The 128,093-nt window shown below is 40.2% G+C and overlaps 1 protein-coding gene across 1 annotated transcript; it reads left to right on the top strand.

The window, feature by feature from the left end:
* The first annotated feature begins 41,237 nt into the window (after positions 1-41,237).
* On the top strand, positions 41,238-113,715 carry GADL1 (glutamate decarboxylase like 1). Its single transcript, XM_072851440.1, has 14 exons — positions 41,238-41,317; positions 42,122-42,248; positions 44,059-44,149; positions 44,846-44,952; positions 46,383-46,498; positions 52,295-52,374; positions 52,490-52,544; positions 55,990-56,106; positions 62,250-62,314; positions 62,578-62,659; positions 69,964-70,163; positions 74,539-74,590; positions 78,369-78,458; positions 113,542-113,715. The coding sequence occupies exons 1-14, from the start codon at positions 41,276-41,278 to the stop codon at positions 113,713-113,715; spliced, it is 1,398 nt and encodes a 465-aa protein (XP_072707541.1). The 5' UTR covers positions 41,238-41,275.
* Positions 113,716-128,093: the final 14,378 nt, after the last annotated feature.

Genomic DNA, 128,093 nt, shown 5'->3' on the forward strand with positions numbered 1-128,093 from the left:
CAGAATTTGTCTGAGGACTTCTGCTGCCACAGACACCCTCCTCCCCTTTCCAACAAACATCGTGTCTTAGAATTTATTCTGATGTTTTAATCTTTAAAGCAGGAAGTGGTGAGAGCAATAAAATTTAATCAACAGAATACTTGTTTTATCAAGCAAATAGATAATTGTGACATTTGACATGCTTATGAGACTATTTCTTGAACATTTGCTTAATTATCTCTCTCCTTTAAAAATTCTGTTCAGATTCTAGTTCGCAGTTCACCACATAATCAGATTCAGCTTTTCTGAAACATTTTGTTATTATTATTATTGTTGTTGTTATTGTTAGATAGTGCATTCTCCTGGAAATGTCAAGTGTGTTGTCAAATATTGTACTAATTTCAGTTTCCTTTGTCACAGCTCTGGACTTTATTAAGAAACTACATACTGTGAGTAGGTCATTCCAGTAACCAGCTCCATCCTAAAGGGCAATGGGATCACTTGGATCAGAGCCCAGAAAAATCTCAGTATAGTTAAAGGGACTCTCTTAAGGTCCTTTTTAACTCTATTTTCTGGGTTTCTTGGATCAGCCATTTATGGCAATGGTATCTTTGCATTCCAGAGGCATGCTTTTGGCAATGAATCTGTGTCACCTAAGTATAGTTGTCAGAAGCTAGACATTCATCGGGCTCCCTCCTAAGTTAATGGAGAAAGAAACAGCATCTCCAGGAGGCAACTTATCCCCCACATCCGTAATACTTAATCTTAGGATGAGTGGAATTTCCCTATGAAAAGCTTGCTTCTCCCAGCTGATAGAGGAAACACAGAAAAAATGGCTTAGACTAGACATCCAAGATCTAGACAGCAGAAGTTAGGTAAAATTAGGCCTGCCTGAGGGAAGTGTCATTCTGTACCTGACAAGTTTGTGCAGGTTCCAAAAGTGACAGGACAAATGCATGGACTAGGAAATAAAAATACATCATCAATGGTTCAGGAAGCTGTAAATTGCTGATGGCTGGCATGGTACTTTGGGACAGCATCGCTACATGTTAACTCTGTTCTTGTTCTCTTTCCTAAGCATCCCATTCCAGCCCCTCTCACAGAGAGGATTCTGGCAGGAGGGACCTCTGGTCACACCTGCTGTGACTGATACTACATTCCTGAACTCCACCTAAATCACATATTTCTTAGTATTCACTCGGGTGTAGTCACAAGGGATAGATTTTGTGTGTGTTTGGAGGATTAGTACAAGGACTGTGTATCATCTGAGTTTTCTTTCTGCTTCAAATAGTCCATAGACCATGTGCCAGCCCTCTGCATGAAGTTGGCATTGAGTCCACAGAGTGTGAGCTGGTTTTCTGAATGGATGAGAAGGCAGGTGGCAAGCCAAAAAAAAGCTAGTTTTCAAAGCTTGTGACTGGAGAATGAAAGACACAGATGTGTAAAGAAATATCCGTATTATAGATCTAGACAGACATTAATGAGTGTGTGTCCTAACTATCATACCAAGGTTACAAGACCCTGCTTACGCACAAGACAAATCTAGTTTGTCTAGCCCAAACACTGGCAGTTCAAACTCCCTCTTACTTACAAGATTTATGCCTTTGCCTTTATCCAAAGGGCTGATCTAAAGGAATGAAAGAGTAGTTCAGTCTCTTAAGTCCCCTTGCTTCTTGTTCTCATTATCATAAAGGTAAAGGTGCCAGTTAGAGTTGGTCAGACATTTTTATAATTAAAGCTTTAAAATTTAATAGTGAAGTGCATACCTTACACTTTGGCACCTTTGGTTGCTCCATCAGATATTGTTTGTGATCTTCATAATGAAATGAACATGGCGGGGTGCTGAAATACTTCACACAATTTGTCCTCGGGGTTTCTTCCTCTTGATCTCCATTTTTGTTTTAAAAAATTGCTTTCCCATGGTGCAATGGTTTGTGAAGTTCTGGCAGTGTCACCCAGTAGTTCAGAGATTAGTCCCAAGTCATCCACAGGATAAGAAGTCGCAGGCGTATGTTATGCGTGTCTGGAACTCCTGTGAATCTGCCAGCATCTCTGCCACTTGTCCCAGGGCCAGTGGAGAGTAAGGATGGCTCATTTAGCGTATTGATGCATGGTACCTGGAGCTTTTAATTCATGCAGAACCTGATTTTCCTCTTTTTAGAGTTTACTAGTCTATCAGAGTGATTTCATGTTGAGGCTTGTCTCACAGCTTCCAATTTATTCCAATTTATCTTTAAAAAGACCAGGAAACATTTTGGTCCCACTGAATTTGGTAGGAAGAACCTCAAAGGTGCTCCAAGTGGAGCTACAAATGTCTCTTCTCTTGCACCTCTGACCTCATAGATGATCTTGTCCTTTCCCCTCTTCCTCCTCCTGCCTCCTTTTCAAATACACTCACGTTTTCTTGCAGGCATTTTGTCCCCTCAGCAGTCCCACAAACGCTTTACGTGCTCTGCACGCTGCCGGTAAGTGCCCACTTGGTAGTGGTTTGTGCTGGAGTAGTTCGCTCGCTACCTGGTGTGTCCTGGCAGGTGAGGTGTCCTTCTTCAGAGAGAGGTGAAGAAGCACTGCTGTCCTTGCACACAGAGATCAGTAATTTCCTTACCAGTGGAGCAGTGGCTTTAGTGCTCCTTCATTGCCTGCCTACTGAGACTGACAGTTCAGATTATTGTGTACATTCAGAGAGATCTAGGAAGAATGTAACAAGCTCCTTGTGCCTCGGAAGTTACTCCTTTTACAACACTGCTTCTGCTAGATAGGCATATACTGTTTATATGAAGAAAATAAATCAGTATGTGTTTGTTTTGAGAATACAATGTCATAGAATAGATTTAATTTCATTGCACCATTATCAACATTGATAGCAAATATCTTTAAGGCAGAACAGAAGGGTAATGGATTTTTTTCTTTTTCTCTTATCGTCTTCATATTGTTTTCCCTTCTATTTGATCCTGCTGCTGTAGACTAAGAACCTTTGTGCAAAGCACAGAGACAACTTCAGCTCTCATCAGATTACTCAGTGCCTAGCAAAACTGGATTTTAATGGGCACTTGATGTCATGTTGGAAAAATATTCTTTTGTACTGCTCCATGGCAACATTATTTTCACATTCAAATCCTTGAAAAAAATGTTTTTGCATGCTGATTGGATCAAAAACTGGATCTGGTTTTTAGAAGACCTATGAATCTTTTAATAAGGCCCTATGGAAAGCATTGATTATGGTTATATGTCCAGCAAAGTTAGCATACTTTTTCGAATTAAAACAAATAATGAATCTCTCTCGAACCACATTTGTTTGAAGTAGCACAGGTAACCCTGTGCACATGATACTTTTTGGATAGTATGTTTCTGCTCTGTTCCACCTAAGCAGTAAAATGCAATCGAAAGGAAAATCCTCTGGAGTAAATACAAAAAAATCCACATAGCTTTTATGGCTGTGCCTACCAAGCAGTGAAGAGGCACAGCATGAATACACTTACCAGAAAGTATCCTGTACACTAAGGGCACTCTGCAAATGGGCAGGCTTCAGAGGAATTCACAACACCCCTCTGCTTCAAAGTCTTCATTAAAACAAATATTTTTCTGCTTACCTGTGGCATTTCCGCAGTTTTTCAGAAGACTATTCATATTTATCCTAACCTCTTGGGAGGAAATTCAGCCCCATTGAAGAGCCAGGAAAAGGTATAGACAACCATTTATGTCTCACTTAAAGCCTTGTTTTGAAGGTTTAAGTGCAATTTGCTACACGGAGATGAATTTCATTCTCCAGTAGTTCTAAGTATGCTGTTAAAATTGGCTATATGTCACACTGAAGGGACAGCTCATCTCATGGTCCCTGTGATATTCCTTAACGTTTTTTACACATACAGTGCCTATAAAATGCCTTTACCCAGAGCACAATTGCATCTTGCTTGCTTCCTTCCTTCTTTCAATAATAAATAGGCCATATTTGGTTGGTCAGAACAATTCTTGAATTTGAAATTAATTCAGTAAATTATGTTGGCTGGAACAAACAAACAAAAAAACTAAAAAGAAGAGATAGAAATGTTGACAAGAATAGTTCTGTTATTTTCCAAACATGAGTATTTCAGCATTAGAGTTTTGATTCAGAAAGGAACTTAGATACCACTTGCAACAATAAAGAACAGGGCGATGCCTTCCTTTTCTCCATTAATAGCCTGTATTCCAGAGGTTCTTGCTTGGGATTTTGATGAGGAAGGTTTAAATCCAAGCTGAACCTAAATCACAACAGTGGTTCTCACACCTTGGAACAGCCCTTGTTGCTCATCTCTAGGACGTTGTGTGCTGACTCCTCCTGATGTAACATTTTTACTGCACAGTAATACAGAAGCATTTATTGCAGCAGAGATGAGAGGCCAGATAGCTTCCTTTACAAGCAGGACTTGAAACCATCCAGAGCGATTCTCTTTGTCCCTCTCTTGTCAAACAAATATTTGAATATGCTCTGTACTAAAGATAATGTTCAAACTGAAAAAAAAGTTTAGTGTTGAGTCAAAATATTTTTTTCCACTTCTTGGTTTGGTGGCTGAACCACAAAAATTGGATATTTTTGCTTTTTATATATGACTAGGAAGAGCTTCAGAAGAATATGCTTTTAGTAATGTACATATTAAGTATAATGTGCATTATTAAGTGCTAGAGCAGGAAGCTTTAAGCAGGTTAAACATTAGTTTAAATAGAGTATATTATGCAGACATAGCTATTTCAGCTGCAAACTCCCACCAAAGGTAAAACTGATGTAGAATCTTACAGACTTTTAATTAACAAGATATAGCTGAATCACCTTAATGGATTGTGGGGGTGATAGATCTGGCCTGTAAAAATCTTTTGTGAATCATTTTCCAGTTTTCCAGGAACCTGGACGTAGTAAACAAACCAAGTGGGCCTGTTAAAATAATTAAGATAAACCAAGTACCGAAAGGCCCTCAGCTCCAGGTTCAGTGAAAATTCTGTCATTAAACAACAGGCTGGAGGGAGAACCATTAATATGTAAATGGCTGGTCATCCTCTGCTGCAGCTGTAGCCCCTTTTGTGGCTACGGCAAGAGTGAGGTAGAATTCAGTGCCTGAGAAAGGGATCTGGTGATAATAATTATTGAAAACCAGCTGTGCTATTTATTCCCTTTGTTGAAATCCTGCTACGTGGTAACTTTTTGCAGGTTCCCAAGAAGTATTCCTTTTCATACAGAACTTTATCTTTGGTGCAGAATCAATATGTTTCATATTGTGGCTATGGAAGTTTGCTGAAGTAGGAAAAATTGCATGGCTTTTGCATTGTTTTGTTGCTGGGATATGTATCCTGGAAGATCGCCAAAAGTATGTTCCCTAATATAGGCTAATTTTCCCCCTATCCAGCCTCTAGCCCCAGCATTTACAGCTCTCCTTTGTCCAGCAAGTCCATTACGTTTAAAATTAAACTTCTGCTAGCATTTTGGGTAGCATGTCCCAGTTGTCTTACAAGACTTCCCTACATATAAGGTATCCTCTTTTTAACAGTTGTATCAGCTATCTCAGATGAAGTTTACTATATACCAGCTTCTCCTTCCCTGCCTGTCACCCTCAGGAAACAACATTAAGGGCTTCTGCTTGAATTGTTACAATTTCCATTGGGTTGCTAAGCACATTTTAAATGTAGGCTGTCATTTCTTTCTTCACTTTCTTTCTCCCACCCCTCTTTTCCTCCCTTCGTCTCCAAGTCCATTTGTGATTGTGGAGTTGTTCTTTGGCTTCATTAGAGTATTGATTTTTTTTGGTTAATTTACCTAATTCCCAGTCAAATGAGGACATGGTACTTGTAAATAATTTAGTTTCTCATTAATCTCTTCCAGTGCTGGCTCCACTTTTCAGCTGTCTTCCTATTTACTATCTCTAGCAAAAAATACCCAGTGTTCCCATCACTTGTCACAAGTAATGTCACGGTTGCTGTGGATCCATTGGCCTGAATAATCAACATGATTTTTTTTATTAGAAATCAAAATATTTATCGCTGCTGTAGAAAGCCACATCTTAAATCCCATGCAAGGAAGTTCACTAAATGAAATGCAATAAACAGAAGATCTAAGGCCTGCCCTGTTACTTTGTGCCAAATCTTATTCATTAGTTTTTCTTTAACAATAGCTGTAGAATTTTAAGATGCTGTTTAAAAGAGCAGAAATCCTGAGAGCTGCATCCTTATGCCTTGATACCTCTCTGGCAAAGATCCCATTGAGATGAGAGGAATAAGGACTTCAGCATTCACTTGAGAGATGCAAGTCTCAGCTTAGTCAAACCCACAGATAAAGAATTCTCTGCTGCTATCCTCTGATATAAAACACTGGTATCATATCAGTCTTACAAGCTGCTTACAGGTAGATTGGCAAGCCAGGCAGGGTGCCTGCTCATATAGCAAATTAGCAAGAAAATAATTTTCTCCTGAAATTAAGAAATGCTTTTCAGGGCAATAGGTAGGTGGTACTCCCCCTTTTGGGTCAGCACCAAACAGTGCCCTAGCAGGGTAGGAAAGAGAATTAGGATAAATTCCCTGTTGAAGGGAAGGGTTTCATTGCCCGTAACCATTACATTAGTTTTATTGTTGAGGTAGAATGGGCCTCACCTTTAATAATCCCTGGCCAAATCTATCCTTCAGCTGCATGAGAAGAGTAGACTGTTGTGTCCCCTAACATTGCTCTGTACTATATGACAGCTTTTCAAAGTGGCTTTCATTGCATTTCAGAGATGTTTGCAGCTTATTTCTGTATAACTATATATATGCTCTGTGATCTTTAGATCATTAATCTCAGCCACTGTTATTATCTCATTTTGAAAAGAGACAGATTTTGCCAATAGACTCTTTCTTGGTGTCACTCATCCTGATTTTTTTTTCCATAGGCTTTGTGCGATAGTCACTGAAAACAACTTCAATGCCATGGTTATTTTAGTTGCCACTCAGTGACTCATCTTCCTCTGACTGTAATGGGATTAAAGGAGCATTTAATGTTCTCTGCCACATAAGGGGCAGTTACTTAGCCAATAGGATGATAAGCATCTTACACTTACTATAGATAGAGACATTAGGCTGATGGGAAGGATTAAAACATGTACACATTTTGTTTTTGAGACAGCAAATAATAAATACTGCCTCTTGAAGAACAGAAGTCCTATGTAGGGAAGATCAGGCCACAGTATTTCTTCATGTGGCAAAAGTATCAGAGGAGATGGAAGAAACTGATGAAGCTTTGCTTGTAAAGTATGCATTGGTTAAATTGCTGCCCCTTGCTGATCGGTCTAATCCTTTTAATGAAGCTAGGTAAGCAAAAAGAGGGCAGTAATGATGCTGATGACTCAGAGATTTCTCTCCGTGAAAGAAAACAAGCAGAAGATGGTTGTCTAAACAGTACAGTACAGTGACTCTCCAGGTGTCCTTTTCACCTGTAAAATGGTTGCTGGATAGCAAGCTAACCAAACTCAGAGGCTCCCAGTGTCCCTGGGTACAAGTGCTAGAATACAAATCAGTATATTGTAGGAGTGTGAGATTTGTTGTGTTTCAGCCACCCTTCAGCTTGCAGTATGCATTTTTCTTAAGCCTGGATTTGTGTCGGTCCTTTTCGTTTAAAGAATGAGGCAGCAGCACAACAGCTCAGAGGCTAGGACCAGCACACAGAGACACTGGTGCGCTTTGTTCTGATCTGACGGATGGGATTTAACCCATCTTTCTTGATGATACTGCCCTGATCTGAGGATAAGTGACAGTACTTCTTTTACACCCCCTCATTCTGATTTTTGTAAAATAATTAAAGATTTGCAGAGTATGCTTTGTAGTCAATGATTCCCCCATGGGAAGTCCTGAGACACCATCCCTTCACTGACGTTGATTTCACTGTTCATTGTAAGTTTTCATTGCACAATTTGTAGTCAATTCTATTGACCTGGGTCTGCAAACTCCCTGGGGAGAATCCTGACCACTAGGTGACAGAGTCATGTTACTTTCCTTCGCCCAATGAGCTTTTAATTTTTTAGGCAAAGTGAAGCAGACTCAGCCAGAGAGATGGTAAGGACTCCTGCCCCATAAAATAGCCAGACACTTGTGGTAAGAGCAGATTTTTAGAGAGGCCAGTTGAATCCCATCAGGCAGAAGATGGCTTTGAATGTGTGTTTTCTGCTGCTTAGTTTGCTAATTTTACCATTGGATTGTGGTACAAAATGGGGAGCAGTAGTTCATCTGTTAGCTGTGCTTCAAAAGGCAGGAGTAACTCTTTTCCTTTAGACATGCTGATAGACCACCACCTGGATCACCCGCCAGCTGGAACACCAACTGGTGGGACCCAGCAGGGCTTGGCACTCGTTTGCCAAGTGATGTTAAGTATCTGTGTGCATGGCCAGAAGTACTCTAGATACTTGGGGAACACTCACATTTACACTTGAGTCCCTTGAGGGACTTGAGGATTTACATGCCAACTGAGGAAGGAGGCAGCCAGCAGTTTTATGTATCTTCGCTTCAGGGTTGGGTGGTAAATACAGAGACAAGTGAAATGTTGATGCCCTAGCCTTTTTGTGCATCTGGTACTTAGTAGTTTTATCACTTGAACAACGTGGCCTTCTGCCATTGCCACCTCATGCCAAGAAAACCACAGTAATGTATGTTTGGTGCCAGTTGTACAAGTTACACAAAGAAAACTAGTTAGGGGAAAGTTTAGAAAATCTGAATGATTTCTGCAGGGGATATTTTTTTTCACCTGCAAGGCTTAATTAGTAGGACTCCAGATTGTAACAGTGCCGTGCTTGAAAGCATGTTGGATTGCATTGAGACATGTGCTTTTTATGGTCACATGCAAGTTTTGATGATATAGTGAAGTTGTTGAAAAATCCAGCAGCATTTCCTCTGACAGCTCCAGTCCATGCACACTGCTTTGGATACCAGAATCCATTTTGTTGCAGGCCAGAAAGTTTCACATTTGACTTCTTTTTCTTCATACAGTTCTTACAACTGTTTTATTTTTTGATTTGTCACTATAGAAATCTACATGACCTTTACTATAATCTTGGATAGTTGTAGCAGGCTTGTAAGGCTCAGTACAATGTATGTTCAAATGTACAAAGTAGGCAAGAATGCCACATGCAGTACAGAACATCTCTGTGGTTTGCCTGGGGAGCTGTTAGCCTACTATGCACAAGAAAGCAGAACAGAGCACAGTGCATTTCACAGTGCATAAGGCTAGCTGAGCACTTGGTAATATTTTTCACTTTCTATCAACACACTACAAAGTAAAAATGTTAGTATACATATTTCTAGGCAACAGTGCATTTTTGCACATTGGTAAACACCATAATTCTCTTCTGCTTGTCAAGATGTGCTACCTATGAGCATGGGGTTTCAAAGGAGGCCATTTAAAAACATAATTTTCCAATCTGCATCGGCACTTACATGCCCCACTAAAAGCGAGTCGTCGAGACTGCAATTTTGAAATCCTGCTAAAAAAGGCGGTATCTCTCTCCTGACGTGCCTGTGCACTTACTGCTGGAAACCAGTTAAACCAAGGGAATATTTATAGCACCAGTGAGAGAATAAAGTTGGTCCCTTAACTGTGACAGAGCCCATTTCAGTCCTGTCAGCTGTCTGCTTTCTTAGTTGAACATCGGGAAGCAAGTTCCATTCAATGGTGGCTTCATGCTGCTCTCTGCTGCTAGCTGAAACTTCAGTCAATGTCAGGGTGAGTCGGTTATTAGACCCTTCTGTCTGTACTGGCTGCAGCTCTTGCTCTTGATCCCTGATCTCTTGCATCTAACATCCACTTGCTCTCTTGATTGTGTAATGCTTCATGGAAGTTTTCTAGTCCATCTGTGTGAAGGAGATTTTAAGTATATGCTAATTTTATTGTAAATTATTGACAAGATGAATATGGAAAGGTCTGTTTGTATAATGCTTTTGATACTGGAGAAATCTGATCAGACATTTTCCATCAAGGAAGCCTCTTGTCCTGTTTTTCCCTCTTTGTATGCTTCATTGTGAGTGCCTCCTGCTTGGCAAGTGCTCTGAGAAACCAAGAACTAGCCCCCATAGTGTTTATAGCTGCAAATACATGAGGGGTATAATCAAGTTTAGGCAGCTCAGGCTGACTCATTATGTTGGTGTCTGCACGTTTGGCTCTACGGTGACTATTACCAATTCCTTCCCTGCAGGTTAGGGTGGGGAGGCCCAGTGAACGCCTTCTGAGACATGCTCAAGAGAGCCCTAAGAACAGTGTTTAAGGCGGTTGGATATCATTAATTAAAACCGTAAGTGAATTTCCTTAGCAAAATCTAGTAGCAATCTTTCTTTGACCTTCCAGTTATTGTGGGTTGTTATTAGGATTATTTTTAGGCTGTTACTGGGATGATTGTCATTAGGATTAAGGGCCCCAAGCTTTTTTCCTCCTAAAATGATAATGTGTTCTTTTTATTTTAGATTAAGGAAATCACAGGCCTGTCAAATCTCATGATTGTTCAAAGGCTCCTGCCATGGCATCACATCTCATTTGCCTCACCTGCCTGTCCTTTGTCTTATCCATCCACTCTATAACACCCTGCCCTTTTTTCAGCTTTGTGGAACCTGATGATGGAGGATGTGCATGACCAATGTGATCTGTAATTTGCCTGTAGTGGCACCTGCTGCATGGGTTCGTGGAGGGGCAAGGCCACGGTGCTACCATGAAGCACAGATATACCCTCTCATGAGATTCAGTATTTGAAAGAGACTTTCAGAACTTCTTCAGCAGGAGCCTTTTGCCAAGATCCCTCCCTGTCACAGGCTTACCAGATCCACTCCTCTATCACACAATGAAGGCACTGGGACTTGAATATCGGGAAGGAAGCCGCTTGCAAAAATTACAAAAAAACTAAACCAAAACAAACCAGTCTCCTTCAGTGAAGGCTGTGTGAATACCTTTCTTAAGAGCCAGAAGAGACTCTGATATAAAATGTTTGCTATGCTAGGAGTCTGAAGGCACAACACACAGAAAACAGGTAATTTGGTTGCATAAATCACAGAATTTGAGAATATTACCAGTGTCCCCTGTGCAGATCCCTGTTGATTATCTGTGTTGTAGAGAATATAGTTTTTATTTCCCTCCTGCAAATTGTTCTTGTACACACTTGTCTGACATACGAACTTTCAAAAAAAATTTTATTTATTTTTTTCAGGTCCAAAGGCTGTAGCGCTGAGACCCTGAGTTCCTCTAGTTAGCTGCCAGAAATTAAATCCAGGCTCTTTGATTCATGACCATGTGGCTTTCCCATTATGCCTGAGCACTGATACCCTAACCGCTGAATTCTGGGAATTTGATTCTGAACTTCACAGTCTTGGCCTCTCCATCTGTGTGCACATACCCAATGGGTACTATGTCCTTATATGCTCTGAACTGGTATCTCTGTTTAGGGATTCCTGTCTGATATTTCTGTGACTTGGAATTTGCTCTTTTGCATTCTCTTGGCAGAGACACCTGAACTTGGCCCTCTGCATGCTTCCTTTGGCCTTTAGCCTTTGCAGTGATATGTTCTTCTTTCCTGAGACCTGTCCTCATCTCAGCTGTCTGGCGGAACTCTGTGACTTTTCCCATCCTTTGCCCTCTGGTTTTGCAGGGAGTCTGACCTGATTGTGATCTGCACAGGTCACTGATATTGCAGGGAACGGGATTTCTGAGAAATCTTGCTCTTGATGTTCTTTTTTTTTTCCATTTCCTTTCCCAAGTACCCATCTTAGCACCTTCGCTTTTCACTTGGCCTCAATTTAATATCTCATGCAACTTCACACTTTGCCCACTTCACAGCATTTCATCTACTTGATGATGTTAAACCAATTCAAAATGTCTTGAAGATCCTTGATTCAGTTGTAACATTATGAAAATATCCATATGGAGAACATTTCCTGAAAAGGAATCAAAACAAAAGAGTTAGGTACTGTCTTATTATTTTTTTAAAAAACACTAAATTTTCACATCCATTGCACTTGGGCATAAATTGCTGGAGATGAAAATGTCTTTGTTAGATTAAACGTTGTGGGAAAAGTTCATATGAGATCATTAATGACTCCAAAATACAACAGTTAATTTTCATTTCCCTTCCTCTTGAAAAAAATGTAATTTGGTGATCTAAACTGTGATGATCTGAACTCTTTCAGTAAAGGTTTTACCGATTTCCTGAGCAGTGTCAAATTACTTTTGTTGTTGGAAAATATTATAGTTTTATCACACCTATATATATACCTATTCTCTTTCAGAGAACTTTTTAAAAAATAACTCCTCTTGACCACATGCCAGTTATTAAAATTTCTTCAGTCTCAGTGAGGAGACTTCACTGAGCTCCGAGTGACATCAGAGCCCTTCGCCTGGTAGATAAGTACACCTGTAAGTGTACTGTGAAGCCCAAGGTGCATCCAAGGTCGGCTTCCCTCTCTGACTGCCAATGGATTTGACACAAAGCCATCTAGAGGGCTTTCCAGGTGGCAATTTGGTCTTAAGATGGGCCTCTGCTGCACAGTACTGTAAAGGTTGTGTAGGGGCAGTGTCTCTAATGCTAGATAAAACAGGCCAGGGAGCATTCTCTGCCCTTAGGCCAGGCAGTGTAGCCTAGCTCATGTTCACATGGCTAAATTCTCTTTCCCTCTTCAAACATAATGACTGAGCCCAAATGGCTTAATAAGGACATGCCAATACTGTTCCACCTCAAAACTGAGCCCAGGTAGGATGTGGGAGAGTGGGAGTTAGCATGGGTGAGAACTGGGCTGGGAGCATGCTAACACCTAAATGGCATCGATGATCACGGTCCAGAACTCAGGGCAGTACCCAGCCCTGCTTAGTTTACAGTATATAGTTGTTAAGATTGAACTTCTTGGGTATTTTAAGTTCTATTGTAACACATTGTAATGATGATCACTGTGATGGCAGGGTCATAATGATGACAATTAGCAACAAGGCTGACCAGCAAGGAAGAAAACCTTTGCTATTAATGGCTAACAATTTCCAGCAATAGTAAAGAACCTTCATGAAGAAAAGGTATGAATGCTTACTCCACTTACTCCATTGGCTTTGAATTAGTTTCATATTCTGTGACTATGAATGTGTAAGTGGGGTAAGATTGGAAAACCTTTGCTTCCTTCAGGGAAAAAAAATGATGACCACATGGTGCCTTTTCCTTAGAAGTGTTGTCCCAGTTTGAATCCCAAGTAGCTTCTTTTTGGACCAAAATAGTTTATTCCCATGGAAACTCTGCATTTGCACATTGCTGCTCTGAGCCAAGTCCTTTCAGGCTTTTGCCTTGAGGTACTCTGTCTTGTACAATTCTGATCATGTAGCCATAATCCTGTGCTTCAGTACAAGCCTTCCTTTTCATTCCTAAAAATGCATGTTTTCCAGCTCAGTTATAAGATGATCCAACATAAGATCTCCTGTAACCTCATCTATTTGTTTAATGGTCAGTGCAGCCCAGCAACAAATGTCATAAATTTTACTCTTTCCCTTTCAGTTCCAGAGGAAAGAAGCAGAAGTTCAACATATGGCACGTCAGGAATGGACAGAGAAGCATAGGCCTAATTAGCATTCCCTAGGTGATTTTCATCCAGTTCATTTTTTTATATCTTGACAGGACAGTACTGTTTTCATAGGTCTCTGATCTGAAAGTCATAAGTGTCAAAATGGATCAGTGTTCTCTTCCTCTGTGTCGTGACTGTTATCTTAATTTATTTTTCTGCTTTTAGAAGAATAATGATCATCCACTCAGTTGGGTTAGAATATAAAGACATCTGGGAATTCCAGGTCATATTTTTTGCTGGAAAATTCCAGTTAAAATGTTTTCTGATAAGCAATGAAGTTGATAATATCTTTGAAATATGTGGGTTTTTTTTTAGTAATATTTGATCATTTGGAGGTAAGTTTTATTTATCCAGGAAAAGTTATGAGGAAAGAGCTTACTATGGTACACCTTTGTGTGTGATTGTCTTTGGCCCCAGTCCTGTGACTTGATCTTTGCAGAGGGACTTCTCTGAATGCTGTATAGAGGCACTTGAGGTCATGGAGGATGTTTCTGTATCATGTAATGAAACTCAACACATAGACTTCTGGGGTACTATTGGCCTGCACTCACACATGCAGGTGGTGCAGAGATGCTAGCCTCGATCAAGCAATACTGCCAAAGAGCCACTGGTTATGGTGGGCTGCAAAAGGGTTCACTGAAGTGAGGCCTAGACTAAAAAGGCTGAAGACTTTTGTAACACTTCCAATTCCCAGCTGAATTGTTCACAGGAATGGCCAAAGTGGTGTCAAATGCACGGGGATAGTCCCGCAAAGGGGTTTGGCTTTGGTAGACCTCCTCAGCCAGAAGACAAAGGTCTCTCCTCCACTCTCCATCCATACACAGAGCCTGTACAGTTTCGTAATAGGTAATAAATAGTAATAAGTAGTACGTAATAAGTAATAGCAAGTAATACGTAATAATTCCTTCTGACAAGGGGGAGGCTCCTGACAGGCTTGTTCAGAGACTGAAGAATCGGTCTATTCAGCCTGCCCCTGAAGAGAGAAGAGGACAGGAGGGTGCCCCACTGGGAAACTGCAGAGCACAGTCCTGGTGGTGAACCTGAGCTGGATGCAGCGAGCAGCGTAGCTGGAGGAGTAGAGAGAGGCAACCTTGCCCACAAGCCTTCTTCATCTGGAGCTAGACTGCTAATTTCCTTTCATCACAGGTAGCTCTACTCAGACTATGGCCAAGCAAGGGGCTGTGACAAGTGCTTACTTATCACCCATTTGGTGAAGCTGCTAGCACTGTGTGTTTGCAGTTAAGGCTATGTCAGTTGCTAAGAAAACAGCTGCACTGGTTTACGGTCTTATAGTCTCTTTGCTGTTTGCTATCCTCCCTCTGCCAGCAGTTACTATTCCTGTAGGAGACCTGGCAGAAAGAAATGTGTACCTGTGCCTCCGCCATTCCCATTCACAGTCTGCCACCTTAGTGGAAACCCATGTTCCTTGGTACTGCAAGCTATCAGGTGCATTGGGAGATAATGTGACTTTGTTTTAAACTTGGTGAGCAGCATTTAAACTAACATGCTTCATGTTCAAATTAACTTACATTTTAAATTAGTTTAAATTCATTGAAAATCATGCTTTTGGTTAAACTAATGTTACTTCATTGTGAAGTTAAATCCTTAGATTCATATCTGAATACTCAGAAATGTGAGCTGTTGTGGAGATTTTTTTTCTTTATCATGGAATTAAGAATTTGTTGCAGACAAAAGTAACAGGTTTTGGTACTGCGCCATCATAAATGTATGTTACTTGAATCTTTATTGCACCAGATCAAATGCTTCTATGCAAACCGCGAAAATGAAATCCAAGAAAATTGCCTTCATTAAGGTATAAATGAAACCATTTGCTGTACTTACAAAGACATTCCCAACCTGCTTTTGGCATAAAATGTGTCTTTTACAGCCTATCTTGGCACACACATCTCCTGCCTCCCAATTATGAATGCCTTGGGGTGACCAAGTAAGCAATAATTCCAGCTGCTCCTGACAGAAGAAGACACTGCTGCACTGCATTATTTTTCTGATGAATGTATCTTCCCAATGAGCTGAAACAGGCTTTGCATCAGCAACATCTGCAACAACAGGGATTTAGAAAGTGGGTCAGGTATATTGATGGATTGGAGAAGGAGAATGGATGAAGGAGGGTGTGTGTGAGCACGTGTATAAATGTGGATCTACTTTTGCCTTCATATTTTCCTCCGTATACCTAGCTAATTGATTCAGGTCCTCCGGCAGTAGTCACAGAAGGAGCTTTCAGTATAAAGTGCTTTCCTTGGAGCTTTAGTCACCACGGCTGAAAAACCTGACTCTGTTACAGTTAATAGTAATTCATTTTCTTGACTTGTATGGGGACACCATATCTCCTTGTAAATCCTAAACTAGTTCAGGGCAGGATCTAGGTAACACATTGATTATGCTATTTGTCCTCAGCCGTGCTCTTTACTATTGGCTCTGGAACTGTGTATGTGGCAATGACAGTAGGTTGCTTGAGGTTAAAAAATGTCTAAAATAAGATGACAAATTTCAGGATGAAAGGACTAAAATCTGCAGACCAAGGATTACAGTCAGCTAGAGAAAGAGATAGAGGGAAAACCTGTGTTGTTTTGAGTCTGGTGTTAATATATCAGGCAGCTGGGCAGGAGGATGTATTCTGAAAACATCTGCAGTGTGAACTTTGATTCCCTGGGGTGAGAAAGGAGATGGTGGAAGCAGCAGCAGCTGCAGTCAAACTGAGAAATCTCTGCTTTTGTTGTTTATTTTAACAGCAATATTGAGCTTATGTTGTGTTGATGGCTCTGGAGACTGTCTAGTTTTCTTCTCACCGGCCAGGCAGGGCAGATTTGAAGCATGCTTCCTGGGAGCTGCCCATTAAGTTGGCTAATGCATAAACTGGAAGGACCACCTAGAGGGAACAGGGATCTTGAAGGAAGCAGCTCAGCCATCAAATTCAGTCCTTTGCAGTAGCAGGCAGCCCTGTGATAAATGTTTAGTATAGATAAGTCAACAGAAATGCTACTCAGTGTATATCCCAGGAGCCACAGAACACTTCCCTCAAACTTGTAATAACAAAAAGTCCGTAATACAAAAGGCAGAACCACAAAAGCAGACCACACCACAGGAAAAGAACAGAAGAGACTGGGACATTACCAGTGTGTTCAGACTCTAAAGTACCAGGAGAATTTGCACCCTAAAGAAGTCTAGAAGATCCTACAAAGTAAACAATCCCTCACGCTATTGATAGAGACCAAAACCTTCCAAGCCTTCCCTTCCAATCTGCTTTGAAATAATTTTTGGCCTCAAACCTGGCAACAAGCTTAACCGTCAATGCCTGAGCAAGACGCATCATGATTTGGACAGCTGTTTATCCTCCATGTCCTTTCAGTTTTCTCAGTGGCCTCTGTTTTCTGAGACAGCTAACGAAGTTCTCTGTTAGTATCAGTTACAGATATAGTCACAGTAAGACACATTAGAAACCGACTGGATACAGACTTTCAGACCCATCTTATGTTGACCATTCACCCACCATTACAGAGGTCTTGTCAAATCTTGTAAAAAAAAAAATACTGAAAATAAGCTCACTTTATTTTTATGTTTGTTTGTTTTCATGTTGGACCTTGCTGCAGGGTGAAAGAGAAGGGGCTCATTAGAGACTAGCACAGGAGTCTTGTTAGTTTGCTTTCCTATGTTTCCACCATATGTGTCTATCATCTTCTTTTTCACTGTCGTTGTCTATAGTAGCAAGGATCAGATAGAAAATCTGGCCTTTCCTATGCATTTTTATAAATTAAACCCCTCCAGGTGGGACTGCTGTCAAATTAGGTTAACTTTTAGACTCTTTATCATAGACAATGTCTCTTAAAATCACCCTATGGGGTTTCAAGGCCACTAAGGGCCTTATGTTTCTAGCCTTTAAACAAAACAGAAGCAAGCAGATGTGTAGACATTTTAAATGAGAAACCAAGTGAAAGCTTTGGCCCATTCTTTACACCGAGAGATTGTACATAACATTCTGGAGCAGGGCACAGCAAAGAGGGGGCTGTGAAAGAGTCCATTAGTAGTTGTGTTGTCCTAGGGCAGAAACTGGCATTTCAGTGCACAAGTCACCAGGTACTTTCTGAACAGATGAACTGAACTCTGAGTTGCAAACCTTTGAAAGTCTCAAGCGTAGTTCCCAATAGGTAGGAAAGATTGGGTTTATAATGCCTTAATATACCAAAAGTTCCCTATTCTTTTTAGTGCTCAGTAGATTCTGGAAAACCCCTGAATGCAGTCCTGTTATTTACTATTTTGCTGTAACCTTTTTATTAAATTGGGGTTTTTTGGACTGGTAAGGGAGAAATACTAATTAGCTCTCTCCATTTTTGATAGCTTGCCTTATTGTAAAACTAATTAGTGTCTGACTTGTATTGTTGTGAGAATTAGAATACTGAAAAAAGCCTCAGAGTAACAAAATTAAAAATATGAGATTTTTCTAATGATTCTGTGCTGGGTCAGACACTTACGTATTTCTTCCAACAAACTTTCATTTTCTTTGGAAAGGAAAAAGAAAAGAGAGTACTCTTTGGGATACTTGAAGTTCTGTTACTGCACCAGTTCTTAAAACTGGCCTCTGAGAAAATGGGAGCAGTGAAATGTAAAAGATACTCAGGGCTAGAATTGGTAAGTAAAAAACCCCGTTTGCTATCAACAGAGGTTTCTGCTTGAAAACTAATGGTACGATTATTACCTTCATTCTAGTACTGAGAATATTTATGAATTTGTTTGACATCTGAAAAGAAATCAAAGCATCCAGAAAGGAACAAAGGCTCTTATTGCCACTCTGCCACTGCAAATAAACTGAGTAACAAGGGACTAGGATTAAAGAATATATTAATGTATTTACAGAGAATGGTCAAAAATAATAGCAGTGTTATCTTTTGATGGCCAAATACTGTAATAAAAAGCAAATGGCCTTAAAGGGTCATCTTGAAAAATTGGAAGTAATCTGAGATACCTAATTTTGTTACAGTGGGTCAATTTATTTTAGGGGACTATATTATTGAAATTTTATTGAAAAGTTCTAAACTGTAGGGATTGACCTTTGAAGAGGAATCAAATAGCTACATGATCAAGAAGAATTATCTATATCGATATAAGTAGCCCTATTTTAAAAGGCAATATGCTGATTTGAGCTACTGATTTAGCACTTCTAAATACCAGAGGTAAGAGAATTTGTTTCAGTGATTGTGTTAGTTTTTCTGTCTGAACCGCCACACTGACACTAAAAATGTGTCTAGACAAACCTTTGGAAGTGGGTTGCTTATGTGCAGAATGCAACACAGATGATGTAAAATTACATATTTTGGTTTTATGTTGCTGTTGACATTAAATGTTTGAAGATGGTTATGATTCAGGAGGGAATGTAACTGGTTTTAATGGACCACAGTTGGTTGTGAAGTATATAATTTAATGGCATCTTTATCCCTAAATGTGTTATATACCACTCTGTATTGCTTTACATAAGTAGGCACTAAAAGAATACATTAAAATGATGCATTTTCTCTTAGTTTAATTTTTAACAGTATGTATGTTTATACTTTTTAGGTTTATATACTTGTCAGATATTCCCTATAGTTCAGTTTATTTGTAAAATGGTACTGGCATCTTTTCTAAAACAAGGTGGAAGTTCATTTTGATTTCTTTCCATTGCACTGCTGGCTGGCCTTGTATTTTCTGACTCATCTGGCTCCATTCTTTCTGATATGCCTGTAGAGTAAGTCTTTGTATCTGTATTCTTCTGTGTTGTCAAGTACAGAAGACTATGCAGTCTTGTCGTCTCTACTATTTTGAATACAACTGATTGAGTGAGCAATCACAGTCTGTGTTTCTTTACCTGTTAAATCCAAAGAGACCCCAAGAGAAAAGATGTCTTGGCAAAGAATTCCTTGCAAGTTTGAATGGAGGGTGTCTCAGGAGAAAATCAGTTCTGAGTGATTAAATTTAAAAATATTCTTGGAAATAATGAATCCTTCTTCCTGCCTGGGCAGCCCAATACCAGCACATGTGGTGAAAGAGTCTACATAACTGAAAGATCCAGGACTTTGAACCATCTTCCACAAGTTGCAACTTTTGGTTTGCCACTGACTGAGTTTTTCCCTAATTTTCTTCCTAAAAAAATTCTCAAAAATACTGTGTGAATTGCTGTTTTCAAGAGACCAGTTCACATAATCCTAATATCTAATAGTGCTCCCAAAGTGTTTGATGGTGAAAGAAATAGCAGCACACAGGCTCCAGTTCAGCTATTCAGTTGTAAATGTCTTTGCCAAAGTGAAAATGTATCTGAAGATGGTCAAAAGGGCCTCTTGTTTAAAGTTCTCCTATTCTGTCATTGGTTTACACACTGCTATTCCTACACTGGAAACTCTAGTTTGGTTTTTTATTAATATACTGGTCGTATCGCAAAAGGTCTGTAGGTACCCATGTCAAAACTCTACTCCAGAATAATGGTTGTGCTATACTCATTAAGTACCACATCCTATGTTATCAGCGCCTTCCTCAGGTAGACCCATCCTAGCTTTGCCTCAGTTCTGTCAGCAGAAACAGCTGGTGCTTTTCATGGATGCCTTCTTTGGAAGAAGTGGTCTTTCTAGTCCTTAAGAAGCAGAAACAGGGGTTACAGTGTTTCAGCAACAAGGACAGGCTTTTCTCCTAGTTAGGGGCTGGGACTTCCATTTCTTCTTGCTGTGTAACAATTTAAAATCACTGGCTCTTTCTCAGTCTCAAAAGATGAAATGTACTCCATGTTCAGGGCACTACGCTGGATGCAGGAGACAGAAGTTCAGATCCTTGCTCTCTCAGGAGCATAGTAGGTAACTTTCAGCAAGACATTGGCATTGACTTGACCTTTCTGTACACTATATTGTCTGTATGCAAGCTGTTTTCTTTAATCTAACAATAGGGACTTTTGAAAAGTTATGTAAGAGCTGAAGATGCTAAGAGGAGTGAGCTGCTTAGCATAATTCTTGTCCTGAGAAGTGCTTATATTTCTTGTTTATCTCCTTTGATCTCAGAAAAGATGCTTTGTCACAAACTAACCTTTTTCCTCACTAGAAAATTGTTGCTGGAGAAATAACTGGAAAGAAAAAAAAGTTGCAGACATTACTGATATGTGCTGTACTGTGCCCAACTCCCAGTCATCTCTGCTTCTTGGTCTTAAGTTTGAATTTGCAAGGCCAGCTTGTTGCATACGTTGCCTGTTTGTAGCCAATGATGTAGTTCAGTGTTCTGAAAGCTACACGAAAACCAGATGAATCAGGACAGCCTTGAATTGCAATTGAATGTGTGTCCATTGGAAGTAACAGGTCGCTTTACTTTCTGCAGGGGGGGCTAAATATTAAAACCACTTCCAGGTATCACAATAACAACGTTTGGCATAGCTGTGCTTCTTAACCAACAGTGTACAGACAAAAGGGCCATTGAACTATTTAATTCCTGCCTCTGCTATCATGAGAGAGCTGATATAGGCCAGAAGTGCCTTCTGATTTCATATAGAATCATAGAATCATTAAGGTTGGAAAAGACCTCTAGGATCATCTAGTCATCATCATCAACCCAACACCTCCATGCCTACTAAACCATGTCCTGAAGTGCCACATCTACACGTTTTTTGAACTCCTCCAGGGACGGTGACTCCACCACCTCTCTGGGCAGCCTGTTCCAATGCTTGACCACCCTTTCAGTTAAGAAATTTTTCCTAATATCCAATCTAAACCTCTCCTGATGCAACTTGAGGCCATTTCCTCTCATCCTATAACTAGTTACTTGGGAGAAGAGACTGACCCCCACCTCACTACAACCTCCTTTCAGGTAGTTGTAGAGAGCAATAAGGTCTCCCCTGAGCCTCCTTTTCTCCAGGCTAAACAAACCCAGTTCCCTCAGCCGCTCCTCATAAGACTTGTGCTCCAGACCCTTCACCAGCTTCGTTGCCCTTAATATTGCTTAATATTGCCCTTAACATTGCTAATACTGTCCTGAAGAAGTTAGTCCTCTCCCTACTGCTGCTTCATTTCTTCTGAAAGACAGAGGAGTAGTAAGCCTCCTAACTGAAACTGGTTCTCTAATCTACATACAGTATTTACATTATTTAAAACATCTTACCATTAAAAAAATACTTTGTTCTGGGTGTGGGCTGGTGACATCTGTTTGCTTCTTGCCTGTGCCTAGTCTCTGTATCCCAGCCACGGCATCAACTATTACAGTCCCTGCGTACAGCAGATTTCATTTTACCTCAGACTTCTTTAGCCATAACAGGTCTTCACACAAATACAAGAAATAGTGCTCATTGCAGTGAAATTGTACAAGGTCACATCAGACATGAACATGGCTCAAAGAAGCTTTTTTTCTTCCTGAATGCAGTTTTGTGATGCTTCATGTACACTGTACACAGAATTCTACATTTGCCATCCAAGTGAGTGTTGGAGTAATTTCATTTGCAGAACCCACAGGCTCCTTTTTTGCTAAATAACATTGCTCAGTATGGTTCTGAAATTGCCTTCTGCTTTGCATCCTTCTGAATGTTATGTGGTCCATGACTCTTGTTTTGCAACAGGAAAGAATTCATATAAAATCTGTCTTGAATTGATATAAACTTAATTCTTTTCCTGAAGTTTACAGAGACAGGAAGCTCATGCATTAGCCCTCCTTACTTAATACAGTTACATGCTCTGGAAGACAATGTAGACGTGTTCCACTTACACTCTGCAGTATCTGTATCTGCCTCCAAATGGTACCACACAATGCCCTGCATTGGATGGAGTGTTAGACCTGTTCAAATGCATTTCTTGGGCTCATGTTACCTTCCGGTACCTTCTGCAAGTTGCAAAGAACAAAAATCCTCATTCTAGAAACAATATTCATGCCTTTTATTTTATGACTTGCTAATGTGACAGTTACAGCTTTTGCCACAAAGGTATTTCGGGATGGCATATACTTAACCTGCTCAAAATTTCCTAGTTTTTATTCTTTTGGAAAATCACAACAGACTTTTTTTTTTTTAGGTGGGGAACAAACATGCAAGTTACTTTATGTGGAAAACCAGGTATATAGGGTTTTCTTAAGATTCCTGACACTACAGATCATGAAAGTGGAGAGTTTGCTCCTTCTCTGCTTCATCACCTCTATTGTGATCTTTAGGGTTTATTGTCTCAAGAATATCCAGTGAAGCCTGATTCAAAAGTACCTATAAAAGATTTTGGAAAAGAGCCATTGTGGGATAGTCTGATTGATGCAGCTGACTGATGAGTGAAACCCTCCCTTTTTACTAATTGCATCTTCAACTTTTGCAATCTTCATGCATGGATTTTATCTCCTAACTTCCAAGCTAAACCAAGGACTGATCGTCGATCTGCTCTGCCAGCACAGATGACCATCTGCTACAGTTCTGTGCAGGATAGCACTGTGCAGGATAGGGCTGCAGCAGTTTGTAGCTCCGTGTGGGCCACATGCCAAATACCCAGCCTTGAGGAAGAGTCTGCAGCTTGCCTTGAGCATTGTGTTACTTTTGCTACTTCTTTAGCAATATCCAAGCTTGCTAGTTTAAAGATAGCTCATACATACCCACACTAGCTGCACTGACTGCAGTAGAGCAGTATCTGGTGTTTCTCTAATTTTTCTCTATCCCTCCTCTGTGATCCCCTTTCTCTTTGTATGCTTAAAATAGAATGTCAAGATTTTTGCATTAAAAAAAAAAAAAAGAAGAAAGAAAATAAAAAAGCTATTTCTAGTATCTTTTTGTTTATTAAAAACATCAAGGACAGACACATAATAAGGATGAAAACACCTTGTTTTTATTAGCCATTTTTCCCTAGGCTTCTCTGTCTAGAACACAATAAAACAGGCAAATGTGAATTATATGGCTATCAAAAGATTTTGGTAATGTTATAAACCATAAGAATGAAGCTTGTATAGTCTTTTTCTTTGTAATCAATGAGATCTTGAGATAAAATTAGAATCTGAGATTTGGAATATCCTCATTTGTTACAATTCTTGAACATGATTTCCTTATTGCTTCTGCTCCCTCTTTTGTGTGCCTGATTCAAACAGCAAATAGAAGCCCTGCTCTAATCAGTTGATCATCCCATTTTTAATTTGCAGGAGTGATTTAATCCCTCTGAATTACAGAAGGGGCAAGTGACTTCATAAACCTGAGTAATGAGATTTGTTAAGCATTATTTTATCATGAGGATCTTTCCTAGAGCACATATCTACCCCAGGAAAATATTTGATTAAAATGTAATGGGTGAAACAGTATGCTGATTCTCAAATCCTGCAAGGTTCCTCCTCCTATGAGGTTTTAAATTCTTTTGCCTCCCACCAAAATCAGCATTAGAGAAGGGATATGACATGACCTTGTTTGCCAACATTGGTTAAAGGAGAACGTACAAGATGTATCAGTTATTCAAAACGAGTATTACAATTTTGAGATCAGGCACCTCTGGTAGTCTAACCTTTAATAATGTATGTTGCAAGGCTTCTTTTATTAAACATGGGAATAATAACAGTCAGATCTGTAATTATCATTATTGACTTGAATCAACAAAAGTCAGTCTTGAAAGGTTGCATGTTCAAGGGTTATAAATAGCCCTATTTGGATTCCCCTACTTTTTTTTTCAAGAAAATATAAATGTGATTAATGCGATTTAATAGATTTAAATACACAACATGGCTATCTAAATGGGGTCTATGAAACCACGAAAGACTTGCCAGCAATTTGAGTGAGCTTCTGTTTGAGCAGCAAGTGGGGATAAAGCTAGCAACATGAGGTTGCCACAGGCCTGAGTGGGATGTCCAACCCAGGCCTGCAGTGGAGTGGTGGGACGTCTTTTCAGTGCCTCTGACTCTTTTAGGCTGCTGCTGTTGTCTCCTGAGCATCCTGCCCCTGGCACCACCAGCAGGCACAGCAGTGGGTCCTGGTATTTGACAGCTCCTTGCCCTGCCCCCTAAGGATGCAGAGGCTTTTGCTGCTTGTGAACTGCTCCCCATGCTTTCCTCCACCTAGACTCTTCATAGCATGTGTGACCTTTGGACATCTGAATGTATGATGTCCAAAAGAAGATATGGCCTATGTGTGTCTCAAGGGAATGACATTTGATCACCTCTGATATGCAGAATATAATCTCTGGGAAGTGTCCTGTAGCCATATTTTGCTGCTTAAATTCAGTATTCCTTCTGCTGGCTTTGTTGTCTGTGCTGATGCCTTTAGGGTCTGAGCCTCACCTACTGATGTTGTTTTGAGCCTTGATGTTCTGAACAATGTGTTTTGCCAGCCAGCTAATGTAATATTGTTCCTTTGAAGGCATCAGATGCTGCAACTTGAGAGCCTAACTACTTCTTCACTTTACTGTATAGAATGATCAGTCTTCACCTTTGGTTGGCCTCCAGTAGCACAGCAACACTATTCCTCTAGGCATCAAAAAGGTAATGAATGCCATTCAACCTCTTAATGCTTTTTCTTCCCTGTCTCAGTTACCTGCACCAGACTACTAATGTTTGAGTTCCATAGGTGATGTTGATACGAACAGAGGTAACCATGACACTTCAATTATTAATGCCCCAGGATCTGATTTTCACAAGTGCAGGGATCCTGCAGCTTTTGTTTACGCCATTTGGAGTTGGGAATTCTTTGTAATTCTAAAAATGGAGCCCATGGCTTCTCCTGGGGAAAAGACAAAGAAAGAGCTAAGACCCTACTTTATGCACCTTCCAGGTTAGATTTGAAAAAGTATCTGGTAATTTTGAAAGCTTCCATCTTTAAGACCACCTAAAGGGCCTGGCAATTTTCTAAATAATTTCTAGAAGTTAGAACGATTCACAGGGTGTTAAGGTTTGCACTCCAAAATTAGGCAGTTCAAAATCTTTGAGTCGCTTTTCAATAATTTTTTTTCTTATTTGGAAAGCACCCTTGTTTTGAATTTTGGGGTACCAGAACTGAAAGAAAGTTTACATGCTAACTCCAAAATGAACTCTCCCTCTCCCACTTTATTCTTTCTTCCTTCAATTAAGGAATGTATTATTATTCTACTGTTCTGTTTTAACTATTTGTTTATGGCCATTGGTTTTCTGCATAGTTTAGAGGAGGTTCCTTGCTTGATGAAAAGGTTGTGTCTTCATATAACAAACTTCAGGGAGGGAGACAGGTGATGAGAACAGAAAGGGCACTGAGGTGAACATTGCCATATCAACTTTGTGAGCAGAAGAGAGAAGATGCGGGTTCACATCCTGGCAAATACAACAATTTAAGAAGAATGTTAATTCATTAATGTTTAAATGTAGTTCTTAATAGTTTATGTGCAACACAATGCAGTTGTGTCATCCTGGCTGCTTTCAGAGAGGTAGGTATTACTTGTCTGTGTCAAACCTTTTAGTCTTCATTGCATACCACAGCTCATTATGGGGGATCATAACTTCAGGTGAGGTAACTTGACTCATTTATACACAAGCTGGGCAAGAAACCCATAAATATTTAAAACTGATGTATATTTACTAGTGTAATATTGTATATAGAATTAGTTGTCTGGTTTGTCTGCCAGCGGTTCAAAGTTTGCAGTTTAATTATCATGTTACCTGAGTGGGGTGGCCAGTGTTTTTAATCTATTCATGCTTCTGCCTTTTCCTTCAGCTTCTCCTTAAGCTCTTGTGAGCTCCTTTGTGACCCAGATGAATTGAAATCGTCAGCTTAGTGCACTGACAAATGAAAATAGGTGACTAATGTTGATTGTCTTTTGATATTTCATACTCTGCTTGCCAAGAATGTCTCGTGTACTGCGATCATTTAAAATCCTACACACTCAGGATAGTCATGTTTTTCATAGAGACTGATTGCAGTCAGTTGACAAAGAATATAATCTTGAGCAGATGCTCACCAGCACTCACTCCTTCTTCTATTTACTTAGCACAACAAGCAATAATGAAGTAAGACCACAAAGGACCATTTAGTCATATGATCTGATCTCCTCTGTATCCTATGTCATTAAATTTCATGCATGCACAAGCACTGAGGGCAGTAACCTGCATTTGGCTAAAATCTGTCTTCCAGAAAGATATCTTGTCCTGATTGGGGGACATAAAGCCATTAAGAATTTCTTGGTGCCCTTGTTAGCTTGTTCCAGTGATGTATTGTCACCTTAAGAAGAAAAATTGTGTGCTTCATTTGAATTTGTCTGACTTCAGTTTCTACCACAGCTTCTTGTTATGCCATTCTTCCCTAGGTTGAAGAGCCCTTCAGAATTCAGTACTTTTTTTCTCCATAGAGGTACTTATATGCTGTAATCAAGTCAATCTTTTTGATACGATAAACAGATTGAGCTCTTTAAGACTCACTTAGCAGCATTTTTCTTCAATTCTCAAATCACATTTTCAGCTCTTAATCTGCCCCCTCTCCAATTTTTCAATGTTTTTTTCAAAACATGGGCAGGAACACAGTATACAAGATTGGTCTCATCAGTGATATATCCAGAGATAAAACTACCTCCCCTACTTCCTACTCCCCTGATGCAGATTAACCCTTCCTGTTACCAGTGTCAAAGCGAGCATTTACGATGAGTTGGTGACCACAACCCCTAAATCTTTTTCAGCAAGTGCCGTCTCCCTCTCAGTACACAGCACCCACAATCCTTCATGCTTGTTACAGGGATTTAGTTCTAGTAAATGTATTCTGTTTGACAAGGCCCAGTTTGCCACTCAATTCAGACTGCTTCACGTGGTTGTTTGGTCCTTATTACCTTTACCATTTCTCTCCTCTTTGTGTCATTTTCAGATGTGACCCCCTTTTCACAGAAACATACCTGTTCAATGAAGGTTCCTTAATGTCAGTTACTTTTTGTCATCAGTCATTTAGGTAAGTCTTAGTCAATTTAGCATATACTTCAATGATATCATGGGGTACGACATTTTCTTTCAGACTGTCTTAAAGGCCTAAATCATCAATATGCACTTAACCAAATGAGCAATCTCATCAAAGAATGAATTTAGAGAAGTTGGATTAGACCTGGTCTTCATAAAAAAGACTGGAATTATTTCTATTCCTTTCTTTGAAATTTTTTTAACATTAAATCTGTTATTCCCATTATTATTTGGGGTTCTGATGTTGGCCTGTATTTTCCTGTCATTGCAATTGCCCGTTTTTGACTACTGGTATAACGTTAGCACCCCTTTGGAATATCACAAGTATTCTAAAGTTTAGTCTAAAACAGGTGAAAGAGCCCAAGTATCTGTTCTGGAATTGGGAGTAAAAGTTATCTAAGTTTGCTTATAGGAGAATGGCCATGATTCCTATCTTTCTTAATTACTAGCAGGCTGGAGCAATTCTCCATAGTCCCCTTGAGATCCATCTACTTGTTTCTTTTGTAGCCCAGAAGTACTTATTGAACATATTTACATTTTCCACATCAGCACAAACCCAATTATGAACTACATTTACTGATGGGCCAGAATCACCACTGGGTTTTCTTTTATTCCTAACACACTTAAAATGTCTCATTTGTCTAGCTCTTACAACCACAGTGTTTTTCCTGCCTATTAACTTCCCTTATCAATTTTTTATATTGTAACTTGTAATTTATATAAACTGTAATTTATATAATTTCTCTTCATTTTCCATTTTATTTCTAACTGCCACCTTTGAGCTCTTATTGGAAAGTTACTGCCTTCTGTGATGGCAAAATCATAGTGCTTTGGCCATTTAATAGAGTCTTTAAGGGAGCCCCTTTTTTTGGTGTTCTCACCTTTTTGCCTTGTCAGTTCCCCTTACTGTTTTTCTCAGTTTGTGGAAATTAGCTCTTTTGAAGCAGCAGAAATACATAGTTTTGATTGGGGCTGTCCTTCATTTACCCATGATGAATGCAATCAGGCCACGCTTGCTTGTTCCCAGGCACCTACGAACTTTTAATTTAGTGATATCTATCACAATGACGTTCAAACACTTATCTCTTGCTGTGTAGGATATCTGTTGGGCTACAAAATTACCTTCTGCAAGTTGTAGAAGTTATTAATGACTTAGGAGAGGCTGCAGTTGAAGCTAGAAAAGGGCTACATTTGTTTCCTCACAAACAATGAAAATTAGGATACTAAGTGTGAATAAATGTTTGATTCATGCCTGAATATTTCACCAGCTTCCAAAAATCTTTGCCAAACTTTAATCAGGTCTGAATTTTAATGGAAGACATGTGCTTTTGCGGGCTTTGGTAGTTAATTTTTGGACACTTTCAGACCTTCCTGTGACAACAGCAGTAATGCCTTTTGTCAGAAAGAAAGCTTGTTTTCTGTTTTTTTCTTAAAGGTAGCAATTACGAGGAAATAAGGGGGTGAGAATTATGAAGGCCTGCGCAGCGTTGAATGGGGCTGGTGTCCTGGAATAATCTGGAATAAGGAGGTCAGCCACAACTCACTCGAAGGCCTTAAAATAGCCCTGAAGGGCCGGCGGTGCCAGGCCGGGCTTTGATGAGCAGCAGCGCGCTGGCAGGGCTGCGCGGCTCGGCTCGGCTCGGCTCGGCTCGGCTCGGCTCGGCTCGGCTCGGCTCGGCTCGGCTCGGCTCGGGCAGCTGCCTGCAGGGACGGGCTGCCTGCGCCTTGCCGCCGCCGCTCACCCCCGGGAAGGGTTTTAAGGCACCGGGTCAGGCTTTTGAGGCACCGAAGCAAACCCTGTCACAAGCAGCGACAGCAACGAACCCCCGACTTCGGGAATAAGGGCAGCTCCCGGGTATTAAAAACTTCCTCCTTATTTATCGCAGCCTCCCCGCCGCCGGACCCCGCACACGGCGGGCAGCCGGGCAGGGAAACCCTGCGGGCGGCTCCCCGCTCCGGTGCCCTCGGCCGTGCCCCGTCACCCCCACCCCGCCGGAGGAGGCGGCTGGCGGCGGGCCAGCGGCGCCCAGGGTATTAATAGGCGGCCCGGAGGCAGCGACCAGGCGGCTGCCGGTGTGCGGGGCGAAGGCGGCAGGCTTGGCGCGGCACAGGACGGCTCGGCGCGGGAGCGGCCAGGGCCACGCCGGGAAGGTGCCTCCCCTCCCCTCCGGTCCGCACCCGGCTCCCACCGCGAAGGCGAGATGGAGGGTAAACGCTGCCGGGGCTAGAGCTGCCTCCTCCCTCCCCGCTTCAGCGGGGCTGCGGCCGGCGGGGCGGCGCGGTCCCGGCCGGGCGGAGAGGCTGGGGGGAGGCAGGGAGGAGGGAAGCCTCTCGCTCTCTGCCCCGCTCGGGGCTTTTAACCGCTTCCCCTGCCGGCCGCCGGCTTGCGGGGCTCCCGGGGCCTCCCCGCCACGGCTCCCACCGCGCCCGGGGAGGAGAGGGACCTCGGGGCTGAGGGGGGAGGCAGGGTCCGTTCGCAGCTCAGGTGCGGGAGGGGCAGGGCTGCCTTCGTGGAGGGCTCCCGCTGGTGCAGAAACTTCCCCGGTAATGCGTGGAGATGGGCAGACACGCTGCCCGCTGAGTATCTATCCATAACCTCCTTTTATTAAAGTGCAGCGGTAATGTAGCCAGAATGGTTTAATAAGGTATAGAGTTTGCAACAATTATTATAAAAGCATTGCAGAACAGTATTTTTGTTGAAATAAATGATCTTTAAAGAGTGGTGCCTTTTATTATTTTCCTTTTATTTTTTTAATTTTTTTTTCCCCAGACACCAGAATAAAACGGGCATGGCAATACAGTGATTTGCTTTGGAGCAAAAGGTCTCAGGAAGGGAGAAGCTAATCCTGTTTTATAAATGTATTATCAAGTTAACTTGCTTACCTGCATTAACAGACAGGCCTTGCATCATTATGTAATGAAAAATAAAAGTTGACCATATGTCTATGAAAGTTGGGAACATGGAAGACCTGTGGCTAATACAATAATGAGACGTCTGTAGAAGCTTGGAAAATGAGAAGAGACTAAATTGTGGTACGCTTAGGCTTTAGGTATGCCATTATTTGCAAGGTTAAGAAAGAGGAATTCCTTGATCTTGTGAGTGGAAACTGGTTGCGAAGTCAGAAAATAGTAAAAGTGTTTGCAGATGGCAGTCCCCCCTTCCACAAGATGAATATTCTTGATAAGAGTTTCTCCACTTATCCCAAATTGGGTATCTCTTATGAAAACAGTCAAAAAGCTTGGGATCTAGTAGGTTTCTTTTAGTTTTACCCTAAGCATGGATGACAAACTAAAAAAGTTTTTACTTAGAGGTTGAGAAAGTCTCCTAGCTTTTCTCCAAATGTTCAGTGTCTTGCATTCATGGGTGACCTAAGTCATTAGCACTCTGTTGGTGGAAAATCTCCAAACAAAAATAATATATTTGAAATTGAGAGAATATAAGAACTCCAGAAACTTAATATTTAAGGACAATGATTCCCTTTTTCTTAACTTGCTGTAAATTGAATGAGCTTTGTAAAGTTACATGACAACTCTAGTATGCAGTAGATATGTTCTAGAGTGCACAGTAGCCTAAGGCTGTACTGTATGAGTGGCAGCTGCTCCAAAAGTGATTCTGTTCAGATGCAGCTTATCTTAATATCCTCTGCCAAGACAACACCAAAGATAAGCTTCTAGAGGTCACTGAGACCCTGGTGTTCCCTTTAGCTGAGTAATAATGTTCTTGTTCAAATATTGCCCAAAGTATGCTACCAAAAGTCTAATTTCCTTCCAAAACCATTGGCTTGTGCTGGTAAGACAGAATGAGTCTAGTGATAATACGATCCCCATACTCATTGCTGCAGGTTTTTCAGTCCCTCTACCTTCCTTATGAGTAACATCTATAACTTTCGCCTATTTTCCTCTCATCAGAAATTCTTTAGTCTCCCTGTCCCCTCTTCTTCCCTTTACCTTTGTTGATTTGCTGTGTTTTCTGTCTGGTGAATGAACTTCGCATCAGTGGGGTGGTGAAGGAAGTTGGGCTGCGCTGTAGCCTTTGCTGGGAATGTTGATTGTAGCCTGATTATTTGTGGGGTTTAGGCAATTTGGGATCTGGGGAAAGATTTTGCTTGTTATTCAGAGCCATTGGAGAAATGAGTCTCACGTTCTTGAGGTGGTAAGGTCTTTGCTCCCTCCTGAAAGCTTTTTTTCCTAGCAAGTGTGCATCCACACTTAAAACCAGATCTTTCTGGGCTGGTATGTGCAGTCGTTCTCCTTTCGGTACTGATTTTATGTGCTCTAGCTGGATCTTGTTAAGGTTGTATGGGAAAACATCTGGGAGACAAAGACTGAAGGGCACTTGCTGTTCCAGCAGTTGCATCGTGTTTGCTTTGCACAACTGGAGCAGCTGGCAAAGTGGACACAGTTGCAGTGGAGACTTGGATGTGTTTCCCAGTCCATGGAGTTATCCTTGCAGTGGCTGCTGTGGCTGTCAATGCAGTGGAACCACTCTTGGGCGGTGACACTGATTTTTAACACCCGTAACGTATCTGAAAGTGAGCACTTGTGAGGTTCATCTTGCTTGTTGCTCATTGAGCCTAATTTCTCTCAGACGTTATCACCACTGTCCACAAGGGCAGACTTACTGACTGCAGGGATGGGTAAGAGGATTCTTTAGGCTATGCCTCCACCAACACAAAACATAGCAAAATCCTGTATATGAGTGGGGACCAAGTTGCAGATTCCTGCTCCTAGCTGCAGAAATGGGTCTTGACTGCATATATCCTTCAGTCATTTGGCATCAGGGTAGCTTTCCAAGGTTGTTTTGGCAGGGAGAAAGCCTGGAGAATTCTGTATTTGGAGAGAAAAAAATAGGTGAGATGTTCCCTTGTGGGGCATAAAGGCTGAGTCTAATAAGCAGAGTCTCAAGCAAGTTGTTACTAGCTCATCAAGTACAACAAATAGTCGGAGCTGGAAACCACAAGAGGAAGGGAGCAGCCAGCATTTATGCAATATGCTGCCTTTTAACTTCTGAATTGCTGGCTGCTCAGTGTGTATATGTTAAGTTTGGGGCATTATGTGGTTTGCATCTGCCAGCAAACTGGGGAGATGAGTCAGCAAACATTTATTTCATGTAAGATGTTGCTGTGTTGCCATCTCAAACAGGTGTAATGTGAAGCATAGTAAAACATACTGGAACTTAGGGTGACTTTAAGGCTCTGGTAATATGACACTCGGCTTAGTATTTTGGTCAGAGCAGAGGGACAGGATCTCTCCTGTGTCTTAAAATCTGATCTGATAAAAAAGATACTAGGATCTTTGCTAATATCACTTCATCAGGGGAAGGGAAACATAGGTTTGCAAGAAATGAAGTTTGCACCAAATAAAGCCATTCTGTGTGAGTGCATTCATTGTGCTTTAAAATTAATAAGAATTTTCTTGGCAGTTAATGAACATTTAGCGAAGAAGCTTAATTTGACATTTGAGAAGTTCAATAAATAATTTTTCTTTCTTGATTAAGACATCTTTTAAGCTGTCACTTATACAACCAAGAACTGTCACTTTTTTATGCATTGGGGGATCTTGTTGCATACTGATTTGGCTATTATTGCCTATTAAACAGTTTAGATTTCATGTGCCTTAATTTCCTTGCCCTTGATTATTTTAAGCAGCTTGCTTCTATAAAGACCATTTGTGTTTCCATAAGCATTTATTACATGTTCAAGACACAAAAAATGGACACATTGAAATACATGTCTTTGTATTTCTCTGACTTGCCCACCCTCCCCCGCCGCCACAGTCAGATTTGGGATAGTCAGTCCTAATGCTCATCCCAAATGCCTACAGAAACTACCTCTTCAGGCTTTGCAAAAATCAGAAGTTACATTTCTTATGGCCTTTTTTGCTTTGTCTCGTGTCACAAACGGTGGAGGTTGTTGGAGGCAGTTGTTTGTAAAGCATTGATAGCTGAAGGATACTCAGCAGTTCATGGCTAAATTTGGGCCACTTCCCCCCCTTTTTTTATTCTCCCATCTGTGCACACAAGTTATCTTATTTTAACATTAAAGGGGTTTATACATGTGTAATGAGGGAAGAATAAATTTAAAAGGCAAATGGTTGTTGTTTTGTGGTATGTCAGTGGAGGTTGTTTCTGTTGATGATTATTGTCAGGGCTAGTCTAAGGGTAATAAAAGGTGACTTTGACCTGGTTCATATGTATGTATGTCCCTCTCTATCACTGTTTCTAGAGTATATGTGATCTTGATATTTTTTTAATGAAAAACTTGTCAAGTGTCAGCAAATAGAGATGTCTTTAAAGGAAAAGTCACTGGACCAGAGGTTTTTCAGTGCCATAAATATGATGAGGAAAGTGGTTCTTAGTGACCAAGGTCTTTTGTCAGTGAAGTAGCAATAACTCTACAAAGTAGCTGGTTAAATCTAGATAATTTGGAAGAGCTTTTGGCTCTAAAGCATGGATGTCCCTGCCCTTTGTCACGTCTCACCTTATGTAAGCTGAAAAGCCTCATAAATATGATCTTATCCATTGGCAAATGTCAGGGTTTCAACAAGAAAGGTTGTCTCATAAGCAGCTTGGCGTCCCTCCGCTAGTTACGCTGCAAGACAGCTTGTGTCTCATTGAGCCTCTTAAACTCATTTTTCTCAAGCAGACCTACTCCATTGTTCAGGGATTATTGAGCCCCCTTTGGGGCCAATATAGCATGTTCAAAGGCTGTTACACCTGCCTGAAGGGGAAAAAGCAAGGAACAAATGCTGTATGTACCTGGTATTTGGTTGCAATGCTGATGCTGCTCTCAAATGGCTAATTAAAGTGTTGGCATGGTCAAAAAAAACCCCCAAATAAGTTATCCATCTTCTGCCTTCCTTAAAGGAAAAATGGAAGACTGGGATCATGGGTGAAGTCACACTGCAGTTTGTGTGAGGACTCTGTTTGGGCCTCTTTCAGCTGCCTTGCCAGGGCAGGGATCACACGGTCTCATTGGTGAGCCCTAGCATGCATAGCATGGTCAGATCTGTGCTTCTACCAGGCATCATCCAGGCTGTTGCCCTCAAAAAGGACTGCTAGTGTCTTCAGCTGGGACTTGCCATGGTGTATTGTCACCCAGCAGCTTGGCCTCTTGCAGCTCAGGAGTGGTTTCCCAAAGCCCCACGGGAAAATCAAGGCAGGCACGATCCGAAGTGATGGGTCCAGAGCCCTGCCAGGTCCCTCATCTGTGTAACTGGTCTCTGCTGATCTGACCAGCAATGTTATAACAGTCTGTGCAAGGCAGCTTGCTCCATTTTGAAAGTGGATTGAAGTACTTTGCTAAACATAATATGCTAATAAATTATGAATATCTACATAGAACTAGTTCAGAGGACCTAGTGGGCTGAAAAGTCACATCCAGATTTACTATGCACTAGCTTCCCTGTGTTAGTAATTAAGGGCATATCTCAGAGCAATGTTGTAGGCATGAATTAGTGAGCAGTAATTGGAAATCCTTTATAGGAAACAGAAAATACGGAAATGTTTATTATGTTAAGAAAAAGTGAGGGGAAAAAAGTTGTTTTGACTGTAACTTGGATGTAGAGGTAAAACTTCCTAAAATGAAATTTAGACTTTTCATCTATTTTTACATTTTAACTTGCATTGAATCCCAGAAAACTCAGTTTTAGCAAATTACTGCTTTCTTGGTTGATTTTTGAAAGACTGGATTTAAAAATTGTTTTTGTTATGACTAAAAATATAGTCCTTGCATGAAATTACAGGCTGTCGTGGACTCTTTTTAAATCAAGTTGCAGGACTTCCATTTGGAAAAAAAAAAACCAATTGCATTTTCACTTCAATTTTTTCAAGTGGGAAGCAGTGAAATCTCAGAGATTCTTTATATTCTATGTGGGTGACACATGTATTCGTCACTTCTGTCTGAACTCAGCCTCCTGAAGGTGTTAACTTTGCTATATCATGTACAGTGCCTGTGGTTGACTTGGATGTTGCAAATATATTCACTTTCCTCCAGAAAAAGGAATGTTCATTAAATGTTCATTATCAATGTGCAACTTCTAATTAAAATAAAAGCCATTTTGTTTCTCAGATGCTCCCTACACTCTTGGCAGATGTTAAAAATTAGAACATGTGAGCTGAGAGAATCTCATTGGGGTCAAGGAGCTGGGATTTCCATTTCATAGTTGGCGTCTGCCATTTCTCAGTTTCTCATCAAGGTGAATTCCAATTCTCCACAGCCTTTCTTCCTAATTGGAAAGGTTACAGCATGACTCATTCCTGCAGTTACTTGGTTAGGGCATTGAGAAGTCATTATTAAATATTAACATCAATTCCTGAGGTTTGGCTGCATAAAAATTCCTGATTCTTGTTTCTTAACTTTTGTTTGCTTCTTTTATTATTATTATTATTTTTGTTAGCATATCCTGCCTAGTACTGTTGTGTATAGCAAGCGCTTGGCACGCAGTGAATGGGCACGACATGTCATGAGCATTCAGCTAATAAGGGTGCCCCGTCTGGACTCTGGGAACACCTCTGAAAGCAGAACCTCTCTCCTAGCACAGAGATTCCCTTGCATTCCTTGTCAGATATTCGTCACTGGGTTCCTCTCCAGGTTTCTCTCTCTCCTCCCAACCTTTCCTTTCAGAATGGGAAATTCAGGTGTGGGACGGAGAATAGGACCCCTTTGTTGTAGTGTGGCTGTTCAGTGCTAGCAGTGTGCTCAAAGAGTCTGTTGAGGGGCCTTTGAGCCTGGACACAAGCACTTTTGTTTTCCTCGGGTCCTGCTCTATAAAGGTCACGTTTGCATTTTCACAGACAGAGGATTCCTGTGTGCGGGGGGGGGGGCTGTTGCAAACCTTCTGAAGGGAAGCACCCAACTTGTTGCCTGTCTACAGGCCTGGTCCATAAACTTGCAAAACAGGAACACGTAGTATAAGGGTAATTGCATGAGCCTTACCATACTTGTGCCTACTTTTTTTTCATATGGATGGCTTTGCTGGGACACCAAGTCAACTTATATACTGGATTCTAAGAAACCTGCATCTCCTTTACTTGGCAAGAAGCCTGGGAAATCAGTTTACTAAGAAACAATGTATTTCGCCTTAAAACTGGAGTGGCTTTACTTCAGTCATAGACATACAGAAAGCAGTGATTAAAGAAACAAAAGTGTCTTTAAAGATTATGTATGCCAAGGGACTTAAATAGCTGCACAGTACAGGACATGTTTGTGTTTTAATACTATGATACACGATATGGCACCACAGTAATCCATTAAACATGGTGGTGTGGAGTCTTGACACTGAAGTTCACTTGTTTTCTTTTGCTGGACACGCTGAAAGAAAATACTGAGGTCTTCTGAAATATGAACCATGACTAGATCATACAGAATGAGAAATTTAAAATTTGTTTCTGATTAATGCTGGCAATTATTATTGCATTTATTACAAAGCAGAAATCAGCCTTTGGTCAAAGCCAGCCTTTTGCATTCACTTGAATGGTCAGTGGTGCTAGCACAGTGTAAACTGAACAGGATTTGGCTCTGGCATTCAAGCACAAGCTACTTTTTCACAACCACCCCCTTCTGTTTCTGCCTCTTCCTTGTGAGCAGTAAATCTTTCTGGGCATTTTATTCTACTCTCCCAAATGTTATCAGAACATGCCAAGTACAAGACTCCAGCCTCTTTTTGTAGTGTAAGAATTTAGCAGTGAAAGTTTCTATGTGTTTATGGAAACACAAATGCAGCTTTTAAAATACTTGGTAGCTCTTACATAAAGATATAGAAACATCTGAAAAAATGTTTATTTTTCTGTACATTATTTCAGCTCCAATTTATGTTTTCTGCTGAGGAAATAATATTGATCATAAAAATGAAATGCTGGTTGGAAATCCTTAGGCTTCTGTAATAGAATATTTCATTCAGGATGAAATGTGAGAATTGCGGGCTTGATTCTGCTGCTGCTGAAGCCAGTGGCTAAATGCCCAATTGCCTTCAACCGGAGCAGGACTGAGTCTTCTCTTTTGCAGAAGGATATCTTGAACAGTCAATAATTCTTAATCTCTGATTTAAAGCACTTCCATTTGGTAAAGTTTTAGTTCTGTCTCAAGCCTGGAGCCATTTGGCTGAAATTGCATTTGATATACTTTCTGGAAGTGTGCTTTCTGAATCTGTTTAGGAGTCTGTTTCTGTATTCTTAAATAGAACAGAATATATTTATTGCAGCCACATCTCTAGATTGTTTGCCTATCATGTTTGAAAACAAAAAAGATGTATGTGACAAGATGCTGTTTCTACGAAGTGGTCTCCATGTGGAACACATTCTCTTAGTGCAGTCAGGTGTGTTTGAGACAGATACGTAAAAGGCCCAAAATTCTTGGAAAATAATGTTTTGAGCATTTCAGGTATGATCTTTTAATTTAATTTTTTTTAAGAGACAACATGAATGATCAGCTCATAAAGATAGTGTGTGTGTTTCTTAGCTTGGATGCTGAGCTTTGAGGTGTTAAAGGCATGCTATTTAACTTGAGTACTGTGATGTAAAAAGTGAACCTTGAATCTTTCTGGAGGTTCACCCATCTAAAACATAATAAATTGGTCATATGGTATTTTAAAAAATGTGATAAAAAGAAAAAAAGTTATGGAAATTCAGTCTTTTATCACCTACTTAGTTTTCTTCTTCAAGGTTTTTACTGCAACCAAGCGGAAACACGTTTATTTTTCAGTAAAGAAGAGTTTGGAATTCTTGTGAGAACTCCAGAAGTCAGACAGTTATAAGTAGAAGTATCACAGGATTTGCAGTAAAATCATGAGGGATGGGAATAGTGTATATATCCAACAGTAGTTTGCAAAACCTGAAGACCTTTACCTCAGAAAATGTGTATGTTTGGGGCTTGATTTAGCTGCTGATTGTGAAATAGTTGTTCCTATTAATTTCCAGTAATAGTCTTATGGTATGTTCCAGGGCAGAATTTAGCTCAGCAAGTTCAGATTGAAACGGTAAGTAAATTATTGAGAAAGTGGTAAAGAATTGCAAGGTGTATTATTTCATGAAATATAATGTGGGCTAAGTCCTGAACTCTTTGGTGGACCCTTACTTTTTCAACAGTAAATTGCTGTTGAAATAAAGGCTCTTTTCCTTCCCTTCCTTCTGACCCCTCTGCTTTGCCTTTCTCTTTCATGGACTCTGCCTGAGGCCCAACACAGATGTGTTGGGACTAGGGGTAGACTATCACCCATTTTCCAGAGGATGTCTTCTTCCTCAGGCTCCACAAAGTGTCCTATGGAGACTGTAAAACTGTGTATAGAGGTGAACAGACCTGCTTCAAATAGGGAACTGTTGTTAGACCTATCACCCAGCCCCCTAAAGACCTGGTAGAAAAAGTAATGTAAAGTTCTGGTTTTGCTTTTCACAGAATCCCTGGAAGAGATCATTGTAAAGTCATGGAAGTACTACTATCACATCTCTGTGCAAAAGTGTCAGAAATAGGGCTGATGGAGATACCAGCAGAAAGGTTTTGCACAGCTCTGCTTCTAGCAGAGACCTGAGAGGTGGAGCAGAGCAAAAAAAAAAAGGAGTTAGTGAGTTCTGTTGCTCCACCATATATTCTTCTTGTAACCAAAGGAAGTATCAATATCTGTGCTCTGCAATAGATACTAATCTCCCATATAGTTATTTTAGATCCTGTCCTCTTTTCCATAGAAACAAAACGCCTTTGACGTACATGGAGATGTATGACATACATGGAGATGATGGTAGCATCTCCATGTCGAGGCTGAAATTCTTTTTTGTGTTTATGTGAAACTCTGGTTAGTACTTAAAGCAGCTATTTATGCATCAAATAACTAACTCTCAATCCAAAAATAGTCCCTGTTCTGTCTGCCCAAAGACCTGATGCCTTCCAATTCCTTGTTAATACCTGGTGTTTTACGTCTTGTAAAGTTGACCTATTAGCTTGTGTTTTCAGAGAGAAACCTCTAAGACTTTTTCAAAGCTGCTGTTTCTGTACAGTGCCTCTGCTGTGGCGTGCTGGGAAGCATGATGAGAACTGACATTTTTGATGTCTGTGATTTTTCCTCTTTGCCTGTTCAAGATGTAATACTGTTTACCTGCTTGTTCTGTATCTGTCCCACAAGAACATGTATGCTTCTCCTCTAACAATGTGCCAAAGGCTACTCTGTTCAGCAAAATTTAGTATATTGCCCCTTTGGATTAAAAATAGAAGTAATTTCAGAAATGCAGAGGGTGGGGGTCTCATTTTTGTCATCAGCATTATGGGAAGCCTGAGGTTCCATCTCATGTTAGAATTTTAGCTTGTTTGTCATATCTCTCCTGATAAGTGAAAGTGAACTGAATAGCTTCTCTGAGTCATCAGTAAATAAAAACTCATGGGATTGACAGGGTTTCTTTCAATCAATGGACCTCGAAGTCATGCACCTTTCTAGGCAGTATTGTTGTTCTTCTATATCCTCCTGCGTATGAGGAACTGTAATTATGATAAGCATGATGAATGTGTCAGACTGCAGTGTCTGCCAGTCTTCTGAAAATTCAGTTGTTTGTTTAGACCTGTGAAAAAGCTACCTTTCTTCTGTACTTTGTAACTGGAGCAAAAAGTAAAGCAGAAGATAAAGTTGTTTTGGGCATAGAACTTTCTCCTTCATACATCTTTACCCTTCCACCATCCTCACTGTAGATGAACATGACCCTTCAAGGCAACGCTGCCTGGCTTCATAGGTCTTAGCTATTCTAAGGTGAGATCAGTGGACAGATGCTGTCTGTAACCCAGATAATTTGGATATGGTAGTTACCGCTTCTCCTTTCAGCGCTATACTGTTTCAAATGTCTGTTCCCTTGATATCTCCAAATGTCTCACTTTCGTCTTTATCCTCACATTGATTAAAACTGGAGTCCTGATCTTGCCGTATGAAATCAATACATGAAATAGATATGTGGTTGCCGCTATTGGCCAGTGCCTTATAAGCATCTTGGATGTGCTTTCAGAAGTAATGTAAAGGAGGAAGCAGCAATGTGTTTATGGAACACATCAGGAGAGTACGTCTCATGGATAAAGGTGAGGGAGAGGAAAGAGATCATCATTGGAGAAGTGAATAAACAAGATAATCTGCACAGCAAATTGCTGTAATTAGTGACTGAGGGCACTTAATAGGATAAGGGCAGAAAGGAGAGAAGTATAGGTATGTGATATTGACAGCAATCTCAAAAAGCTTTATCTTCATGGAGCGTGGGTCAGTGAAACACTTTGCAAAGGATGCAGAAGACTCAGAGCGGTAGGACTGGCTGGTGGGAAGGAGCAGCATAAAAATATGGGAAATTAAGTTGAAAATTATTTCATGAAAAAGGGGGAGCAGGAGGGATGACATGTGGAGGGAAACATTTTCAGCTAAAGAAAATGCCTATTATCTTGCACTTTATTTCTATTTATCCAGCTGTATCATGTTCTAGGCCAGAACTGTATTTTCTGCTGTGTTTGGAAGGTGCCTTGCATGCTTTTGTATGCTGCAGAAAGCAGTAGATACCATGCAGTAGGCTATTATTACCTACATAGTAGTAATCTAGGTTTGAAGTAACATGTTGGGGTTTTTTTGTCTGTAAAGATTCTTCCACCAAAATCTAGGATTTTTGTACATGTGAAAAGTCCATGTGAATTTTTTTCCTTAAGTTGACTAAATCTTCAGCAATGAAAGAATATTTTTTTAGTTTGATTTAGTTGTCCAGGCCTTGCTCTAATGGTCAGTTATTTATCTTACAGCTGGTATTTGCAAACAGGAGATGCTCCAGAAGAATAATGCTGTTTTGGTGGATGGGGTCATCCTAAATGGTCCAATAATGGACTCAAAAGCAGGAGAGAAGTTTGTGGAAGAGGCCTGTAAGATTATAATGGAAGAAGTCATCCAGAAAGCTGATGATGTAACAGAAAAGGTAAAGCCATAGAGAATGTTGAGAATTTGTAACAGAGATAATGAACAGTAAATCAATTTTTCGAAGCTATATTTTATTGCACTTTAAGTAGCCTCAAAATTGCTTCTAGTCTGTGCCTGGCTCTGAAATAAAAAGACAACCTTACAAATTAAGAAAGAACATATTATAAAACCTTTCAATAACATAGTTAGCATACATATTTGCCAGAAAATAATGAGTTTTTTCATCTCAGAGTACAATGGTCACTTTCTTTGAGATGACAAATGAGTGTAGTGTTTTTCTTGTTTGGGGTGGGGGGAGTTATTTGTTTGGTCCTCAGGGACACTGGTATTGGAGAAGGAGGAACAGTGGATGTGGTACCACTGTGAAAGGGCAACATTATGAGATTGCTATGGGTTTTGCAGAGCCTCTGCTTAAGAGGCTGTATGGGAAGAGGAGCTGCAAATGAATCATGCTTGCCTTTGGGCATGCACTGGTTGCTCCCACCCCTCGGCAGAAGAGCATCTGAAAATGCGGTGATTACAAATCCTTAGCTAAGGACAGAATTAGACCTGCAGGCCTCTTGCTTTTCTGCCTTCCAGTGTTCCCCACTCTAATTTTTATGGTCAAGCAATGCCTGAGACACAATAAACCCAATATCCCATGAGACCAGTTTACCAGAGAGATTTTCTGGTGGCATGCTGCCCTGCAATGGGCAGTTTTGTGAAACCAATGCTGAATGTGGTGCTTACCTTGTACCTTTATAGCCTCTTCCTCTTGGTTAACCTGTTCACTTGCTGGTGTCTCCCCGCTCCCCATCACTAGGTTTGTGAATGGCGAGCCCCTGAAACATTGAAGCAGATTCTTGACCTGGAAATGAGGGACACCGGAGAATCTCATCAGAAACTGTTGCAACTCTGCCGGGATGTTATACAATACAGCGTCAAAACCAGTAGGAATGTGATTTCTAGTGAAGTTATTTTGTATGCTAGCTTAGGAAGACAGGATAATGTTTACAAGGTTCTGTCACCTTTCAGGAAACCAGGGGTGTGCATGTTTGTTTTCTGCCTGCCTATACAAGTATGCAAACATTTGGCCATGTTTCCATTGTTTGACTGAATGCTGGTCACCATAGGTTTGACTAAATGTGTAATCATGGCAAACTAATCGAAAACTAATTCCTGTAATGCCATTGACATTAATGGTAGATTCTGTCATTTTAAAGTCTTGTGAAAGTCACCTAGACAGGTATAATATAACAGTCTAGAAAAACAGGCAGGAGAAGGACCTTTGTGTGTGATTTCCTGCTGTCTGAGTGGGGAGAAGTGGAGTTGCCATCATTGCCCTCATACATTCTTATTGATGATTACCCTACATTCACTATTGTTCTTTTTGAGCGATAGTCTTACAGGGTGTTAACTTGCTGATAGGCAATAATTTCAGTTCCAGACACTGTGAGAAGAGAGCCTGCAGTGTTTCAGAGACAGTATACCTCATCTCTGCAGGGTTAGCTCTCTACGGCTAACCTTTCTGCAGCATGTGTAGTATAATTCAATCTTAGCGAAAGGGATGAACAACATCTGTTCAGGAAATAGCGCTGTGGATCAGTAGCTCAGGATTTCAGATGTGGCATAGCTTCGGCTGTGTTTCGGAGAGCGAGAAGGACATTTGATATAGTTAGTTGTGCATTTCCAGGGCGTGTTCCCTGCTACAGCCACTGTTCCTACGAAGTAAAACTGTAAAATAATTTTGAGAGTGAACGCATGCCTTTGAAAACCATAGAAAAGTAGCAATACTGATCTACAGGGGGAGTGCACGAATAATATGCAGATATAATTACTGAGTTACTGGAAGGTGTTCTGTTTATCTTGCTTTTGCAAATTGCCTTTACATTTTCATTTGTTACACTGTCACCTTAGAAAGGATATTGTATATAAAAATATGCTGTGCAAACAGTCTTTAAGTATAAACGTTTATTGGAGCCCCAGATATAATATAAATGGAGCCGTACAGTTTACATGGTTTTGCATGTAAAAGTAGTATGCTGTGGATTAAAATTTAGGTGGTGATCCCACTGCTGAACTGACTTGTTTTTATAGTCAGCAATAGTACAGAATTTTCTCATAATTAGTTATATCTCAGTGTTTCAAGGCAGGTGAACAAATGCTCTGAATTTGTCATTTTAAGTCTGCAGCAGATTTTTCCAAGCTGTTACACTGCCTCTCTCTCTCAATGCCGAGGCTTTGTGGAGGGAAACATTTTCAGCTAAAGAAAATGCCTATTATCTTGCACTTTATTTCTATTTATCCAGCTGTATCATGTTCTCTCTCTCTCTCAATGCCGAGACTTTGGTGGGAGCACAGGCACAGCTGCCTGGGATCAGCAGGTTCCTCTGTTCTACTGCTTAGCAAAATTTAGCTGAGCATCCATCGTGGCCTCTCAAGACCACTGTTAAAAGCCACAGTGTATACTCAATTGTCAATCCCCTTTCTTTTTTTGATTTGTAAATCCTGTAAACAACCCACATTCATCCTATGCACTACTTACATTTCTCAAACCTTGTTTTGGGACCTGAAGGTGCTTATTAAATTTACTTTCAAAGGATTGTCTAACCTAAGAAAAGGACAGTAAATCCAGAAAATATGGAGAGAATGATGGAGTGAATTGTGGTTTGCAGTGATCAGTGTTCAACTGAGAGGGCTGTGATATATTCTCTTTTCACGTACATCCCGTCACTGCTTGCTTTTCATCTGTATTTTCAGGTCATCCAAGATTTTTCAATCAGCTGTATGCTGGAATAGATTATTACTCGTTAGTGGCTCGTTTCATTACAGAAGCACTGAACCCAAGTGTGTAAGTGTAGTTCTTTGTCCTCCTGATGATGAGTTAGCATGCTTTTTGGAATAACAGCATTTTTGCTCCCCCCTCCCCTTATGACTTCTGTTTCCAGTGTTACAGAGGAGGTAGGAATTGTGCAGGAATTTGGAGAGAAAACAGTCTGGATCGGCTGAATAGCTCACCAGAAGGTTGGCTAATCTGATGAGGCTTTTTTTCTAGTTTGTGAGGTGGGGCTTAAGAGGAGAGGTCTTTGTTTTTCAACACTTTTAAATGTAGACTTTAATCTTACTTAGTGCACAAAAATGAATTAATAAGACTTACTCAGTTGTTCATTTCCTTTGAAGCATTCTGCACAGAGTTGAATTCAAATGGTTACCTGTCTACTGTTTACTTGCAAATGTAAAGCCTAAACAAAAAGTAATTGTTGCCTGCAATAGATCACGATAGCTGAAATTTAAGCGTGTGACCTACATTAAAAGCAAACTCTGATGTATTACTTTGAGAGTGGAAGTGTCAATGTGATGCTGTCAGGAGCTAAGCAATTACTCTACTGGGTCGGATCCATAGTGTTTTTAGTTTAGAGTTCTACTGCTGGTTAGCTTCTGATAGATTAGAGAGAGGTGCAAGAAAACTTTATCTAGTTTCAGCAATATTCTGTGGCATGAGTTCTGTAGTCTTAATACCAATCATGATGCCTTTATTTTTGTTCAGATATACGTATGAAGTATCCCCTGTGTTTCTGCTGGTAGAAGAAGCAGTCATCAAGAAAATGATAGAGTTCGTAGGCTGGGAAGAAGGTGATGGTATATTTAATCCAGGTAGGAACGGTTCAGATTTCAAGCTGAGTCATTATAAACCAACTAATACCAGTAATTCCGTGAACATTGGAATAGTGTAGAATATTTGAAAATGCATGCAAAAATCCAGTGATGCACACACACAACTATTTAATCCAGGCTAATCTTATGTGTTTCTTGTAATAATTCTATGAATCTGATCAGAGAATGAATGAAAACAGTTCTACATTAAATATAATTATGTGGAAATGAATTGTTTGTAACTGATGCCCTTCTGACCTTATTAACAACAGTATCGACAGCCTCATTGGACTGAGTCAAATTAGTTGACAGACAGGGAGCTGATTTACATGCTGGACACCAACCGGTGGTTGATCCTGCCTAACAACTGTAGTAGCCAGAGTTTATCTTAGTGGGAGTGTCATGAGCTTAACTCCGTTGAGTTTTGATAGTTTTTTTAAAATGTTAAGATAAGGCCAGCGAAACAAATATTTCTTAAGCTTTTTGATAAACTGTGGTTTTCAAATGTTCTGTAAAGCAGCGTTCCAGCCTACTGTATTGAAATAATGAAGCATAATGATATTATTCCACAGATTATTTGGATAACAAATTACTAGGCGAGATGTGAAGCTTTTCTATTTAATTTGGGGGTGAGAAGAGAAATTAAATGAGTAAATGGATTTAAACCCCTGCTCCAAAACCAAAACAAAGTCAGTAATTCTAGCCTACATGTGAGTAGTAGAAAAATAAATAAACTAAAATCCCCTAAAATTTTTTTGGAAAAAACGTATTAATGGTGTGGATTTTTTTCATGTCAGATTTGATGTGTATTTTCCGTAGAATCTTGCTTTTATGGCAGAATTGCTTAATTAAAACTTACTGAGATACTGTCAAAAGATAAATGAGTTGTCCTTTTTTGTGCTAGTTTTATCTAAGGGTTTTTCTTATTATTTTGGTTTTCCTCTTTTAAGCGAGTAAAACCCGTCCAGATCTTACCTTGCAGATCTTCCACTTCCCACTCACTGTGGTTTTTTTCTAATGGCTTTTTTTCTCCCCATAATACTCTGAGGCCTGGTTGCCCAAGAGGTCTCCTAGGCTCTGTATGGTGCAGCCCCAGCTGAGCTCGGTGCGGGCAGCTGGGCTGGCGCTGCTGCAGTGTAAATGGGAAGGAGCTGTTGCAGGGTGGTCTTTGTCGGGGAGGACGGTTTGGGCACAGTTCTTTTTCAGGAAATATCCCCAAAGAGCACTCAAACATGCTCTGTTTCCACGCATGCTGCAGAGCCCAAAGGTCATTTTATGTCTGCAGGCTTTTGGGGAGGAAATAAGCTGTGATGGATGCATCTACAGGCTAACTGTATGGTTTATTTTCTTCCCTAATAGGTCAAGCACTCAGGTACAGGACAGGTGCTAGGACTGTGGCTAATATGATATTTGTATGTCTCTTTCTGCAGGTGGCTCTGTTTCTAATATGTATGCCATGAACTTAGCAAGATACAAATTTTGTCCTGAGATAAAGGAAAAAGGGCTTTCAGGTTTGCCAAGACTAGTCCTGTTCACTTCGGAAGAGGTAAAAACAAAACAAAAAAAGCTTTTTGAGCTTTATTTTTCGAAGGCTGCAAAATTATATCATTTGCATATCTGATGGGGCACTGGTACAATAAATTTGTCATCAGTGTATGATGTGGAATACTGGAGCTAAGTGGAGAAGGCTGATGGTAAATTTCCCTGCAGAAGCTTCCTTGCTTTCAGAAAACAAACACAGATGTTCCTGCTCTTGGAAACTGCTGATATAAGAATAGGTTGTACGTAGGGCAAACCTGAAGCCGAATGCATGTGGTGTGTTGTGGAGGTCTGCAGCATTTGATTTCCCACAGCATAAAGTCTATCAGGAACCATAGGTAGGTTTTGGATGTCAAAGTTTTTTTCTGCAGGTTTAATTTGAACTAAGCTGAGCACTTGCAGACCTGTGAGATGGCTCTCTGCAGCTCCCTCTCTGCCCTATGTCTGAATATAGATTGCTTGTGGTGCAGAACCAAACCCACCATAAAGCGTTTTGGAAAACACTGCTGGATCTTTAGACAGTTCTTTTTTTAAATAATTGAAAATATGTGGCTTGTTTTAAAGTTTTTGAATAATATCTGTCCAAACTTCCTGTGGGAAATTGAGTTATATTCATACATTTATGCTGAAGCTAATCTTTTGAGGCTTTTTTCTCTCACCTGGCCCTCCAATTTTAAGAGTTTATAATTTGATTAGTACAGAGTTGTTATTAATTCTGACTCCACTATATAAAGACCCCAGTGGAAGTGAGAACCTTGTTGTACTAGGAAGTATGTAGTTACTAGAATAATTTTAGCTCTTAAGTTTATGCTCCAAACAGTTTGCAGTGTAAATAGACAAGAGGCTTATTTTGAAGAGGCCTGAGGGATGAAGGCATTGCATAAGTTGTCCAAGACAGCACATATATTTTGGAACTGAATCCAAATGTCCTAAATAAAGGGATTTTTTTTTCCCAGGCAAAATATATTTTAGGGTTTTTTTCTTTCTGAAAAGTGCGTATATGAAATGACATGCCAGTTCATACTTAATCCATCACATTATGTCTTAAAAATAGCTAAGGGGGAAAAAATGAGGTTGAAACATGTTCCATTAATGTTTTTGAAGTGAAGCACGTAGCATTTTTATCATGAAGTAACATTTTATTTCATTGCAAGATTTAACTAAAACGTATAGTCTCGTACTCTAAAACAAAAAAGCATTTAATTTCATGACAAAAGAAATGTTATTTGACCCCCAGAGTGAATTTATTTTGATGTCTTTGCTTCACCAGAAAGACCAAAACCATAAAACAGAACTGACCAGGAAAAATAAATTGGTAAATTATTTGTAAGGCAATGCTCTTGATCTCTAATACTTTGCTTGATTCACAAAACCATGTTGTCTTTAGTACTCAATAATCACTTGCTGTAAAAATGCCACTTTTAGTAGTTAGATATTGTGGCTATTGTCTAAAATCTCTAGTGTTTATTCATGGTTATTAGCTAGGAGATGTGCGTATTCATACATACTTATTTTAGATCCACCTGTACTGAGTCCAAATTACATTACCTTTTGGAAGTTTGTTTAGTTCAGATATGTCATATTGAGAATATATGTAGTAAATGGCCCACACTGAATATAAGTACATAAGTGCTTGTGTCACACAATCTTAATTTTTTATTATTTGTTTGTATTTTGAGCCTTCTTTTATAGCATTTTGCCTTTTTTTTTTTTTTTTTAAACGGAAGAGGTACCTGGAGAAGCAGATGATTAAAAAAAATTATCCTGGAGAAATTAACAACCTGTGTTTCTTTGATGTGAATCAGGCAAACAGCATTGACATGGAGAAGCCATGAGGCTATAATGAACTGAGAGTATTGATAAGGAGTCAAAACACATGGCTGCTCAAGGCACTTGTGTCATTTTAGGGCTTGGCTTCGACACCGTGTTCAAATGAAATTATTTTTGCCTTGAGTTGCCAAGTCCCAAAGTTTCAGTCTGGCACTTGGCAGACTGAAAGAGTTGCCTTGCTGTAGAGCAGGGGAAAGCACGGACTTGTCAGTGACTTAATTCTATGTGATCTGGGGCTATGTATTTTTTGTTATGTTCTTGGATAACATGAAGGTGTATGTTTAGTGCATGACCCACCCAAGGTCCTCACATGCTCTGTTTGGCCTTCAGGAATAAAAAAGGCTTCTTGTTCCTGCAAGTAAAATGCTTAGCTAATTAAATTATGGTGATACACAATGAACACTGTTTATGCTACTACTCTGTAGTTCTCATGCTGGACTGTTACAGAGTGATTCCTCTTGAGACAGTAGCACTAGTAGAGAAATTGTTATATCCCACTTTCTTGAGGCCTTTATGGCTCTGTAGGAGCTGAATACAGTTGTAGTTATAGATGTCAGCCCACCTTTTAATCACTTTTTGCTATTTAAGTCCCATCTGAATTTTATTCTGACCCAAGAATGTATTGCATTGATCTGAAAGGTAGAAAACTGCTAAATTTGAGGTAACTGAGGGTAGAAGAGGATGTGTAAACAGTTGAAATGTGCATGCTGATATGAGCAGTTTTTTAGATGCAATGAAACTAAATTCCTCCCCAGTGCAACTTGATCATGAAAGTAATAAAATGAGAGAACACAACATTAACTCACCATGTCGTCCCCTGTTGAAATTACAACAGACAAAAATGAGTAATAAAACAATCTCATAATAATGTAATTGCTTTATGCAATCATGTTTCTAGGAAACTTTTCAAAATCAAGAAAATACAAATTTATCTTCTGTTTTAATGAGCACAGGGGGAAAATACCTTGTCTTTGCAAACGTTATTAGGAAACGAAAGCTATGTCTAGCTATAGGTAAAATAGTACAGCAGCATATCTTAAATGCACTATTCCAATTTGATCTCGTGCTCAAAGGCATTAATTTCTTACTACAAATGGCTACAGATTTAATAATGGGTCCAAAAAACAAAACTGCAAAAGACATGGCAAGAGTAATCTGAACTCACAGTATTTAAAATTATTATTTAAAATTACATATATAATCTAGATACAAATAATACCTTTTACCCAGCTATTTCTTTCTCTTTTTTGGAAAGGGAACATGAACAAGTGAATTAGTTGACTCTGTTGTGATTGGAGCTGCTAAATGTTCTCTGGTATATTTTTTCTTAAAACGATTTGGTGTAATTTAGCATAATGACTTCTAGTAATGATAGTGGGGAAAAAAAAGAAATTCTTGTACATTTTCAATCAATATAACTGAAAGACTACTTTTTTCATTAAAGAAAGAATATTCCAAGTCTATGTAGTAGTATAAGTCTTGACCCTTTCCTGTCCTACTGAAGACCTGACAAAATTTTCCAAGAGGCGCAGAAGTGCTTGTGAGGGCAAGAAATAATGTATCTTGCAGCCTGTTTTGTTTTGGGTATTTCCTTTGTTCTTCTCTTTCCCCCTGCTTTTTGGTATTCTCTCTTAGGTGTTTAAGTCTCTTTTGTCTTTCTCCCAGTCTCCCATCCCATTTTTTATAATAAAATACATGATTTAGTGATTGCCTGTTTACTAGTATACTGAATTTGCAGGTCTACTGCTTTCTCAGTTTGGAGCAATCTGATTATTCCTGGTGATTCATACCTTTCATTTGAACCTAACGGATAGAAATCAGTGATGGAGGCAACTTGTATGTTAAGTGATTCACTAATCAGTTGAAAACAACTCCAAACTTCTTCTACTGAACAACACATAGCCACTCTACAATCATTATTACCATTATTGATGTAATTTGATGTAATGTAAGACTAATTATCCACCTATATATCTTATTATTCTTGTAACAGTCTAAATGAATGAGCCCTAAAGGCTTTGTGGATGTGTCATGTTACAAAATTAAGCTTCTTAAAACTACCTGATAGTATCAGGTAGTGTCTTTGTATGCCTTTATTTAAAAAGCGGGTGATGGTGGGGGAAACCTTTCTGTCAAAAAGAAGAAGAGCCCTTTGAGATGATCCATCTCATCAAAATAAGCGTGACAGGCTTTAATGCCCTTAATATATTCATACCCACACATTAAAATGTTGTACATTTTTCATAATTATGTTCCGCAGTAACTGCATTTGTGTGAACTCTCTGGAAGAAAATGGAATTAATTAACCACCTGGCTTCACCTCCTGTATGGAAAGTAACAATTCTAGACATCTTCACGGTTGCTGGAGTATGCATTATTTTAACTCTTCAGTAATAATGTGAAAAAGAGCCAATTTTATTTTTTGAGAAGAGCAGTGATAATCCAAGGCTTGGATGATCTTGATTCTGAGAAGAACTGTGTAGTCCGATGAGGTGCTGCATACTCTCGAAACCGACTCCATTGCTATGAGTGGGTAGGCATTTGGCATGCTGCAGGTTGTTTGGAGTGGTTTTGACGTCTAAAAATATCTTCAGATTAAGAAGGTATTTTGAGTTCCCAGGCTAATGCTGAAGATGGATTAAGCCAAACTCAGCATACACTTATTCTGGAATAAGACAAAATGTTCTTATGCTGGAATAACAGTATCCACAGTAGAGCAGGCCCTTATACAGGTTAATGTTGGAAATACGGTAAGATATACCTTGAATATTTTTTTAACAGAAAAAAGCTTGTACAGAGTGGACTGTAGGCTTGAGTACCCTTCTCACCAGAGCCATTTTACCACATTGTGACTGAATAAACACCCATTTCTAACATCCTTTGAGCAGGTGAAGGCACCTCTTCTTTTACGCTCACTTCACAGGCTTCATACACTGATGCCCCGTATTCAGTGCAAAATGAGAAGTGGGCTGTGTGTATCTGTAATAATTCAAAGATGCCTCTGTGATGAGACCTAGCTACAATACTCTGCTGAAATAGTAACTTCATTTCCTGGAAAATGCAGACTGGTCCAGACTGGAACCTTTTGCAAAATCCATATTAACTTTTGAAGATGTGCTGAGTCCTGTCTGAAGTCTGCTTGCTTTTGTAATGGTTTCTGAGATTCACGTTCATGTGAACAACCTTCACAACATGAAGATTTTCAGATCCTTTTGTAGAGATAGGGCTTTGAAAGCCTTGAAAGTCCCAATTGTACTGCATCTAAAGGCTTTGGTAAGTCTTGGGACTTGAGCTCCTTGATCCTATGAGCAGAGTTGCTGGATCAGGCCAAGGGTCAGTTTGGCATAGTATCCTGTCTCTGGCAGCGGACAACAGATGATGTTTACAGAAAGCATATGGAAAAATTACAAGGAGAAAGTGGTAGAGGCTTTAGATATATCATAAGATACGTTCTACTTAAGGGTCCAGTTTCCAAGGAGTGGTGCTTTTGGACTTTCAGACTTACAGGTTGCTTCTAGGCTGTTGAGTTCAATAGCCTTTGTACCTTTGTTCTTGTGCATTTCCGAACTCTTACACTCATCGATATTTTTGACTCAGTTCTATTAAAACATTTTGAAACAGTAATTCTTCCCTGATGACACTTCAAAATTTCTATTTTTCATTCTAATGCAGAACTAGCTTTAAAAAAATTGTATGGAATAGAGCTTTTTGTTTTTTCAGCCCACATTTTAAATGCAGTGCACATCTTTTTTGTCTTATTTTTCCCAGTATTCAGTATGTGTCATTAGTTGTTAAATACAAGGCAGTCTTGGTGCTGTGTAGCTTTGTCAGTTTGCTTTTTGTGTTAGGATATACCATTGTCATGACTGTTAACTGCTATTGAATTAATTTCAGTGTCACTGTTCCCTATGCTAAGGAATTTCTTTCTTTTTAATTGTGTACTCACTTTTTTTCATGCCTCTTTCATTTACAGTGTCATTACTCCATGAAGAAAGCAGCCTCCTTCCTGGGTATTGGTACAGAGAACGTTTACTTCATCAAAACAGATGAAAGGTAAGCAAGCAAAAGCCATGGCTGTGGTCTCTGAGCCTTTTTAAAATGCAGTAGTGCTGTACATAACCAACCTATTTGAACGTAACTGAAAAAGTTTTAAATCTGTGTCCCTTAGAGGTAAGATGATACCTGAGGAACTGGAGAAACAAGTCCAACGGGCCAGGAAAGAGGTGAGAGGGGGAGAGAGAGCATGAAGGAGAGAGGAGGAGCGTATGCGGACTGTGTGCTTGTGCCTGAGTGAAAGGAAGGAAAACTAAGAGTGAGTGAAATCTTAAAATAGGGCAGTTAATGTACTGGTGTCTTTCTTACAGGTCCAATCAGTTTGCCACAAACTTGCGTAACAAGCCAAGACTTCTAGGTGCTACAGTCTTACGAGGGAGAAAAATTCCACAGGGTGTTTACTACTAATGAAAGTCCTGAGTACGACACTGCTCTGAGTATTTAGCACAGTTCTTCTAGGGTTTCTTTTGCCCTTGATCCTTTTTTAAATGGATACAGTATTTGTTTTCCTTAGATGGTAAATGAAAACTGTCAGTTTTTCTGTTAATTACAGCAGCTATTTCTCTATCCTCTGCAATGAGCAAGAACTGTAACACGTGGCTTAGTCTCTAAAACTATCATACAAGCTACAAATGCTAAATTTGGTCCTTTCCAGTATTGTAGCAAGAGTGTAGACATTCTGTCCTGTGCCTCTTTTCCCCCAGGGACTTTGCCAAGTAGAAAGTCAAAGGCCAGCATTTGGAAATGTACTGATGTGTGTATTTGGACAACATTGATATACAGTCCCACAATCTGTAAGACAGCACTTACTATAGTCAACATGATTTATTTTAGAGCACTTGGAGGACTGAATGTGAATTCTAAGGCACAGAGCATCTTCTTTTGGCTTGGTTAGCTCACCTTATTTCTCACTTCCAGTTTGTTCATCAGAGCAGTAGGATTCAGAGCTCAGCCCTTAGTCCACGATCTGTGAAGACCAAGCAACTAGTGCAGTGTCCATGGTGTGGACAATGCCTACCATGGAATCCTACCTTGGGAAACCTGCTTTTGTGGCTGATAGAAAAGCCAAGGCAGTACTGTCCTGTCATGCACTGGCGTGGCCACAACAGCTTTCACCAAGATCTGATTTAGATACATCTTCTGCTAAACAACCATCTCTTCTTTGAGTTTTGTGGTAGATAGAATAACTATTGATACATGGTGTCCCTAATGACCTAGCAAACTCTCTTGCTTGCCTGTTTATATGCCTTGTTGTACTTTGTGTTATCTCTGGAAGACCACCTGTACTCTACTCATTTGAGCAAGCTGGGGGAAAAAAAGGACTGAAATAAAATGGAGCAAGAGGAAGCAGGCTGACAGAAGAATGAGCTCTTTGCTCTTGCAAAAACAGAATTCTTGTTTGTTGGCGTAATAATAAATGTAATGGTTATTTGAAAGAAATCCTCTGGCATTTATGATTTTAAAAAAAGGTCAACCTCAGTATGGTGCTCTGCAATTTAAAAACAAATGTTCTGTATTAAAAAGCTCGGCTTACAGGAGAACACTATTTCACTTGCATTTTAATGGAAGTTACAGGTATATTGGAAGGTTTTCATTTAATCAGAGCTTCAGTAAGTGCGTCTGTCCTTGATAAAGTGCTACTTTACAACTTTTACAGAAGGACATTTCAGTGAATTACAGTAAATATGCTAATGACTCTAGACAACAGAGGATGTATTTGCTAGTGATAGGAGCAGAAAATGATCACTGACTAGACATAGGAAGAGTCTTAGGCCTTTTTTTGAGAATTTAGTCAGGAAGATCTATTTAACTATATTGTCAAGAAGAATAAAAAATTTTTTCCCTTCTTTGTGGGGAAAAATGTAATGGTGGTAATCTTTGGAATTCGTAGAGATCCTAGACTTGTCCCCATATTCAGTCATGTTACCTACTGGCTGCTGGGAGACCTTTGACTTTGATGTAGCTGTGGAATAAAATCGGTGAGAATGCTGACAGAAATTAGGTGCAGCAGATACATCTTTGCCTCACTTGCAAGTGTTTTGTACTTGAGCTTCAGGCTGGTCTGTAAGTTTGATTGACTTTTGTGATAAGTTGTACTAGGAATGAATGACCAAGAAGTGAATTATAGGCTGGTAATTCTTTGTGAATGTATGGGATTAATTTAAATTCATTCCAAGGTTACTTTTCACTGCTTTAGCAATTTGTAAAGAAATTTTAAAATACAAATAAATCATAATTATGTACCATTCTAACAGTCCTCTACACTGTTAAAGAAGTATAAAACTGTCAGAGTGTAAATGTGAATCAAGCCTGTCTCTGTAGTAGATGTTTAAAAGTGGCAACACTTTTTTTTAAAAAAAGAGAGATCAGATTTCAGCTGAATTGAAGATACATAAAAGACTCATGCGTAGAGTTTGATTTTTCAGCTGATGTCTCGTTTCAGTGAAGCTATATTGAGTCACATCAACAGAGTGACTTACATCATCCGAGAATTTAATCCACTGCAAATGAACTCCATTATACAATTTAGTAATATCTTTAGTCCGTCTTCAGTAACTGCGTTGTGATGCTGCAGGCCAGGTGCTGAAATGTGCAGAGGAGATCCTTCAGCATGTATTTAGCAGCAAGTGAGACCGCACAGTCATTGCTAGGGCTGATACACTCAATTTCATGAAGTTGTTTCAAACTCCACCAGTTCTTTTCATTGTTTCAGTTTCTGCTCCTAAGTAGGCACAGGTACTTACAGCTGCAAGGGTAGGTGCGAGCTGGTATACGTGGCCTAGTCTGCTATTGTAATTGCACCCCAGGTATTAGCTGAGTGGGAAAGCAATGAGCAGAGCCACTGAAACCAAAATGGGTGGCTTGTGATGGTTGTCTGAGACTGCAACCTGACAATAGTTTTCCTTATCCCACCTGTCTAACCTTAAAACTGCCTGAGACTTCCAGTGGTCTCTCCCCTAACGTTCAGTTACCATCTACAGCTCTACCTGTTTTCTAGACGGGAGTAGGAACAAGAGAATAGCGCTTTGCTGTAGACCAGGCATTGAGGTCAGGTAGCGATGACTGTCCCACTCGCTGTATGTGCCATGCCAGTGCTGCCTAAGGCAAATCATGTTCCCGAACTGAAGGTTCCTCTTCACCAGGCAGAGAATAGGGGCATTGTAGAGACAACGCAGGTGGAAACCCTAGGGGGATGAGCCCTTTCCCTGCATGGGTAGCCTGCTGGCTGAGCTAGTAGCTTTATTTTATTTGGCAGAATGTCAGCAAATATGGTAGTAAAATGTGGAAGACTGAGAAATTAAAATCAGTGTATAAAGAGAGATGTCAAATATCTGGTATGTTTTGATCTTGACAAAACTAGCATCTGTCAAAACAGTCTGAAGCTGGTGAAGTCTGCCCTGGGATGGTGCTAACTGGAAATAGAAAATGCTTTTTTTTTTTAAGAAAAAAAAGAGTCAGCACTTTTAAATGCAGTATCTTCTGATGGGAAACTAAATGTAGACTGTCGCATCTTTGTCCTACATTCCTAGACCTTTTTATACTTTAGCTCTGCAGGTATACTAGAGTAAACGAACAGTGCAAATGACAATTTTTTGTTTTTGACTCCTATTGCAGGGGTCAGCACCATTTCTTGTCTGTGCTACAGCAGGCACAACAGTGCTGGGAGCATTTGATCCTCTGGATAAAATTGCCGATATCTGTGAAAATCATGGCCTCTGGCTTCATGTTGACGTGAGTTTGTATACTGTGTAGTTTTATTTAGCATTGCTTTTTCATAATTGCTATTTTTCTTTGACTGTTGATGTTTCTTTGTAGAAGTAAGTTGGGCTCTAATAGCATTTTTTTTTTGCATAGAGAACAGAAATACATCCTGATTTCTGTTACATGTGCTGAAAAACAGCAAATAATTTGCTTGTGACAAGCAGTCAAAGCTATTTTGCCATTGTCAGGTTATATTTCAAAATGATTTTAAAATCAATTTCTTCTTGCTACCTCCTAAAAATGCTTCAAGGGTGATTATATAAAAATATAACTTCAGATTCTTTTCACATTCTATTGGAGAATGGACACATTAGAATTGTGGTGTATGGTTCATACAGGTTAAAATAAAGATATATTTCTGACTCAACCAGTTGTAAACTATTCTGTTTCATATTTACAGGCTTCATTTTCCTGTAGATCCCCTTACATTTTCCTAAATTGTTCAGAAATTTTTCTTTTCTCATTTCTTTGTAATTTTAGGTTTGAATATTAAAATAAATTCATGAACCTTTTTGGAATAATCATTGAGCATCTTTGTTCCCTGAAAGAGTTGGCTGTAAATGTATTTTTCTAAAACTAGGTCTCTTCATATTTTCTAAAATTGCATTCTCTTTATAATTGCAATGCCACAAATCCAGAATGGCTAGATGAAAAGCCATGGAGCAATGAGAGAATCTGGAGCAACATTAATGGAGATTTTTAGACCTGCTCTAAATTTGTGAAGTGTTTGTTTAATGTTAAGTATCTAAAGAAAAATCACGTAGGCAGTGATGTGTGTTTCAAATAAATGTCTTATAGACATTAATAAATAAAGTCACTGTATGGGTGAGTCAAGAGTTTTCTTATTGACTTGGCGGCAAAGATGCAGAATTTAGCTCTAGTACTTAGTGTCTGCAAAGCCTCCTCATGGCTGTGTGCTGGTGAGAATGACCCAGATGATCTTCAGCAGAAGCGCAGCATTCACATTAGGTGCTAGTCTCTTGCGTGTCTGCGTATAGTCAGTGGAAGGAGTGATGTATTCAGAATCTGTGTTGGATCTTAGGTGAGTGGAATAAACGTGGCTGGAGCCATCTCCAATGGCTGTAGGAGGACATTGTGTAGTCTCCTAACATACTCCCTGTAGATGAACAACTAAAATTAGGTGGGATGAGCCTGGGCCATATTCTGAACTATATACTTCATAGTGTTTTGTAAAGAATTAACTTTCTTCTTCCAATTTTGCCTCATGTTAAACTAAGGTAAAAATGTCAGTGAATATCTTAAAGTTAATTTTCTCTTTGAACAATGACTGTAGTTGTCAGATGTTAATTGATTCCCAGTAGAAGGACAAATGTCCAGTAATAAATTTGGTTTATGGTCTGGAAGACCAATTGTTCTGTTAAGATTTGATTCATGTTATGAACTCCTCAATGGTTCTCAGGAGTTCTATCAGTATTTTTTCCGCCTTTCCTTTCATCCTCTATGAAGAGTTGAGTGGATGGCTGTTTATTTTTTTCTTTAAAGTTTCTAGCTGTATTCATATGAGAACAGGGGATGGGGAAAAGACTGAAAGCTTTCCACATAAGTGACATCAGGCATACATGTATATACAAATGTGCTATGGTAAAATGAGCAGACTGTAATTCATAATGTGACCTTTTTTCACTCACAGCACCATTACAAATAGGTTTACTAGAATAATATGTGAAAAGGTATGGTGAGACCAGGCATCTTCCACTCAGAAATAGTGTACAAGAAATATAGTGAAGAGTTGGATTTTTTTCTTTGTTTTTAAGCAAGCCTACCTCCTTCTAGCCTTATAGGCAGGAATATAATATTTTTGAAAGCTTTGAAGATCTACATTCCTCTGAAAGGCCTGGTTTCTTGTTGAATGATTTACACATTATGCAGTCTGAGTTATAGCAACTGATCACTGCTGTTTGGGCCTGCTGTAACTTTGGAGGAAAAAAAGATACAGTACAATTAAAACAAAGATTAAAAAACAGGGAAAGTTCTGTCTAATGTATGACTTTTCGTGTATCATTGATGGGAATCAGGATTATCTACTGCAAATAGTCTCAAGTGCGGTTTATGAGAATATCTTATATGAATGTCTGGTGTTGTTTCCAGATTTACACTGATGTATCTCATTTCAGAATATTTTCTGATCCTCAAAATTGATATGTTTGCCTTAGGGAGACTCTTTTCATTAAATATGAAATGATAAAGCTCATGATTCTTCGGAAGGGCAAAAGGGAGAACATCAACATAAAATCAGTGGGCTTCAGGAAGATAAATTTCAATAAAGTCAGAAATAGTAGATAAGCCCTTACATGGAGACAAACCTAAAGAGGAAAATGGAGTTAAGGAAAAAGTTGTTTTAAGAAGATAATACCAATAAGCCCAAACTGTCTCAGCAGTCAAGCCGTTCAACAGCCTAAGTCCAGAGACTATAACCAGACTTATTTTGTTGACATTGCAGTATTCGTACACACACTCATGTTGCTTATTGCATTCTATCATACACCTATGATGCCTTTCTTAATGACTTGTTTTGCACCATCAATATGCACTCAAGCTCCAGCACTTATGTATGTCATGTATTGTGTTCATGTAGCTTTAAATACTATGTATGAGTATTTCTTCCATGCTGGTCCTTAGACTTTTTTTTCCTATGGCTAGACCAGTACAGCAAATCAGGTTTGACCTATTAGCCTGTGCTTAGGTAGTTAGTTTAATCACGCTGTGAACACTGTGATTCCCACTGTTCAGCTGTAAGCAGTTTGTTGCATATGAAACACAGCAATTTTCTCATACCTAGTTACCAATTACATTGCATGGGACACAGGTGATAAACTTTGTGTTTTGAGCTATTCTGCTTTGTTCTCAGCTGGATTTGCCGTAAACAGAATGTGTCAATCTAGTTTGATCAATTTACCTTTCTTCTGTAGTCTCATGGATGGAGGAGAAGCAGTTAACTTTATGGTGTCTTTGCAGTATTTCATCAGAAAGCCAGAGAAACATGCCAAGCTGCAGCTGTGGTAGTGAGTGAAAACCTGGCTGGAAAATCATACCCAGAGAGCAGTTACCAGTGATTTGCTGCTGAAAGGGGAGAAAATTTTGAGCAGGATTCCACAAAGGTCCATCCTAGGTTAGAAGTTATCTGGTATTTTCATTAATAACTTAGATGAAAAAGAATATGCTGACTAAATTTGAAAATGACATAAAATTGCTGCAAGAGGCAGTGGGAGGACAGGATTAGAAATCAAAGAGATCTTGACAGTTTGGAGGAAAAAGTGGAAAAACTAGGCTACAGTTCAATAAAGGTAGAGCTCTAAGTTTAAGCTGTAATAATCAACTGCACAAACACAGGCTGGGGATTGTTGGCTAGAGAGCAGATCTTCAGAATAAGATCTGGGGTTTGCAGTACATCACAAATCAGTGATCATAAGCATTTTCAAATAGGGTTAAATGTCTTCCAGAATTGAATAAAGAAGATACAGAAAATAATTCTCTCTTTCTGCTTGGTGCTCCATCTGCTTTATCTAGATTGTGTCCAAATAAAAAGCTGCATTTCAAGAAGGTTAAGGACCTACAGGAGAAAGATTAGAAAATAGTAAAGCAATGAGGATAAACAGAACCATATCTAGAAATTATGACCAATGAGGAAAGATTGAAAGCATTGATGTTATTTAAACTAGAAAAGACAAAGAGACAATATGTAATAATCTACAGATGCTTTAAAAGCTGCTGCTGCTGCAAAAAAGGAATAATCTGTTCCCCTGACCACTGCAGGTATGACAAGAGGTAACACTGGTTAGGACTGACACTTTAAATCAGTAGGGTTGTTACTGTTAAACACAAATTAAGTGGTTAAGTTGTGCAGCATCCATCATTAAAGTTCTTTAAAACCAGACAAAGCCAGTGATTCTCAGTCTTCTTAGGTGCCTTCTCATTCGTTTTTGTTTTTTTGCCAGGCCTGGATCCCTAAGGGCTTGGTCTTTGAATTGGGTAAAGAAGCATGGAGCACAAATTCATCTTGTAGTTCTGAGTCTCAAGGAGAGATGGAAAGGTGATGGAGAAGCCTGGATCTCCAGTACTATCACCGCTCTCTTCCAGATCTCCAGCAGTAATTTTTAAAACAAAGGCAGAAAGTAGTGCCATAGTGCTGCGGAGGAAGCAATTGCTGCTGTCTCTCTGCACCTTATTTTTCACTTTGATGCTAATCACAAGCTGGGTGTGTTCTTTGATTAATAATCCCTAGAAAAGACAAGCGTTTGACGGAAATGAGATGGATATGGCTGATCCTGCCTTTGGGAGTGGCACACTGTTGAGACGACCTCTTGAGGGCCTTTCTAGTCCTGTTTTTCAGAGACAGTGTGAAAATGTCAACTTTTTCAAATACAGACACCCTTGGATGCAAATTTTTAAAAGATTATTATATTTCAATGTGTTGCTTATGAATTATGAAAATTAGGGAATAACTTAGTGACTGTTCTGACTTTATTGAATCATAGAATAAGAGTAAAATATGTCTGTGAATAGGAAGATCAGTTTGATCGTCCTCCCATAACATGGCTAATTTGGGCTAGCTGGAGAAACTTACCTCAAGTCATGGCTCTGTCACAGGATTACTGTGAAGTTTGAGGCAAATAATTTCCTGTCTTAAGTCCCACCTGTAGATTGAGCAGCAGCCCTTTCCTCAGCAAGGGTGTTGTGAGCATGACAACATAAAATATGATGTGATGCATTAATGTACTGCATTAATGAGAACAACATGTGTTAAGACAAGTTATTAACCTTTCATTTCCCTTGTGAGCCTCCACCATTCCTGTCTCCCAGAGATAGAAGATCTTATTCCTAATGTATGCCCTATGAAGCAAATACTGATTCTAAATTCATAGATCAGCTATCACATCTGTTTCTTTCAAGGAAAAAAAGAACAAAAGCCAAACAAGCATGTGTTCTCCATGCTTAGATCAGGAATCTTCACATCAGCGATTTCTTCTCCATTAGCCCAAAATGTATGATTTTTTTTTTAAATAAGCTGAGTCCAGGTGTGTTTGGACTGATGCCTCCTGTGTGTCTCTGAGGAGCCTTGCTTATATCACAGGGAATTTGTTTAAGTGGATTCTGCCTGCATGAACATTGAAAATCCTTTTTTTTCATATTTAATAATAATTTCTCAAGTGCACTGTATGATGTGTCTACTGTTTGTTGCGTGTTCTTCCCATCCTGCCCCATGGCCAAATGCCACGTTTGAGAACTGAAGATTCATAGCAGCTGGTGTGTGAAATCTGATCCTCGCGAAATTCATGGATGAGAATCACCTTCCCTGACTCCAGTTGCCCAGAAGTTAAACTTGGTTAATATAAACTTATTGCCTGGGTTCCTTCTATAGGCCATGGAGAGAGACATCTGCAAAAGGTGTCACCCAAAGAAAAGTATCTAGAATAGATAAGATGACACTCAATAAGGAGTTTCAGTGGAGAGCTCCTCACTACAGAGAAGGCCTAAATGAGTCTTAGACCACACACCTAGTTCTTAGATGACCTGAGGGAGACGTGGTGAGTCTTACTCCATTTTAACATCAGTTGGATTGCTGGTAACAGAAATGCTGCTATTGCCTACTCAATGACTTCGCTTTTCATATCGAGACTCTGTGGAAAATCTGAGCCTGGACTTTGCAATTGGCAGAGATTATAGTTTTGTCCTGAGCTTCCCTTGTGAATGTCCTGCAAAGGAAAGAGCTAGCAGGAGGAAGATATGCAAAATGGGGCTTTCTGCTCCCACTGCTTAGGTTTAGGCTGGGGCAAAGGAAGCACCTCTGATTCAGTATCAGGAATGGGTCTGGTTATGCAGGGACACTTCAGTTCATGCCCTTGCTTATGCAGAAGGGACAGTGTAGTTTGTGGCTCACATAGTGGCACAAGCCATCAGCTCTATTTTAGGCATAGCCCCAGGCTGCCACCTTTATTTCGGTAGATGATACTAAAGGCAAAATTTAGCCAACTAACCATGTAGTAAACTGAATTTTAAATGAGATAAAACATCTTTAGAAATTATTAGTTGAAGCATTATCAAAAGAACTTTATACAAATAATATTGTCTTGGCTCTATAAATGTTCCAACAGGCTTCTTGGGGTGGCTCGGCTTTGATATCAAGGAAGCATTGCAGACTTCTTCACGGTATCCACAGGTAAGTCAGTTTAGTTTATGGGCGCACTTACCAGGGACTGAGATGAAAGTTGTGTGGCCTAGTGGCCTCCATGAGAGTTGCATTTTCCAAAATCCATATTACTATTAATTGGAGAGATTTCTGAACCTATGGGTGTGTGGGGGGAAAAAAATAGGAAATCTGATTTGTCTGCTTAGATTGTGTTTGGCCATTTTTGATTTTCTAGTACCCGTGGATTATAGGTGCAATTTCGACCTCCCTTTCTCCTTTTTTAAATTTTGCAGGGCTGATTCTGTTGCCTGGAATCCCCATAAAATGCTATTGGCAGGAATCCAGTGCTGTGCTCTTCTGGTGAAAGACAACTCTGTAAGTCCTCCTGTCCCTTTTTTTAAATTATTTTTTTCTTTTTTTTTTTAATGTAGTAGGCTGTCATTACTGTAATATGGAAGTGGAAATAATTAGAAAACAACTGCAACTCAGTTTTACTACACTGCAGTGCAAACACTGAATGATATTCTTTTGAGTTTCACCACAAAATTAATAAAGGGTGAATAAGAGAGCAGGGTCAAACTGATCCAAGTCACTGTACTCACCAGTGGTCAAACTTTGCAGCTGGTGCCCTTGCTAGTTAACTTCTGTACATGATTTGCATTCAGAATTGAGAATTTTGTCACCTGGGTCTGCAGCACTTAAACACTGAGCTCATCAAAGTCCTCAGAATAGCTGTCATCCATTGAGACTGCAGCAGTACTGCGTCTCTGTTTAAAGTAGGCAGAGCTCCTCTTCACATCCCCTTACATGGGTGCATGTGGGGATGAGAGTAGGAAAGGAGAGGAATAGGAGTCAGAGCACATGCAGGTAAAGGTGCTGAGCCTTCTTTCCTCACTCTATAGTTCTTTGTCATCACCAGGGTGATTCAGGCTTTCTAAAAGCCATGACTAATTAAAAGGTCTAGCAAGCAAACAACAGAGCTCTGATCTCGAGTGGCACAAAAGTGAGATGAGTCTGCAAAGTGGTAAAAATGCCTGCTTGTATCTTTGTGGAATTCTTCTATCTTAATAAAGAAACCAGTAAGAGGTTAATTATTTCAAGCCCCATGACAAACTTGTCCCTGCTAAAACTTATGTCCATTTTCCACCATCAGGGTTGAATTTTAGCTTATATTTCATAGGTTATGAACGACTGAACATCATGAGGATATGGAGTCCCTGAGGTTTGCATCACTATTTTGTGGCCATGGTTTGTAAATCACTTTTATAAATCTCTTTCAAAACAGATGATAGTTTCTATTCAGCTGCTAGTAATTGGTTCAGCTGTCCATGTAATTGGTTACTAACTCCTGGTAGTAAGAACTGATGAGGACGAAAGACCATAGATGCTAATCAGCACTCTCTTGGAGCTGATTGCTCCAAGTCAGGGGTGAGACATGGCAGGACAGCAAGGAGAAGTGTGCCTCCTCCTTTCCTTAGACTGGAGTCTGTGGGATTAAAGAGGATTAGACTCCAGGACTACCTGTCCATCGCTTTATCTTTATTCCAGGATGAAAAACAAGCAGAATGAAGTTATTGACTAAGATTAATGTGGTGTCTCAATTGTGGGCTTGGGAAGAATTCAGTGCTATATTTTTAACTAATTAGGCCCGGTACGTAGATATAGCCTCAGGTAATGATTAGACTACTTGGGCTGCACAGCGGAAATTTCTCAGGAAGAAAGATGGAAGAAATGGAGAGGAATGAAATATTCTAGCTGCCCTGGCATTTAGAGTCACTTTACAAACACTGTTCCAACTTCAGGGCTCTGGCAGCCTTTCTGTATTCTCCTTCCATGGAGTGCAATGTCTGACAGGGCAATCCTATTCCACTTCTAAACCACAGCTAGGAAATATTGTGCTGGAAATACTTGTAGAGCTGAATCCTAGACCGTTGAGGGGTGAAAACGCAAGTATTACTGATCATACAATCAGATCCTGTTGTATAGTGAGACATGTTCTGGAAAGCAGAAGACTTCCCTGCATGGGGAGGAGAGAGCATTTAACTTTGTGTTTAAGTCCTGGAAAATTGACACTTACATGTTTTGTGTATGTGCCAGTGCAATCTTTATATGCAAACAGAAGCACATACAAATTTGAGTACTTTCTTATCAGCTTTGTAAAAGTGTTGGAATATAAATCTTTAAGAAAAATAGATCAAATGCTTATTTAAGACACTTTAGCAGAAAGGCTTTGCTTCACTTTTGGTCCTCTCCATACCAGATCTGGAGCAGGCAGCTGGACCCAGTTTCCAATTAAAAATGCTATTTTCACACCAATAAGAGTATGGAAGAGTAAGTGTATCGGTTCCTCACTTTGGATCTTGTTCTACTGCTCCTAAATTACATAAATACCTATGGCTGCAGATGAAGCATACATTTATATGTCAACATAATTCCTTCACACTGTGGTTAGGATGCTTCAGTGGGAGCTGGATGCTGAGATGGGAGCTGGAAGTTTGGCGCACATTGCTCGGCTAGTGAATGTTCAAGGAACCTCAGGTAGTATCTGAAGTGGTGAATTCTGCAAGAAATCAGAGCAGCAAAATGTGAAGCATAGATGTTAAGTCTCATTTATGAATCAAGCCCTAGCTCCCTTTGAAGGTCTGATTAAAGAAAGTTTTGTTAGCCTGTCTTCCCGTTTGCTTTGAGGTCCATTTGGAAACTGTGGACTACTTTAGGATTAGGGTTAGGTAATTGTAAGTGGACAAATAATCCCCTTCAGTTTCTCTCTTTTTTTTTTTTTTTTTGGTATAGATTGTTTAACAAGCCCAAGCTTTGTATATTACTTTATGTATGAAAAGATAATCTTTAGAAGGAATCATCACATTTCTGATGTAGTGGTAACACCCTGATTTCCCATTAGCAAAAGTAATAGTGACTGGTTTTGTTTGGTTTGGGTTTTTTTGCCACGTAGCATCAATAAAGCTATGTGGTTTAGCAGTGTTAATAGGCTTAACACATTGCAGCTAGGTTATTAGAATGAAACATTGTATTTAAATATTTTCCTATACAGATTAAAAAAAAAAAGGAGAAACTGCAGTGAAATGCCGATAAAAGAGTATCTTCCAGCCTTAGTGAAACAAAATTGGAATGATTTCTGAAGAAAGTAGAGATAGAAAAGAGAAATACGTGTTTGACTTGATTAGAAAGGAGAAGTTTTTTCACCAAAGGGAAAGAGAGATTGGTTAATCCTCTGTAAAAGCTGAGATCAGTGACAGTAGTTCTTCAGTGCTTAAAGCACTCAAGAAATGCACAGCTATCCCTTTTTCACTGCCATACTCTGAGTAACTTTCATCACTTTTGTAATAAGATAGACTTACTCAGAAAAGACTTGTATTGCTGTGGCATGAATTGCAGTGACTGTTTAAACACAAAGCTAGATGGACCGATATTCTCAAAACATTAGTGAGTCAACTTTGTTCTTCTGTGTTCTTAAAATGCTATGAATCAGTCTTGGGTTGTACATACTCCCTTAACACCACAGAGCTACTCCAATTTGTCCTTGCTATAATCCATATAAACGTGACTATTATCACCATATAAAGAAAGAACTAATGTTTATCACCAAAGCCAAAGTTCTGTGACTCGTTAGAGTGTAGCACTACACTCTAATGGTAGGTAGGTAGGTAATTAGCAATCAATTCTAGGCAATGAGCAGAATTTTCACTTATTAGTTAAAAACAAAGTCTCAAAGAATGTAGCTAATGAAATCCCAGTTTAGCACAGAATATAATTGATTGAGGTGATCGTGGTAGCCATCTACAGTGTAATCTCTTCCTCATTATTAGCAGTATCACAAAGATATCTACTTCCCTGATTCCTTTCTAGTGCAGCTGCAGGAACTACTCTATTCCCATTGCTTTCTGCTTGGGGTTAGTACAACTGAGAGCTCCTTCTCATCTCTTGAAGTGAGTTACAGGGGTGGTCTTTTGCACTGCACTGCTTTTGAGAATTTTCAAGTATGCCATTCAAAAGATTGTCCATATTGCTTCACATGAGGCAAATCGGGAGATGCTTGTCTTGGGGAAAAAGCTTGGAGAAAAAGATGTTTTGTTAATGAAATTGAAATTCACTTTTAACTAGTGATGGAAATAGAAGGACATCAGAAGGCTTGCTGTAGGTAAGTGTGTTCAATAAGAAAAATATGTTGAGTTACGAAACTGAAGTTCTTATATATTGATTTCAGCATTAATAATTATTCATTTATTTGCCATTAATTAGAACACACAGCAACTATCCATAGACTTCATCAAAACCAAAGGCTATTTGAAACCTCATAGTGGACTGGGGCCTCCATGAAAATAGTATTTCCGTTTTTTAAACTTTAACAGCCCCAGTATAAGGCAGAGCACTACCATTAGTCTCTGTACGAAGGGTAGAAAGATAAAAGATGCTGAAGAAAGAATCTCAAACTTGTCAAATGGGGCAGTTCTAACGAAATTTTTGCAATTCTGAACAGATGGAGTAGCTCAGTTACTGTGTGGAAAACTGTTGGGGTCTTCTTGGGACTGAGAATGTTGAGTTAGAAAGCATACCTTTTTTCCTTTTTTTTTTCCCTTCTACTTTTCCATCATTTGACTAGGAAAACTGAAATTACTTTTTATGTCTTCAGAATGTTTGAGTCTATTACTTTTGAGACAGCAGAGATCAAGGAGTGACTGCTTTCTTGAGCATAAAATTGATCTTGGATTTTTTTTCCTCTTCTGTTGTCCTCCCCGCCCAAACTCTATTCTGCAACATTCCCTTTCTCTTCCCTTCTCTTTCTCCTCCACCTTGCTTCTTGCATTGGTCTGACATATTTCTTTCTTTCTCACAAAGCATGATTTTTGTTTCTTCTCCTGTCTGCTCTAGTGATGCACTGGAGGATGTCACTGTGCTTGCCTCTGGAAATTGACAGTAGGCAATATCTTCAGCAGGATTTCTTGAGCATGTTGCATTATTAGTAAGATAAGCAGATGGAAAAGGATCATCAAGCCAGCATGTTCTTGTCGGCTTTGGATGCACCAAGAGAGTAGGATAGTACCTGGGGTTTTTTGCCTTTTTTTTTGTTTTTTGTTTTTTTTCAATGAAATATGTTCCCAGGAATTTGAGTTCATTCAGAGATATTGAACTATTTGTTCTTGTTGCATTTTCACTCTAGAGCATTTGTTTTTAAACTATGAAACTCTGCAACTGTACTGTGATCTTAAGTGAACTTCTCAGTCTTTCTGTAATATTACCAACTGAGTTTAAGTTTCTTGTGACAAACAAAAGTTATTATTTCTCAGATGGCAGGCATGAGGGGAGCTAATATCCTGAGATGTCCTCTATTGTGCAGCTGTATTACATTCTGATAAGGCAGAAGATAGTCCCACATTGATCAACCCTGCTATACACTCACTGCAGAAACACTGTGCAAAATTTTAAAGTCAGTAAGAGACAAAGCAATTAACTTAAATTTGTGGATGTTGTTGCCTTTTTTTTTTTTCTTTTTTAAATACCATGTCTAGTAAACTTGTATCTCCCCTGAAAATCAAGGTATGGAGATCTAAAAGAATAAGGCACAATGGCTTGACAAACAGACTTCTGTTCCTGTTGTGCAGCTGCTAGCCAGAGAACACAACGCTGTAGAAAAACTGTAAAGGATGAATGCTTCAGTGCTTGACTTTTCTTCGGTTTCTTTTGTCATGTTCTTGCCTTTCTTTTTCTGAGAAAGTTGGAAAATAGGTGTGAGAATCTTATATACTGCAAAAAACTGTGCCTAGCATTGGCTTTCCAGCTACAGTTACCGTGTGCTGCAGCAGCACACTATCACTCTGATGACTGCAGAGGGAGAGCAGCCACTGCCCCTTTTTTTTCCCCAAGCTGTCACATAAACTGTATTTTCAAAAGGCTGAATGTGCTGGTCCTGTGGCTAAAGAATTCAGACTGAATTTGCTGTCCTTTTTGCAAACCAGTGATATTACAGTGGGATTTTTAACCCCCTACGGAAGTTGTGGAGAAATCTTTGGTGTTCTTGTCCTTTTGTGCTCTATGAATAGGTGCACAGGTTGTTTTTTTGTTTTATTTTTAGTATTGATGGAGAGAACTGAAAAGGCTAGGAGAGAGGGAGACTTATTCTGTGTATGCCAGTGGATTTCTTCTCCTTTGGATTTTTTTGTCTTGACCTTTTTTTTTCCTCTATTTTATTGTCATTTTCGAAGTTATCAGTAGGGTATTGTAATGTAGATCAAGAATTGTACCTCTGTAGCGGGAATATGACACTTTGATTAAGAGTGATGTCAGACACTGGCTGCCATTTTAAAAGCAGGCTTGCAGCAGATGCAGAGAAAAGGATGAAATGTGAAATGCTCTTTCGGTTGGTTCAAATTGAAGAGTGATGTTGAATTGGAAAATGAATTGTGCTCTTCAAGATACTGTTTAGCAACTTCTGTCATGCTGTCCACTTCCGTTCCTTGGTCTGTTCTACATGGAAGACTTCTGGTTCAACTGTTGCTTAAATACACGTTTGCAGATCTGAATCAGATGCTGTAGCCATGTTTTTAGCCTCATCTGAATTTCTGTTCTAGTATTATCTTAGAGGCTGTGGTTTATTTTTCTTACCCACTTTTAATATTGCTGACAAATCTACAATCTTTTCTGTCTCCTAGGCTCCTTGTAGGGCCATCCTCATCTCTGCACTTGTAACCTGCTTTCTGCCAGCCCTTCTCTCTACCTCATAGTATTACAGAGTATGCTTCAATATTTCATTCTTCAGGCAATGGCCAGTCCTATGCCTCTTCTCTTCCCCTGCACCTTTAAACCTATAATAGTCTCTGTGGTTTCTGTTTCCCAGCTTTGTTCTTTGCTGGAACTTGCCACGTTACTCATTTATCTTTGTCTGTTTTCTGCTGCTCATCTCTGCCCAGGCAGCCTCAGAAGTTGGAGGCTGGAGATTGCTGAATAAAAATAATTTCATTAACAAACCATAATTAGGGTATGCTAAAGTACCTTTTCTGAGGTTTATTTTCAAATGTTAAAATTGTCTGAACTGTGAAAAGAGACAAAAATTGGGGTTGCACTAATCTCCTCGTGATGTTTCCACTCAAACAGTCAGGTAGCCTATGCTAAATCCTCAGTGACTTTATTTTCTGGTAAGGGCTAAATATTTATTTATTGGGGCTAAAATCTTACCTAGCTGCAATTAACTGTGCCATATGTAAATTTCTTTGTTTGACAAAGAAAGAATAGATTGAGCCATTTGTGAACATGCAGGAAGCTCCCCAGGGGCTGTTCTTCCAATCTATAGACTGGAGCAGTGGACATAGGCGGCTTCTCCTCCCTCTTTCCCACCCATGTATGTCTTTGGGCAACTGTTCTGTGGTACCCACTCCCATGGTTTCTTGAGATCCAAGTCAGAATTCCTCTTCAACCTGCAACTCTTCAGTGACATTATGAAGAAAATAAAAAAAAGTTTCCTTGTTGTCAGTGCTGACTTCACTGGATTCAGGTTCATCCAGGGTTCTTAAACCACACCATAAGATTTGGATAGTTTCCTGCACATCCAGTTCTGTTTTACTAAGCAGTTGGTACAGACAGGGAAAAAAAAGCTTTGGCTTGTGAAGATAAAAAGGGTTGAAAATGCTTTTTGGCAATCTAAGTCTCTATCGTGTTTCTAATAGGGCCTCCTGAAGAACTGTTACTCTGCCAAGGCCGCATACCTGTTCCAGCAGGACAAGTTCTACGATGTCAGCTATGACACTGGTGACAAGTCCATTCAGTGCAGCAGGCGTCCGGATGCGTTCAAATTCTGGCTGATGTGGAAAGCATTGGGAACCGCAGGCCTCGAGGAGAGAGTAAACAGGGCACTGGCTTTGGCTAGGTACCGCCTCGCAGTTTTGAATATGTCTAGTGTGTTTTATTGACTGAAATGTTGACACTGCTGATACTCCATATCCTGGACAGGCCACATTGTTACTTTTTTTCTCCCTCTCCTTTTGTTTGCTATTAGTTCCTCCTATTATACACAATAATAATTAATGTTATTACATTTGCTACAATATTTAATAATAATTATTACTTTTAGCAATAAGCATAGATGTTGGTAAACATAGAAGTCCAAATTAGACTACATGGAAGTCCAAATTAGACTATCAATCTACATTGTTTAACATTTATGTTATCTGAACCAGATATAGTTCAGGTTTACCAATACACCCTTTTCTAACTCATACCTGTGTGTTCTGGTGTTAATGTAAAAGCAGCCCTGTGTGCCAGGCTCTGAGCTGTGTCTACCAAGAAGTGAATTAGCCATTCTTCTGTTCACTTCATTCCTCATGACTGAGGAAATGCAGAAAACTGATGTGGGGAAATTCGTATGTCCTCATACGAATGTCAGGATGTAGTAGAGGTATATGAAGGCATATTGTTCTGAGGTACTGCTTGTTTTTTCTCCACAAGTTTGCTGAAGTTCTTAATGCTTACAGTATGTTCTGTAGGGACTGAAGCACCTTCTTGTGGTCTTCCCCTTGCCCACCCTGCTCAATTTTACTAAGTTTTTGGTCTTGCAGAACTGAGTTTCACAAGTGAATTCTGCATGGTGATGTCTCAGTTTCTGGGAAGAAACTTCCATACACAGGTTGTTTTGACTTCTGATAGAAGAGATAATATTGAACTAAGATAATGGCTCATTAAAAACAGTTCACTTGAAGTATCATAATTGTTCAGAATTTATACAAGATAAACCACAATGAAATCTTCACCAATTCCTGGGCTAGCTACACACTACCATTATTCAAATAATTAATATTGAAAAAGTCACCCATACCATACTGCCATTTTATTTTTTATATGAACTACCAAGTTGAAAAGAACTGAATGTTTACTCCAGTGAAAATTAAAGGAACAGTCTCACTTTAACGAAGTCACTTAAAGAAAAGGTAAAAATACCCATGACCTAAACCCAGAGTGGATTAGAAAGGAATAAAAAAAAAGAAGCAAAACCAGAAAAGCCTAAATGAGCTGTGGCTTTTTTCTCCATTTTACTTCTTTAAAGCCACTCATTGTTTGGCTGGTTAAGTGTTCCTTAATACCTTTGGGTTAAATTGCACCTTGTTTTTGTTCCAAAGCATTGTACTGTTCTGTGTCTGTACAGACTAAGGAATTCATTCCACTATCAGTAGGGGAATTCAGCCTTATCAAGGTCACTGGCCAAGGTCGTTTGACTGAGTGTGTAGTGATTAATGACCTTTCTGGGATCGATATTTTCTTTGAACGTTAGGATTCAGCTGGTAGCGCTTCTAGGGAGTGACTGGGTTGTCTTTTTTTTTTTTCTTTAAGACAAAATTTAATTCTTAGTCATTATCTGATGAAGTATATTCTTTACAGTAGCTGCATTGCTATCTTGAGTTTGCATGGACATGGGCACTTTGCAGCCGAGGCGTCAGGTTTACTGGGCACTATGCCAGGTTTCCTAACTACTCAACAGCTGTGCAGCCTTTCTCCTGATTCGTTACAGTAGGTTTTACTTTGATGTTGCAAAGATAGCATTTCAGCGTCCCTGAACACAGACCTGGACTAATTCTGGATCCAGTCCACTGTCTATAGACCTTAAGAGCAAGATTACTTTTTTTTTTCCCCATGGCCAGGCAGAGCTGCAAAGGTTTTAGGGTAATTGCAGGCATGTATTTCTGTTGCACCAAATCTTGCTTATTGGCTATTCCATTAATTTCTTCTTGTTCTGGAGATGAATCATGTTTTCAGTGTATTAGATATCCCAGGAACATTGTGATGCTACCTATTTGGAAAATAGGTTATTATTTTAAAAATACCTACAGTAGAGCATCCTGCTGATCACTTCGGAAATTTTTTGCTGTTTTCTTCCCCCCCCCCAATTATTTTTGATGCAGGGATGTTGCTTTATGAAGTACACTAAAAAGAAAATAGAAGTAAACTGCTTTTAGAATACAACTATAACCACCCTCTGCATTTTATGCTTCAGCATCTTTGCAGTTTTTCTGCCTGATTCCTCTTCTGACACCCACTCTTAACAGACATATGTCTACTTTCACTGCAGATCTCCACCCCTCATTTTCTGCAAGGCTTAATCATAGCAAATACCACTTCTCTGTGCACTCCAGTCCTCACTGAGACTCAAGCCCTTCTGACGTTCTACAACTGTGACACGATAATAAAACTCCACTGTCAACTGTGGAAAGATGCACAGAGTAAATTGCTCCACTGCCATCAAATGCTCCTGGCAAGATAAATCATGGGTGATGGATTTTCTAATGGCTGCCTTCATAGGCTATTGGCAATGTAGTTAAGAACATGATTAAGAGTGTTGTGAGCTTGACCGACATCAGATATCCTATGTCAGATGATGGTATAAAAAAAGGCACTCATGGTAAGAGGGAAGGGTATTAAGCATTGTAGAATAGCTCTAACAATTCAAGACCTCAAAAAAGGTGATTGTAGGTAGGTTTATTTTTCATGATTTATTAAACAAAAATAAATTGAGGGCCACTGTCTTGTGAATAGCCTGCTGATTTTGCTGAACGTTGGTTTTATGGCACAGCCAAGTATCTTCTAATCAACAGGACAAAAGCACTGAGCTTGTTTTACTTAAGACAATTCCCCTACAGAAACAGGTTCTCCCCCAACATGCTCACATGATATCTAGCCTCCTACTTACCTTTCAGCATGCCTCTCTTTCAATCTAAACAGTAGCGTGGGCATTAACAGCCAGGTAACAAACAAATGCACGCAGTAGGATCTAAATGGTCATGGCAGAAAAGACCCAGAACCTCGACTTGTTATAGTGAGAGGAAACATCTCAACAGTGTGGCGCAACTCATAGAGCTGCATGTCATGGGAACTGGCACTCTACCACAGCGATCGTTTTGCAGGGATGTGTGCTAAGAGGTAATGAGTCACCCGCACAATACTGGTTAATGATAAACAGCATGACAACTCCCCATGCTCTGTTTTGAAAAATGTATACTATCTAGGGTATTGTTTACTGCCTCCCTAGCCAACCTGTTTCTGCAGCACGTCTGCCGGATAGCAGGCGTTGCAGATACAACTGTGCTAGAGGTGTCCCTGTGGGGGCAGGTTTCAGGCATGTGGATAGGACCAAGGAGGGTTATTTTGACAATATTTTTCTTCCTCAAGTAGTGGATAAAAGAATTATTTGTGTGATGACCAGTAATGCAGCTGCGGGCAGGAAAATGCCAAATAAACACAACAAAATAACAGATTTGTACAAAATCAGTAGTTTAACTGCCTCAGTTCTATTACTGTTAGACAGCAAAATCTTCCTGTAGAAGACTAAAATTCTGTTGAAATGGAATAGCTGTGTGAATTTGAAGTGATTTCTTTGGAGTTTTCCTTGGGAAGGCTTGGTGGGGTAGGGCGGGGGGGATAATCAGAGAAGTCCCAGCTATGTCAGTGTCCTCTTTGCTTCAGAATTCCTCTGTAATGACTGCCATAGCAAAGTTGAGGTCATGTTTTAAAAAAATTCTACAAATTGAAGCTGTTTGGATCCACAGTTTTGATTCAAACCCATCTTCCCATTGAAGGCTTCTGTGTTTTTCATACTGACAGGTGAAAAAGAAAAGAAATACCTATTTCAATGCATTGTTAGCATAGGATGTCCAGGGATTATTGCACATCAGCAGTGGCTCACTGAATGGAAATGTGCACTGTTGTGTACAGTGTGGAACAAGGACAGTACTGGGAAAATTGCTGGGCTTGAAGTATGTGGAAACTTTTAAATTCTGGGCTAAACTAAGAGGTCCCAGTGACAATAGTAGTGCAAGAGATGTTAGAGTGACCATGAAATAACATGGTCACTCAGCACAGCATCAGCACTTGCAAAAAAGAGATGGAGGAATTAATTTGTAGAGAGCAACATCAATGGAAATTTGCATTGGGAAAGTTCACAGCCTGATGCAAATAGGATCAATTTGTGCCATGTGGCTCCACTGATAATCTGTGCCTGAGGACAGAATTTGGCCTCTCCTCAGTGCTCCTTGGCTGGCTGTAGCCTTCATTTGTTTCCAGGAACTGATAGCTACTGCATTTTCACAGCAGGTAGAAATGAGGTTTAACTCTGTTGTTTCTTTAGGATGAAAAAAAAAGAAAACGGGGGAAAAAAAAAAAAGGAAAAAAGTGTATACACGTTCAAGACTTTTTTTGTTGTTGTCTGTATGCATTGTCTTGTTCTATGGTTTAAAACCCTGCATTTTTAATTACAGATATCTAGTGGAGGAAATTAAGAAAAGAGAGGGGTTCCAGCTTCTTTTGGAGGTAAGTGAAAATGGAACTGAACTGTTGTTGTTGGGGGGGTGTCTATTGTGTGATTTTGTTCTTTTTAGCCAATTGCCAATTTGTATTTGAAGTATATAATTTAATAAGTTTATGTATTGGAGATACACAGATATGATTGAACACACATAACATGCTCTGTATTCCCTACCATCACTCTACCTATTTTCCTAGCTTCTGGGCCTGTATTGCCTCAGGGGGTATAGATGGAGCACTTTTCTGTGAAAGTGAAGAGTCTGGCTGCAAAAAAGCAGTGCTTGCCAGACCTACGGATAAGGCTGTGTGTTGGATGGAAGAATATTTTGATCCTGAAAATGGACTTTTCATCATTAAAGTCCATGGCTTTTTCTTTAATTCTGTTTCTACACCCATCTTCCTAAAAACTACCCAAAAATTGTGGGTTTCACCCATCTTTGCTAAACCTGTCAGCTTATTATCTGTTGATGATCTTGCTTAGGGGAGAGTGAGTAAAGGGGGCAGAGCTAAAGCACTGTTTTTCCACCTATCCTAAGCTTTTTGGTTAATCTGGGGATGTTTCAAAGACCTGTCACTTTTAGAAAAACCTTCTGCATAGTTGGAAGTGTACATGTGCGCAGGACAGCTGGGTATGTAGCATGGGGAGGAAGGGAAGGGAAAGGGAGTAAGTGCCACACATGGAGACCGACAAACCACAACGATGCAGATTTAGTTTATACTTGCCGATGCCATGAGCGTTCCAGGTTAGGCTAGAAGAAATATGAAATATAAAAAATATTTTATACTACTCATACAATATAAACTTTTCCCTTAACTTTGAAAACTGCTAATTTGAAAGTGCATACTGGGAAACTGAAGAATTCTGGGCCAGCAGCATCTGATGGGGTTCCTGAAGTGGCAAGTCTGTTAAAAAGCTCTCCATTCTCTATTATTGCAGAGCTTAGCGGAGAGCGCAGATCTGCTGTAGGTGTGAAAGCTGTTGGTGAGAGCAGAGACTGCTGTTTAGTTCCTGCAGGAACAGGAAACCTGGATTAGAAGTGGGACTGGAGGGAGTGCTATAGTATGAGCTGTGAGGAGGTTGAGCAAAGGTTTTCAGGAGTGCAGGAGAACAAGCAGGGAGAATTCAAAGAAAGACTGCTGGGAGGCAGCTAGGCCCAGTTATGTGAGCCCTTTCTGAAAGGAAGTTGGACTTTGGACAAGAAGCTCAGGAAGATGATCCTCTGATACATGCAGTGAGGAAGGTCCTGTAACGAGAACCGCTCCACAGCCTGGAAATGCCACTCGTGCTTGAGTCATCTTGAACTCCTCTGTGGTATAATTGCTTACCTGCTTGGATAAGAGCTGTGACAAGATAACCAGAAATAGAGTGAAGCATGGCTGGGGGTAGTTAAGTTTTTCTAGAATGAATGGTATTTTCAGAGGGGGATGATGTATTTGATGTGTGAAAGGAAACTGAGATAATCAAGAAGGCAATATAGGCAATGGCAATATGGTAATATATGCCATCTGTCTACTCCTGCCATCTGATTTTATACAGTTTTAAAATAAACCCTGTAACAGCAAGCCAGTACTTGCGCTTGTGAGGAAGTCACTGCCTTTTCAGGATCTGTGTTTATGTGTGTACTCAATGCACGCTCTTTGGGGAAAGAAATGGGACTTTAAGAGCTGGGCTTTATTTCATTCAGTGGCAGCAGGTGGCAGGTTTGCAGCTCTGTTCCTGCTGACAACGATATTCTTCTTGATGATTAAATTGTATTTAATGCATTCTTTGAAGCGAGGCAGAAAATGATATGAGCAGTTCCCAGTGCCCTTTCATGAAAGAACATGTCTCAGCTGGTGGGCACTCCTCGTTCAGGAGACTGCCTGGGATTGTAATAGCAGCTGCATTCACAGTGGGGCAAAGAGATGGTGTGACCCAGCTACCAAGCTCCCTTTTAACTTCTTTTTTTTCCCTTTCAACCAGTACTAATGAGGATGGCGTGTGGGAGGGGAGAGGGGTGTGTGAGTTTATAATCCAGACCCCAGTTAGATACTGTGTTGGAAATAACGTAGGTCAAGATTGACTGAGTGGTTTTATGGGTAGTGTTGGATGGGATTAGGAGGCACATCTATTCCTCGTGCTATTGCTACCTGTACAGGTTAAAAAAAAAAAAAAAAGTTCCAAATTAACAGGAAGTGTAGAGAGACCCTGGACTGGTCTGCTGGGAACATTTTCTCAATCATATATGAAACAGAAACCTCATAAGCACAAAATACCGTATTTTATAATGCATGGTGAACAGCCATTCTTGGTGCGAGTCTCGCAGCTAACTCTCTGCTGAGTTTAAAGGCAAAATGTCTCTGGAGGGAAGCAGAGATGTGGACTCTCAGTCTTTTCTCAAAAGGCCTGCTTAGATATTGGATAAGATATATCCAGGATATGGGACACACCCTGCAAGGTGTCCTGAGATTCTCATAAAATGTGGACATTGAGAAAGCGAGCATTAACTCCAGCACTGTGTAGTATTGTTGTCCCAAAAATCAGGGTTCATTTACTTGGTGTGCAAAATGCCAATATACACACAGGGCAGGGTTTTTTTGCATATTTGCGCAGATATGGGTGCCTGTCTCAAGACAGCACACCAGGCTTTCAAATTAACAGTTATTTATACACAAAACATTAACATATTCAACTGCCTAATACATATGCAATATTCTTCCATTAAATGATTGGTTAAAGTCTCTTCGCCCAGCATGTAAATTAGTACGCATGCTTAGTTGTTGTTCTTCAACTTTTATCATTAGAGGTGGTGGTATAATTGCGGTAAGTAGTCCGTGAGTTGGTGGTCGCCATGTCCCCCTCCTGGAATTACCTTTCCCCTAGTTTCCTACCTTTTTGGCAGATCTAAGCAGTTCTTCATGGTTTACAAACTAGACTAGTAATACATCAGTTAGGCTTCTGCTTTCGACAACCACATCCTGCTTGTTAGACAAAGGTGCATTGTCTAAGTTCCTATGGAGGTAGGGTAGGGCTCTACAATGGATTTCTATAGCAACATCAACATTATGTGAATTGTATACTTACATTTGATTATTACAACAGTATGCTGTATGATATGTGATATAAAAGGAGATTGGCATTGTTCAGTAGAAACATGACTAGGTGTGCAAGTGTTAAATGGTGACAAAAATTGGGTTTGTATGTTTTGTGTAAAATGCATCATAGGAAATTTCCATTTAAAAAAACACTAAAAAGAAAATGTATTCTTCTCTTTAAAGTTGCTTCAATTTTGAAATCTAATAAACATCATCTAATCCATCTAAATAATCCATCTAAATAAACAACATCAACACCGCTGTCCTCCATTTCTTTCCGGTGTTTTAAGTACACAGGCCAGACGTGTCCGTCAAAGAGACCCGGTGGGTCAGGAACAATGTAGTTACGTGTACTTCTCCTCTCTTACCTCTCTATGCCTCAGACTTTTTTCCTTACTGAAGTTTTCAGTGAGCAAAGTAGAGTTAAATATGTATATAGGAAGAAGAAATGAAAAAGGAACACCAACAGGTTTCCTTTTTCTGGCAGCAGGAAGAGAAGTGGATGATATGAAAACTATTTCTAGTTTCAAAGAAGGGAAACAAAAGGTGAGTTGGAGAAGGAAGTTTTAATGAAAAGGGTATAAACTCAAAGGCTTCCCCCCCCCCCCCCCCCAAAAAAAAAAAAAAGCAGAACTCTTTGACAAGCTATAATATGTATTCCTGTCCCATTTGTTACCTCTTATAAGCAATCTCTTGTTCTCTTGTTTAGCCGGAGTATGCAAATGTTTGCTTTTGGTACATTCCACCAAGCTTAAGAAAAATGGAGGACGGACCTGAATTTTGGCAGAAGCTACACCAGGTGAGTGTCACATGAAAAGTGTTATCTGTAGCTTACTGATTTATCTTTGTGCCAGATAAGAATGTGAAATAGCCCTTAGCTTTGCTCACCATTAACCTGTCAGTAGAATGGGGATTTAATCCTTAAATAGATGTTGGTAGGATTTAAATTTGTTCTTTGTTTAGACAAGGCTAATTAATTTTTTTCCTAATGTAAGAGATGCAGGCATTTACAAGTATTCTGCTTACTATCAAAGCTGTTAGCAGCTGGCAGAACTGAGAGAAGAGGAATAGTGTTGTCTGCATCTCTTGTCTAGACAGAGTATTCATTACCTGTTTCAGACACTTAACACTGTCCTTGGGACTTGTCTTGCATTATCTATGATAATCTATGATAATGCAAGTGAGGAAGTGCTTAAGAATAATTTCTGATGTTAAACAACCCGTAAATTACAACAGGAATACAACGGGAAAAACTTCTTTGGTGAGCGTTTTGGTAACTCTTTGCCATCCTGGTAGAAAATTGTGAACATCCTGAAAAAATCAGCAGTAAAATTTTGAAGTTACTAGTGGGGAATCAGTAGTTAAGCCTTACTTAAGACACCAGTAGACACCGTGGTATCATGTTTTACTGAATAAGCTGTTCTATGAGGAATTGAATTTAATTGTTCGCTCCTCTCTGTAGCAGCTTTGGTGTTCTGCACTTATTTTTTCCTAGAATTTGCTACTAGAAATGTAAGCTAGAACATAGATGTGTATACCATATGCATGCTTGCATATGGTGTACATACTATATATACATGCTATACATACTATATATACATGCATACTTCCTATAACATCTGCTCTCCTTTCAGCAGCTTTCCTTTCACAGGAATTGCTTTCAATTTATGCTGGATGCTTCTGTTTTTAGGGGTGAGGTCTTCCTTAACCCTGTCTGTATTGTTTTGGAAAGTATATTTAACTTCTGCAGTACAAAGCCATGCATAGCCACAGTGTGGATACAAGGGCTTTGCATTTACCATGCTTTCACAAAGCATGGATGGGTTATGATCTTTTCATGTGGGGCTTCCCTTCCTCTCATTAGAGTGGAAGGCCTATATATATACACACACACATATATATATATGTACATATACACACGCACACACAGAGCTGTATAACAGCTCCTCTACCCATGGAGGAGTGAGGATTTGGAAAGGAACAATGGGAAGGCATAGAAGAAATAATGCTGCAACTACCACCTTTCGATTTATGTATCTAGGGAGGGGACTGAGGAGGGGAGGGATGAAGCACAACAAATGGCTTTGAGCACGTATATTGTGAGTGGCTTTTTGAGTGTAACTTACTGGTTCTTTGCTCTGGTGCTCTATGGTGCTTCCAGTCAAGGTGGGGAATAGACACCTGGCTTTATTTTATGTACTGGTATGGATAGACTGACCCTGGAAATGCAGATTTCCTAGCTGGTGTTTTGTGGGAGAGGACTCAGAGGGAAAGGAGCTTGTGTGCAGTTTCTCCCAAGAACTGAGCACTGCTGCAGATCTCAACCACTCTTTTCATGAGTGACATTTTCTTGGTTCTTATGCCTCCTCTGATGAAGCACTAAGAAAACCAAAATCCTAAAATGTAACCTATTTCTGTCCTCCCCACATAAGCCCGAAAGAAAATCTACCACAAAACAGTCCAAAACTCCCTAGCAAAGCAAGGCACTGAATGGCACAAATTTCTCTCCCAACGGGGAGAGGAAACAACAAATGATGATTGTTAGTTGTGTTGCTTTAGGCACTGCCGGGAAATTCGTCAACATTACAGAAACGAGCCTGTTACACAACTAAAACATGTTATTTCATCTCCCTGATTCTCTGCAGGGACAGGTCTGGGGTTACTTTCCTTTTTGGATGCTGAGGGCCAGCTTGGGGCACAACATGTATCAGTGAGCAGATGAGATGACAGCACTGGGTGACAAAAAATAAGGCTGACTTGACTTTTCCAGCTAATGTCAATTTGTTCTAACATTGCTGATGCAAACAGCATAGTCATTATATTAGTACTACATTAATCAGTACAAATATATGGCTGGGCAAGAAGGAATGCATCCTGATCAGCAAGGTGTAAATGATAAGATGATGAAGACTGGAGAGGTTGTTGCGTTATGCCATCGATGGGCAGATGGGAATGTGTACAGTTTCTTGACTGCAAGTGCTTCCTGAATATTCCCATCATTTCACTAAAATGGGCATTCAAATGTTTTAATTCACAATTTGTCTTTCCAGACAACATTTTAATATCACAGTTATTCTGTTTATCCAGAAATCAATCTTCCTTTTTGTTGACCTGCATATCTGACAATAATTAAGGAAATGTATGGCTTAAAAATCCCTTGAGCAAGTAATTGATTTTATTCAACCGCTTGTTCAGCAATATAATTCAGAATAACATGCTGTCTTCTAAGGTTAGTTATGTGAGTTTTAGTATTGGTGAAAGTTGATAAGCAAATAGCTCTGATCTCAAGTCCTCAGCTTTGTGAAGAATTTGCATAGTCCTATGCAAAATAACCCTGAAGGTTTTCTGCTGTACTGGCTCTTCTCCAGCTTCCATGGCCCACTTTATGCAGAAATGTGTCAGTGCTGACTGGATTGCAGCATGGTAGCTGATTCTTCTGATGTCAGTCTTCTAGCCATCCTACATAAACTGTGCCTCTCCAAAGCTGCCTTTTTTTTTTTTTTTTTTCTTCATGGTACCCTGTTTGTTTGTTTAAATTCTGCGGCCTTGGACTTTAGGTATAAAATTTGCCCTCTTCAGTCTCCAACATGGAAAACAGAGAGGTTATAGGAAAGAGTGGCCTGAAGTATTCAGGTCAGCCACTAACCGGTCATTTGAGTCATTGCCTGAACACTTTAGTGAATGAGAAACAACATGGTGCTGGGAAAGTAAAGAACAGCATAAATGGTACATTACTCCGTTACCCAGTGAAACTGGGAATTCTGTGCACATCCACAGTCTTACAACACTGTCATATTTTGGGATTACAGCAGGATTTGGCTGTGTAGTGAAACTGGTTCTATATGCAGTACAGCAAGGCTTTGGATGCAGTTGGGTGGTCCACGATAGTCCATGCCCTGAACATTTTGCAGTACACTGAGCGCATAACAGATGGCATAACCCATAAAGGATCCTGCAATATAAGGTGTTTTTCAGGGGCATTCTTCATAAGTAAGCGAAGAGGGATTTCTTCCTGTAGGAACCATACAAATGGACACTCTGTGGTAACTGGGGAGCTGCTGTTACATTCAACTAGAAATATTTGTAGGTGGTGTTATTTTATCATTGCAAACTGGGGGCAGTTGTGTCTGACCTGGAGCTGACGTAATTGACGGGATGAAGCAACAATTGCTTTGCTAGTACTATATGTGCCCCCTAGTGGTATTTTTGCTCCTCTTCCTCTTAGGATTTACTTAAGCTCTTCCTCTTGAGATTTACTTTGTTTACTGCTGAGGATGGTCAGTGTGTCACAGAGTCACAGTGAGAAAGGTGTAACTGGAGATTACAAGCCAGAAATGGAAGTGAGAGGAGAAGTAAAAAATTTAAACCCAGACCATTACAATTTTCATATTTTTTTCCATAACTACAAATATCCATGCATATTCTTACTTGTAACAGTCTTCTCTTTAGAAATTCAAAGGTCAGCTTTCTCAGCTCATGCTGGAGTGTCTCCAGATGATGCAGAATTAGCTGATTTCTAGAGACAGTATTACTAACAAGCTTCCTGGCAGCACAGAGGGTGCTGGGGCACAAGGAAGGGTTTGGTGGGATGCATCTGGAACTATTGCCATCCTGTTGCTAACCCAGCCAGTCAGCCGTGCCTCGTGCATTCTGGATCAGCTTATAGTCTGCTCAAACTCAGTGTGGTCTAGAGGACTAAGAAGGAGATGCAGAAGTAACCGTCTTTAATGGAGCCCTCCTCCTGCGGGAGCCTGGCTTTGCCGAAGGATCCTGGAGCGTAACTGTAGGTAGGCTACTGCATATTGAATACTGCTCAGTAAAGAAGGCTGGTGGTATATTGCTAAGTACCACTTTAAACCTCAAAATTTGGGTTAAAAAAGTGTCAGTAGGTTCCCAGTAGGTCTTTTATGCTTTACTAAACTTTGCCTGGTCTGTAGTTCTAAACAACATATGCTGGAGTATCAGATTTCCAATGGTTCAGTAAAGCTTTCATATACAGTTGTTAGTTCCAATTACTCAAAATTCTAGCATCTCAGTCTCAGGCTCTACTTGTGTGGTGTGTTTGGGGTTTTTTGTTTTGTTTTGTTTGCTTCCTGCCCTTTTGTGGATTTTTGTCCAAATAATACAAAATTTATGGGCTGTATTAGGAGGCTTAGGATAAAATTTCATAATAAAGCCTATGTAGCTTGGAATGTTATTTTTGACCCTCCCCTCTCCCCCTTAGTAAAAGGTAACCTTATTCCTGCCTTCCCTCCCCCCCCGCCGCCACTTAAGAGAAGAATATAGCTGTCTGCCAGCTGAAGGCATATTTGTAAAATAGCCTGTCATGCTGACTGGTGTTGTGATACATTTATATAATGAGAGGTTTCATATGAAAGCAGAAATGTAAGGAGGTTGAAGTGGTGTTGCCTTGGCAACCTCTGAATCTTGTGGTCGTTGTGGTATAAATCAAACACTTATCAAGGACCCGATTCAGTATTCTTTATGTATTCAAAATACCTATTGACTACCATATGAGGTTTGAATGGGAAGGGAAAACGAGACCTCCAATTGGTTATATTAATAATGTTTGCCCTGTATGTTTTGGAAGAACAAGAGAAAAATGACATAGATTATAACCACAACATTAAATGCAGCGAGCCCAGGTTTATGCACAAGAAAGGTCCCCAAAGGTCCCCAGTGCAAGTGTATTTCCGCTTGGGATTTGTGTGCAAAACATTACTTGAATGCCTGGCATCCTTGTGTACTATCTTTTGAGTTTTTCTTACACTTGAACAAGAAAACAACTAAACGATATTTTAATGTGTGTGTTTGAAGAGTAATGGTAGAGACCCATTTCTGTGAACTTCGCTTACATGAGTAATTTTTGTAGTAACAAGTAGCCTACTGACTCTAGCATCTAGCTCTGTTTGACATGAGTTTCTGTGGAGGGCCATATCAAATGACAGGAAAATCAATGGTAAGATTTACACAGAAGTATATGGGAGTTAGACTGCTGAATCATTGTGACTGACAGATCTGGAGCTGTTCATCAGTCATTTCTGAATACTGTATGTTGATCTAATTGCTTCTGATCCCATGTGCTTTCTTGTTGCATTGAAATAATGTAATCTTGTACAGATGCATTTGGAAAAGAACAGAAAGAAAAAGAGTGGGTCAACTTCTGGCGTTGTTTTTGCCAACATGTGAGGATTGTTAAGAGATGGTGCCATCCCTTAATTTTTTGCTTTCTCTTAAAGCAACCTACAAATCTGTTGTGGACTTCAAGAAACAGAAATCTACAAGTGGAAGAGATTGCTTTGGCAGGTCTAAAAGAAAGACCTTCCAGGAGGATGGATTGTCATTTCAGTGAATAAGATGGGGACCTCCAAAGGGGTTGTCTGAAGAAATTTGGTTTGTCAGGGAAATCCTTATGGTCAACAGAAGCTCCAGATTCATCCTATATAGCTTGAGGCAGTTACCAAAGGAAGCTACTTGAGGAGTTGGCACAGTTTTCCTCCATCTTTAACATGGAGAAGGAGAAGGGGTACTCCCAGATCATGACTTAGGCAACCTAAAGTCAGAAGCACCCTTGAGAAAGACTTGTTGGTCTTCATTATTCGGGAGGGGAACCTTAGGGATGGCAGGATCCTACCTTGGCTGCTTTACTTTATAAACACAAGTAAGAAGAACCCAACACTAAATCCTCAGCATGCTGTGTGCTCTTTTAGGCCTCTATTTTACAGGCTCGTGGAGGGAAGCGTTGCAAAATCTCCTCCTAATTCAATGGGCCCAGCTGAATTCTCAGTATTGTGTTCAAGAGGGGCAGAAATGCAGCATTCTTGGAGAGGTGAGAGCAGGAGGCCCGGTGGAGGCAGGGCTGCAGGCAAGGACCTTAGGGGAGAGAGGCACAATAAGCCCTGAAACCACAAAATGAGTAATACAATAATAACCAGGACTTACACTGTACTGTGACCATTGCTCAGCAGAGGATGGTGCTCAGAAATTTAATAATAAAATAAGCAGTCACTTGTTAAAGTAACAACATCTCTTATTTTGCAACTAATAGTACATAATATACAGCAGCAGATGAATAAAATCTTTGTAGTTTAGCTGCATATAAATGACTGTTATTGTTAAGAAGAGAGATCTGAGCTCTGATAAATGAGAAGGAACAGTACAGTGGAGTATAATAGCAGAGGAAAATTATAGCAGTGTTTCAGTACCTTGTTAATGAGGGATTTGCACACTTTCCCTTTTAATATGGTTTTTTTCTGCAGTTTTATATAACTCATCAGTACAAAAGTGTCTGTAGCTGTTAATTAAAAAAAGATATTTCGCATGACTTTGTTTTAAATGTCTCCTGTAGATTTGAGTTGTAAGAACAGAAAAATAACATGCCTGTTTAAAAAAATGGTTAATTGAAAATAGAATACTTTGAGTTTTGGCTGCATATCTGCACATAACTGGAATTTATGGCTTTGTTCTCTGTTATATTTATTCTTGCATGAGTATTGAGGTAGCAGTGCTAGACGAAGGGGCCAAATTCACTGTTAAAGTCTCCATCAGGAGAAGAAGGGATCAATGCATTTTACATTGACGATGTCCATCTCGCCTTAGCATCAGACCCAGGTGCTAGCAACGTTTCAGTATATATGTTACATTGGTGGAGTTGTACACCTGCTTAACTTTCAGCCATGTATAATGGTTTGTGAGACTGACCTGATCTCACACTTGCTCTTTCATGGGATGACTGGCATATCAGATGTGTGTATGGGAATAGAAAGGATGTACCTTTGTATAACTATATTGTAACCTACAGTAGATGTAATAAGATGTGAACTGCTTCCAGCCCATGCTTTCTATAATAGTCCTGAGTGATATTTTAGTAATTAATGATATGGCAATTGTAGGGATTTCTGTTCTAGCTCTCTGTTTTGCCCCTCTTCCAGACTGGCTTTTCAGGAGTGGGTAGTACCAGTTGGGCTCCAGTTAAAAGCAGTCCTATTCATGCAGAAATCTTTACTTTTTTTTAGGTCAGTGCTACTCTTTCAATTGAGACATATAGGCAAGAATCAAGACCACTAAAGCACTTTTCACTTCATTTTAACCATCTAAGTTCTGTCCTTTGGATAGTTGACTATTTCTATTCTACCCCTCAGTCCCTTCCCTATCCCACCTGTAACATCAGGTGATATCTTGAACTGACAATATTTACGTCCCATCCAGCAATAATAACACATCTGGCAGCAAAATATCTCTATTGTAAGAGCACTGTTACACAGCTGCTAAAACTACCCCTCAATTCTCAGAACAAAGAGAAGAAACCCAAATGTCTTTGCTGCTGTATGGTTTAGTAGATGAGAGTGCAGGGCAACTTTTTGTCAGAGACTTAACATTGAGCTGTGCATGTTCAAGGCCCACTGGGGACTGAGGTCTATTGATCCCTAGTGCTCAGCCTACAGAAACGATCGAAGCTGTGGGGAGGGAGTCTGCTGCAGCTCCATATGTTGCATTCAGGCTGAACAAGGATTTCATCTTCCCTGAGACACCTGCAGAGCAAGATTGCTCACATCTCCAGAGGTGAAGTAGGTTTCACACTAGTTGTTTCTTGCTTGAAATCCTTTTAAGGATAATGGAGGGTCCAATCATTTCTCTGTGTGGTAATACACATAATGGCATGAAATGAAGCTGGCGGGGATAGACAAAGTGGAGAAAAATATTGTGAGGAAATGAAATCATGAGAGACTGACAGATTCAAAGTAAAGGACCCAAGCCTTCCAAGGAGATCAATGCAAGAGGTATTTTCATCACACTATGTAATGCTCTGTGAAGGTACCTTAGCTAGCTCAGGTACTACAAGCGGAATGGCTACACATAAGTATGGTACTTAATTCAAGTTAAAAACTATCTCACTAGGACTAGTTAGTTAACATGACTGTTCTTTCAGGACCCAAGCGAATCATCTACAAGAGTGGGGTATGTTTGTGTAGATGTACTCCCTTCTTACAGGGGAAGCATAGGTTCCAGTTGTCCAATGTCTTAAAAATTTTGCATACTGCCTTGCTAAAACCTGAGGGTCATTCTAGCTTTCAGTTCATATATAGAAAACAAGCAGACTTTGAACCTTTGCATTTTTAAAAGCTTCACACATAATAAATCTTTCTGTTTACGTATAGGAGGCATCTAAAAAGCCTTATTTTCTAACTGAAAGATCACAGAAACAAAGGCCATGGGGATTCAGTGGGACCACATTCTCGGCTTTATTGACACAGGTTCAATTGACTAAAGGGTGCTTAAGCACTGCATAAGCGTTTCTTGCTATTTCTGTGTGAACAAAGGCAGTACTATTTAATTTGTGTGCCTTTCAAATAGATACAGCATGTTACCCAGAGCAGTGGATGTTTTGCATCCATTGTTGCGAATCTCACAGTTTGTAGAAGGACCAAGAAGGTAAAACTAAACCCCATTTCTTTTCCAGAAAAGTGAATTTTTGGGGGGATTAAGTGGAAGCGGCACAGTTCATATAAATTAAGTAGGCAGTTGGTGACGTACCTCAGAAAATCATTCTCTCTGTGTCTGTGGAGACTTGAAAAGGTAAGATATCTAAGTGCTCCTAATTTGGAGATAATGGTCTTCTTGATTAAAGGGTTATACTAGGGTAAAACTGAAGCATTGGAATGGTGTATCCTAGTGCTATCCACTATCCAAGGTAGAAAAGAAAAATAATTATCATTGCTGCGAACACAGCAACAAAGAATAATTTAATATTTTCTGTTACTATTAGCCTGTCCTTATGTTAACAGGCAAAACCAGCTAATCTGAAAACTAAGTCAACTCTCTGACATTTTTTAAAAGCAAGCATTAATCTATTTTCAGAGTATAGGAAGCCAAAGGGAATTTACATTTAATCTGTCCCACTAGTTAACCCTTGTTACATATGTGAAAGGCAGGTAAATTAATGATGAATTATCAATATTTTACAGATAAAGAATATGAGGGAAAAAAAAGGCATGGATGTAAGAGTTTCTATCATCTGTTTTTGGCATTAGGAGTACTTAAATATGTCATCCTTACTTGTACCTCTCATAATTTCCAAACAGCGTATTAAAAATAAGCACTTTTTACTTGGAGTCATGTTGCTACACAGAACAGTATTGCATTTTTGTTCATTACTACTATAGAAGTGAAAAATTATGTATTTTGTCATGCAGTACCGTGAGATTTTCAGAATTGTTCATATGCACTTTTTGAATATAAATGTGTGTGTGCGTGCTCATGCATACACACGTATATGATTATGTATTTACACACTGGGATCATGTAAAAGAAAATTATTCTTGAAAAGGGAGAGGATGGAATAAGGCATAGTATTACTGAAGTAACTAGATTCTTGGAAAAACTTATTAACAGAATCACAGAACAGTTGAGGCTGGAAGGGACCTCTGGAGGTCATCTTGTCCAAGCCCCCTGCTCAAGCAGGGACACCTAGAGTTGGTTACCCAGGACCATGTCCAGGCAGCTTTTAAATATCTCCAAGGATGGAGACTCCACAACCTCCCTGGGCAACCTGTGCCGGTGCTCAGTCACCCTCACGGTGAAAAAGTGTTTCCTGATGTTCAGAGGGAACCTCCTGTGTTTCAGTTGGTGCCCATTGCCTCTTGTCCTGTCACTGGGCACCACTGAAAAGAGCCTCGGTCTTTCTTCTTTGCACGCTCCTTTCAGATGTTTGTGTGCATTGATAAGATCCCTCCATCAGTCTTTTCTTCTCTAGGCTGAACAGTCCCAGCTCTCTCAGCCTTTCCTCATAGGAGACATACTCCAGTCCTTTAATAGTTTTCATGGCCCTTCATTGGACTCTCTCTGGTATGTCCATGTCTCTCTTGTACTGGGGAGCCCAGGACTGGACACAGTACTCCAGGTGTGGCCTCACCAGTGCTGAGTAGAGGGGAAGGATCACCTCCCTCAATCTGCTGGCAGTGCTTTGCCTAATGCAGCCCAGGCTACATTAGCCGCCTTTGTGGCAAGGACACATTGCGGGCTCATGTTCAACTTGGTGTCCACCAGGCCCCCTACATCCTTTCTGCCAAGCTGCTTTCCAGCTGGGTGGCCCCCAGCATTTATGGACGCAGGGGGTTGTTCCTCCCCAGGTGCAGGGTTTGGCATTTCCTTTTGAACTTCATGAGGTTCTTGTCAGCCCGTTTCTCCAGCCTCTATTGTCTGCGTGTTCCAGTTTCTCTTAAACATGGTCATCATTTTTGCTATCTTAATAGTCTTCGGCTACTTTTAGGAAAAAAAAACCCAAACAACCCTACAAAAGCAAACAGGACCTTATCCCTTGCAAGTATACACTTTCTAAGAAATGGTGACCTCTAAGTCTATGGTTTATTCTTTGACAAAAATACAATATGCATTCTTAGCCTATTTACAGTCAAATATTTTCCATTCTGAGCTATGGCAAATGGCTATACTCTTGATGTATTTTGTTGGTTTCAGCTAGTGCATCCAGATTCCTGACTACATAGTACTTGTTTGCCCAAACAGCATGTATTTTCCTCTACTTAAATAGGACTAATTACTCTTCCTTTCCTTTGCTTCATTTTGGAGTTAGAACATATTGACTAATATTTTAAATGGCCTTTTGTGCCTGCCTGTGAAGAGAACTGCTTTTAATAAGAAAGCAGAGTTTGAAGACACTCAACACAGTTAATTTAGTTCTGGTTGACCCTATTGACTGTGTTCTTATAAAGCAGCACTGTGCTCCTGCATATCTGTGCACTTCTTCATTATGTTCTCTCAGTGCCATATGCACATTAATAACCAATGATGGAAGAAAAAAAAAGTTTGAGTTACAGGCTGAACTCCAAACTACAGCTTTTCTGAAAGTGTCATAGATCATGTTTAATAGCCTGTGGATCAAAATGAAACCCAATATACATCACAGGGGAACTCAATAATTGAAGCATCCCGGGAATGTCTAAGTACTGGAGTCCTGAGGTCACTGGAAGCTTCATTCTGTGCTCAGTTTTTACCTGAATAAAAGCCGTCTCCTCCCCCCATCATCTTTTCTTTTTGTAACAAACAGTAATCATATTTTAATGCACTGACTTAAGTGATTTTTATCTGGCATTTTGGGGAATAATGAAGTCCCTTTTCTTTCCCTTTCCCCACCTAATTTTCTGTGAAATGAGAAAAACAGCCATTCAGAGGTATTAGCATTTCAGAGTGTCTCCAGTACACTTGACTTACGGCTATCTCCTCTCTGTGCTGGGTGTCTGCAGAATGGTCCCACAGGGGCACTGAGCATGCTCTCTGGTCTGTGAAGCTGGTCTGCACACCAGCTCTGAATTTACTCCTTTCATATGAGAAGCCCCGGGGGGCTGTCTGAAGGATCGTAACTGGTCCCTTGGTGATGAGAATGCAATAATTTGCAACCCTGGGGCTGCGCAGGTGGTATTGTCTGGGTATGGGGAGGATATATAGTCTTGTCTCCGTAAAACAGCAGTCACTGAAGGGTTTTGTGGACTCGGTGCTCTGTGGTTTGCACAGGGGATGAATTCTATTCCTAGGTGAAGGAGGTGGAAGGAAGGTTGACTTTTGCAGCATCCTACTGATGGGAAAAAAACTTGGACTGAAACTGTAGGAAGCCTGGCCAAATTGAGGCCGTTGGGCCTTTCTTGAGTTGTGATCACGGGGCTCCCGTGCCAGGGCTGCATCGTGTGATTGTAGCAGAAGTGGGCTGGTGCGGGGTGTGCTGGCTGATCCAGAGCCCTTGGGGTTAGAGGTAGCGAGGCAGCCGTGCAGCCCAAATCCGTCCCATCCCGTGGTGGGTGATGGTGCTCCTTGGGGACCATCATTGTTTCACCGCATTGTTTCACCTTGTGCCTGTAAGCTGCCCTTCCTGCAGCTGTCCAAGCTGTGGCTTCCTGTCCCTGTGAGGATTTTGGTATGCAGTTCAGAGGATCAGGAGTTTTGTCTTTTCTGATATACAGTGGGAGTTTGAACTGAACGGGGTTGATGACTGAGGAATGCAAATGAGGGAATAACAGATGATTTTTAGGTGAACACTTGCAGTGAACACTTTAGGGTGCACTAGGGATTGATGAGGTGATTGTCCAGCAGAGCCTCTGGCTTGATATGTGATGGTTATATATGTTCCTTAACCTTGCTAATACTTGATATTTCAGTGCTGAAGGATATATGTGGGATAAAAATAATGTCTGCCTCTCCCGTTGGTCCTTTGCATAGGATGAATCTCACTGAGAGTGAAAACAAAGAATGTGGCCAAACAAATTATTTTCAGTAGTTGTTTAATTGCTAGTGCATGAGTTTTCTTGCTTTTGCATACAGCAAAACTGCAGTGTGGGATGGAAGCCACCGCTTCTTGGCTGGCACCTTTTTAATTGCAGGCTCTCCCTCTGCAAGGGTGTGGTAACAGGAACTTCTCTGAATGCTTTAAATATTGTATGAAGGTACTTGAGTATCAGAAATTGCAGGTGGGCTAAATGACAGTCTCATGAATGAATAATGAGTGCTACTGTAATCTGTTGGTAGTGGCCTTTTAAACGAACCCTTTCTACGCTACACAATAAAGTTTCCTTCTAGTTACAAATCTTTCTGGTGGCATCATGACCATTCTGCCCTGCCGGCTGGTACCTGCTGTGGTTTCTGAAAGAACCAAGTGTTTCCTAGCATTCTGCTGATTTTGGCATGTTTAATAAATAACAGCAATGAATTGGCTCTAGTGCAATAGTAGTGATTACAAGATAAATAGCACAGAGATTTTTTTGGTCATTTTATAGCGAATTGGACAGAAGGAAAATAAAATCTTTGAGTTTCACCCTTAATTAATGGACCCCTACAGCATGAGTTACTATGTATTTGATTAAAAACAAGATAAGATATCTTTCTGCTTTATCAGTGGAAAACAGAAACTGCTTAACAGTATAAGCCTTTATTTAACCTCAAAGGAAAGGTAAACTTCCGCCGTAGTCTGAAACATGGGTGACAATTTCGACACTGGTTTAGCTTATCTGGGGAAATATTTAATGGTATTTGTTATATCAGGTATAAGTGGGGAACTCCCATGTCATGCAGAGTTGCAAAGGATATGGATATTAGGGCACATGCAACTTTTCTAGAAAAGAATGACAAACATACCTGGGTTACAAATATATTTGATGAAAGAATTGTTTAGTGGCTGTTTTAGGGTACGAATGAAATGTTTATGGCTTTACACTTTTGCTTATGGTGGACAGCTTATGTAGATTTTGTGGAAGAGCAGTAGTGCATGAAAGTGTCCTTACTTTGTTCCTGGTAGTCCAAAAGATGCATTTTTTTTGGCACCGGAATAGGAGTGGAAGTACCACAGAGGAAAACATGCTCTCTGCCAAAGAAGAGCAATGAAGCTGTTGTACTTTCCCTGCCCTTCCCCTCTTTCTCTGCCCTTCCCTTCTGCTTCCTGCAGCAGCAGCTCTTTGCCAGTACGGTGTTCGTGCTCTTACTCTCTGAACGGACCATGTGTGCTGGAAGAGATGCATCTGGACAGGGGATGCAATTCACAGAATCACAGAATCGTATAGGTTGGAAAAGACCTTGAAGATCATCGAGTCCAACCGTAAGCCTAACACTACCAAGACCACCACTATACCATGTCCATAAGCACCTCATCCAAACATCTTTTAAATACCTCCAGGGATGGAGGTATTCCTCCCCCCTTTCCCTCTTTTGGGCAGACTGGATGAGCCAGCTGCAGTCAGTCCAGAGAGCTGTGCGAAGGCATCAGCTGGCTTTACCTTTTTCCCTTGAAAGTACACTTAAACTGAATTGTGCCTGCCGGACAGGAATGTATTAGCCATTGTTTAACAAGCTTTAGGTTGCTGCATGTGACTTATAAAAATAAATGAATAAACTAATTTACATGTTGGCAGCTGATTTGCATCTAGCCATAAAACTGAAGCCTATGATCAAAAAGAACTTAAGGACAGAAGGAATTACCTGGCCACCTCTGTATTTTGAGGACTTTTTTCTGGGTAGCCTGGTGACTTTTGTATAAGTACATCTTCTGGAAAGGCATCTATTCTTGACTGGAAAATATCAAGGAATGGTAAAACTACCATTTTCCTTCGCACCTTCTTTCAATGGCTAATAAGCCTTCCTGTATAAAAGGAGATTGATTGAGAAGGGAGAAAAAAGGTGGTGAAAAAATACCGTTCCACACTAAAATAGCTTTCTCTATTTTCCCCTTTTCACATGCTCATAAGCTATCATCAAGTCACCTCTCATTCTTTTATTTGTAAACTAAATAGATTCACATCTTTAAGTCTTCATTAGCCATTGAATCATTTCTGTGGCTGTCATCAGCATCCTTCCAGTTTTTCATCATTGTTTAAAAAAAAGGTGAACATCTGAACTATGCATTGTTTCCAGCACCTGGGTTTCCACTACTGCATGTGGAGATAAAATTGCCTCCTTAATGCCTGTGCACTTGTTTATGAAATCCTGAATCATATTAACTTTTTTCTTCTACTGTATTTCTTTAGAAGCTCAAGCTGATGAGGCTTTGTAAAATATATATATTGTGATAATGAATGCTGAAATGAAAACTTCTCTTGTGTGTATAAATGACTATTTCAAGAACAAAAGAAATTGTCAAGACATCTTGGGGGTTTTTTTCCCATTGGCCCATGGAAAACAGACTGACATCCCAGATTAACCAGTGGTCCTAGTATCTGGGGATCTGTGTTTAAGAGCAGTCCTGACTGTTTTAAATCATCCACATAAACGACCTAATTACAAAACTTTGTAGTCTGTCTCTTGACATAACATTTTAAAGCTGATTTTGGCTCCGATGTAGAGTGAAAAGAATTGCAGAGAACTCAGTTCCTTGCCAGGAAGGATTCTTGGTTTCTGATATGTGACCTGGAAGCTCATATGAATTTTGTTTTATTGTTGACTGCTACAGTCTTTTCAGAGTCACTGTTTTTAGGATAGTCATGCATTCTGAGCTGTCTGTGGTTTTTTTTCTACATGCACAACTTACCTATTGGCTGTATTAAAAAGCCATTGCTGGAATGGGTTTGAGCACTCCAGGTCTGTCTTCCTCCATTTTCTCCTTTTGTAAGTCTCTCACTTGTCAATGGTATCAGCTGTCATTTATTGACTTCCACAAAACCAACAATGGGGATTAGCATCAAGGCTAATCCTGACCTCTGTGGAGCCTCACTAGCAGCAACATTTGATTGACACCCTATTTACTACATGTGGAGATATGCTAGTTATTCAAATCTTGCTTAGTTTTAGTTTATTGCTATTGTGTGGTCCTATTTTTTTTGTGCTGTTGCTGTGTGAATTGTTCCTGCTATTTTTCATCTAAATGGCTTGTGTAAGGCTTTCTTATTAATGCTCTAAGTGCAAGTAAATCATCAAGAAAACTCATAATATCAGCAAAATAATGAAGGCAGGCTGACCCAAAAAAAAGGTGTTTGGTAAAGATATAAATGTAACTGAGCACAAAAGACTAAATTTTAAACCTGTTTCTACCAATTTCAAAATGGCTGTATATTCTTACCCTTTAATTCATTATAAATTAAATCAGGAACAAGTGTTTCTTTTTTTTAACTTTATGTTCATATTGGTTTAAGCATCCTTATTTCACTAGGTCCATCTCCTTACCACTTCTAATACTGGTGCTTGTTTTCTGAAATTTCCATGGTATCCCAAAAATTATCCAAAGATTCAGTGAGCCTCTTTTAATCTTGGGTACAAGCCATCCAGGCCTGTAGATCTAAAGATTTGCCCTCAGTAGATCTTTAACATCCCAGTAGCTGCCGATGGCTCGGGAAGTTCATCAGATTTGTGGTAGGAATCCCTCCACACAGAAATTGAAAGCTTATTGAACACTTATGCCTTGCCTGCATTTTTAATGATTAACCATAGGTAGGGCTTCACTCGTCCCTAATGTACATACTAAAGTGTTTCTTCTTTCCTTAGTCCTGTCAATCAAGGATTTCTTTTCCTTCTGATAAATTTTCTCCATGTCACATTTGTATTGATTGCTTTCTGATCTGTTTCCCCCTTTCAACTTGTTAAATATTGCTTTGCTATCTTCGCTTTGCCAATAAACCAGGATGGGCTTTTAGATAAAGCTGTCTTCTTTCTTGATTGAAGGATTGCAGCTTTTGGGCATCTAATCTCTTCTTGAAGAGCTTTAAGCTTTCATCTATATTTTCCACCTGAAGTTTTTTGGAAATTAAGTCTTCTGAAACACCCTTTGTGATTGGGACCATCCTTTTCCCTTGGCTGCAGTGCGTATAGTCAGGTTGTGATCAGTTCACAGAGGGAACTGCTGATTTATAGACCAGTGATTAATTTCTCTGTACCGCAATATGGTTGGAAATGAAGATGTATCATACTGGGTCTATGCCACCCCTGCTGGTGAGTTGGGACAGGATGCATTGCTGTGCAAAACTGATTGTTGTATGAGATGGGGTCTGTCTGGACATGCTAGGTCAGTGTGTGTGAGAACGGGATGTGGCGACTGGGGAGGGAAGGCACGGCCAGTGCTGGGTATCTGTGTGTCTTATCTGCTGGAATTGTGCCTCAGTTCGATTACTATAATGCCGTTTTCTACAGAGACCCTGGATGTAGCATCTGTGCTTGTGAATCACGTTAATTTTCACAATCAACAGTAGCTATGAGGTACTTGTGTTGACCTGGAGGGCTCACTGCTCAAGCTGCCAAAGCGCTCTGCTGGAAGTGGTTAGGGATGGTGGCTAGTACCTGGCTGTAGGACCTCCACTGCATGCCCAACTCTGGAAACCACGTATGGGAAATCTGCAGTGCCAGTAGCTGTGTCAGGGCTCAGAGCTCTGGTCCAGCCGGTTGAAGAGCTACTCGTGCATTTGGGGATTACACCTGGAACGTAGTTTTTTCCAGCAGTTTTTTAAGCCGTAGCTGGCAGTAAGGCCAGGTGACCATTGGGGGGCACCAGAAGAACAGTAATACGTTGGAACTGCTAATTAGCGCACACGCCGTTAATATCTATTTGGTGCAGTCAGGAAAAAAACCTGTGTTTGAGGAGGGGAGGAAATTTCTTCCAGTTCTTAAATCAACATGATTTCCTCAGTAATACTGCCGGCTCTGTTTTGAAGGCATGAGCTGTTAAAGAATAAACTATAGCAAGCATGAATTATCTCCTACTTTCCAGGCAGCACTAGCTGTTTCTTTCTTCTTCTTCTTCTTTTTTTAATCCTTTGTATAAAATTATGTATTGCTTACAAGGTTTAGACTAGAAAGTTATTTTGAATAATAATCACTGAGAGGTCAGTGTCTAATAAAATATGAAACTGCTTGTAAAGATTTTACAGTTCTCTCCTTCCTAGGCGATGTCCTATATGGGGTCTGAATCCAGTAATGTTCAAGGAGTTTTAACAGCAGTTGAGTGTTGGGTTTTTCTTTTTTTTTTTTTCCTGAGTGACAATTCAGCTGATGGTCTGAACTTCAGACATGAAGGGATAGCTAAAGACATCCCTTCTGGCTAGCTGCTCTATGTGGATTTTAGCATGGGTAGATATTGTATAAGGGTGACTATAGGCTACTGGTAAGTTGTGGTGTCAAAGTATCTTTGCTTGCTCCTTGACCTGGCCTCACAAGGATTAGCAGGAGCATGCTTGCCTTTATTGTGGGGAAAAGTAGTATTTTTCCATTTAAAAAGAAGGCTCTTCTGCTATCTACAGGCAAAGGCTTCTTCCATGTGTGTCTTCTGTAATCTCCTGAAATTCCTCCTGCTAATCTTTGATGAAAATTTACGCTATTCTTATTTAATATTGAAGGTATGACCCTGTTTCAGTAAAGATGTGTTTTCTGTTTTGTTTTAGCCTTTTTAAGTTCCTCGGTGTGAAGACATTGAGTTCCTGCGTGTTGAGTCACAGCATGCTTTCTGGAAGGCAAGGCTACCTGCTTGGCCAGTGCTGTTGGAAAGCATTGTACAAGTTATCCTGAGTCACCTGCAATGATCAAAACCTAAAGCCGCCAGGGACTCTTATCCCCAGTGGTATTGGTGGTCTTCCTTTGTCCAGTTGTCTTACTGATTGCTGGCCTTGAAGTCCCCATTGCATGTATTGATGTTGAAGCACAATCAGAATATGAGACTTTGTTATAACAAAACACACAATCCATTTTTGTAAGTGAAAAATTTTGCAAATAGTATTTCTGACAATCTTGACTAAAAATCAGACAACAATGAATGAATGTAACATTTGGACACCTGGAAAAGACACAGAGACTTGATGAAACGACTCCTTGCCTGAAGCCATGTTGCTTTTTCTCTGTAATTTGGCCTGAAAAAGTTACTACTTCCCCGTGCAGGTCTTGCCTTCCGTATAGCCCTAGACCATCACACTCACAGCACCAGTAGAAAACGGTGTCATTATGGAACATCTGGCTTTCACCAGGCAGCTAGGGCCATCTGGAAATTCCCGCTTTTTCAAGTTCACTAAGCCTGTCTGAGGTCTTCTAAAAATGATGAACAGAACTGTTAATCCTACCGCTGCTTAACTTTAAATCGGGAAGTCACTCCTTAAGTTTGTGCAGTTCCGTAATTCATGCACTAGATGGTGATCAAAAGCAGCCCAAGTTGTATGCTCTCTTCTGCTTACCAAAGTCCCAGTTGACAGTGGAAATGAAAGCGCATGAGACTGACCATTTTTCCTGCCAAGCTTTTAAACTTTTTTCTCTGTCCCTGAATGATTAATCTATTTAGCAGAATCCTTTTAAAATTAAGGTAGAAACGAAAGTGTTTAGTGGTGCTGCTAAATTCATATATCCTGTTGGAATCAGTTGTTTGATAAACACATAGTACTCTTGTCTGTGTGATCACCAAATATTCATAAAATATCCCATAACTTCAAGCTGGGATTAGTGTTGTTTCCCCAATACAGAAACTCAAATATACCAGTTCTTAAAATAATCGTTATGGACTGAAACCCAGTCTCTGAATGTAGAAATTGATTACTGGTGGTTAGTACAAGGTAGTAATGGAGAAGGGGGAGCACTACTCTGAAAACATGATTACAGGTTTTTATAAGGTTAAAAACAAACCAAGGAGAAACCATTTCCCTACTGCCTACCCTGAAATTATAAAAGCTGCTCTAATCCTGTACCTTGGAAATACTACTGGCTTCAAAGGAAAAGATTGCAAGATGTATTTTGCATTCTGTAACTGGAAAAATGAATTCCACTGAAGAGAATCAGTCAAAAATATTCCTTTTACTAAAAAATCAAAGTATAATTTTCAGGAATGGAGGCTGATAGATAGATTTAGGTTAGGGACATGGGGAAAGCTAGTACAATACTGTGGAGAGCAATGGTAGGTAGAAAATATTAAAGGTGCAGTGTTTAGATAGTAGAAGGGGAATGTACAACACACGGGACTGTACGATAGCCATTATGGGCTAATAGCGTAGTTCACATAAACAGTTGGAAGAAGGAGGGTGTCAGGTAAATAGTAAGTCTTAATAGCTAGGAGCCTTTTTTCGTCGTCTATGTACATCTGTAAATAAGGCAGCAGAAACCTGTCTCAGGACTAGTGCTCTGAGCTACTCTTGTGCATACATCCTTCCTCTGGCAGGGTTAAAAACTGGTGGGACCAGCCCTTTTGCTGCTGCAGTGGTCCTACAGGAGATGGCTATGGCAAAAGATACCGTGCTGTGGAGCCACCTTCACGTGTGGAAAGATGGAGGAGATCTGAGCACGGTGCATGGAGCAACGGTATGGCTTAAATTAGGCTTAAACTGGGAGTCCTCTTTTTTCTTCCTGAGCAGAACACAGACACTCAATGCTGAGGCCTTATCCCAGATAGCTGGATAAAGAAATGCCCCTTGGGCAATAACCTCAAGTTAAATATTTGTAACTCTTTGCGACTTCTATGAGGCAGGCAGCGAAGGCACAGATCATCAGTGGTTAGAAAGCTGGATAACAGTAAATAAGTATCTGCTCACAGGCAATTGTTGGGTTAAAAAGAGCAAAAGGAAATTTGATGCAGCTACAACATGTTTTACACTGGTGACCCATGTAGCAATGAGGAAATGCATGGAAAAGCAAGATTCCAGACAACTGAGTTGATGATATGATTCATACACTGACTTTTTAACTCAGCACTCAGTTGGGTTATAATGAGAATCATCTGAGGGATGTAAAATAACAGTTTGAAGCTTGTAGGAGGGCAGTAGCCTGTAGCCATGCTAGATGTGGAGAGTCGGTTGCTCTGTAGCACGTTGGAGAGGTGGAGGTTGTGCCACGTACTAGATGGAGCTTTTTCTTTGGCTTGTTTTTTGTGTTTGTGTTTTTTGGAGGAGTCCACGCAAGTCTGACTTTTGTTCTAAATTGGTCCTACACAGCTGCATGTATACACTTGCATGCATGTAATACATGCACGCAAATAATCTGTGTATACACGAAAAATGGATCTGTGCATGAACACATAGCCAGCTTGGCAGCAGTGCACCAAAGGGATTTGTATGCACTAAATTTATAAAAACTGGCTCTGAACATATAAAAGGAAGTAGCATCAAGAGAGAAAAGGCACGCCCTTATTATGGTGTTAGCACGTATTCTCACAAATGTTCTTAGTTAAAGATGGCTCTTCCTCAAACAGAATCAGAACTGCAAACCTCACATTGTCTCATTTTGTGCATTTTAAGTTTTTGAGCTCAGAGAACTTAACATATGATAGGATAATGAAGTAAAAGCATCTGTGGGTTCAATCCTAGTCTGAAGTTCCATTTCAAGTTCATGCCAGATGAAGCCAGATGAACCTCCACCCTGAAGGCAGAGTTTTCTAATGATCAGTATGCATGTGTGGGACCAAAGGGATGCTCCTGGGATCAAATGCAAATGAATCCTTATGTATAGAAAATGATTCAAAGCACATGTCCCCACAATTTCACTGAAAATTGTCAACCACAGAAAAGACTTCAAAGCAGTGGCAATTCAGTACAATGTCAGAAGATGGCTGAATTCAGGTGTACTCAGGACCCAGGGGGCTTCCTCCTTTTCCAGCCCAATAGATATGAGGCCACTGTGGTTCCCTGTCCCCAGGTCCACTGACTACACACAATAGGTGCACATGTGCACACATGTGTGTGCACACACACAAAATACACAATATAGACACAGCTGGCTGCACAGATCAACACAGAAAGCAGTGTCTTTACTGGCACCCCCATAAACACATATAATAGCCACACAGAAATGAACGGTATGAACCACCCAATTCTCTTCAGCTGATAAGGACTGCAATCTTGTGATGTAAATATGCACATTATGGTCTCTCTGGTAGCTAGTCTTAGATATTCAGTCTATCCAACTGCTGGCACCTTGGTCTGCAAACGTCTCAGGTTGCAAGTACTCAGACCTCTTATCCTGCTATCTGTCTTGTCCGACTTGAAGTTCACTAGTGTTCACGCATCCACAAAGAAGAAAGAAATAGGATTTAATAAGAATATAGGAAAGTTTGCTGTGATCAAGTGCAGGATTCAGCTAGCTGAGTGTACTGGCCAGCAGCCTGTTTGTATCTGACTGCCCTGTTTATCTTCTTTTCCCTCTATTTTCCCCACACTTGTTCCTCCCCAATCCACCTTGACCTCTCTCTGTCCATACTTTTGGTCCTTCACCTAAGCATCCCAAAATACATTTTCTACAGTGCCAGAATTTTCTTCCTTCTGTATCCCATAGTAAGCACTGTACCCCTTGCCTGGCATTCCTGTGAGAGTTTTTCATTTATTTCCCTCTGTGGTTTTCACAATAGGGGCAAGTGCCCTCCTTTGATAGTCAGAGGAGTAGTCAATGTGATGTGCTCCGTTTTCACTGATCAGGTTACTAGGGTTCCTCTGCCTGTTGTTGTTTAATCTGATCCTTGCTGGATCTTTGTGTTCTCTGTGGTTAGCCTTTAATCATATAACCTAACGCACAGCTACCATGTTAGTCACTGGAGGAGCACTTGGTTTCTCTTGATTCTGCTTGTACTTTGCATATCCTCCCTCTGCACTGTGACCAGTGCAGCTCTTGGGCCTATCCAGCAGTTCCATAGCCTAGAAACAGCAGAGGAATGTGGATTTTAGATATCTTTGATTTGAGATAAACTGTCTGCATAGACTTTGTCTTACCTTGCTTTAGCCTTCTAAAACTTAGGTAGAGGGCTTCCACTGAAGCCCACGGAGGAGAATAGAAGCTTTTCCAAATTGAGCCCATCTGTCTTAGATGCCTACTCTAGGATGAGGTGAATCACTCTCTGGAGGTGCCTCATTTTCTCCGTTAATTAAAGGCAAAGCCTAGATGACTAGCTGAGGCTAGGTGTCCAACTTTTAGACTGCCAAAATGATGGCAGTTGAATCCTACTTTCCATATTTTACCTTCAGTGCTGGAGGCCATGTCTCTGGGTAACACATGATGTACAGTTCAATGCACTTAAGACTTCCTCTCAAGCTATTACTCCCCTTACGTGTGAGAATCTTATAGAAATAAGCAACTACCATCTGTAAACAATGCAGGTCCTGATGGAAAAATACTGTCAAGAATCAATATCAGTCAATACACGGAGCTGAAACTTGGGAACTGTAGTCTATATTACTGATGTGTGTGGCATAAAGAAGATGGAATGACCAAGATTTGGTTTTCTGTGATCCCTCATGTCCTCACTAAGTCTTCACCAACAGTGAAGTTCACACCAATCACCAGCCCTAGGTGTGTGCTCTGAGTGCAGGCAGTGCTAACCACTGGAGGAGCTGTCATCTGCGCTGCAAGTGGGGCACTCTGCATTGCACCCTGATGCCTGAGTTCAGCTGTGGTTCCTTCAGGAAGGAAACCACTTTGACCCAAATGGCGGTGAGTTTGTGTGTATTCTGCAAGAGTATTTGCAAGACAAATTTGCACTAAAAATACACTGTCCTGGTCACTAACTCACTGATGTACCTGAGTGATGTCTAGCTTTGGCAGAGAGTTGTGGTTAAGATCTTGGCCGTTATTTTCTTTGTGTGTCCCTCAGTTCCTTCTAGAGATTAAGATAGAGATGATAGTATTTCCTCTTATGTATGAAGTACATTGAAATGTGGGGATGGAAAGCACTGTAAAACTCCAAAATAGAAGGAATTTTTCACTTATACTTAGGAGTATGATTCCTTTTTCTTTTTCCAGACAGCAGCTACTTATTGATTTGTGTCCCTGCTCCTTACCTGCCTAGTGCATGAATAGTAGATGGATGTGGTTTAGGAGCATCGGGTTTTCAAGACAAATGAGAAAGTTTAAAAAATTGTGTAGCTCAAACAAAGCTTTTGATTCCTTAGCTGTGCTGGTCCTGGCAGAAGAGTGGGAGGAAGGTCTACAGCAGCATGAAGGAAGAACCCAATGAAATATACAATAATACAGTAATGGTAGAGAAAAATAAGTATTTCTATCCCCAGATACTTAAGTTTATTGGAAATTATATGATTTAATTATCAAAGCACAGTAATTATGACCCATGCAATACTAATGACTATTGGCAAGAAGGCTCACGAGGACACACAATCTAATTAGCTTTAATGGCATGGATTTAATAATACATTGGATTAACATCTGTTAGAACCAAGTATCAAGATTTATTGTTCTCTGAATAAATATTGACCTCTTGCTCTCAGGTCAATAAATCTTAAGCTTGCCTCCACTTAAATGAGTATCTACTTATTACGTTAGCACTCTGCTGTTTCCTATCACCAACTTCAGCAGGATGAGAGGGGAGCTGCACTTCCCTCCTGCTGCATCAAACGCTTCTTTAAGAAATTGCAAGAAAGCATTGAATTTGCAAATAGAGGGAGAAAGGTTTGGGGCCTAAACTCTTTGTCCTTCCTTCACATAAAAGTGCCCTTCCTTACTGTTGCTTGAGAAGTAGAAATTTCAGAAATCTTCAGAAGAAATCAATTAATAGTAATGCCACAGAAAAAGTGAGTAGCTTGCATCATCTGCTCAATTAAGCAGTCTTTATATTTTCTGTAATGTTGTGAGTGGTGTCAGAAATATTTGTGGGAGTGCGTGGGAGGAAATCCTGCTCCTTCATGTGTACTGAAATACAAAGTTTTCTCTAGGACTTCAGATTTCATTTTGTGCTGCAGATATTTAAGCACAGATTCCTTTCTAACTGTAGGCGTCTCAAGAGGACTGAGATAGAATATATTTCTTTTTCATGCCTACAAGGGAGGAATTTCTTGTTACTCTCCAAAGGGGTCAGCACGGTCAGAAATTATCTACAAGTCTTGCAAAATTTCTTATAACCAAGAAGAGTTCCTCTAAAAGCAGTAGAAAATACTTGAGATTGATATCCATTCAGCAGATATTTAGAACTTGCTTTCAATTTTAATAGAGTTATAAGGAAACGTGTTAGTCTAACTCTACTGCAGGTGAAATCAGCTATAAAACTCCCAGTGACTTCCATGGCAGACTTCTGTAGGTGAATGTTGATTAATGTAGAGAATTTTTTCCTTAGCCACTGATCAATTGGAGACTTTATAAATCTTGTAGAAAGATTATTTGTATTTATTGAATTATTTGGAACTTTTTCAATAAAGGAAGTAAAATCTAGCAGACTTTAATGGATGAGTTTTATATAGTAGATTGTAACTGCTTTCAAAGATCAAAAGATTGTTCTTGCGTGCGCGCTCTCTCTCTCATAAAAATATATATGCTGCTGTGGAAGCTTGACAAAAATGTGCAAGTTTTTCACCTTTTTTTACCCTGCTATTCTTTTGCTTCTAATTGTACGTTTTTTACCTCTTTGGTGTGATTTATAGGTAGCTGTGGCACTAAGGGAAATTGCGGCATTTGCCATGGTCCACACTGAATACCTGGTCAGACTGGTGAAAGAATAAGTTTCTCAAAGCAATTCAGTGTACAGGATTAGAGGATTTAATCTGTCCCTCTGAATGCTAAGCCATATCTATAGGAGTGTAGGGTAGGCCCAAGGTTAGGAAATTTTTTATTCCATGTGTTCCTTTTAAGGTAAGTGTATTGTTACAAATCTCTGCAAGAGGGATGCTAAATTTTGAGCCCAGTGTGCCTTTCCCCCTCCAACTGCCCCTAAATTTTCTAGGGATTGACTGCAGTCTAGTTCCATTTAGCTAATACTTTTATTAATCATAATTACCTACATTTTGGTTCTTTAGTTTGCAAATACTTGTAGGTGCAAATCGTTATTTTCCCGTCACTTTCTGCCCTTTCAGACTGCAAGAAAATTTGTGAATTTTGAAACCCTAGGGATCCTGCTTTGTTCTTTCAGTTTCGTGATTGTCCATATATTTAAGCACAGGGGTTTGTAACATATGTTGCAAATAAACATATGTTTGTTAAGTTGTGGATAAAAAAAAAAAAGGAAAACATGCTCACTGGGGATGAGGAAAGCTGAGCTGAAACGAACATTGTCCTGGGACAAGATGTACATGAAGAAAGTGTTGTTGACTCTGATAGGGCTCCATGTGGAAGACTCTGGTGGTATTTCATGTCCAGATTGGGCTTTAAATAAATGAGTTTCAGGTAGGCAAAACAATTCTAATAACTGATAGTTATTGGTCCTATAATTCACTGGGTGGAGGGGGAAAGGGGATAATTTTCTTTGCTAAACTGAGTGATCAGATCAGACAGCAGCCTTGCTTTTGTGGTAGCAGTCTGCACCATGGTAGACACCATCCCCTCATCCACCCCAAGAGACTGTAAGCAGCCTCTGAGAAGGTCATTATGATGTTTTTAAAGGAGGAAAAAAAAGACACAAAAGAAATATAGTTTTGTTGTTTAGATCTGGTTAAAGGATATGAACAAAGACGCCTTACTGTTCTTTAATCCTTACTGTAGTGCAAATACAGAAGGTGCTGCTACCTTACGCCATAAGCTGACTTGTGCAAGTAGTAAATAAGATCTTAACAGCTGGGAATCATTCCAAGTTTCTGAAGCGACATTCCTTTTTCTACACCAGAAGTGTGTCAAGTTTTTGAACTTGTGTCAGCATATAATGTAATCTTCCTATTGTAAAGTGCTCCTCCCAACCCCAGACATACACGTTGCACTGTGATTTCTTTTTTCCCCCAATGGAGTAGAACAGAAGCTCATCCCTATGCATACAAACTAAAAAGGATAGGTTTTTTGTTAGCTACTCTTTCTTTCAAGATGTCAAGCTATCCTTTCATCCTGGATGGAGAAGGGGAGCTTGTCTTTGGCAGGGTTGAAAGACTGGAAAACCTAGTCACTAAAATGGGAACTTAACAAAATGTTGCACAGAAGAAGCTCGTGTATGCTATGAAAACTTCTTTTAAAAGAATTGTTTTTATAAAACCAGTAGCGCTCAATTCTTGTTTAAACAGATCAGACCGCTGCAGTCATAGCGGTGTGTGCTAGCCTTTGGAGTTTTCTTACTGCCTACACTTTCCACATGGCTTGTTAATAAGACCTCGACAAAGCAACACAGAAATGACAGAAAAATAATAAGAAATCCACGTGAATTGTCTTGAAAAGCCACGTGTGCTCAGACAGAAGACATGGGACTGTGCATCTGGAAAACTCTGTTGTTCACCAATGTACATTTTAGCTGTAAGTAAAAACATGCACAAACATCTTTAAGTGCTGATTCTGTTCTGGGTGCTGTCTGTTCTGGCTCCTCCTCTTCAGAGGCAAATACCATTAGTGTAAAAGCCTTTGTCTGAAGGCTATTTTTTGTTGCATAAATGACCAGCTAAAGAAGTCATTTAAGGCAATCAAAATCTGAAGCCAGCCCGCCACCTCCCATTAGTCAGGTCATTTTCAGTGATTTGTGGGGTTCATTAATGTGTCTTCTGGTAAAAAGCAATGGGTGAGAAGATGATGTGCAAAATATGATAGCGTAGACATACTGCACAGCCCTGAGTTGAAGGTACATGGAGAACATCAGTATTGGGACAAAAATACAGCAGCATCTGTTCTCCTTTGATATGTTAGTTGCTCCGAAGAATGTGGAAGTGGTTACTGCTATTTTGACAAATGCACTTATTTCTCCTTTTGTTGCCTGGTGTGGCACAAGGGGAACACTGGCGCAATAGTGTACGGCAATAATTTATTAGTGGTTTAGGGATGTGGGCCCAGAACAAATTCTAGACAAAAGAAAAACATGTTTGGGTTTTACAGAGTGCCTTGGCTGCAGGAACAAAGCTGTGATTGGGTGTGCAAATATTTGGTATTTCGATTGTCCTGGTTGGGGTGACAGCTGACAAATGGTCTGAGTTTGTTTTTAATTATCACCAAAAGGGAAAAAGCCTGTTGTTTTAAAGCCAGCAACTGATGTTGCAGCACAAGGCAAGAAAAGATATTTAACAGTGGAGGATATACTTTCTCAGTGTTATAATATGTTGAAAGCACTATTACTTTCAAATATTTATAGTATTTAGCTAGTTTTATGATTACAACCAACCAAGGGAAGTGTTTTGTTCATCCAATGATTGATATTAAAATGCCAGCTACTGTTCTTACTTAATACTGACTGGTATCATTGATATCAAAGTTATCTTCTGCAGTCACACTGGGAAAGGCAGCAGATATACTGTGACAGATGTTTGTGAGACCTATTTGGCACAGAAATTATTTACTATATCTCATACTAGCGTACAGAGCACCCACGAGGTATCGGGGCCGATTACAATAGATGTATGAACACATAGAGACTTCACTGCCCTGAAGGGTTGTATGCCTCCTGTGAAGGGAAAAAGCAACCCGTTACCCAAAAGACACGGAGTGATTTGTCCAAACAGCTTCTGGCAGGGTTAGGGACCAGTCCTGTTTGTTGAGTCTGTATCCAGTACTTCAACCACTGTGCTATCATTTAAGCAAGATAAGAAACAATATTGTAAAGACCGACTGAAATTAATAGCCCATATGTAAAACTTCAAAATTGTGTCCAAATACTTCACTGAATTGTTTGGGGGTTTTGGTTTTGGGTTTTTTTTTTTACTTTTTTGGTGACAATTGCTGTACAATAGTTGTTTTCTTATGAATATACATGTATCCAAACTGGTCATTTCTTGCAGGAAGCATAACTTGTCAGACTTTGAATAGCCAATAAGTTGCCTTTTAAGTAACAATCATGAACTTCCAAATGAAAACTTCCCCCTTCTGTGGTAGCCAAAATAGATTTTTGTGGTCAGATGAAACAGACTGTTCTGTATAAACTTGTCTTCCATTGCAAGGAATAATTGAGGCAAGAACACAAAATGTGTTTTCCATTTTTGTGAAATCATGAGAATGTGATCTTTCCATTTTGTCAAAAGGGCGACTTTTTTGTCTTCTAGCTACAAATCTTCAGCCAATTTCTAGTGCAGTATTCGATACCTCGGAAAGTTTCATCAAGGCTGTATTTGAGGAAGAGAAATAGTTTGAGCTGCTAATATGCTCCTGTGCTTCCAACACTGTCTAGCCTGCTTTTGTGGATCCCTAGAAAGGTTATTGATTTACTGCGAGTGTGGCTTTCTCTAGAAAAAGCTGAAGGCTGTTTCCAAACTGCCACCTGAAGCAGACACATAAGGAGGAAATTTAGATAATTGCATTCTGCTTCCATTGAAGTCCCCGGCAATTTTGAAATTAATTTCAGGAGGAGCAGAATGGGCTCCGAGGACTGGGAGTTGCTGCTGCCAGCAGCTGGAATAGCTCTTCAGCTTTATGTTGCATAGATGCTCAGTGACCTGGGAACTGTCCAAAAGATGTGGAAAAAATGTTTCTGATAGCAGTTGCCAGTATTAACACCAGTTTTTATAGGCATTCTGGCTTTGTAGCACTTGCTGGGCTAGCACGTTTAGAGTCATCCACACTACTCTAAGCTGTTCACAGATTTCCAGCCAAATTTTGATGACAGGACAGGCAGTCCCATGAATTTTCTCGTATTTTCTGTCTTTTCTGGGGGCCAAAAATTCTACAGATGTTTCAGTTAAGCAGTGTCAGCACTTCTGATCCCACATATTTATGGTTGTACAAATAATGGAATTTTTTTGGTTCGGCCATTGAATTAAGAAACTGGAAGCAGTTCTTTGTTTTATTTGACCAGAAAGAATTTTTTTTTTCAGAGAAGCTAAAATGCAGCAATTTGCTTAGTTTTGGTTTCCTCAGTCCTTTTCTACTCGCTGCAATAAAAATGGGTCCATTTCCAAATGAATTCAAGTTTTAATTGAAAACAGTGTTTTGAAACAAATACTCAAAATATTTTCCTTTTAAAAATTTAGAAAATCTTTAGGCTTTTCTGGTTTCTTTATTTTTCCAGCTAATGCTATCTTTTCACTTGGGCTATTTGTCAAATTCACAACTTTTTTTCCCCTGAAGCAAAATATTTTTATAAATTCATTGCTTAGCAGAATATTTTTACCCAGCATTGTTATCAATTTACAACTCATTCCTGTTGCTTTAGTGTTTAAATACAAAATTTACAGAATGCTGCTTTTAAAGAGTATAGCCTCTAGCCTACAGTTTGGAAAAGCTGTTGCAATATGTCAACATCTGGTACAACTAGACTAATATGACTAGAGTCTGTGAGAATGACAGCAGTACAAGTAGCGTTCAGGTAACAGAGGTACAGTCTTAGAGGCATAGAAAATAATTTGTGATGGGACAGTTTGAAAATACTGGATTAGGTCTACAACGAGGTCCTTTACGGATTAAGGGAGGGCATGGAGAAAGAAATTCAATAACCAAGGTTGGACATAGTCTTCCATTATCAGCAAGGTACTCTGCAGTTGTTCAACCTGAGCTTTCTTGCACTTTCAGCATATCTGTTAGTTGCAATTCTCAGAGACAACCTTACATCAGAAAAATAAGGGGCTAATTAAAACCAGTAGGTGCTTATTGCTGTATTTCAGTGAGAAGAACAAGGTAGCATATTTGTTGGGAAATTCTGCTTCTCCTTAGAACAACTTATTTGGTTTTCCATACCCAGCAGCATTAGTGCAGTTGGGGTTGAGGGCTCAGTGGATTTACTTCATATGAACCAAAGATTTTCTGTCCCTTGTCACCAGAAAGCATCAGCTATTTTGGGCTAAGTATAAGACTTGAACTATAAGCTCGTAATAGCGGGGTATGTACTTTAGAAAGTAATGGGATTTTGTGATTTGAAAAAGTTAGGCACCTGGTTATCTTATTATGATTTTTTTCTTTTTTGTAGTTAGAATAAACTTTTACAAACTAATTCTAATTACAAATGTCCATACTGTTCAACAGGAGGCAGCTTACAGTGAATGAATTCCAAACCATAATACTGTGCCGTAACTAATGGGGTGGGAACTTCACCTATTTAACAGAGCTGCTCTGGAGATTTCACTTGACATAAGAAACCCATGTGCTAGGAAATTGTTCTTAGCTTAAGAACCATGCTTACATGGCTTGACGACCGTGAGAATGGTTTCAGAGGCCTTGCTAGCTGGAAGAAGAAGAAATTATCTCAAATAGGTGTTTCATCAGGTCCTCTGAAAGGATTTTAAGTGTCCAAACTTGTGAACTAGCTCTCGGATACACTAGGTACATGCTTCTCCTGCTGAGAATGTGCTCAACTCTATTGATGAGTCAGTCTTTAATGGTGGTTGCTGAAGTTTGTTATGCGGTCACAGCCTGAGCTTGGTGGAAATTCTTGAAGTGTTGGAGAAACTTGCACTGAATGCCATTGATGAGTCAATTAGGGGGAACACAGTGGTTTATAAGGTATTGCCCTGTGGTATGATTGTGCAGAACCACTCTTCTCAAGGATACTTGAGATATGGAGAGGGAGATATATTGCTTTCCTGATCCTCCTGGTGCACTAGATACGTCAGCTGTAGTATCCAAGCTGGTTCTGGCTACTTATCACACTACTCTGTGTGTGTGTACATGCTGGGAAGGAATATTGGCATCTTCCATGTGAATATATATGAGTGTCAGTTCTGGTCTGGACTCTTGATAGAAACAGCTTACACTTTAGGGCTAAAACTTTCTGTTGTTTGTAGTGTGGCTGAGTGCTGACTGAGAGTGGGAGAAGAGATTATCCTGTCACCCAGGTAGATGGAGAAGGAGCTAAACTATTATGTCATTTTTGCTCTAGTTTAAAAAACTCTGCTATTAATAGTAAGGGAAGGACAAGATGTTAGAGCCTCTGTGTAGGTCTGCACAGGGAGACTGTGATGCACCGATCAGTCCTCAGGCAAAGTAGTTTCTTGGGTTGCACAGTGCAATGTGAGAAGCTCTGCTGCAGGATGGCCTTCCATGCACTGCACCTCCTCCCCACCTTCCTAGGTGGAAGAAGGGCATGTCTGAGAGCTAATACACTGCTGTAGTGAGTGTTTGAAATAATGATCTCCAGGATGGATTGGCAGGGGAGGCCAGCAGTGGGAGGGAAAAGGTGAAGGGAGCAAAGGAGAGAAGAGGACTTCGGTTTTAGGATACATTACACTTAAAATTCTGAGACTGCTCCACTGATGGGCCACATAAAGCATTAGATTTACAATTTGAAGTAAGTTCCGTAGTAAAATAATTGGACTGGTGAAGCAATCTCACTCTCACTAAATTGCTTTCCGAGGAGCCTATCCTGAATGGGGCTGTGCAGCTCTTTTTGATATTTGAGCATTCTCAGGTCTCATTGACTTCAGTGGGATTTAAACTCATTGAACTCCTCACTAGGCAATTAGTTCCTTATAGGTCTAATTTTTCTGCTGCAAAGTGGTAGCTGCCTTTACTTTCAGTTAGCAGCCATACCTGCTGCTCCTCAAGGCCAAGTCTTAGCACGCATGTATCATTTAATGGTTCTTTTGTGAGACATGTACTTAAGCATTTGTGCATATATTCTGTTCCTTACTGCTTTCTGTGGGTAGGATCCCTGATAGTTTTGTTACAACCACTGCATCACGTTAGCCAATAGAACATGCAAAATACTTGATGGAAAATCTTTCAAAAAATAATCCTGTCAAAAGCCCATAAGATAGTTTTATGTTTTGTTTCTTTTAAGTAGGAAGTGTTTGTTTTGCCTTCAAAAAGGGATGGATGCACTTCAAATTAAGAGGACAACTTCATTAGCATGGAGGATGAATGAGATAACAAATGAGAAAATGAAAGTGAGATTTTTCTACCTTTCCTTTTCATGAGAGAAGACCTACTGAAATGCAGTATATTTACAGTCCTCAAATTACTGAAGCTCTAAATGTTTTTGCTTTCATGGTCTCCATTTGTGCTACTGCACATTTTAGGATGATGGATTGTGGAGCACTGGGTGTTGAGATGAAGAGAATCAATAGTGTGATACAAAAGATGAAATAACTCTGATGGAACATCAATAAAGGCTAAAAGTTGCCACAGGGATTTGAATCTTAAAGAAGAACTTGAGAAAGTATATTAAGAAGAATTCACTTCTCCCCTTGCACTTGTAGTGTCTTTATTCCATGAGCAGAAGTCGCTTGGGGGTTCTTGTCAAGTACAGGGCTGGAGAAATTTTTTTTCTGTATTTATACAGTGTCCAGCACAATGCCTCCTGGGCGTGATGTCTTCCAAGCATTGTCACAGTGTCATTGCTATCTCAGCCTATAGCTGGCATGAATAAAAATGGAAGAGTAGAGCTCTTAATAGCCTCATGTGCTGTTAAAGGGTTCAACACATGCAAACTGTAGGAGAAGTAGGACAGTTCTTATCATGCTAAAGTTATTCACTGTTTAAGAGAACGTGTATTGCAGGTCTATTCACTAGTGTGCATAACCAGGAGTGTTCCCAACCAAGAGTCTTCCCATTTGACTCCACGACTGGCAAATTGTGCAAGAACAGTTATAAGGCCGAGATTTTGCCCTATTGTTAGCATTGTGTTCAGCGATTTGTTAGGATGCGGTTTGGAATATTTGGTCTGAAGCAGAGAGAACATACTTTTCAGGGTGAAGAAGGCTGTCTCATGCAAAATAGCTACCATCTCTATCCAAGCAGAACTCCAGTGTTTTGTTGTTTGTTTTGTTTGGGTTTTTTTTTTGCTTGAGGATGGACTAAATGAGATTAGTCTGATGTAATTCTGAGCTATAAAACAAGAAAATTGAGGAATCCTTGAATCATTTGCCAGGCAGACAGAAACCCAGGTGGGTGACGGTATAGGGATATATTTGATTACTTCTGTTTCCAAATGATGTACGCATTGCAGATACACAACAGAATTGTGTTTTCATTGGTAGTTTTCATTGGTAGCTTTCATTAGGATCTTTACGCAGGAGGCACACCTGGAGCTCCACATTAGATTTTATGGGTTTTATGGAAAAAGGTGCTATTGAATGTGACTGAAGGCATCACAGTATGCCTCTTAACATTTCTGTTGTAATTCTGAGTGTTCCTGTCTTCATTGTTATCATCTTGTTTCCCAAATGTTTATCAGAACTACTTTCACAACTTATTTCTCATTTTTTGCTAGCAGCAATATGCAAAAAACAAAAATTCTGATTGCTCATTGCATTCTGAAAGGATATTAATTGCTTTCATGTACATAATTCATACTGATGTCACACTCCGGACTTTAATTAGAATTCTGACTCTATTACTCTCATAGTTTAAAAAACAAACACTAAATAAACCACATTGCTTTGTCACAAAGATAAACCAAAATCAGAGCAGCAAATTAAGTTAGAACCATAAAGACTCCTCCTCTGAATTCAATATACATCTTGAAACAATGGTAATTTAGACATGTGCCACTAAACAAATATGGGAAAGCTAGGCTGTTAGTGTTGAAAACCTTAGCTGTTTCTATCTAAGCAAACTATATGGGACTTGCCTACTAAAATGTGCCATGTAAAAATAAAGCTATTAAGGCAAGGTTGGCATCATCATTTTTCTTTTGCGGATCAGGTGGTAGTTTCTGGCAGTAACTTTTAGAGCTGAAATAAATTAATGCAGAAACCAAGGTTAGGTCATACAACTATTTGCTTAGTTCAAAGTCAAACCATCACAAAAGGAAGAAAAGGAATGCACTGTTCCGAAATACATTAGTGTTTAGTAACATATTAAAATGCAACACATTTTGAAAAATACTGCTTCTGTCAAAATACTTATTTATGTTGAATTCTGTCTTCCAAGGAATAGAGTACTTAATCCAGCAGTGCATTTAAGCTTATGACTGATTTCAAGCATGAGAACACAGAAGTACTCACATGCTTAAAGTTAAGCACAAGATTAATTGGACAAGGTTAATAGCCCTGCTGGGATGAGATCAAGTGTTCAGCTATAAGGACCTGACTCTGCTAATCTTGCTCATGGTTTTTCTTCTGCAGTGAGACACCTATGAGATTCATCCCATTCAACACAAGAGTGATGTAGCCACATGCTACTTATGCCTTAAATCTAATGAAATCTTAAGCTCCAGGATCAGGCCTTCTCCCTTAATATTGCATCACATTGACTTCTTTGGCAGCTTAAGTTTCACAAGGATTCAATGGAGAGTGTCCTCTAGGGAGAGCAGATGTGGAGAAGGGCCATCAAGGGGGAGTAGTCAGGCTTAGCCTAGTTAGCACAAGGAGAGAAACCCTGCCTTTTACCAGCTGCAGTTGATGTTCTTCCTGAGTTCAAAACTTTGATCTAAATCAGGAAGACTGGGGACCTTAACCCAAGCCTTCCCATGTCATGCCCCAAGCAGCAGGCTTTTGAGGATTTTAGATCTCACTCTGATTCTGCCAGGAGTCCCAGAACCTGAGGGGTTTCAGTGCACAGTCTGCCTCTAAACCTGCAGGTTTGAGCTTTAATGTTTCTTGGGGCAGGCAGTGGGAAGGCAGGCAAGGGGTGCAAAACTCAGATACTTCAAAAAAACTTCGATAGTCACAAAATACAGTTCCTGCCCAAATCTGCTGTACTTCTGAGTGTGATATCAACCCTTTTTTTGTCTCTGTTTTCAGGTTGCTCCTATAATTAAAGAAAGGATGATGAAGAAGGGCAGCATGATGCTTGGGTACCAGCCTCACCAGGGCAAAGTCAACTTCTTCCGCCAGGTGGTGATCAGCCCGCAAGTTAGTCGAGAGGACATGGACTTCTTGCTGGACGAAATTGAACTGCTTGCTAAGGACTTGTAGCTGTAGCTCCACAGCACCAGGTGCTGCTCACATGATATTTATGGAGAGAGAATGGCAGCAGCATTCTGGTACTATTTTGTGAAAGGTAGTAAAAAGCTTGACATATAGTTTGGAAACTGTCATTTTACACAGTGATATTGAGAGCTTTGCAGGTAGAACACACCTTCACAGGAAAGTATTTGCTGATGGGGGCTGAGAGTGGCCGGGGGCAGGCTGGTGCTTGCAGCATCACTGCCGCCATTCTGGGAAGTGTTTCCTCGAGAAGGGAGCACTTCTGAAAATGGTGTCTACGTCCCAGGGAGGGCAGCTATTTACGGGGTGCCTGTGCACAGTGTAGTAAAAACTAGTTACTTGCATATGCAGGCAGTACTCCTCTGAAGTTACTGTTAGGAGTGGGTTTAGCTCGGTGAACTTTAAAATGCTAGTTAATACTCTTTGTACTCTGTCAATATTTTAGTTTGGTATGTGTTTAAGGGTAGTGGCCTGGTTGGTAATTACACTGATAAGACTGAACATCGTGGACTTGTATGAAGCATTCCTCAAGGCCCCTAACTAGGTGGATTGCCCAGGTTTTCTGCCATGAGCACAGTCAACATGGGGTTGTGCAGTCGCCATCCTGGGAGGTTTGCAGGACCCACCTGCACAAAGGCCCAAGCAACCAATATTGACCCTGCTTTGAGCAGGTGGGACTAGATGACCTACTAAGGTCCCTTCCAGCCTAACTGATTTTGTGATTCTATGAAATACAATGATTGGGCCCAGTCAGTGTTTGCCAATGTTGCCCACCCAAAATATCACCAGCACTTTAGCAGAGCTGAGAATATGGAATAGCACTTAGAACTTCTTACCTCTTTGTTAAGAGGAGTTACCTGTCATTTCTGAACTGCTGTTCACCTTCCTCTGTTTTTAAAGCGTAAAGACTTATTTAGCAGCTTTTAGATGCACTTTAAAATTATAACAGAGAAAAAAGAAATATATTTACCTTAAAGCTATATATTTTTTATGCATGGTGACTATATATTAAGAGTATAGCAAAATTATGTATTTGTCTTTGTCTGTCTGTATTTTCCTATAGATTTGAGATGACTCAATCTTATGTTATCAGTATATAATTTATATTTTGGCACTGAGATTAAGGTGATGGCGATCAGTGAAAGCCTGCCTGTGATTTTAGGATATGAACAGTCTGAGTATTTTTGGTCAATCTTAAACTGCAAAATTAAATTCTAAACTTTATGTATGTGTTAAGGATTACAGTTTACTTTTGATCTGTTTTTATTCTATAAAAGGATCCATTTTATAAAGCTAGAAATTTATTTCTTGGGGTGAAGTTCTTGCAGCAAACTAATGGAAATAACCATGCCTTTCACCTTGTAATCAATGCCTACTTAACTTTAATGTTTTGATGTTTGTTCCTTATTCTGTATTTGAGGTGTCACTGACCAATATGAACCTTTCTGCTATAATGTTTTCTGTCCTGCTGAAAGCTGTCTTTAAACACAATGCTTTCTTGTTTTCATTTCCTCCATTGTACTAGGATCCAACATTGCGTGACATTCCTACTTCCAGTCTCCATGATTATGGTATGGAAAGTTTAACAAAGTCATGATACCCAAGGAGGTCACACTATCAGAGCAGTAGATAGGAGCAAGAGTCACCCTGCAGCTCTTGACAGATGCCTTTAACAGTGTCCTGGAAGTGAATATTCTTGTGCTACTATAGCGAGCCAGTGGACTTTAAGCCAGAACCCACACTGATATTAACATAAAAATGAATATAATGATGTGGTCCCTGGATTCTGTCCTGTAATACCCGCAGTTCACTTTATCATTTATTATCTTGTGCTTCTGGCTATACCAGCCTAGAAAGTGCTTAACTAAATTCAGGGCCCCTAAGGCTTATTTAGGCTCCCAGCCACTCCAGATGGAGTGCAGAATACGCAAGGGGTGCTGGATGGATGGGATGACTTTGCTGTTGCTTCTTGAGCTAGATAGGACTGTTCCCCTTCTCCTTCTCTTTTTTGACCTTGAAGGAAAAGACAGAATACATGTCAGGATGTTTTGATTATGGTCCAGATTCTTGGTGAGTACTTGATTTTTGATTCAGGGGGAGCTATGCCACCTTCTGTCAGCTACGAATTTGGTCCATGGTGTTTTGTGACACCGCTACTATCAAAAAAGTGTTACTGTCTTGTTTCTCATCATGTTGTTAATGCATTTCTGTTTCCAGCTACTGTGACACTTACGGCATATATCAGACTGAAGTAACCAGTTCCTTTCTGTAGCAGTCGTGGCTATAGTATTTTTAAATGAGAGCAAAATGGAACTTTTTTAATGTTTGCAGAAAATAGGTCTCAGATCAACATGTGCACTGATTTTTCAAAGGTATAGGTTAACCTTTCAGTGTGATGTGAGTACCTTATCTCATCACCATATATTTTCTATTATTGCTGACCCCTTATCATGTCCCAGGTGAGCAATATGATGGTATCATTTCAAGACTAATGTCATTTTCTCATAGTTGCCTATTTAGGACTAGTATGTACAAAATGTCTATTTTGTAGCTGGTGATTTTAATAAAAAGTGAAGTAAATGACACCCTTATAAATACAGGTTGTGTCTGTCATTTGTCAATCTAAAACTCCAGAGATATATATAAAGAAGGTATGTATAAGCCCTGCAGATGGAGAAACAGCAAACTGCCAGCACAGCTTTAAAATGTGAAACCTAGTCTAGCCCTGCTTCAGGATGTGGTTTATCTGTGTGCTGTGCCCATATCATCTTTAATAAACATCTTGGATGAAAATGTGTCACAATTTATCTTACTCCTCCTTTCAAATGCAGAAGTTAAATTGTTTTTGCAGAAATTGCCATTTTATTTATTTATTTACTATTCTAGCTAGATGGGATTGGCCCATGAGCTCCCTCTCCTAGTTACTGAGAAATGCCATCTCAGGATGCTAAGCCAGGTTGTGGAAGTAATGAGGTACAGGTATAAATCAGTGTAGAAGCTGATCCACTGGCTCTTTCAATCGTTGTAATTTCTTGTGTCTACTTTTAATAATCTTTTTTCAGTATGGAGCTTTAGGAAAGGAAGGAAATATTTAGACAGAAGGGATGCCGAGGCAGTTTTTGCTCTCAGTTTTGTGGATGCATCTTGTGAGAACTTTGGGCATTTTGTGCTGGGTCCATGTGCAAAGTCACTCACACAAATCATCATGCCTGGAACAAGCAGTCCACGTCTCCGGCCTTCAAATACAATTTTCTGTGATAGATCAATACAAATCAATAGAGTCTGGTTATGCATGATTTTAGTACTTCTAACTCTCACTGAGTTAACTGGAAACCCTTGCTGGATTGGGCCCTGAGTTTTATCACTGGGATCTTTCATTTCCACACCAGCAGTTTGGCACTCAGAAGATCTCAGTTATCTATTCAAGGTTCATGCCTAGAGATTCAGATTTATCTTTATTTCTGTGAGACTGAATTTCCATTTGTATCCTTCAATGATGCATTAAGATGCTTTTCAAATATCATTTGACCCTTAAAGGACAAGTAATGTCCTTTAAGGGAAGCCTGGTAGAACTGGTAGAGTTGCATTTCCAGAATGCCAGGTAAGAGCAGGTAAAAACCTGTTATGTGCCTGAGGTTTCCTCATACACACACATCACAGCATCAGTTCATGCTCAAATAATTTTTATTTTTAAATCCTTGGGTAGCGTGATTTGGCTTACAAAACTGATATGAAATGTTGAAGGCAGAGGAGAATAATAATTCAGAAATACAAAATGCTTTCTCCTATTATGTCACACATGAGCTCTATGACAAGCCAATCGTCAGCTGAAAGTGTCATTCGAGTCCCCCATTTTCAACAGCGCCAAATCTGCCCAGCCTCTGTTCCCTGCTGCCTACTTCCATGGGCTTTCAATGGGAGAGTGAAGTGTGCTCATCCTGGAAATCACTTGTAGGTAAGGCCCACTTACATGCCTGCCCTCCTTCCTGTAGCATAATTGGTATATGCTGATAAATCATTTGAGCTTATAAGCACTGTGTCTAGTACAGTAACTGCTAAATATTGCTACTGTTACATCCCAAAATAATGCAATTGCACACATTCATTATGTCTTAATTGCACATGCTAATTGCAGGTTAGATGCAATCAAAGCAGCACTGCCTGGCAAATGCACTGTGCAAACCACGAGAAACCCTGGTGGAAGGGTTTTCTTTCTTTAAATTGAATCTACTCTCCCACAATTACATGTTTTTGCTTCAGATGTACAATTAGATGTTATTACTCTAATTCTGTAACTACACAATAATCAACCAAAAATTACTTTGAGAGGCAAAACAAAACAAGGAAATTTGCACAGCAAGAGGTACAATAAGGAGAACGTCAAAGGTTTCGAGGCAAACCCAGAGAAGGAAACAATGGTCGTGCGAACGATTAACCTCTGCTAAATCTAATGTACGTGAATGTGCCGCACTGCATGGCTGTGCTGCAGGAGTGGAGCGGTGAAGCAGTACCCATCATAGCATCATCAAAGAACTTGCATAGACCCTGACACTGCAGCAATCTGCCCCAACATAGCATGGTCCATCCACTGATCCTAGACAAGCCCTTTCAGGAGGCAGGACACTTTGTAGTACAGTAATGATTTTTGTATATATCAGGGTAAAGTTTGTTTTAAAGTATTCTCAATAATAAAACTGATACTGAAAGGGTAATCTTGAAAAAGTCCAATGGAGATGACCACTTTAAGCCTTAGTAGCTCATGTACAATTGAAGTACAATGGATCACATTTTTTAAATTAATTTTTAAAAATTCAGTAAAATCTTTATTCTATGAAGGATAAAGGCAAATAATAGAAAGTGAAGGACATGGACCCTTAATAGTTGTGTCAAAACCAGATGTTTTGTTTTGATGAAATAATTTCTTTCTTGTAAGTAACTTGGAGAGCATTAATTTCTACAGAGCTATTTAAAAATGGAAAGTATGATGAAAGCACTTGCCATGAAATAGCAGAGGCCCATGGAAAATAACATCTGCCTTTGGGACTGTGCGGTCTATATTGTCCTCTGCACAACACTCTTCCAAGAAACTTTCACCCATCTTGTCATTCTGGGAAGTGACTCCTTAAATCTGGCAGGCACTGGCAGCTGCAGCTTTATACGTCCTGCCCCTTTTGTGCCAGGTGATACAGATTTTTACTCTTGCTCTGTTTCTGTGCCCTCTCTCACGCCTGGACATTTTTTAGAGGGAGATTTTCAGTATTTGGCACCACAGGAAGAATGTCAGAGTAGCAGAAGGGGGAAGATTGAAAGTTGAAGCAAAAGCAGTGCTCAGGTTAGTATCTTGAAGTGCCATTTTGCCTTCTCTTTTTCAGCAATGGATTTGTCTAGATGGTCAGATGATGATCACTCACTGATCCTGTTAGAACTATGGTAACACCAGGATCAGGACTTCACTGTGCACTGTACAATGTGGGAGACCAGTTTGGCCTTGGGAAACTGAATAAGACAAAGGGTGGGAAAAAGAAATGTTAGTTGTCCTGTTTTACAGAAGAATGATGCAGAAGGAATTTAAAACTTCTATTTTTGTGAAAGCTTGCATTGTGGCTTTAGAAAAATTGTTGAAGGAGTCACTACCAGGAGACAGCAGTGAGTGAAAAATGGGACATAATGTGATATGGGCTTAGCAGAGGGAGATGGTGCTAGGCTAACCAGAGAGCTTTCTGGGAAAAAAAATTACTTTTCTAGACTGGACTCTTACAGTATTTGATGTGGTATCATTTGGGAAAACCTACATAAGATGGGAAGCAGGATGGAAAATGTAAGGTGGGTAGACCTATCTAGTGAAAGATGAAAACAAGTGATGGAGAAAGGAAGATGCCACTCAAGTACTGGTATTGATTCTGGGCTAATCTAGCTTCATACTGTCATCACTAACCCTATCAGAAAGATGAGATATATGTTCATGAAATTTGCTGATGAAGCTATGTTGGGAGTTTTAGAGTTTGATGTGCATGAAGAACTAGGTGATTTTTAAGAGCTTGTGGCAGGGGAGACTCAGTCAAAGTGCAAAATCTTTGGGGACTTGCAAAAAGCTGCAAGAACTTTTTGGTTAGAGGCAGGAAGTACTCAACACTTGGGAAAGAGAAAATTGTGGACATAAGTATAATGATGGCATAAACAGCAGCGTATGAGCTAAGCCTAAATGCCAGATAAATAAAGTCAGCCAGCCAACAAATTCGGTGGTAAACATCAAAGCAGATCATGCATCTGGAGCATGGCAACAAGGAAACCTTAGTTGGGTGGCAGACTCTGTGGCTGTTCCAGGCCTCTGTCTCCCAGTTCTGTTGTCTCAAGCTGTGAGCAGTGAACAGTGAGAATATTAATTGGTTTTACAGAGCCAAAGAGCAGCGCTGCCTAGTCGTGTGCTCCATCTACTGGTGTGTCCTCTGATAACCAACTTGTGAGCCACAGGACCTCTCTTCAAAAGAGCACTCTTGGACATCTATGTGGCAGAGGAGGGAATGGGAACTAAAACTTCTTGGGATTTTTCAGACAAAAGTGATTTGTCAGAAAATGTTGCTTTGTTTTAGGCAGTCTCCTGGGAAGACACTGGATTTCAATGCACTTTAGGGAAATACATGCAGACCTGTCATCATTTCTTGTCATCCTGCCTAAATAGTGATGGGAATGTTTCCATGCTGTGTAACCCATGATGACACTGGTGTGTTTGGGGCATCCAAGCTGAGCAATTGGGAGCTCAGGGTGCTATGAAAAATGCACTTCCCTGAGTTTGAGCCCCTCAGCTGAGCAGTGATTCCTTACTCTTGCTCTTTACCAAGGTTAAAAATGGAGTCAGGACAATGCAAGCCACTTTTAAGCTATATGGCCTCAGAGTGCTGAGTTTCCAGGCTTGATTTTATTCTGAAGCAATCCAAATGTCTGGGTTTTTTTTTTTTTTAATTTTCCTTTCCATGAGAAATATCTATGTTCTGCGGTGAGTTACAAAAGAGGATGTCCTGCCCCCGTGCCCCAGCATGTTTTGGAATTTCCCATAGAACAAAATTTCCAGCTTCTTGAACACCCTGAACTCAGACCTTTGGAAACATAGACCGAACATAGAACTGCAACCCCTGTGGCAGGAAAGGATCTCAAGATGTCATCAAGACAATATGACCTCCATCCAGAGACAGAATCAGTGATACCAGAGAACTAGTGTCTAACCTTTGCCTAGTCTATAATTCATGACCAAAATTGCTAGACAGCCTGCAGTCTTTCCCTGAGGTTTTCTTAATGGATAATCTAGATTTTCACTGCTGTGCTTGATCCATCCCCCATAAATAGGGCCAAGACATATTTTTCCTCTTTGCAACTTCTACATGTTCAAAGAGTATTATCTTATTGCCCCTTAATCCTGTTTTTTTCTAGTTCTGAATTACAGTCACTCCTCCCACTTTTCCTCAGAAGCCATGTTTCTAAGTCTTCTGATTATTCTGCTGCCCAAAACAAGACAGAGCAGTGCTCTGAAACCTTGCTAGGGTTTAAAAGAGAGGCAGGATTACTTTGTACATCTCTCAGCCACAACTGCTGCTTATACATCGCAGTGTGATGTTCACCTTCTCTTGTAACAGCAAGATGCTATTGACTCTTGTTAGGTTTGTGATCCACTCTGAGCACTAGAGCTTCTTTGGCCAACTGCTCTACATGGTTTTTCACCATTAGATATCCGTATGCTTAATTACTCCTTTGTAAGTGTCCCCACTAAAGAGGATCATGTTTTTTCATCAAGCACAGCATAGCTAGCTGGTCAAGGGAGGTGATTGTCCCACTCTACACTGCACTGGTGCAGCCCCACCTCGAGTACTGTGTGCAGTTTTGGGTGCCTCAATATAAGGAGGACATCAAACTTCTTATGGAGTGTGCCCAGAGGATGGTGACCAAGATGGTGAAATGTCTTGAGGGCAAGACTTATGAGGAGTGGCTGAGGTAATTTGCTTTGTTCAGCTTGGAGAAGAGAAGGCTGAGGGGTGACCTCATTGCAGTCTACAACTTCCTCAAGGGGGGCAGCGGAGGGGGAGGTGCTGATCTCCTCTCTCTGGTGACCAGCAATAGGACATGAGGAAATGGGATGAAGCTGTGTTAGGGGGAGTTCGGATTGGACATAAGGAAAAGGTGTTTCACAGAGAGGATGGTTGGTCACTGGAACAGACTCCCCAGGGAAGTGGTCACAGCACCAAGCCTGTCAGCTCAAAGAGCATCTGGATGATGCTCTTAGTCATATGGTTTAGTTTTAGGTAGTCCTGCAAGGAGCAGGGAGTTGGACTCGATGATCCTTATGAGTCCCTTCCAACTTGAGATATTCTATGACTCTATAATGTATTCAATGTGTCAAGAACAATTTGAATCGTCAGTCCATCCTGCAGCACACGTGCAGACTCTCACAGCACAATAAGCATATAAGATTTAATAAGCATATATTTTAATCCATCACCTAGGTTATTATTTAAAATACTGAATAGGGGCTAGACCTGGGTCACTGTGGAACTGTACTCAACGCCTCCTAGGGACCTAGGGATCTACATAGTAATTATTATATCTTTCAAGCCAGTTTTGCACCAGTTTTGAATTTAGACAACATTTCCCTCGTTTTCTAATAATAATATCACTTGAGATCATGTCAAAAGCCTTTCTAAGCTCAAGCTATAGGATATTTACTTTATCTTGTTCATTTTACAAGACCTACTGCCCTGTAGGAAAAAAAACCCCACATATGATGAATCCACGTTGACTGCTACCTTCTTCTCATTGTTTTTCCTGTTGCCTTCAAATAGTTTGATTCCTCCCACCCTCTGTAGTTTCCTGAGATGCAAGGACCTGAACAGGTCCCCAGCTCATCTTGCCCCCTTTCAAATGGTCAGTACCACCTCTGCCCCTTTGGCAACATGGGACCAAGTTGTGCCACTACAGGAATCCTTTCTGGGCACATTGTAGCTTGGAGAAATTAGTCCTCAAGTAGTTGAACCTGAGGTTGGCTGTGGATGGAGCTGAGGGTGGAGGGTGCTAAAAGGCCTGTCAGGGCCACGTGCCTGGGTGCTGATGCTGTGGAAAAGCAGAGGTCTGGGAAAGGGAGGATGAGTGAACATCAAAGTCTTGCCTTGGTACAGGGACACAATGTGGCTGGGACGTGCGTTCAGATTTGGAGTCGGACAAGTATTCCCATTTTATGCAGGAGAGTCAGAGTAGTCAAAGGCAAGCATGAATGGATCTGAGACTGTGAGGATTAATTTAATCCAGATCAGTCAGGCTGAAACAATACAATATGCTAAGCGTTTTCCACCCTTTTCTTATCCCATGCTAGTTTGAGAATTAATCTTTTATCGTCTGATTGTAGCTACAGAGAAGACTGATACAACCAAACAAGTACTAAACATTTTGGCCTTTCCAGCCACCCTTCTTTTCAGTTGTGCAGTTCTTCCTGAAGGGATTTCCTTTCCTTTCCTTTCCTTTCCTTTCCTTTCCTTTCCTTTCCTTTCCTTTCCTTTCCTTTCCTTTCCTTTCCTTTCCTTTCCTTTCCTTTCCTTTCCTTTCCTTTCCTTTCCTTTCCTTCCCTTCCCTTCCCTTCCCTTCCCTTCCCTTCCCTTCCCTTCCCTTCCCTTCCCTTCCCTTCCCTTCCCTTCCCTTCCCTTCCCTTCCCTTCCCTTCCCTTCCCTTCCCTTCCCTTCCCTTCCCTTCCCTTCCCTTCCCTTCCCTTCCCTTCCCTTCCCTTCCCTTCCCTTCCCTTCCCTTTCCTTCCCTTTCCTTCCCTTTCCTTTCCTTTCCTTTCCTTTCCTTTCCTTTCCTTTCCTTTCCTTTCCTTTCCTTTCCTTTCCTTTCCTTTCCTTTCCTTTCCTTTCCTTTCCTTTCCTTTCCTTTCCTTTCCTTTTCTTCATTAAAAATGCCCTCACTATTTAGCTTGCTGGGTTTCTTTGGAACTGGAAGACAAAGACTTCACTCTGGTCCTGGAGTATTGAGCCTGATGAGGCCATCATGTAGGAGATATTTGGATAAGACATTAAAAAAAAAGAGCTCCTCCCCCCTGCCCAATTAAGAGCCCTTCCCCCATAATTGTTGTTTTAATGAAAGCATTACATATAGCTCACAATACCTAGAATGTCATTTTAATTACTCCTGGAAGACAATTAAAGCAGTTACTTAAAAATGCAATTCTTACCATAAAGTACAGCAAAATGGAGTCACAAGCATACACAAGGTATTCATCAGAGCATTTAATATCCTCAAGTTAATAATTTTATTATTGCCAAGATGTGTAGCTCAAGCAAGAAACGTGTTGCTATGAGGGCAAGAGGATTCATTTGCTCTATAACATTCATACATTCCAATTGCTAATGCATTGGCTGCACGTATAGAAAAGGAGATGAAAAAAGATGAACATCATCATTTGACCTGTCTGACCCTGTATCCAAAGCTTATTTCATGCATTTGTCCATGAAATAAACTTCCATCTCTTCTAGAACCTAATATGATTGATTTTGCACATCAGGGCAAGTAGTGCAAAAATACAGAGCTCCAGCCTCGCCAACCCACATAGCAGTCAAGAATCACCAAGGATTGTCAAAATTCTCATTGGAAAATTGAAAGGCAAAAATTTCTTTGTAAAAATCCATTATATTTCTCACTAGGATTTTTGAACCTGATACTCTGTATCATTAACAGCAATGTGAAGGCATGTAAAGAAAAGAACAACCACTCTTTAAGCTAGTCTGTGACCATTCTCAGTATGTTGGTATGAAAAGCACATTGTCCGTACTAAAAATCTGCCTATAATCCATAGATGTAACAGGTCAAAGCACTGAAGTCAAACTGATTGACCTCAGTGGTGTTACAGTGGGGTGAAGGGAAGGTCTTACTAAATGTGTCTTAATGCGAGCACTTGAAGGCACATGGAATAGGCTTCATCTCTCCAAGCTTCAGCTGTCTGACCGTTCGCTGCCTGTGCTCGGGCTCCCTCGTGGCTCCCTGTGCAGCCCCGCTCCTGCCGGGGAAGGGCCTGCCCTGCCTTGGGAGCCAATTTTAGGCCAAGGTGCTGATGCGGTGAAGGTGGCAAGACTCTGCTCCATCGCTCGCTCGCTCTCGGGAGAGTTTTCTTAGAATGTTTTGCATTGAAAAATGAACCTTCTTCTGCCAAAATGTCTTCCTCTAGAGCTAATAAAACCAAATTAGACTGTACGCCAGATCAGGAATGAATTTTGTCTGGTTGTGTGTCATGGATATAATAAACAGTTTATACTTGGGCAAAGGCTGTGTTTAAGTATGGCTGAATCCTGTTTGGTTTACCGTGATTAACCTAAACAATTTATAAAAGGATGAAGTAAGTTAATTTAAATTCTTTCTTCCATTTCCTATGGGTGTGTTAAGATTAGGTTCTTAAAAGCAACCATTCCAGAAATTATTGCAAGACAAGCAAATTAATGTTAACATTCCCACATTAAAATTAAATTGCCTTAATTTTTTTTCCTTATTCAATAAGGCTTACATGTCCTTTCCAGAAGTACACAGGCTACACAACCTGCTGCTTAATGGGAGCTGCCATTAAAGCCTTAAAACATGGGAGCATTTCGCTATGCCATTCAAAGCATTACAAGAAAAAATTCAGTCTAATCCCCTGCAAGTTGCTTTTGCAAACTCCTCCTCAGTGGCGAGGCTGAAGTGTTGGTGACATTGTCATGTTATAGAAATACTGCTTCTGCTTCCCACATGGGGATTAGATGAGCGAAAGGGGTTGTAGCCAAAGCACATGAGCAAGCCAGTGTAAAATTGTACAAGGCTTAAAAACTGGAAAATTAAAAGTCTTGGTATGAGATTTATGTCCTGTTCAAAACCTTTTAGCTAATTAAAGGTATGGCCTACTTTCTTCTGCCTCTAGGAGCACCAGATGGCTGATGGAAAGCGAGTATCTCAGTTGAAAAGAATCAATACTCTGGCTTTAATTTCACCAAAGGAGGAAATCTCACCTTTCCAGAAATAAGGCTGGATTCAAGTATCAGCAGTTATCATCTTTCACTTGCTAAGTGCCTCTCTTATGGACAGGCTGCTCCTGAATATGCTGTCTGTTAACCCATGTGCTGCATGTTATAATTCTCCTTGGAGGCAGCACCACGTAGCTTTTTTTCTTGGTGGTGTGAGTTGATGGGCTTTGTGTTTTCTTTTACCAGATCCTTTCTCTGACAGCCTGTAGTTCAGTTTTGTTGGATACAAACTGAAATACTGTTTTTGTCATTCCAGGCATTCATATACCTGTATAAAAGGCTTTGCTCTTTCAAAAAATAGTATTTTATTTTAAAAGATTCTCAAACAATTGTTGCAATGATGCACTGAAACAGCCCAGAGTAGGCCTTGTATTTTCATCTCGATCTCTGAGGCAATGACCCTTGCCACTTCTGAGTCTGGGGAGGCATTTCTTACACATTGCCAAATGATGTAGTCCCAATTTAAGATCGATATTTTTATCATCCTATTTTACTGGGTAGTCATAGTATAGGCAGCCTTGCTAGATTAGTGCAGAGATCCTCTCAGCGTTCACATGCACGTATAAGGCAGTCAGTAGATAAAGACCAGCCTTTAAGTGCTAAACATTTGCAGCCACAGACAGACAGATGTTTATCTCAGAAGTTTATACTGTCTTCTGTTTGAGAACTAGAAAGACAGTTTTCACCTTCAAGCGAAAGCAGGAATTAGATGCAATCAATATCTTCTGTAAAAGATTTTCTAACCTTAAATGATTTCCCGCAAGGTTGAAGCGCGAAGACCCTGGCATATTTCTAACAGAAGGAAGTCTATTTCTGGAACTCTTTGTGCGAGACAGAAAGCGCTGGCTTTGGGCTTTGTTGGGGGGGGCGAGGAACTCCGCTTCTGTAGCTCAGCATACAGCTCTGATAACAAGTCCTGCATCCCACGTCGGTTTAGCTCATCCTAAATAAGGCACTCCCCTAAACCCCGTATGCAGCCAGCCTGTGGCTGAGGCATGCTGTGAAAACCGGGACATTTCAAAGGTCCTTATGTTACGCGGGCAGGCGACTGAGCTGTATGCTACAGAAAACCCTGCTGCAGCAGGGCTGTAAATGTTGTACAGGTATTTTCATTCCTGACTCGGGAGTGGGAGTCATTGGGGTGGTAAGAGTCAAGGGTGAAGGACGGGGTAAAGTGAGTCACTCGTGCGGATGACAAACCTGTGGAAGCTTCACCCTGGGGGTGCCAGGAGGGGATGATATGGTTGTCCTCTCCTTCTGGAAAGGAAGGAGACAGCCCTGGTCTGGGGAGCCTCACACAACCACTCATGCTGGAGCAGAAAACCAGCGAGCCCAGCCTGTGACCTAACCGCCATCTCCATGCAAGTTGGTTAGAAACATGTATGATGTGCATTTCTTTTGGGCTTTGCTTCCTCTGCATTGCTTCTGCCCTAAATAAGCAAAACGGCGGTGTATTAAACAGGTGAATGCAATGGGTTTAGTCAGGTGCTGTTTCTGGAGGAGGACAGGCCCTGGAGGTCAGGACGATCCCTGTTGGGGAGAGGAGCAGGGCGGGGGAGAGGGCCACGGGAGGAAGGGCATGGGTCCAGCCTGAGCAGAAGCAACGACGAGGTGCCCTTCAGGAGGTCGTGCAGGGCTGAGCCCTATGTTTAAACCCCAATATCTGATGCAGGTCTTGCTCTGAAACACAAATGCCATGAGTTGCTTTGATAGAAAGACCAGTGCCCCGACCCAAAACCAGAGGCAGGAGGCAGTGCACTGTGCAGCCCCCACTCAGGCACCTGGAGGTGCCTGGGAGGAGGAGAGGAGCAGCAGGGAGGGGAAGGCAGTGGCCTGGGCTTGAAGCCATGGAGGGGTGAAAAAAGAGAGTGGGGTGAATTGCTTTTTGTTTCTTCTTCCACAGGAAAGCCTTGCTGCAGCGGAGGAGGAAGAGGGGGAGTGCTTTCAGGTGGGAGTGGTCCCTCCTGTGACACCCACGAGATGGCTGACCTGGGAAGAAATGCCAGGGATCTTTGCTGTACCTGCTTTCACTTGACAGCACATTTGCAAAATAGACGTTTCAGCAGTGAGAGTTTAATCATGCTGACTTGATCAGGTGGCCATTTTATTTTGTTAAGAATTTAGCTACATAAATGCAACTGTCTGAAGAGATTGGTTTATCACCATTATAACTGAGCAAATAATTCACAGCAGATAATTTATGAGCTGCCTTTTGCCTTTGCCTCTTCACGAAGTGATTAGATGGTGCTCAAAGCATTCAGTAGTCAAGAGTTTTAAATCTATTTCCTGGGCTCGGTCCTCCCAGGAGCCTCACAATTTGGCTATATTTCAACAAACCACTGA

This window comes from Ciconia boyciana, chromosome 2, assembly GCF_034638445.1.
Source record: "Ciconia boyciana chromosome 2, ASM3463844v1, whole genome shotgun sequence".
In the NCBI taxonomy this organism is placed as follows: domain Eukaryota; kingdom Metazoa; phylum Chordata; class Aves; order Ciconiiformes; family Ciconiidae; genus Ciconia; species Ciconia boyciana.

Bases quoted from the DNA above. Each gene is read 5' to 3' on its own strand.
- GADL1 (XM_072851440.1), top strand. From the start codon at position 41,276: ATGGAAGAAGTCATCCAGAAAGCTGATGATGTAACAGAAAAG. The intron at 42,249-44,058 runs GTAGGAATGTGA...CTGTATTTTCAG, and splicing joins ACAATACAGCGTCAAAACCA to GTCATCCAAGATTTTTCAAT. The intron at 74,591-78,368 runs GTAAGTGAAAAT...TCTCTTGTTTAG, and splicing joins GGTTCCAGCTTCTTTTGGAG to CCGGAGTATGCAAATGTTTG.